Source organism: Bidens hawaiensis, unplaced genomic scaffold, assembly GCF_021521415.1.
Source record: "Bidens hawaiensis isolate Kalapana, Puna unplaced genomic scaffold, B.hawaiensis_p1.1 tig00015918_1, whole genome shotgun sequence".
NCBI lineage: Eukaryota > Viridiplantae > Streptophyta > Magnoliopsida > Asterales > Asteraceae > Bidens > Bidens hawaiensis.
In genome coordinates this window covers 169649-313827 of record NW_027492426.1, presented here as the reverse complement: position 1 = coordinate 313827, position 144179 = coordinate 169649, and the positions used below count along the sequence as shown (strand labels likewise).

Sequence of the window (144179 nt, the reverse complement as noted above, 5' to 3'; positions counted from 1 at the left end):
GGCTTTTGTGCCTTTCTATTCATTCCAAATCCGTATGTATCCGGCACATCCAACAACCTCACCTCATCATAGAAACTAAAATCATACAGCCATGAAACTCTAATATATGCTATACCGAATTGGGAATAGGCAAGTCACTTAGTCATCCACTTTCAATAACACTCTTTAACTGTAACATTTTTATAGCCCTCCATGGCAAACAGCAGCATGTTGCTTGATTTCAATGGTTGTGACTAACCCATGTATCTAGTCAAACCAAAGTTTTATCTCCCAACCCCATTTGTAACTGTAACATGTCCATCAACTTAGATCTCGAGCTCGTTTTTGCCATGTTGTTTTATGACAGGCTGATATACCTTTACACCAACGTGAAGAGTTATCATTCTTATAACGGGATCATCATTAATGAGCAAAAAACGTGCTAATTAGCTGTGAAGTACCCACGTTGACACCACACTTTTTGTCAAGAACTATCTTTTTCCATGCGAGCCAACTAATTTTATCTTTTACATTGTTCCCGCCCCATAAAAATATTCATATTTTGCTTTCTAGTTGCTTTAACACCTTCATCAGAGCTTTAAGCATCAGGAAGAAATACGTACCGAAACATCCTAAAAACAATTTAACGAGTGTTAGATGACCTCCAAAAGACTTTCCATTTGGACAGTTTTGTGTCAAACTTATCAATGGTTGGCTGCCAGTTCTTAGTTAAGCATATATTTGCGCGGATCGGTAGACCTAAGTGGAGAAACGATAATTAGCACGTTTACAGATCAATACAGAAGCCATATCTTCCACCTCCTTCAATTCTAATTTGACCCCAAACAAAGTACTCTTTTTCAAATTGATATTAAGCCCAAAAATAATATAAAAGCATCTTAAAATATGGTTTAGATACATAATATTAGAGGGGCACCATTCACCAATAAAAAGCGCATTGTCTACGTAGGATAGATATGAAATAAGAGTCCCGCTACGAGGTGTTTGGATGCCCTTAAAGAGATCTTCTAAACATGCGGTTTTAGAACTAAACAACATAAACTAAACGACGAGGTATTTAAATTTAATTTTATTTACCTCATGTTAAGTTTTAATTAATTGAAAAGTAAAACTTGAATTTTTAAATGGATAAATTAACTAAGGCTTAAAATTATCTAAGATTCACGTATTAATAAAAGAGTTTATTAATAGATAAAATGGTTCGCGATAAAAAAACCATTTATTAAATTTAAGGTGTTCAAATAAAGCGTCCTAACATAGATACAATAGTTCTTCTCATTTCTTCAACCCGACAAATTAAAAAAAATTATGCATCAACATGCGATCTGTTACACACTATGCCTTTCGCTTAAACTAGTAAAATACTAAACAAAATTATGTTTAAAAATCAAGTGTATGCCGACGTAGCATTAGAACATCTGAATTGATATAGGCGATCCCTTTAGTATGTGCTTCAACCTTTTATTTAGAGCTTGCACGTTACAACTATAATACTACTATAGTATACTCTTATAATCTATCGTTAAGCCCAATAAGAACCGCTCAAGCCAATTACCAAAAAAAGTGTAGGTATAGCCGGGGTTACGCGTGTCAACTTAGGGACCCGTCTTTGCGACCCCATGGGCTACTGAGGGTTGCAGAGATAATTAGTGGACCATTTGTGGTGCATGTGACCCATTGATTTTAGTTAAGTAAAAGTAAAATTTTCGAAAGTCATAAAAATTTTTAAATCTAATTATTTTTTACCGGATGTCTTTAATTACAAATAATCTGCACACTTCAATGACCCACTTGGGACTCTTTTGAACAAAGAGAAACCTAACGACTCAAAACTAAATTAATTTACTTCGTCAACGTTGTCTTCGTTCTTAACAATTCATCCTCCTCTCCAGTAGATAATTGTGTAAGCTTCCATTTACTATTTCAAAATTTTCTCTTTAAATATTCTTCCCTTTCAACTTAAAGAATCTACTACATTTAATAGTAACACATTTAGTATTTGCTCTCTCCTCCCATAATCATAGTTACACACTTAGTATAGTAACAAACTTTGAAACCCAACTACTCAAACTTCATTAATTCACTTCGTCAATGTTGTTTTCATTCTTAACAATTCATCCTCCTCCCCGATAGATAATTGTGTAAGCTTCCATTTACTATTACAAAATTTTCTCTTTAAATATTTTTCCCTTTCAACTTAAAGAATCAACTACATTTAATATAGTAACACATTTAGTATTTGATCTACTCTTCCCATAATCATAGTTACATACTTAGTATACACAGTTTTCTACATAAATTTAAACTCTTATGGTCTAGTAAGTTGGTCATTTATAAATAAGTAGTTCACTATTGGATTATGACTGAAACCAATGCCCATTCCTTTTGTCGTGTAAGTGACATGGGTAAGAACTTTTATATATTGGATTGTTTTAGGTGTATGGAATTAGAGGTGCACAAAAGACAGTTCTGGACCCGAACCGGCGGTTCCTACCCGGAACCGGACTCGACCCTACCCTACCCGCGGGTACGGACCAGGTTTTGGTTCCCCCCCGAGAACTGTACCCGAACCGAACCCACCCGGACCCGGTGGAACCGATTCCGCCAATACCCGGTCAAAACCTGACCATACCCTACCCGAAACCCGAAAAAAACTCGATGGAACCGGTCAAAACCCGGTCAAATACCCGGAACCGGTTCCTACCTAGACTGGTTTTGACTTTTGTTGACCATACCCGGTTCCAGTTCATGAGAAGACCCGATTTTGTGCATCTCTATATGGAATCTTCATACTTGACCTATGCAAGATCCATAAACTTCATTTATGCTATGCGGCATCATATTTCTTTATATTCTTCTTTCATTCACATTTGATCTTCTTTAAACATGTTTTCATTTAGAAATAATAACTTAACCTTACGTATTAATCATTCAAGGATTTCTTTAGTACAAGTATTAGATAAGAAACACACCGGTAACCTTCAACACGTACATATAAGCATAATCTATGCTGTAAAATCATATAAGCATGACTTCAACCCAAAACCGGTAAAAACTACACAAAGTTGGCATATAAAACTCACATGTCATGTCTCCTCGCATGACACGACTTGAAATCCCTCTTGCCTATCCTTAATCCATCAAAATTTTCCTTTTCTCAAATTTTACTTATTTCCATGTTTGAACAATGAAAATGTTAAAACAAAACTTTCGTAACCCTAGACCCCTTTAATCATACCGCCTTTCATCAGCTCCTAGTAAACCTAGGCTTGTACCATACTTCTCATAAGCATACATTAGCATAGCATTGAGTCTTATTAAGCCAACCGAATCTTCCAACTATCATTGCCTCAAAGGTTTAGTAGGCCCTAGTCTGTTAAGGCGCAACTTACAAACATCACATAATATCTAACTTTAAACTTTATTAACTGCACACAGAAAGGTAGCAAGCAATAAAGCACTGAAAGTAAAAAATGATCAATTCGTGGGTTCGATCACATTACTAAAAACATCATAGCAAGCATGTGTACCAATGCATAACATAAGTAAAGGAGTATTTAGGAACCCTCCTAGGCTTTTGGAATTTTTGCAGTCTTTGATCATGTGTCAAGTTCCTCCACGGTTATGGCACTTCTAACAGTTCGGGTGGTCACCTCATTGTGGCTTTCGACTACTTATTTGATTGGCTTCGCACAAACTAGGATCGTGGTCGCATGGGTCTTAGGTTAAATACATGATTCAATAAAAAGATATTTTTTCAAACGCTCTCCATGTATCATGGAATTATGCATGGACTCCACTTAGCTCACTTAAATAGCTACTTGATTTGGAAGTTAATATGCTTTAAACTTTCATGGATATACCTTTTCCTGAACTCAGGCTTTCAAGTTGCTTCTTTAGCTCTCATCATTGCATCGTTTAACTTTTCGGCCAACTCCACAACTGTTTTTGGACTTGCCGCCTTTATTGTATCACTATATATGACAAATGTTTTTGTAGGCCCTAGTCTGTTAAGGCACAATCTACAAACGTCACATAACATAATCCAACTTTAAACTTTATTACATGCACACAAAAAGGTCGCCCGCAATAAAGCACATAAAGTAAAAAATGATTAATTCATCGGTTTGATCACACTACTAAAAACATTATAGCAAGCATGTGTACCAGTACATAACATTAAGGAGTATTTAGGTCCCCTCCTAGGCTTTAGGTTTTTTGCAGTATTTGATCATGTGTCAAGTTCCGCCACAATTATGGCACTTCTAAGAGTTCAAATGATCACGATGATAGTGTCCCGCTTTCCACGTTGAAATCATAAATTTGCCCCCAGCTTGAATTCTGTCAAATGTTCCTACATTTCTCCCGTGGATCCACCACTTTCATCCTAGCCATCTAATTTACAAACACATGGTTGTCATCACAAACTTGTTTAATCTTGTCATCATGAACTTGTTTAATCTTTTTGTCATTGCCGGCTCATCTCTTCTTGCATCCGGCGAAGGCATTTCTTTAAGCTAATTATATAACTTTCCTCTAAACTCAACTGCTGATCAAAACATGCTAGGCTTTGCAGGGACTAGGATCATGATCGCATGGGTCTTTGGTTAATTACATGAGTCAATAAAGGATTTTTTTCAAACGCTCTCCATGTATCATGCGATTATGCATGGACTCCACTTAGCTCACTTAAATAGCTACATGATTTGGAAGTTTATATACTTCAAACTTTCCCAGATCGTAGATCAAACTTCTTGAACTCAGGCTTTCAAGTTGCTTCTTTTGTTCTCAACATTCCATCGGTTAACATTACGGCCAACTCCGCTACCGAATTAACTGTTTTTGGTCTTGCCGCCTTTACCGTATCACCGTATATAACAACTAACTTTCTGGTTTCATGGGCAACAAAATGTGAGAATAACCTCAGATATTTAAATGAATTTTGTTTATTCTATGCGGTTAGAACCGAACGGGTTCTCATTGCATTAGCAATCAATTTTGAAGTTATATCTTTTTGTAATCTTTAACTATTCTAGGTCACATCACACCAATTACCTCGGTCTTCAATTATGAACCATTCCAACCTCTAGAACAAATTCAAATAACTTCCAAGTAGCCCTTATCGCATGCGTTGGTTACACACATGAACACTAATTAGAATTTTTACCCTACCACCTCAACGCGACCACCTTGTTGTGGCTTCCGACTACTTGTTTGAATGGCTTTGCGCATACTAAGATTGTGGTTGCATGGGTCTTAGGTTAAATACATGTATCAATGCGATTATGCATGGACAACACTTAGCTCACTTAAATAGCTACTTGATTTGGAAGTTAATATACTTCAAACTTTCCTATATCGTGAATCAATCTTCTTCTTGACCTCAGGCTTTCAAGCCGCTTCTTTTGTTCTCACCATTCCATTGTTTAACAATATTATGTCCAACTCCACTACCACATTAACTGTTATTAACCTTGTCGCCTTTTCCGTATCATCATATGCAACAACTAAATTTCTCGATTCATGGGTAACCAAATGTGGGACTAACCTCGAATATTCAAAGAATTTTGTCTATCAGTTTTTATTTAATCTTCCTCTAGTATATCTAAACAGTCCACATATTTGTGACAACGGTCCTCCTTTCTTATTGTAAACTAGCAATCGCATTCTTATTTCTCCAAGCTATGGTTTCTAAAACAATAAAATCAGGTGTCACGGTTATTTAGACATTAGTACATTTGCTCAGATTTATAAAATAACCTCTAAAGTGCGACATGCGATTAGATTCATAGATCATCAATTTCAAGATGAAATCCAGTCAACCAGAAGAACACACTTGATTACTCAAAATCAAATTGAAAAGAACGTTTTTCTTTTTAACACAACAAATTAACATCGTTAGCTAGAAATGCAAACGCACTTTATGTTTTTATAATAAAAATGCAACAACGTCTGATTAGTGTAACAATGTGTTGCTACTTGCTACATTTTATAATAATAATAATAATAATAATAATAATAATAATAATAATAGGATGTGTGGAGACGACGGGTTTGGGATGGGCTTTGTTAATCTGGTTTGAGAATGCCTAAACCTGTCCCAAACCCAACTCATTGCAATCTCTAGTAAATGATCGTTGAGTTACCGTCATTAAATAATAATAATAATAATAATAATAATGATAAAAGGGCGGTTACTTTAAAGAAATAGAAAATATATTATATTAAATTAAAACCCCGCTCCCGCTCACTAAAGAAAGGGCGGTCATCAAAACCACCCTGCTTTCCAACGACGCAATTGAACGTTGTGGTTCAAAATCTAACCTTCTCAGTGATTGAACGCTTCTAACCTTCTCGTAAACTCTGGAAAGCGCCTACCTGCTATTCCATCCGCCTTCGGTTCTCAGCCGCTCTCTGTTCATTACTCGGTAATAAAATCGAATCTCTGATCTCTCTAACTCAAACGTTTACTCTGTTATTGCTAATATGCTATTAGTTAGGGTTACAGTTGTATTTAGTGTTTTAAGTTAGTCGTTGAGGTTAATTTAATAACGATTTGGTTAATCATCATTGAAAAGGATTGGCTAATAACAGAAAATTACTTAATAGCTACTGATTTTTCTATAGTAATAGCTTTTAAGTGGTAAATGATAGATGATACAATCAGAGTGAATGATGATTGTTGCTATGGTAGCAGTTTTTAAGTGGTTATAGCTTTTAATAGGCTAATGATAGATGTAATAATTACCGACTAGCAATCTATGGTAATGGCTTTTACCTTTTGGATTCTTGTTCGTGACATCGGAATAGTGAAAACTATAGGTTAATGATCATACCTCCTTGTGTTTTGCCTGAAAGTTGAATATTATAACCTACTTAAATATTGTATATATATGTGGTGATGTTCATTATAGAACACTGAATTTATACGAGAACGAAAAAGCAAACTAAATCGTTTAATTTTTTTTATCAGTGATCTATATTTTTTTCAAAGTTTTTTACCTCATACATGCATATGTGTATGTTATACTAGTCGAGTGCCCGCACGATGTAGCGGGAATAACATTTTAAGTTAAGGTTGTTGGCGAGCCAAGGCTAGCTTGACTCGAACTTTACATCAAGCCGACTCAGCTCAACTCTAAACTAAAGCTGAAATCTTAAAGTCGAGATTGTCTTGATAATTTTGATATTTATATAACTTGAGTATTATTAATTATATTTTTGTAAAACATATAAAATGAATATAAAAAAAAGAATAAAGTTGAGTAATTTGGATATACACGAGGGGTCAAAGTTGTACATTAAATAGTATAATATTTAATAAGTGAACTTTTTTTAATTGTAACAAGTTTATTTATATTTGTTATCAAATAGATAAATGGTTAGATATGTAACTAATGAGATGAAATTGTAACCATTTATGTTTAAAAAGCTTGTACATTCATGCATATATTTATGCATTGATAACTTGTACATTTCAAACCGTTCATCTGATGTGGAAAAAAATTATATTGGAACGTAGACAAAAATAAGCCCGTTTAAATAGGTATGCTCGGATTTTTTTAAATCATATTTTTGTAAAACATATTTGATTAAAATAAAAAAAGTATAAAGTTGAGTTAAAAGTGGGTAAACATGAAGGGTCAAAGTTGTAAGTAGTTCTTGAATTACAAAATTTAAGTAAAGTTGGGGTACCATAATTGTAATTATATTTGTTAAAACTAAATGAACGTGGGTTCATTGTGTTGAAAAGACTACTTTACTCCTTTGTGTGCATGTACCATACGCATTAAAACTTATAAATTACTTAAAAACTTGGTTCTTAATTTACTATATATCTTTATTATATATAGTAAAGATATATATTTCTAATCCTTACACTGATTTGTTTCATTTAACTATTTTTTGCAAGTTGGTTTAGCGATTTTTTATGTATATAACATATACGTTTGCATCTAAGATGTATTAATTCAGATGAAAATATACATTATTAATGAAAAATTAAACAATTAAGATTTTCTTTTTGTTCTCGCAGTAACTTAGTGTTCTATAGTAAACCTCTTATATATTATATATGCACGTTAAGTAGTTTAACATATTCATTAAAATAATGAATAATTTAAGATCGATTTGTTAAATCATCATTGAAAGCTTGAAGAGTTGGAGTTGTAAGGATGTAAAATATTAAATTACACATTCTGTCATTACTGAGGGTTACATAGGAAACTTATGGTAGCAGCGTTTAAGTGGTAATAGCTTTTAAGCGATTGATGACAGACGTTATTATCGACTAGAGATCTATGGTAATAGCTTTTAGTTGCTGGATTATTGTTCCTAATATCGGAATCGTGAAAAGTATAGGTTAATCATCATATCTGCTTTTGTTAAATCATCCATCATTTACAAACCAGTAAGATAATAGAATAGGACTTATTAGCTACTGATTTTGTATCTAGATTGCCTTTTAATTATCTGCTTGAAACTATACGCTTGTGATCGAAGGCTAACATATATAGTTTTTGTGTTTGGCCTGAAAATTGAATGTTATAAACTACTTAAATGCTGTATATATATATGGTGATGTTCATTATAGAACAAGTTTATGCAAGAACGAAAAAGCAAACTAAATCGTTTAATTTTTTAATTAGTGGTCTATATTTTTTCAAAGTTTTTAATTCATACTTGCATATGTGTATGTTTTGTATATTTCCAATCGTTAAACTGATTTGTTTCATTTAACAATTTTTTGCAAGTCGGTTTAGTGATTTTTTTATGTATATAACATATATATTTTGCATCTATGATGTATAAATTCAAAGGAAAAATATGAGTTATTAATGAAAAATTAAACAGTTAAGATTTCTTTTTGTTCTCACAGTAACTCACTGTTCTATAGTAAACATCTTATATATATATATATACATATGTACGTTAAGTAGTTTAAATTATTCATTAAAATAATGATAAGGGACTTATGGTAGCAGTTAGGCGTAACTACGGACCGGTGATCTACGGTAATAGCTTTTAAATAGTTAATGATAGACGATACAGTAAGAGTAAATATGATTCAATAACAACGTGGAGTAAACTCATGTGATTTTTTGGTAGGGGGCTTATGTTAGAAGCTTTTAAGTGGTAATAGTGACAAGTTTAGGTTAATTATCATATCTCCTTTTGTTAAATCATCCATCATTGAAAAAACCAATAAGATAACAAAATAGTATTTATTAGCTACAGATTTTGTATCTATTTTAAAAGCATCACTAAGATCTAGAATTTAGTTTCCAAGATTAACTTCACATTTTGATTGCCTTGTTTATATTCATCTTGAAACTATATGCTTGTGATCAATGGGCGACATATGAACAAAAATTTATTTTGCATTTTGGCCAATCATTTGAAAATTGAATATTTTAAACTTCTTAAATGTTGTATACAAATGGCGAGGTTCGTTATAGAGCAATTAGTTTATGCGAGAACGAAAAGGCAAACTAGATTGTTTAATTTTTTAATTAGTGATTTATATATTTTCAATTTTTTTTACTTCATACATGCAAATGTATATGTTATATATGTTTGTAATCATTAAGCTGATTTGTTTCATTTAACAATTTTTTGCAAGTTAGTTTAGTGATTTTTTTTATGTATATAACATATGTGTTTGTATCTAAGATGTATAAATTTAAAAGAAAAATATGAATTATTAATGAAAAATATAACAATTTAGATTTTTTCTGTTCTCGCCATTACTGAGTGTTTTATAGCAAACCTCTTATTTTATATATATATATACACACACAGTAACACTCATTCTTTTACAAAGTTGCTTTTTTTCATTCTTATTATTATAACTTTTATTTACAGTTTAGTAAAATCTATATATAAGCAAAAGTTTTCTATGAACGTAATTTTTTGTTTAGTTTCACATAAAACAAAACTAATTGAAGTTTGAAAAAACAAGTAAGTTTGAGATAACAGTTCTTAATAGTTTACCTGCTAAGATAGAACCACAGATTAAATAATTAGCGTAATTTATTGTATTGATTTGATACTAATTCAGTTTCATTGGTTTCATTTTTGGTGTGTGACAAATCGGAGATGGAGGTGCTACTGTGGATCTATATGTTGCTGCATTCTAATGTTTGAAATATCTCCCGCTCGGTTAAGGTTTGTTGTTTTGAAATAATCAATTTACTGTGGATAGTCGTTTTAAGAATTTATTGACTTTTTCAGTACTTGAGTGCAGGTCATTTTATGATAGAAGCAATTATTATACTGCTGATTCAGCTTCAACCTCTGTTCAGGTACATCATAGTTTAATTTAAGTTGACTATTACGAGGGGTTTTACGGGTCATCGGATGTGTAATATTAGCCAGAAATAGCTCGAGTTAATTTGAATTCCCTTTGACCCGTATCAAACTTGTTAAATAAACCGGCCCGTATCCCAAATGCCTTGTGATATTATGATTGGAACTATATGCTTGTGATCAATGGCCGACAGATAAAAATTGCTTTGTCTGAAAATTGAATATTATAAACTACTTAAATGTTATATATATGGTGAGGATTATTATAGAACATTGAGTTTAAGTGAAAACGAAAAAGCAAACTAGATCGTTTAGTTTTTAATTAGTGGTTTTTTTTTTTTTGAAATTTTTACTTCATAAATGCAAATATGTATGTTATATATGTTAATAATCATTAAACTGATTTGTTTCATTTAACAATTTTTTGCAGGTTGGTTTAGTGATTTTTTTAATATATATAAAGTATGTGTTTGTATGTATGATACATAAATTCAAAAAAGGAAATGAATCATTAATAGAAAGTTAAACAATTTAGATTCTTTTTTGTTTTCGCCATTACTTAGTATTCTATCATAAACCTTTTATTTTTTATTACAGTTTAGTAATATCTATATTTAAGTAAAAGTCTATTGTGAAATTAAATTTATGGATATTCTAACATAAAACAAAACTAATTTAAGTTTGAAAAAAAGATATAAAACAAGTAAGTTTGAGAAAACTTTTCTTAATAGTTTACCTGTTAAGAAAGAATATTAATTTGCATAGTGTTGCATCAATATGATATTAATCCAGTTTCATTGGTTTCATATTTGGGTTGTGACACACTGACACAATGGAAATGGAGGTGCTAAAAGTCTTAACTGATGCCCCGAGTCATACTACTGTGGATATATGCTTTACTGCTTGCATATTTTTGAAATATCTCCCGCTCGGTTAAGGTTTGTTCTATTTTGTAACTTTCATTATTTGCTCTTTTATTTTGTTTAAACTGAATGAACGTTCTAGTGTTATGAATCATGATGGAATCAGTCCAAGCCCAGCATCGGCCAGACTACTTGGATCAATGCACCACCAAAGTCAACACCCGCTAACCAGCAGCTTTGACCCAATAAAAGTCAAATTTGCGAAACTTTCAAACTGACCCAATTCTTTCCCATGCCCAGTTTTGCCAAAAGACCATATTACCCTTTTAGTCAAAAATTTTTAGAATAATTATGAATTTGCTGGAATCTATCTCACACATCAAATTATGACTAATGATAGTTTAGGTCTCTATTAAACTAGTTTCAACTCAATGCAAATAATGAATAAACTTGACTGAATGAACGTTCTAGTGTTATGAATCATGATGGAATCAGTCCAAGCCCAGCATCGGCCAGACTACTTGGATCAATGCACCACCAAAGTCAACACCCGCTAACCAGCAGCTTTGACCCAATAAAAGTCAAATTTGCGAAACTTTCAAACTGACCCAATTCTTTCCCATGCCCAGTTTTGCCAAAAGACCATATTACCCTTTTAGTCAAAAATTTTTAGAATAATTATGAATTTGCTGGAATCTGTTTCATACATCATATTATGACTAATGATAGTTTAGGTCTCTATTAAACTAGTTTCAACTCAATGCAAATAATGAATAAACTTGACTGCAGCAAATAAATGATATGCCTTTCTTGGGCTGCTTGCACTACCATAGTTCTTATTGCAAACAGAAGATTTAGTTGAAAATTTTTGTTACAGCTACCTTTATAAGTGGTTTTAATATGATAATATCTTTATATATGTAATCATATCGGTTTTCCCGTTCTTGCAGGTTCGGGGTAATGCATTACCGATCTATGTGAAACACCTTCTGGAGACACCGATCAACAGAAGTACAGAACCACTCGGTTCATCATCTCTGATTCGTCCGATCAGGTAACTAAATCAAATCTGGTTGGTTTGTTCTCAAACCGGTTATAAACTGGTGGTTCGGTTATCGGTTTTGGTTTATTCGGATCCTAAACTGGTTTCGGTGTGCACCTTTGTCAACCAAGAGCCTAATTGCTCTTAGCCCAAGAAACAAATATAAATTGAGGATAATATCAAGTTAGACAATTTGGATTTCTATGAAATTAAACAAATAACTGTTTAATATTATTTCAAAATAAATAAATTAATCAATATTTATTTTTTTATTCAATCAGACTATCAGAGAACTATTATAATTAAGAGCAAATTATATGGACGGTGCCTGTGGTTTGGTCCATATGGGTCGGGTCGATCTGCCAAACTTTTGTTTTTTTAAAACTGTTCGTCCTGCTATTGGGAAGTTAACCATATTTTTAAAAGGGCCCGTCTTGACCCCAAAGAAAATATTCATTTTTATATTGGGCCATTCTGACTCGAACCATTATGACCCGTTACCCCGCCTAACCTGGCACGTCTATTTTGCTAGATATACTAAATTTAAGTAGTATTCTTACCCAATCATTGACTCGGGACCCGACCCACGCAACCTGCACATTTGCTAGTTTAATACATTTATATTTTTTTTTACAATCGGTTCATAGCATTATTAGTAAATTTCATTATAAATTTCTTTTTGTCTCTACATTATTGTTGAGTTTTCACATTCTTGCATGTTCAGGGAAATGCATTACTGTTCTAATCCTCCGTTATTGAAGTTTGAAGCTCTTTTGTTTCTAGTCTCAGTTGACATAGATGTTACTTTTGCATTGATGCTCCAAAAGGTAAGTTAACTCGTTATATTGGTATATTCTTGTTTTATATTTAAATCAATCTTCTCCTTCAGTTTTCTAAACTTATTCTACAAGGTAATGTTGGCTCTATCTCTAAGAACTGCTTGTTTTGGTAGTTTCACAGATGTCCACAATCTAATAAGGTTTTGGGTAGAAGTTTTAATTAAACCCAGACTGGCAGCTCCGTCCCACAAAGGCTGTTTGCCTCTTTCGGCTGTGATCGCTAAACCAGAACCAGTTTCGGTGCCTCATGTGGTTTTTTTCGTTACCGGATGTAAAAACCATGTTGTCTCTTGGTGTTTCAGCTTGGTACAATTTCTACAAACCCATAAGGTACAAAGTTCTTACTTTTCTATGGTTGTGTATCTAAGTTTTACACAAGATTAGTATTCCCATCTGAACAGTTTTTTTTAAAACTACTGTTCGTCCTGCTTTTGTGAAGTTAACAGTTTTTTTTAAAACTTCCCGCTACCCCGCCCAACCAGAATAATCATTCTTAGACCTGTTAGTTCTGACCTGAACGTTTTGACCCGTTACCCTGCCCAACCTGACTCGTCCATTTTGCCAGATATACTAAGTTTAAGTGATATTTTAACTCAATCATTGACTCGTTACCCGACCCTCTCAACTACACATTTGCTAGTTCAATATATTTCATCCCGTTAATTATTTTTTTCAATTGGTTTATAGCATTATTATGAATTTTCATTATTGGTTAATGTTTTTCTCTGTGGAACGTCTCTTTGTTATTTTCGTGTTTTCTAATTTTTCCATTCTTGCATGTTCAGGGCAATCTACAGGACCTGCTTCTAATCCTCCATTATTGAATTTTGAAGCTCTCAGTTGAACACAGATGCAAAAGGTATGTTTTACTCATTATATTGGTATATTCTTGTTTTTAAAAAAAAAAAACAATCAATCTTCTCTTTCAGTTTTCTAACTTATATCTACAAGGTAAAGATGGTTCTAACTTAATTCTACATGGTAGTTTCACAAAGAAAGTCGGCTGTTTCTCTTTTGGCCGTGATCGCAGGGCCAAAATCAGTTTCAGGTTTTTGTCTCGTGTGGTGTTTTGCGTTACCAGATTTAGAAATCCAAATGTTGTCTTGTGATGTTTCAGCTTGGTACAGTTTCTACAAACCCGTAAGGTACAAATTTCTTACTTTTCTTTGGTTGTGTATCCAAGTTTTATTGTATTCGCATCTGAACCACTGAAGGTCAAGAATGGTTCGTACACAAGATTTCTAAGGTAGTAACTTTAAAACATGTGTACGACCCCAACGGTGGTATGGAGCCACTTTTGCGAATTTTTAAAACGACTATCGGTTTAACCGATTAAAGCAATTTGCATTTACTTTGCCAAAACTTTTATTTGGCAAAGGGTTGCTTCCTTTACATTTTTTTTTATGAATTATTGTGTTGGTTGCAAATCAAGCCCTAGACCCGTGGTTGTGTTTATTTTTTATGATGGTTTGCATTTTGTTGGTTTTATGGATGTATTCTTTGGTGTTTTACCCCTAGCATCAAAATACGATCTGCTACACATTATATCTTTCACTTAAACTGGTAAAATACTAAACAAAATCACACTTAAAAATGATATGTGTATGTCGGCATAGTATTAGAACATCCGAATTGATATAGGCGAACCCTTGAGTATATTTGCTTCATCCTTACATTTACTCATTTAGAGCTTGTGGATTCGTAGAAAGCAATATTGTGAATTCTGAGAGTTTAGTTTAGTTATGCATGTTACTACTATAGTTGGGGCTATGAGTGTCAACTTAGGGACTCGTCTTTGCGACCCCATGAGCTACTAAGCGTTGTGTAGAGATAATTGGCCGATCATTTTTGAAAGGGTCATTATTTATCAAGTTTCCAAGACATCAAAATTTAAAATCCAATTATCTTTTACTAGATATCTTTAACTACAAATAATCTGCACACTTCAACCACCCACTTGGGTCTCTTTTGAGCAAAGAGAAACCAAACGATTTAAACTTTAATTCACTCCACAACTTGAGAATGGTTATTAAAGCAAACAATAAACTTTATGTTCTTGAGAAACCAATCCTTGAACAAACTTCTGCCGATGCTTCTTAAGATGTCAAAAGAACCTTGAAAAAACCAAGTGGATGATTAATATGTTGTGTTATTTTAACAATTCGTCAACCTCTTTTTCATTTTTAACAATCTATCCTCTCCTATAGATAATTATCGATTAAGCTTCCGTTTTCTATTTCAAAATTTTCTCTTTCAACTGAAAGCATCTGTTACATTTATCTTAATTTCAAGATAAACGAATCTCAGAATCATGGTCACTTAAGACTTTCCTCTTAATGCATCATATTCAAATCTTTCTAATTGAATGTATGCTTTAACCTCTTAAGGTCTAGTCACACACTTAGTACCGTATACACAATTGCCTCCATAGATTTAAGGAGAATACTGCTCTAGGCTCTAATCTGCACATATATTCTTCCCTCTTTATTTTTATCTCGTCCTCGAGATTAGTTGAACAAATGAGGATACTTCTTTATTTCCAAACTCTAAACTACACATATATTTTGCACCTCATTGGAGGTTCCATTTTACCATTTACAGTACAAATTGCTTCTTATATGCATAACATATACCCAAAATCTGCACATTATCTATTCTGTAAAATTATATATGCATGACATCACCCCAAAAACAGTAAAACTACACAAAGTGGGCATATAAACTCACCCGCCATGTCTTGTCGCATGACGTGACTCGAAAACCCTCCTGCCTTTCCATAATCCGTCAAAATTTTCCTATTCTCAAATTTTACTTCTTTCCATGTTTGATTCATGAAATTGTTAAAACTAAACTTTCGTAACCCTATGTCCCTTTAATCGTACCACCTTTCATCAACTCCGGTCCCCCCTCCTAGTAACTCTAGGCTTGTACCATGAGTCATATTACATCAAACGAATCTTCCAAATTTCATTACCTCCAAGGTTTTGTAGGCCCTAGTCCTTTAAGGCATAACTTACAAACATCATAACATATAACTTTAAACTTTATTAAGTGCACACAAAAAGGTAGCAAGCAATAAAGCACTGAAAGTAAAAAATGATCAATTCATGGGTTCGATCACATTACTAAAAACATCATAGCAAGCATGCGTACCAATCCATAACATAAATAAAGGAGTATTTAGAAACCTTCCTAGGCTTTGAAAATTTTTGTAGTCTTTGATCACGTGTCAAGTTCCTCCACGGTTATGGCACTTCTAAGACTTCGGGTATTCATGATGATAGTATCCCGCTTTCCACATTGAAATCATAACTTTGTTCCTAAGAACTTGGGTGGTCACGATGTTAGTGTCCCACTTTCCACATTGAAATCATAAATTTGTCAATATTGTCAAATGTGTTCCTACATTTTTCGCATGGATCCACCACTTTCATCCTAGCCATCTTTTCTACAAACACTAGGTGGGTTTTCCTCAACCCAACTAGGGTTGTCCAAACCGCTCGCCGCTCGTTCGTCGTTCGCTCGAATTTTGCTTGAAAAATGCTCGTTCGATTTCGGCTCGGTTTGGAAGTGAGCCGTTCGGCTTGGTTCGGTTTAAAAGCAATCCAAGCACGAGCAAAGCCTCGCTCGGTTTGGTTCGGTTCGTTTTGCTTGAATTATTTTTTATTTATTAGTTTTACATATAATCTTTATGTATGTATATAAAAGTATACTATTTTTTAAAGTTTTTAAAATTTTCCTCTTTTGTGTTGAATTCAAAGTTCAAATTTAAACCATAGTCACTCGTTTTATATATGTTTTGTTGTTAACTATGAGTTTTATACATTTTAAAGGTGAAAGTTTAGACAATTTAGAGTTAAAAGTCTTGAATTAATGATATTTTGAAGTTTTAGAAATTTAAAATTGGAAACTTTGTACGAAATCAAGCAAAACCAAACCGAACCAAGCCGCTCGGTTTCAAAACCAAACCAAGTTCAAGCATAAAGATATCGCTCGTTTCTTTAAATTCAATCCGCTCGGTTTGGCTCGCTTTCAAACCAAACCAAGTATGAGCATGCACGCGTTCGGTTCGGTTCAGTTCGTGAACAGCCCTAAACCCAACCACCTCATTGTGGCTTCCGACTACTTGTTTGATTGGCTTTGCGCAAACTAAGATCGTGGTCGCATGGGTCTTAGGTTAAATACATGAATCAATATAAATATTTTTTTTCAAACGCTCTCCATGTATCATAGAATTATGCATGGACCCCACTTAGCTCACTTATATAGCTACTTGATTTGGAAGTTAATATGCTTTAAGCTTTCCAGATCATGGATATACTTTTTCTTTAACTCAGGCTTTCAAGTTGCTTCTTTAGCTCTCACCATTCCATCGTTTGACATTACGGCCAACTCCACAGCTATTTTTGGGCTTGCCGCCTTTATTGTATCAATATATATAACAAATGTTTTTGTAGGCCCTAGTCCGTTAAGGCACAATCTACAAACGTCACATAACATCTAACTTTAAACTTTATTACATGCACACAAAAAGGTCGCAAGCAATAAAGCACACAAAGTAAAAAATTGATCAATTCATCGGTTTGATCACACTACTAAAAACATCATAGCAAGCATGTGTACCGATACATAACATAAATAAAGGAGTATTTAGGACCCCTCCTAGGATTTTGGATTTTTGCAGTATTCGATCATGTGTCAAGTTCCGCCACAATTATGGCACTTCTAAGCGTTCAAATGTTCACGATGATAGTGTCCCGCTTTCCACGTTGAAATCACAAATTTGCTCCCAGCTTGAATTCTGTCAAATGTTCCTACATTTATCGCATGGATCCACCACTTTCATCCTAGCCATCTATTCTACAGACACATGGTTGTCATCATGAGCTTGTTTAATCTTGTTGTCATCGTGAACTTGTTTAATCTTGTTGTCATTGCCGACCCATCTCTTCTTGCATCTGGCGAAGGCATTTCTTCAAGCTAATCATATAACTTTCCTCTAAACTCAACTGTTGACCAAAACGTGCTAGGCTAAGCTGTCCTCACTAGTCTTCAAACGTCAAATGGCCTGTACATATCATTTTTTTCCTTTTAGCTTTGGGAGTCAGAAATTAGGTGGCAATTTATTTAAGTTTTGTAGTATACTCTAGTGGCCATTTTAAAACTAACCCGCCTCTCATCACATGACACGGCTCGATACCACTCCAGCCTTTCCTTAATCCATCAAAATTTCTCTATTCTCATATTTTACTTCTTTCCATGTTTGATCCATGAAACTGTTAAAACTAAACTTTCGTAACCCTAGGCCCCTTTAATCACACCACCTTTCATCAACTCCCCCTCCCCCCCTACTACGTAAGAACTATCCGTAACCGTAACCCTAGGTTTAGGCCCTATTTCCATAACTTTACATAGCGTATAGACATATAGTAGCATGTCTTTGAAGTCATATTACATCAAGCAAATCTTCCAACTTTCATTGCCTCAAAGGTTTTCTAGGCTCTAGTCCTGTAAGGCATAACTTACAAACATCACGTAACATCAACTTTAAACTTTATTACGTACACACAAAAAGGTAGGAAGTAATAAAGAGCCCAAAGTAAAAAATGATCAATTTAACGGTTCAATTGCATTTCTAAAATTGTCATGCAAGCATATGTGCCAATCCATAACAGAAACAAAGAAATATTAGGAACCCTCCTAGGCTTTAATTTGGATTTTGCAGCATTTGATCATGTGTAAAATTCTGCCACGGTTATGGCACTTCTAAGAGTTCGGGTGGTCACGATGATAGTGTCTCACTTTCCACATTGAAATCATAAATTTGTTCCTAGCTTGAATTCTGTCAAATATTCCTACATTTCTCGCGTGGATCTACCACTTTCATCCTAGCCATCTTTTTCTACAAACTCATGGTTGTCATCATGAACTTGTTTAATCTTGTTGGTTTTGGCGAAGGCATTTCTTCTCACTAATTATATAACTTTCCCCTAAACTCAACTTACTTATTGACAAAAACGTGCTAGTTTAAGCTGTTATCACTAGTCTTCATACGTCAAATTGCAATCCATGTACATATCATTGTTCCTTTTAGCTTTAGGAGTCACCAAATCAAGAATTAGGCGATATTTTATTACATTTTGTACACTCACGGTGATTCATGTTTTCCCGCAAGACCCCAGTCATTTTAGAAACCTTCTCGATCTTGTCTGGTTCAATAGTCGAGCAAAATTGTTTGAACACAAGTCTCTTTTAACTCCCATTTCATTCTCTAGGTATCTCTTTTACCCATGGCTTGTATATAATGTTACGCCACCAGCATACGGCCTAGCCTAATATACAAACGAATGAAACATACATCACTTTTTGGTCTTCCTTGCAATCAATGTTGATTTCCATATCCATTTTTATGATCCACTGGTGAGAAATTGTACTTTCAAGGTAAACGAATCTCATAATCATAGTCACTTAAGACTTCCATCTTATTGCATCATATTCAAATCTTTCTAATTGAATGTATGCTTTAAACTCTTTTGGTCTAGTAACACACTAAGTACTGTGAAGAGGTAGGTCCCAGCAGAGCCCAGTTGGACCCGCAAGACTCACCTTTAAGAGGGACGTCTGCGTAGAAACCAACTGGGTCCGCAGGACCCACCATGCTCAGAGACGTGACGTCCTTACGCGCAGTACGCAAGCTGTTCCCGCAGGAAAAGCCTCCCAATGGTGAAGTACTCTGCCTGTTCCCGCAGCTGCGGATACAAGCCATCAGGGTAGGCTACCTGCGCAGCAAAGCTACACGCACAAGGCACTTAACTCTTAAATAATTCAGTAATGTCACCTGAAGAAGGAGTGAGCAAGCCGGGAACACTCCCGCACAAAGCCGGGAGAACTCCCGCCCAAATGAGCCAGTCCGTATGATACTGGAGGATCTTTTGTACTGTACCTGACGAGGTATGGATAAAAGATCTGACCAAGGATACGACAGCTCACTGACAACAGTATGACGAGCAGCACGCTCTTGTACTGTATGTCACTATTAGCCGCTGCCTACTCACCAACCTGTCGGAGGACGTGCATGGCATGGCCTGCAGTTGGTGGAACAGGAATAGTACACAGCCGGCCTGGTCACTATCAGCCACTGCCTATCCACCAACCACCAGCATGGCATGTGCGTAGCCCACAGTTGGCAGAACAGGAACACTATTCAGCCGGCTGTACCTGCTTGGAAACCTACCTTCGGCTATAAATACTCCAACACCTTGGAATGGTATCATCTTATCTCATATCTCATATCTTGATATATTACCTGATATCTGCTCTAGTCATTCTCTTAATATACACTTATATTCAAGAGCAATCTAGTCTGATTCTCACGCGGAGGGTGGTCACAAGGAGGTACCCCCCCTTCTCAGTGACGAGCTCACGGTGTCTGTTTTGCAGGTTATCAGAAGAACCATCTTTGCCGGATCTAACCCCTCGTGGGAAACATCTATTTAACCCCCAGATTATCCGTAATCTGCCCGGGGTCGATTAGTGTTTCTTCATTGGCGCCATCCGTGCATAAAAGCTAGAACTTAATTCTTTTTCAGTTTTCTCAAAACTTCTGGAAAGATGGTTAAAGGTACTCCGGTCCCAAAACCAACGAGTGACCAAGAAGCCCCGGTAACCACAACCCCAGCTACTGGGGGGAATACCGGCGACTACACAGTTTTTACGAACACTACCCCGGTTACCCAAACCGGGGCAAATGCAGTAAATTTTACGAACACTACCCCAGTTACCCGAGCTGGGGCAAGTGCAGTAAATAATCTCTCACTGGGATTCACCGATACCCAGTTAGAGAGACAACGAACGAGGCTCCCCCGCCAAACACTCGATGAAGTTAAAGCGTGGGCGGAGGCACGTCAAAAAGAATTCCAAGCTGAGTTGGATGAACGCTTACGTTCACTCCAACAGGCTGATGAATTCGGAGAGTACTTGGACGATGATTCGGAGGAATCCGATAGTGACGCAAACCCTCGTCATAGGGCGAAAGGGAAGCGTAAGGAAACGGACTCCCAACCGAGAAGGCATTTTGGAGAAACCTTCAAACCAAAAAACGCGGGTGGAAACCCACGTGACTTCTCCAAAACATTTAGACCAACTGCTGCAAAGACGGGAACGTCCAAATTTGCAAGGGACATTGCGGAAGCAATCGCCCCGAAAAGTGCCAAACAGATGTCCAACATCGGCACTTACGATGGTATATCTGATCCAGACGATCATTTGAACAGATTCATAGCGGGGGCAACCGTCAGTAATTGGACGGAACCTACGTGGTGTTACATGTTCCAAATGACGCTTGTTGGGCCAGCTAGAGCGTGGTTCGATCGTCTACCGGTCCACCACATCTACGATTGGGCAGACTTCCAGCAGAAGTTCAGCCAACACTTCAGCCAACAAAGAAAGTATACCGAAGAGCAATGGACAATCCTCAACTGCATCCGAGAGGAAGATGAGTCCTACCAGACTTCATCACGCGCTTCAATTCAAAGAAGCTAAGTCTGGGCACTATTAGCGAAGATCTTGTTCGCGCTGCTTTCATCCAGGGCGCGAAAGACCCAGAGCTCATCCGCACCTTAACGGGTAAAGATGGCATGCCGTCCACATGGGATGCCATCATGACAGCAGCTAAACGCTTTGCGGAAACGGAGAAGCAACTGGGTAGAGATCTCCCCCAAAGCACAAACCTCTACACCCAGAAAACAAGAGCAGACAACGTCCTTACCGCCCGACTAAACAAAAAGCGAAAGCTAGGCATTTGGCAGTCAAGGGTAAACTTTGACACCTCATCCGGCTTGCAACATCGGTTAGGCGGAAGGGATAACGTACAGTCGAACCAGAACTCCAGATGGACGCCACTCACCAAAAGCGTCACCGAGATATTCGCCACTGAGAAGCTCCCATGGCCAAAGGCTCCAATAATCCGACATCGTCACAATGCTGATCGGAACAAATACTGTGACTTTCACAGGACAAAAGGCCACAACACTGAAGAATGCACAGACGTGAAGGACATCGTCGAAGCATTTGTCAGAGATGGGACGCTCGCGCACCTCGTAGCGTAACGAACGCTGAGCAGGCTGATGCGTGTAGAACCCCAGTTGGGGAAAACACGAATAAAACTGCAGCTTCAATGTTGGAGACTACATACTGCGTAAACAACGAGATTCCGAACCAAGTGCATATCGGCTCGAAAGGCTCGATGACACTCCCAAGAACATGGAAGGGAGCTCAATTACACATTCTGCATGTAGATCAATTCCAAACTTGTAAAAGAAAAGGCCCAGAGCCACTTCTAATGGAAATGATTCTCCTTATCACATTGACGCTGATGGTCTTACATTTATACTTATGAACTTTCCACACTGATATGCCGGTCTTCATCGCATACATAAGTGGGGAAAGAAGTCTTTGCGTGTGGAAGGCGGCAAAACCCGCATAAACACAAAAAACGGCAAACCTTCACGCAGGTCAGTCATAGGTAAAGTTCGGTCATCCCCCTAAATGAAAGTGCCGGTCTTAGCCGCACAAATCATGATAGAGGAAACCGAACTAGCCTATTGATAACCGCGCGTCGAACGGTCAATTTATTAAAAACACTGATGCCGGTTTTCACCGCATAAATGTGTAAGGAAATCGTTGCTTGTGGGCGGCGGAAAAACCCGCGTAAGCACAAAAAACAGATGAAGACAACCTTCACGCAGGTCAGTTATAGGTAAAGTTTGGTGATCCCACTAAATGAAACTGCCGGTCCTAACCGCACAAATCATGATAGAGGAAACCGAACTAACCTATTGACAACCGCGCGTCGAATGGTTAACTTATAAAACACTTAGAAAATTTCTAAGGAAAAAATGAGGAAAACCTCCACGCAGGTCAGATATAGGTAAAGTTTAGCCATCCTACTAAGTGCAAGTGACGGTCTTACCCGCACAATCACGAAAAAGGAAGCAAAACTTTAACCTATTATCTGCCACGTTGATAGGTTAACTTATTCAAAATACTTAAGAAATTGCTAAGGTAAACTACAGTATGCACAAGCGAATCATACATTGTTTATGCGGCAAAACAAGTGCCAAATTAAACTATAGTATGCATGAGCACGTCATATAACGTTTATAAAGCAAGTCATCCACTGAAAGTAGCGGTCCTACCCGCACAAAGATTTGTATTCCATAATAATTCAAGTATTACAAGAATGGCCGGGTAACTACCCGCCTACAAGAATATAAATCTATACAATGTAAACCTATCCTAACAGTGGGAAGGGATCTAAAGGTTCAAGCTTCAGGACCACTTCCTCCAAACCCACTTGTACCCGCACCATCACTTGGCTGTGGCGGTTCAAGGAAGGTCTTGAGAATGGTTAACCCATCATCAGCAGCAGCAACTTCGTTCACCTTCTCCACCACCGGATGCGGGAAGGCGGCATACTGGTTCATTGCTTGGTCATATACAGCTTCAGTATCCACATCATATAAAGGGAAGTTGGAAGGCGGGATGCCCTTCTCAACGAACCCTAGACCAAGCATGAAGCCGGCCATTTCCCCATCCTCATGAGAAGCATTGAGGGCTGCGCTCATGGCATCGTCATATGATGTGTCCGTGAAGACTCGATGCACAACCTACAAGAAAAAAAACAAGTATCAAAACCTTTTTTATGTACAAAGAAAAGCGTAAAGATATTATGAAATTACGCATACCTGAGACAACGCTTCTCGAAGAAGCCATTCCTTGGCAACCAGAGCCTCCTGAAGGGCAGCTTGAGCTTGGTTACGGGCGCGTTCGGCTTCACTTTTGTTAAGGTTGGCGAGCAACACTTCCTTAGCAGCAGCCTCTTCAACGCCTTTTAGCTTCCGCTCAGTGTGGTCAAGCACGCCCCTCTGGTCCAAGATCTCTTGGAGCTACTTGGCGTCTTCCATAGCCAAGGCATCATGAGCCTGCTGGAGCCTCTCTAGCTTGGCTTTAAGCTCCTCATTCTCAATGCGTAGAGGCTCAGCAACAGCTTCAGCCTTGGTGGCCCTCTCAGTTGCGTTCCGTGCAGTTTCCTTAGCCAGCCGAAGCTGTTCGTTAACAGCTTGGGCAACCTTGGAACGGGCCTCAAGACGGGCCTGAACTTCAACATCAAGGGCCTGGAAGGCCTTCTCCTTTTCCGCAGCCACTGCGGCAGGCCTCTTGTTCTCCTCCCGGATGGCCCGCGCCTAAGCCACTTCCAGGCTACGCGCCGTCTTTAACTTGTCGTTTTCACGACAAAGTAACTCGACGCGCGGCTGCATCCGGGCAAGGAGAATCCGCAGTTCATTCGACAGCCTACCCTCCTGGTAGCTGGACATGGCTTCCCCCAGCGCACCGGCGGGGGCGGCGTGGCGCGCCCATTCAACGCATTCTACAGGCGTCCGAAGGGTTGTTCCTCGGCGGATGTTCCATCGTGGAACATACACTTCATTGGAATCCGACACTGCAAAAGCAAAAAGCAGTTAGGAAAAGATATATATATATATATATATATATATATATATATATATATATATATATATATATAAAATAAAGGCCAAAATAACCCTACGCACATGTAGGGTCGACAACAGGCCTGTAGCCGCCAAACCCATCACCCGAATCTAACGGATATCCATCCAAGAGGTCAGGCAGATGGGAAGGAGGCAGAGATTGGCTTGAGCCCCAACACCGGACATACCTGAAGGACCGGCCGTAGTCGCCGGCGCCGGAGGAGGCATAGCGGAGGCCGCCGTGGTAGAAACCAACGGAGGTGAACTCACAACCGCGGCCGCGGCTGTGGAAGAATCCACAGAAATACTCGCCGCCGGCTCATTGAAAGAATCAGTGAATATGGCACTGACAGCCTGCGGGGACGTCGTCACAGTTGGAACAGTTGGAACAGTTGGCTCAACCGGGTGAGCAACTGAAGCAGGCGCAGTCGCCTGGGTCATCGCCTCAGGTAGGTTGACCAAACCTACCTTCATGGGTCCAGAACTGCTACCTCCCGCTCCACCCTGGAATGCGGTAGCATCCACGCCTGCACAAAGAAGATATAAGTATAATGGTGGAAATCTATGCAGTAAAAGTAAAGGAAGATTATACTTACGGGTTTTCTTGAGCCTAAAGGTGCGAACAGGCGGGGACGAACCCGATGGAGCCGGCCTCTTCATACCGGTCACCGTCGTCGTCCTGGGCTGCTCGGAGGTGACAGTCGTCTCAGCCTTCGGAGCAGTGGTCTCAACACCACCTTGGTTCCCCGCCGCCTCCTCGCTCTCGGTCTCCGAGTTTGACCAGTTCCCCGGATCGGCAGTGGAGGCAACCTCCGCCTTCCCCTTCCCGCCGGCAGCCTTCTTCTTCCTCGCAAATAAAGGACCATCTGCGGATTCCTCATCAGAAGATGACAAAATTAGAGGAATTCCCGCAGAGGTTTGAGCATTGAGAGGGCGAGGGTCAAAAAGTTCTTTACCTGGCCGCCTGGCGCTCAGGATCTCGTGGCCTGGCGGGTAGACCTCCACGAACCGATCCGCCGTTTGCTCAAGGATGGGCAACTCGTTCTCATCTAAAGCACGAGTACCCATCCGAGCGGGACCATCAGCCTCCCGCGGATGCAGGAGCGACTGCAAGTCATTCCCCTCTGAAATAAAAAAAAAAAAAAAAGAAACAGTTATAAGAAAAACCTATATCAACAAAGAAGACAGAGCATACCGTAAGGGACAGAGTTCAAACCGTATTCAAGAACGATGGGAATCTGTGACGCCTCCTTCCACACCCGGCTCATCCCGAGCATCACCATCCCGGACTCCGCAAAGCGATACACCGGAGTCTGGATCCGGGAGATCTTGGCGAACCACTCCGCCTCCTGATGGTTGAGGGCGTGAAGGGCGGGGAGTGCTCTCCCATTTTTAAACGTTATCGCAAGGGGGATGACGCGAGCGGAGATGTAGAAAAACTCCCGCTTCCACGACCGAAGACTGCGCTCGGTAGCGCAGATCTTCAACCCCTTGATCCGATTGTCCAAGGTGTACCACCCCTGGATGCACCTCCAGGAGTAGAAGGTCATCAACCGATCAACGTGGGGCTCCACGCCCAGAATGAGGCACACCCACTCAAAATGGCGGATCTTGGCGATCACCATCGGGTGTACCTCAGTCAGATGCACACCGTGTCTCTCCAGAACACGGTATACAAACTTCGTCAATGGGAACCTGAGATTCCCATAGACGAAGAATGCAGCGTACACCCCTATCTTGCCCTTGGGGGCATCGTACACTGTCTGGTGTGGCTCCGGAAACTCAGGCTCGAACGGCTCGAGCATGAACTTCCGGACGACGTACTGATAGAGGTCGGCCGGAAGAGCACACTGGCACTCGCCAGCAGTACTCTTGTCATCTTTGTCCGACGTGGACGACGGATTCTCGGCGTACACGTCAGACTCCTCGGCAGTAGCCTGAACATCATGGGAAGAAGACATTATGGAAGGATGAAAGACAACGATTTCAGAAAGAATATTCGCCGGAAATCGCTAAGGAGAAGATAAAAGTGAAGGTGTGGATTACAAAGGACCCTCTCCCCCTTTATATACTCATCGCAATGAATGCGATGAATTTAATGCGGAGGAGAGAGAAAAGAGCTGGTGCAATGAAACTATGACACGTGAAAAAAGCAAGCTGGCAACAGCTGTTGACGGGACGCGCGTCGTAAAATCCGCACCCACGCGCCCAAAAAATCGCGCCCACGCGCCTGAAAAAGCGTCTGGAATGACCATGTACTGTCACGTCGCCATAACTTCCTGCACGTCCTGACACTGTCAGAAGAAACCGTCGGACGACGTTTCAACAGTTTGGACTGTTCTTATCCTTTCACCAACTCTTCGAATTTCAAAAAGATTCAAAAGTAAGCGGGAATATACCCCTTACCTTGGCAACCAAGTAACTATAAGACAGGTGCGAGTACAGTGTTAAGGCAAAACCCTTCACATACTTAGCACCTGCAGGGAATTAAAGCCAAGAATACCTCGGCAACCAAGTAACCATAAGACAGGTGCGAGTACAGTGTCAAGGCAAAACCCTTCACATACTAAGCACCCGCAGGGAATTGAAACCAGGAATACCTTGGAAATAAAGTAACTATAAGACGAGTGCGGGTACAGTGTCAAGGCAAAACCCTTCACATACCTAGCATTCCGCAGGGAATTGAAACCAAGAAGGATCTTCTGGGCCATGCTTGCGGAAACGGGAATGACATCCCCACATAGCGGGAACGTCGAGAACTAGATTGTTTGAAGCTCCAAGATGGAATTGGTTGTTTAACATAATTGATCACTATGTTCAAAACTACCAAAACCTCATGGAGAATCTACACAAGAGGTACTCAACGCTCCTGACTTGCGAGGAGGTTACAGACCTACCCGCATCATACCCAAAGATCAAGCAGAAAAGTCGGGAATTTCTGCACGTGACATTAGGACTTCCGCGGGAAGAATCCCCATGGAAAACCTTAAAACTAAACCCTTTTCAAAACCCTTTGCTTAAGTCCAAAAGTTCACCTCACTCATTAAATTCATGGGAAGAACATTGGATTGGGGGGACTTGAAGAGGTAGGTCCTAGCAGAGCCCAGTTGGACCCGCAAGACTTACCTTTAAGAGGGACGTCTGCGCAGAAACCAACTGGGTCCGCAGGACCCACCATGCTCAGAGACGTGACGTCCTTACGCGCAATACGCAAGCTGTTCTCGCAGGAAAAGCCTCCCAATGGTGAAGTACTCTGCCTGTTCCCGCAGCTGCGGATACAAGCCATCAGGGTAGGCTACCTGCGCAGCAAAGCTACACGCACAAGGCACTTAACTCTTAAATAATTCAGTAATGTCACCTGAAGAAGGAGTGAGCAAGCCGGGAACACTCCCGCACAAAGCCGGGAGAACTCCCGCCCAAATGAGCCAGTCCGTATGATACTGGAGGATCTTTTGTACTGTACCTGACGAGGTATGGACAAAAGATCTGACCAAGGATACGACAGCTCACTGACAACAGTATGACGAGCAGCACGCTCTTGTACTGTATGTCACTATTAGCCGCTGCCTACTCACCAACCTGTCGGAGGACGTGCATGGCATGGCCTGCAGTTGGTGGAACAGGAATAGTACACAGCCGGCCTGGTCACTATCAGCCGCTGCCTATCCACCAACCACCAGCATGGCATGTGCGTAGCCCACAGTTGGCAGAACAGGAACACTATTCAGCCGGCTGTACCTGCTTGGAAACCTACCTTCGTCTATAAATACTCCAACACCTTGGAATGGTATCATCTTATCTCATATCTCATATCTTGATATATTACCTGATATCTGCTCTAGTCATTCTCTTAATATACACTTATATTCAAGAGCAATCTAGTCTGATTCTCACGCCGGAGGGTGGTCACAAGGAGGTACCCCCCCCCCCCCTTCTCAGTGACGAGCTCACGGTGTCTGTTTTGCAGGTTATCAGAAGAACCATCTTTGCCGGATCTAACCCCTCGTGGGAAACATCTATTTAACCCCCAGATTATCCGTAATCTGCCCGGGGTCGATTAGTGTTTCTTCATACTGTGTATACAATTGCCTCCATAGATTTAAGGAGAATACTGCTCTAGACTCTAATCTGCACACATATTCTTCCCTCTTTATTATTAACTCGTCCTCGAGATTAGTTGAACAAATGAGGATACTTCTTTATTTCAAACTCTAAACTACACGTATATTTTGCACCTCATTGGAGGTTCCATTTTGCCATTTACAATACAAATTGCTTCTTATATGCATGACATATACCCAAAATCTGCACATAATCTATTATGTAAAATCATATAAGCTTGACATCAATCCAAAAAACCGTAAAAACTACACAAAGTGGGCATATAAAGCTCACCCATCATGTCTCGTCGCATGACGCGACTTGAAAACCCTCCTGCCTTTCCTTAATCCATCAAAAATGTTCTATTCTCAAATTTTACTTCTTTCCACGTTTGATCCGTGAAATTGTTAAAACTAAACTTTCGTAACCCTATGCCCCTTTAATCTCGTACCACCTTTCATCAACTCCGGTCCCCCCCTCCTAGTAACTCTAGGCTTGTACCATGCTTCTCATAACTTTACATGGCATACAGTAGCATAGCATTGAGTCATATTACATCAAACGAATCTTCCGAATTTCATTGCCTCCAAGGTTTTGTAGGCCCTAGTCCGTTAAGGCATAACTTACAAACATCATAACATCTAACTTCAAACTTTATTAAGTGCACACAAAAGGTAGCAAGCAATAAAGCACACATAGTAAAAAATGATCAACATGAGTTCGATCACATTACTTAAAACATCATAGCAAGCATGTGTACCAATCCAAAACATAAATAAAGGAGTATTTAGAAACCTTCCTAGGCTTTTGAATTTTTGTACTTTGATCACGTGTCAAGTTCTGCTACGGTTATGGCACTTCTAAGACTTTGGGTATTCACGATGATAGTATCCCGCTTTCCACATTGAAATCATAACTTTGTTCCTAAGAACTCGGGTGGTCACGATGTTAGTGTCCCACTTTCCACTTTGAAATCTTAAATTTGTTCCTAGCTTGAATTATGTCAAATGTTGTTCTTACATTTCTTGCATGGATCCACCACTTTCATCCTAGCCATCTTTTCTACAAACACTTGGTGGGGTTTCCTCAACCCAACCACCTCATTGTGGCTTCCGACTACTTGTTTGATTGGCGTTGCGCAAACTAAGATCGTGGTCGCATGGGTCTTCGGTTAAATACATGAATCAATAAAAATATTTTTTTTCAAACGCTCTCCATGTATCATAGAATTATGCATGGACTCCACTTAGCTCACTTAAATAGCTACTTGATACCTCAATTTATCCTCTTCGGTAGAAAATTGAGTAAGCTTCCATTTACTAATTCAAAATTTTATCTTTACATATTAGCTATACTCTTCCCTTTCAACTGAAAGAATCATCAACTATATTCATCTTAATTTCAAGATAACGAGTCTCACAAACATTGTCAATTAAGACTTCCATCTTGTTGCATCATATTCAAATTTTTCTAATTAAATGTATGCTTTAAACTCTTATAGTCTAGTAACACTTAGGACCGTATATACAATTATATCCATAGATTTAATGAGAAGAATACTGCTCTAGATTCTTTAGTCATGTGTTGTATAGTTCTTTTTTGAGTTAATTGATTAGTCCCTTACCTTTAACATATGTGTACAGGTATCTAGATACTATAATACGGTTTGCTTTATAAGAAGTTTTACATTTTTCCCTCTTTATTTTCATCTCGTCCTCGAGATTATTGAACAAACGATGATACTTCTTTATTTCAAACTCTAATTTGCACATATGTTTTGCACTTCATTCGATGTTCCATTTTTCCATTTACGGTACAGATTGCTTCCATTTTAACTTCTTCATTTGGCAATAGTTGCTCAACAAAAGTTGAATTTTTGCTTTTACCATGTCCCATCCCGTTTACCATGTCCATGACATGGGTAAGAACTTTTATATATGTATGTCACCTATATCCGATTGGTTTAGGTGTATGGGATCTTCATGCATGACCTATGCAAGATCCATAAACTTCATTTATGCCAAAAATGCCATCATATTTCTTTCTTTCTTCTTTCATTCACATTTGATCTTTTTTAAACATATATTAGTTAGAAATAGTAACTTAACCTCACGTAATAATCATTATATATCTAGGTTTTCTATAAAAAAAAGTATTAGATAAGAAACACATCTGGTAATCATCAACACGTACTTGTTTATCAACCTCTAGGTGTTCTATGCTCACATGTTACGCATGCATGGATCCTGTGAGCCTAAATTCCTATAGAAAGAAACTTTTGACCGGCCCGTTAAGCGACGTAATACCGTTTTTTTAATGATAATTTTAATATTTAAATCGATTAATGTGGTTATCAAATGAAAGAAACTTTAACCCATATGTAATTACTAACAACTGTTCAAAAACTTGTATAGAAAAAGATAATTGCATGTTGAATTATTGATTGTGTATAATAAGGTTACAATTGTATTTCTAGTTATGATAATATACAGCTAGTCTGTTATATAACCAGTTGAATAGAAGAAACAAATAGAAGGCAACATCAAACATCAACTATGGACTTTGTTATTTAATAACACCAAACTTTAGTACCAGTATCTGATTTTTCACTAACAAACGATAACTTTAAGAAGAAACAAGATCGAATTATTCATCAAGACCTCTGTAAATACACACGAAATAAATCAACATTGCATCAAACATAACACTTGAAGACGCGTTTCACCCTCTCATCATTCTATTGAAAACAAAGGCGTTCACACCACCATCTGCAATCTGGAGTGAAGAAATAGTTTCCGCAGCTTCCCAGTCTGTCTCCTTAACATACGGTGCATGAACATCACTCGAGAAATACCTATACCCGTTCCACTGGTATCCAGATCCTACACAAACCCGACCTGTATCTCCAATTGGACTCACGGGAAGTTGACAGGAGTGTGGAATAACAGTAGCTGTCGTTCTAGCACGACTGTCACAATATCCCCATGGATACCATTCTTCTTTCATGGCTTGGACACATGATTTGTCTGATTCTTCACCAATCAGGACCTGCAAAGCAACCGCCTCGGCTATGGCTGCACACTCGTCATCCAGCCTCTGTTGTTCTTCTTTCTTCTTTTGATTCTTCTTCTCTAGCTCAGATATTATGGCTGCTGATGCGGCAAGGGCTTTCTCTAAACGCCTTTTTTTCTTCTCGGCTTGTTTGATACGATCCAGCTCGTCCTTCACTTGCTTCTTCTTAACTTTCCTAACACTAGATGGCGCTTTACCACATTCCATTTTATCTAAACTCTATATAAAAAAACTAAACCTTTTTTTAATTACTTAAAAATAAACTTCTCTAAAACGTATAAATCATCACTATGAACTATGATTGTTTTTTTTATTAATGTAGTGGTCACGATTTCCCCTGCCCCTACAACCACTCGGGTCTGAACGAATACCTCTTTTTACGAATAATACATTCCCAAACGGAAAGAACCGGAGATAGCGGGACTGTAAGGGAAAGTTGAGCACCCGTTAAACCGCCCCGTTGCACCATTGTGTATTAATTTCTCACAGCCTTTGAGTAGCAAAAGTCAAATAGATAGTAATCGAATCGCGAATCTTGTTCTTGTTCAAATTCACATGGCACACTCGCCTGAAAGAAAATCAAATCAACAATTTTAAGGATGAGATAATAAAGTACACTAAACAAACATGTATACTCACGTAATTTGCAAGATGCCCTGAAAGTAGGCTTGTAAATGAACCGAACCTAACAAACCTAGCAAGTGAACGGTTCACAAACACCTAACCGAACAAAACTTGTTCGTGAACGGTTCACGAACACAAACAGATTAACACAAACAGATTAACACAAAACAATAATTTATTTGATTTGGTTAATCGAGAATGGCCAATGTCAACGATTCACTCCAGCTACCAAATTTGTTAATTTACAATACAGATGTTAATTTTAATATAAACTGATCCCATAATTCTCAAGCTACCAAATTTGTGTTGGTGTTTTTTTATTCTAACATTCATATTCATATGTTAATTTTACATAAAAAATGATCACATAATTCTCAAACTTCTTTGTTTTATAGGTAATAAATTTGCTTAAATCCATATGATAAAGATTATAAAAGTCATTAAAATATTAAAAACCTTTAATGAACAGACAAACTAACAAAAGTCAAACGAACATCGCCTTTGTTTGTGTTCGCTCATTTAGTTAATCGAACGAACTTCCTGCCAAACCGTTCGGCGTTCGCCGCCTACCTAAATTAAGTGATTCTGATTATAATTTGGATGATTTAATATCCAATTAATTAGATTTAAAGATTTAAATCCAAACCTACAGCTAAGAAAGTAATAATCAATAATAATCAACTGATCAAGACCAATACAATACAATTCAAATCAATAACTATAAACTACATAATACACAAACAGTAATCAAATCAAATCAATAAATCAAGTCCCAAAATTGAACCCATAACTAAACTAATTAAAACAAAATCATACCCAATTAATTATAAACATACGAAAACAGAATTGGGTAATAAAAATCAAACCTTGTAAGAAGAAATGAAATGAAATGAAATTGTGGGTTGTGGATAGTTGGATCTGTAGATGATTCCTGAGCGAAGTGGATTATGTTAATATTAATATTATTATTATAAAGACGATAACATGATCAAGAATTTGGAGAATAAAAGGGTGAATTGGGTGGGTTATTGGCCGTTGGATGCGGGTGAGATTAACGGCTTAGATCGGATCACGGATTCTTTGTTTTGTTAACAGTCTTTAAGGTTTAGTACTAGTCAAGATTTGGCTATATCCACTAAATTATTATTATTATTATTATTATTATTATTATTATTATTTAGTGGTTGGATTGGATACTTGGATGTCATAACATGACAAATGTGTGTATATATAATAATAACTATAAAATATAAATATAATTGTAAATATGAATATAAATTTATACAGGGTCGGCTTTGAGGATTTAAATACCTCAGCCGAGTTTAAATGAGAAGGCCCGTAGACCATAAAATATAACGAATATAATACTCTTTTTTTTATTAAACGACGTTTGACGTTATGGATAAAATATAGTTTTTGGCCCAATTTATTTAAGATGATTTTATAATTTTTTTAAATATATATAAAAGAAGTTTGGCACCAGAAAATTACGCGCTTCAGCCGGTTGTCCGTCTCACACTACCCTAGGGCTGGCCCTGCCTTGTATCTTGAAATCATTATAATTCATCTCATTTTCAACGCTTGCAAACATATATCAGATTGATTTGAGTTAGATTTTTAATGTATGTTTTTATAGAAGCATTTTTACATGACAAAAATGTTAATTTAGTTATAAATTTATTAAAAATTTATACTATAAAATAGTAATGTATATATACATAAATACATAAATGAGAAATAATAATATAAGTAATATATAATACTTGAAACAACATAAACAATGAAAAATTAAATGTATTCATAATTTTTAAACTTATAATAGTAAGTTAATTTAGAGCTTAATAGTTAGAAAAATATTTACCTACTTTATCAACTTAAATTAAAAAAAATAAAAAAGAAAAGCTAAAAAGGTACAAAACCGAGCCTGTTAGATAGTATTTAATTAAATTAGAGTTAAATATTAGATTAAAAAAAGGAAAGCTAAAAAGGTACAAAACACTTCTTCTGCAACTCCGACGAGCTACCTTCCTCCTTGTCTTCACCTTCTTTATATGTTCATCACCGGAGAGGGGAGAAAGAGAAAATGAAAGAGTGGTTTTAGGTTGAAAAAGTTCAACATAAAATCCGACGACCGGAATTTAGTGCCCACAGAAATAACGTGCCCCGGACGGGAGTCCAGCTCGCCCATGCCTAGGGCCGGCCCTGGATAATCTATAATATATAATATGATAATTTTACAAGCAAACCAACTAGCTATAAGTTATAAGAATAAATTGTTATTTGGTCAGTGTAGTAGAATATGAGATATGTATGTGGTAAAGAACACTGGACCTACAAAACTGATCATTAGTTTCGTCAAGAGACTCACAGTAGGATCCTCTATATGACTAACCTCCGGCATAAGAATTGGTAGATCCAGGGGTGTAGACAGCCTTAGGGGAACGGGTATGGGTTCGACAAAATTTTGTTTTAGTGTTATATATTAGTGTATTTCAACATCGAACCCGTTATAAAACCAAATCTAAGTGATAAACAATCGGTCATCTGTCCCTTAACAAATTCTCGGCTACGCCGCTGGTTAGAACGATATGAGATAAACAGTGAAAGTAAAGTGTTTAGAGTGTATAGAAGATGATCGTATCTTGATAGGCTCAATAGGAGGATATGAGTTATTTTTTCTCATCTTCCTCATTCTCAGCCGTTCAACGAACCAGATTACCAGATCCACACCAACAGGCTACAGCCTCACGTAACCATCACTTCAACCAAATATTAATTTTGTTTTATAAATATATACAAAATCTTTAAGTTAGCGGCATTTTCAGCGGTGAAAATTCCACAACAAACTCACCGTTGGACGGCACCAAGATGGCTGGGGGTTTTTGCCGGCACCGCCAGTCACGTCATCTTTTCAGCGGCATATCAAGCTCCACACCGTTTAGAATGAAAAGTTTTGTCGTCAAATGCAATCTCATTTTAGTGAATTAAGTAATTTTATTTATCTTAGTTGTCTATGAGATAACATTAAATTACATACATTCTTACACACATATGATGTGTCACGTAATCAGAGGTAGACTTTTCATAGTAAACAATCTCACTACTTAGCATTGTCACTACCAGTCTACCACTTATTAAAACCGTATAAAGAAGGTAAAAATGATAGGATAAGTCGTAAGCATACACGTCAAAGGATGGGATAATGTGAAACGTAAGGTCCTTTTTAAGAGTAAGTGGACCGGGTCGGACCACTTTTTAAATATATGCTATTCTAATTTGAGACATTTTAAAAATAGGGATTATCTCATAAAATAGTAATCAACTTTCAAAATTGTTTCAATTAGATCACTCATGCATATTTTTCTCAAATCGGATCACTAAATCTTCAAATCGAGTCTTACCGATTTTTTTGTTTGTCAAGAAAGAAATGGAGGATAAGATGTGGGGGTCGGAATTTGCAATATATGTAGTTATATTTTTAAAAAATTAAAAACGTTAAATATATTAAAATTCAAAAATAAAAAATAAAATTCACGTCGCCACTCAATGTTAACATCAACAAAAAGATAAAAATATTTCTTATGTGAAACAAAAAATAAAAACGTTAAAAAAACATGTTAAAACTTTTAATTTAATAAAATATGAAAGTTGAGTGACCTAATTGGAACACTTTTGAAACTTGGTTACTATTCTATGAAATTGCCCGATTACACTGTAATAATTAAGGTTTAGATCAAATACAAATAAATTAACAAAAATAAGTAGTGTAATTATATATACAACATAGTATAATTATAGTATAGTGTAATTAAATTACGATGTAATCACATAATTATATTATTTGTATATACAATTACACTATTTGATTCTCACAGGTAACATATTAATTTAATTTGTACGATAAATTTATCGTAATAATTATGTCATAACTCTTCTATAGTTCACTAAACTTGGTATTCTAATTATTTATATTAAACTTGATCAAACTGTTGGTGAAATAAACATATAATATTGTTCTCTAGACATGATGAACATATTTTTTTAACGACCAACAAAAAAACAATTTATTAAAACGAGCCAACGTTACCAACAAGCTGGCACCTACAAGACCCCACACAAAACAATCTTTTTACAACAAACTCCTACATCAATAATAAAACCACCAATTTTACAACACAACACAAAATCAAATTTTCAACATTCGTCCCAAGATAAACCCAATTGCTTCAATCAATTATGGACCCAAAAAAAACTCAAAAGTTTTTGCTTCATCGACCACTATACTCAAACTTGCTAGTTCCCCTCGTAAATTATCTTATTTCTTTCCTTCCAAATACTCCAAATCAAGGTAAGGCAAATTGCATAGAAAACCTTCGTAACTCTTTGAGTGAATCGCATCGAATATGTATAAATCCAAAATACAGCGTAAAGAAAACGCAAAAATATGATTGTGAATTGCATTAAGATGATTTTAATTATTCATAATATGAAGAGTGACTTGAATATCGGTATGGTCGCAAACATGAGGCTATTTTTTTCCTTCAACGCTTATAAAAATTATAAAGTTCAAATAAACTATACAAACACAACATATAAAAAGGCCGGATAAAATCTCAACCATAAGGTAGGGTATGGGAGGGTGAATATAGTCATCCAAATTACGTAAACACCTAAAATTCAAAGACTAAAACATCATAAAATAACACACGAATTTGTAATTCATTGACATCGAATATTAATTCTAAATAAATAAACAAAGATATATTTAACGAACATGTGAGTGTGTGACCTTTTTTAGTGGCCCAAATACACAATTACAGACAGTTTTGGTTTTACAACTGGGGCTATGAGCCCAGTTAAAACGACGTAGTACTGGCCCATATGTGTTGATCACATCATTTCGAGTATTTAATACACGAATTAAGATACGTAGAGTTCATACAGAAGACTAGAACCATTGAACCAATAATATGCTTAAACTGTTTAATATATTTATTTTTTTTAAATAGCTAATTTTCTCTTCTAGTGTCGTAGAAATCGTCATGCGCTAGTGGACGATGAGGTAGGAACTAGCAATTAATCGGATTAATAGGGATTAGTCGGGATTAATCGGATTGGAAGTTGTTTGTAAATTTTCAAATATACATATAAAATTTTCAATTTTGACCAATTTTGTACAAATAGGGATTGACTGACGACAAGTCAGTGTGGTAGAGACTAGCGATTAATCAGGATTTTACAACATTACTCTCTTCCGGTGCTTATCATTTTGTATGCACTATGTACTTGTATATTATATATTATATATGCAATTTTTATGATTAGCCCTGCTTGCGGTGCGCACATATGATGTATATATGTGTGAACCCTCGGGTGGGCAAAAGTGAAATTGCACTAATTTTGACGTTATTTTACTAATCTCGTGAAAATAACGTTAAAAGTGACGGACGGTTAATCAGGCATCATGTAGTGGCGTTGATAGCCGAAAGACAAGGGTACATGCACCGATCAGCCGGTGTCCCGATGATTGAGTGCTATGTGCCTTATGTCCAAGGCTTGATGCAAAACTACTATCGAGCCGGGGGTCTCACCGGAAGCAGCCTCTCTATCCTTATGGGGTAGAGGTAAGGCTGTCTACATCTTACCCTCCTCAGATCCTACTATAGCTTTGCTATTGGTGGGATATACTGAGTACGATGATGATGATGATGCAATTTTTATGATTGTCAACATATCATGATCTTCTAAACCAAATATACAAACCACTGAGATGACATACAGTTGCCATTTGGTCATTTCCAATCAGACAACATGAAACATTTTGTATCATTAAAATAGTAAATCAATAAATGGAGAGGAAACTTTTGAAAATTATGAATTGAAAACACATAATAAGCTTCGAATTATACATACATATAGATATCGCAAAAAGTGATCCTTGAGGAAGAGGTAATGTAATCGACGACATTGATGTGTTATCTATTATGTATCGATTATAGAATCCTGCATGAAAATATAAACATTTTGAACAAGATGCTCGCTATATATGAAACTCCAGCATGCATGTTATTTTATAATGCAAGAAAATTTAGTTAAAATGAAGTGTGACTTACATCATCAAGAAGCAAGTCTCGTGGCTGAAGCATATGAATAACATCTCCAAATGTAGGTCTATTTTCAACCTCTGGATCGACACATCGAAGAGCAATCAATAGGATCCTTTTGAACTCCTTTGATGATGGGATGTCTTGTAGATTTTGGTCCACTATATCTTCCAATTTTTTGTCACAAATCTTGGATTTAACCCACTCAACCAAGTACTCCTATATATTACAAATATCATTTTAATCAATCATAAATGCTTTTGAATATTCCAAAATGAATAACAAGTGATAAAAAGTAAAAAACCTAACCTTTTTACCGAACTCTACAATTTCCACCGGCATATTACCCGTTAAAATCTCCAATATGACAACTCCAAAGCTATACATATCATTGTTCTCTTTAAAATGAGTTGCGAAGATATATGCTGGATCAATATAACTACAAAACAAAACATTGAATCACATGTATCATACCATTAGACAACCAGGTATTTGTTGCTCACTTTCGTGAACAAACGAATATTGCATATTAAGCGACAGTAATCGCAAAATAGTGGTTGCGCCAATTTTGGTCGCACGATTTTGCTGTTTCAATTTGAGCCCAAAATGGTAAAATCGCTAGTCACAAATTACACGTTTAAAGACGTTGCAAACTATTTATCGGCTGCAAACATTCGCAATTTTGTTTTTATCACTGCATTTTTGTGACTACAATTACAATCGGGAATTGGTTACAAACTGCTATATGCAACCACAATGACAATCACAAATACCAAGTTTTCTAATGGTGTCAAATCGGAGAACGACGAACATATCAACTCCAAGATATGTTCTATATAACAAATAATATTGTACCAATCAAAGATCAAACGATGTAACAAACTAACCCCGACATTCCTGTAAGAGAATGAGTTATAGATTGAGGGTGAATGAGCTTTGTGATACCAATATCTGATATCCTAGGATTCCATTGGCGATCTAAGAGTATACTACTAGACTTCAAATGTTGATGTACAACAATTGGTTCACTATCTTCATGTAGGTACACCAATCTACAAGAAAACAATTATAACCAACATAAATTTTGATTTCACATAGGGTTCGGGTCACAGTTCATATAGAGAAAACATAATATTGTTTCCCTTTTGCGATTCCGAGTATAATGTTCATCCGAATATCCCAAGTTAGAGGATTAATTCTTGATTTGCAAGCATGAAGCCATTGGTGTAGATTTGCAAGTATATGTATATTTCATGATGTAACAACTTGTTGTTAGTAACACTTTTTGTTGCTTAATGAATTAATATAATTATATGTATGATTATAATTTTTTTTTTGTTTTCAATTAAAACCTATATAAATTAAGGGTAGAAACTAAAATATAAACCTCACCTTTTGTCTCCTTCAATAGAGTATCCAAGTAGTTTCACTAAATTCTTGTGTCTAATGCACCAAATGGCTTCTACTTCTTCAATAAATGCATCAACATTGTCACTATTAAACAAACAAACAACCATTTAATTAGTAAAACTTTTTTCATTCAAAATAACAGTTTAACTATGCATATTTTTGAAAAAATAGATTATTATTATTATTATTATTCGGAAAATCATCAAAATGGCCACTTTAATTTATTAGCAAGTTAACTTTTGACTTTTTTATTCTCCAAAAAGTAACATTTGACTTCTTTCATTAAGATCTTGTTGCATTGACCAGAAACCTACTGCGCCTATTGAAAATTTTTAAAAGGTCAATGGCCATTCTATAAAACTCTTCAGAGTATATTTGGAATTTAGTGTATTAGTTTTTTCAAAAAGTCATTTTTAATTTGAGGCTTTTTAAAAAGTTGTTTTTAAATCATTTTAAAAACTAAAATAAAAGGGTTATTTGTGAATGCCAAACACTTTTTAACTGATTTGTTTGAAAAAACCAACATAAATTAATAAGGTGTTTTCAAACTCAATGTTTAGTCAAGACACCTATTTTGCTGATTTTTCCTTATTCTTATTTACCAAAAATGAAAAATAAAAAGTTAAAATGCATTAAAACCATAATTAAATCTACACCTCCTGCTTGTAAACTTCTTCACTATAACTCTTTCACCATCCAACAAAATCCCACGATAAACCTCACCATGATCACCACTACTAATCATATACCCTTGGCTAAACCCATCCGTCGCTAAATGAACCTCCCTTGCACTAAAACTCTTGCACCGCCCCGAGCCGCCTTACATGTCCACCACATGCATGCCACTTCCACTTCCTAACCAGCTACTTCGATCCCACGAACTAAACCCCCTTTGAATGTCGCATTCGGGTCGTGACAAGTACTTTTTTTCGTTACTTCTATAGAGGTTTTTGCGGCGGCGAGTATAGAAGAAGATAAGAAGAATGATGAGGAGAATGGTGGGTAATGAGCCAATGAAGATGATTGTGATTGTGATCCATAGTTTGAGGCCAAAGAAGCTAGTTGGGGTGGAGAGGAAGTGAGTAAGTGATGATATGTTGATTGACATTGGTGGAGTGATTAATTAGGGTTTAATTGTTAATTGGTGAAGATTATGGTGGTGGTGTTTGAAATAAGTGATGGAGGTAACAACTTTACCACCTTAGGCGACGTGAAACAAGGGATATCTATATTATCTATTAGTATAGATATTTTATTAAATTAAGAATTAATTACACGTTTAAAAATTATAGCTTTAATACAATAGTTTGCATATTTGTAACATGGAATCATGGATGGTCTTTTAAAGGATTAAGGATGAACGTACGGTAAACTTGGTTCAAACTTTAAAAAGTGAACTACGGTTTTTGTTCATGTAGTTTGTTTAAATATGCGGTTTTAGTCAAATAGTTTCAAATTTGTGATTTTTGTTCATGTGGTTTCATTTTACTTGCAATTAAACTTGACCCCGTTAATCCCGTTAAATCTGGCCGTTAAACCCATCAACGTGCCCCTAACGTGAGGGGCAATTTTGTCCTTTTTTTCCCAAATACACCTCAGCCTCTCACGTGGGGAGAAAAATGACAAAACTCACGTTAATGGACAAACTTAACAGGGTTAGTGTGATCGGGTTTAATTACAAGTGAAATGAAACTACATGGACGAGAATCGCAAATTTAAAACTATTGAACTAAAATCGTAGATTTAGACAAACTATAGGAACGAAAATCGTAGTTTACTCATCTTTAAACGAAATGATGAGTATACCGAATTAAACACAAGCTGTATTTGTTATTGATGAAAAATTAATATCATAAACTTTGTAGTAACATGATGCTTAAACTTTGGATTTAGTTTCCGAAATTGTTGACGTAATTAACTTTTTAGGGTGTGTTTGGGATTCCTTATTTAAGTGAACAAGTACTTCTTGTTAAAAGACATTATTAACTTATGATTTTTTTAAAAGAAGTTTATAAAAAAATGTTTGGATTATCTTATGTGTTGGAGAAAACCAAAATGACTAAAAATGACACTCTTTTTAAAAGAATTGTAATAAGTTTTGAGGGTTAGAAGGGTGTAATAGGTAAATCAAACCCATTAAGTTAATAAGTTAGAGATTCCTAATTTTTCAAAACCCTTTTACTTTGCTTTGCCCATAAGTTAAAACCCATAAGACCTTATGATTTGTCAAACACCTTATACACCTTATTAACTTTTCAAAAAGTTTATAAGTTATAAGTTGATGAAAATAAGGAATCCCAAACACCCCGTAATAGTTTCAAACTCAATTACTATCTTAGTTAAATTTTGAACATGTTTCAAACTCAATTACTATCTTAGTAAAATTTTGAACATATTTTAATCTTTAGTTGCGTAGTATTTTTTAAGAACGGGAAATCATCAAAATCACCCTAACTGATAAAGAAAATTATATAAATAGTCTTGGTTGTCCAAGACTATTGACATTTTGCTCATGTGCCAACCTTTAATCTCCGGCATTGTAACATCCGACCTCTCGCACCACCAATATTGTCCGCTCTGTCCATGAAGAGCTCACGGATTTGTTTTGGTTGCCCAAAACGCGTTGGTAATTGAAGAGGCAGGACATTACTTATGAACCGGTGATCTCTCTTGTCCACGGCCGATGTAGGATAGCCTAAGAGTGGGACGATGTGTTTGCCAAGGGTGTTACAGACAACCCCCCTTTGGACTCATTTGCCAAGGACGATGAGTCCAAAGGGGGGTTGTCTGTAACACCCTTGGCAAACACAACATCGTCCCACTCTTAGGCTATCCCACATCGGCCGTAGACAAGAGAGATCACCGGTTCATAAGTAATGTCCTGCCTCTTCAATCACCAACGCGTTTTGGGCAACCAAAAACAAATTCGTGAGCTCTTCGTGGGCAGAGCGGACAATATTGGTGGTGCGAGGGGCCGGATGTTACAGTAATTTGATCTTAACAATAATTTAATTGTGAACGCATAACGCCCCCAAAATTGTAAAGCGGTAAAAAGGGGAATGTGAATTTACTGTACTCACTAAGGTAAGTAAATTTACATTCCCCTTTTTACCGCTTTACAATTTTTGGGGCGTTATGCGTTCACAATTAAATTATTGTTTTCACTACGATTCCATTATATGCGTAATTGAAATTGCTCGATTAGTTGATATGCGCAAATGTGACTATGTGTTTACTTTATGTTGGTTGGTATTCTCATCCTCATCCTCATTAGTATGATCATACGCCGTTGAATTAGCTCGTTATCAAATGATTCGAGTAAAAAGACAACTTTTATTTATTGCTATACTAGTTGTAGTGATTTACAATTATCGCACGGAATTGTCATTTTAATATTATATATACTCAAAACCGTAAATTCTATGAGCTATTTTAATAATTATTTATATATATATATATATTACTTAAAATTTCCCTTTTAAAATACTCCTTCTGTTTCATTAAAAAGTGTCTATATTTTCTTTCTTATTTGTCTAATTACAAATGTTTACTTTCAAAATTTATTAGATAATTTTCAAGTTTACCCTTAAACACACACAATTAACATTAATAAACAATATTTATGAACCCAATTTTCAATAGTATTATTCTTATTTGGTAAACAAAAAAAATAATAATTTAATCAACCTTAAACTTTGTATTTTTTAAGCTAAGACAATTAGATCAAGACGGTATGAGTAGCAAATAAACTTAAAAAGAATAAAAAAGGTCAAGTATTATATTGTATGACACCTTTAGAAGAATAGCCTAGAAATCATTAGCAACAAAAAGAGAGTAGTCGAAGCATCCAAACCTCACTCCTCCAAACCTCTGGCTTCGTAGACCCCCCTAGAAACATAACCACCTTTTTCACACTATAAATATAATAATAATAATAATAATAATAATAATAAAACCCTCCGTCCAATTCCATATCATGATAACAATACTAACAAACCACAACATCGGTTAATAATATAATATAATATAATATAATGGCGGAAGTACAAATGGGTGACTTGGAGACATTCGCATTCCAAGCTGAGATCAACCAGCTGCTGAGTCTCATCATCAACAAGGAGATATTAACTCGTCTGATGCGTTGGATAAGATCCGGTTCGAGAGCTTGACGGATAAGAGTAAACAACCGGAGCTCTTTATCCGGATTGTTCCGATTATTGACAGCGGTGTTGGAATGACCAAAGCAGGTATATATGCTTACAATTCATTATACTCTCTTACTATTAACAAATTAAATTAAGACTTAAAATCAGTGATATATCGGTCAAATATCGTTTACTATATATGATTTTGCGCCTATATTTTACCAAGGGACCGATAGTCTGATACTTATGTGATACGTTGGCGATATAAAAAATGTTGTTGATTAGCATGCAATTCTAGTTATATTAGTTAGGTCAAACGTAATGAAGAATGTGCATATTTTCTCTTAATTTTTGTTACTAGTTTTAATTTGTGCTCTGCTAAGCTAATAGAAAGAGATAACTGCGGTTTTCGTCCCGTGGGATGTTCAAATCTGCGATTTTAGTCCAATAGTTTCAAATTTGCGATTTTTGTTCCTATGGTTTCATTTCACTTGCAATTAAACTCAAATTCATTAACCACGTTAAGTCTGGTCGTTAAACCCATCAGCTTGCCCCTCAAATGAGGGGCATTTTTGTCCTTTTTCTCCACAAATAAACCCCAGTTGTAATTCGCAAGCCTTCTTCACGTGAGGGGGGCTGGGTGTATTTGGGAAAAAAAAATGATAAAACTGCCACTCACGTGACGGGTACGCTGATATGTTAATGACTAGACTTAACGAGGTTAATGAATTCGGGTTTAATTGCATGTGAAATGAAATCACAGGGATGAAAATCGCAAATTTGAAACTATTGGACTAAAACCACAGATTGGACAAACCACAGGACGAAAACTGTAGTTTACTCTAATAGAAATTACAGAAATAAATTGTTGATTATTATATAAAATATAGATTAGTGCCTTAGTGGTTTTGATGGCAATCTGCAGTTTAGCCTTTCAGTTTGTTAAGTGTAAAACTAATGTAGTATGTGGTTAGGTATTTGAATAATTGTGCTTTGCTAATAGTAATTATGCAAAGAATAAACTGTTCATAGGTACATGAAATTGTCAGGCTATGCGTAGTGGAGGGCTACAAATTGGGGCGTTTTGCGCCGTGTGGCGTCCAGTCAGCAAGGAATGAGAATTTGTTTTTGGGGTGTAATGGTGTAGGGGCTACAATAGTAATATAATAATATATATATATACATATATCTCACACACATACATAATATAATAATAATAAAGGAAACAAGAAAGCAGAGACAAATATTCATCGCCCCTCCACATTTCGCCCCAATTTCGCCCCTTTGTAGCCCAGGGGGGCGGTGTTCGCGCCCATTGTCGCCCAAAATCGTCCAAACTCAAGCCCCACTACACATGGCCTTAGTGTGAGCAATGTACCATGTGGTTAGGTATTTGAATAATATTGCTAAGTCTTAAAATTGTTATGAGTTTTCGTGAGTAATTGCCGACTCTTATTTCGTTTAAGCTGCAGTTTAGCCATTGAATTTTTAGTGTAAACACGTACTATGTGTCCTTGGTATTTGAATAATTGTGTGACATTAAGACGCATAGAACCTCAAACGTGGATTTTAATTGAGCAGTAGATCTAATATAATGTTGTTGTGATTATGTAGATTTGGTGAACAATTTGGGGACAATTGCGAGATCCGGAACGAAGGAATTCATGGAGGCCCTTCAGGCAGGGGCTGATGTGAGCATGATTGGGCAGTTTGGTGTAGGTTTCTACTCTGCATATCTAGTTGCTGAGAAGGTCATTGTTACCACAAAGCACAATGATGATGAGCAATACATATGGGAGTCTCAAGCTGGTGGTTCATTCACAGTCACCAGAGATGTTAATGGGGAGCCACTTGGCAGAGGAACCAAGATCACACTTTTCCTCAAAGAGGATCAGGTAATTATGCGCTTCCTCGACATTATTTCGTTCGTAGGTTTGTGTTTATGAATACATGGAATTAGTAATAACTGTTGTTTGATTTTATTAATATTAATATTGCAGATGGAGTACTTGGAAGAAAGGAGAATTAAGGATCTGGTGAAGAAGCATTCTGAATTCATCAGCTATCCGATTTATCTATGGACCGAGAAAACAACCGAGAAAGAGATCAGTGACGATGAAGACGAGGAGGTTAAAAGGGAAGAGGAAGGCGACATTGAGGAAGTTGACGAGGATAAAGAGAAAGAGAAGGGCAAGAAGAAGAAGATCAAGGAGGTTTCGCACGAATGGGAGCTTATTAACAAACAGAAACCGATCTGGCTTCGCAAACCGGAAGAGATCACTAAGGAGGAATATGCATCTTTCTACAAGAGCTTGACCAATGACTGGGAGGATCATTTAGCTGTCAAACACTTCTCTGTTGAAGGTCAACTGGAGTTCAAAGCGATCCTGTTTGTCCCTAAACGCGCTCCGTTTGATCTGTTTGACACGCGTAAGAAGATGAACAACATAAAGTTGTATGTCAGGAGAGTTTTCATCATGGACAACTGTGAAGAGTTGATCCCAGAGTACCTCGGGTTCGTGAAGGGTGTGGTGGACTCTGATGACTTGCCACTTAACATCTCTCGTGAAATGCTTCAACAGAACAAGATTCTTAAAGTTATCAGAAAGAATCTTGTGAAGAAATGCATCGAGATGTTTAACGAGATCGCGGAGAACAAAGACGATTACAACAAATTCTACGAAGCCTTTTCGAAGAATCTGAAATTGGGTATCCATGAAGACAGCCAGAACAGGGCAAAGCTGGCTGATCTGCTTCGGTATTACTCAACCAAGAGCGGTGACGAGCTGACCAGCTTGAAAGACTATGTGACCCGAATGAAAGAAGGGCAGAAAGACATTTACTACATCACCGGTGAGAGCAAAATGGCGGTTGAGAACTCTCCGTTCCTGGAGAGACTGAAGAAGAAAGGCTATGAAGTATTGTTCATGGTGGACGCGATTGACGAGTATGCGGTTGGGCAGTTGAAGGAGTATGATGGGAAGAAGCTAGTGTCTGCAACAAAAGAAGGATTGAAGCTTGAAGACGAAACCGAGGAGGAGAAAAAGAAGAGGGAGGAGAAGAAGAAATCGTTCGAGAATCTATGCAAGACGATTAAGGACATATTGGGTGACAAGGTTGAGAAGGTGGTTGTTTCTGACCGTATAGTGGACTCGCCTTGCTGTTTGGTGACCGGGGAGTATGGATGGACGGCTAACATGGAGAGGATCATGAAGGCGCAGGCGCCGAGAGACAGTAGCATGGGGGCTTACATGTCGAGTAAGAAGACAATGGAGATTAACCCGGATAACCCCATAATGGAGGAGCTCAGGAAGAGGGCTGAGGCGGATAAGAACGATAAGTCGGTTAAGGATTTGGTGTTGCTTTTGTTTGAGACTGCGTTGCTGACATCCGGGTTTAGTTTGGAGGATCCGAACACGTTCGGAGGGAGGATTCACAGGATGTTGAAGTTGGGTTTGAGTATCGATGAGGAAGAAGGCGAGGAGGATGCAGAAATGCCTGCTTTGAAGGAAGAAGGTGGTGAGGAGAGCAAGATGGAGGAGGTGGATTAGATGGCTTATGTTTTGGTCATATTCTGTGTCTGTTTAAATGGTTTGTCTACATGGGTCTGTGTTTTTTCTGATGTTTTTTGAACTTGTTATCATTGTGTTTTGAGTCTGGTATCAAGTGAATATTATCTTTTGTAATATGGTCAAGATGGTGAAATATATACCCCTTTATTGAGCCTTCTTACCTCCTGATGCGTTTTGCTAATAATTATGATACAAACATGAGAGTGAAAGCATTTCCACATGTTCTCTAAATTAATTATTGTATACTATAGTAAAAGTAAATGGTTGAGAGTAGAGAAGATATAAACTTATGTTATTAAAAAAAATTATTTATTTTTATCTTCTTTCAAAGGTTGTAATATAGAAAAGTTAACGAATTAAAAAAAATTCTCTCTTTTCTTTTTAATTCGTTAACTTTTTCTCTTTGTATCACTCACAACCTTTGATATTGTTTTTGTTAAATGTAATTATATAAATATGAAAATAAACCTTTGATATTGTTTTTGTTAAATGTAATTATAAATATGAAAATAAAGTAATGTGAATTGTACTGATCCTATCATATTACTATGCATAAAAAAACCATTCACCTAAACTATTTTAAAATTTAAAAAGACTTGCTATAATTGATTTTTATTTTTTAATTGGTTGGGTTTCTTATCTTTATTTAAATAATTAAGCTTGAGATCAGGCGAACAATAGAAAATTGGGGGTGATAAAAGTATAAAACAATTAGAAACGAAGAGACTAAAAGTCCAAATTTTGAAGACTACTGGCATGAGAGACCTATTGCACATAAAATCAGCATAATATTACCTTTTTCAACTAAAAGAAGAGCAATATAATATGATAGAGATGTGTAGAAGGCCAAGGATACATACAATTTTAAAAAGTTTACAACACAAACTGCAACTCAGATATACATATACATAAACTACCCTATACATGTTACATTTCCGTATTTCCACAATCAGATGTCTTTCTATTTAACAGTTTCCGTGTACACATACCACAAATCAAAGCAGAACACTAGGACGGTCCTTACTTGGTTAAGTTAAAGGGCATAGCTGCGGGTGCCCACCGCTTGCTCCATTCAGGTCCTGCCATTTCATACCATGTCCAACTCAGTCAAACTAAATTTATGTTCTAGGTGGCAGTGTGTGCATTGGATAAAAGATCAAAGAGGGTGAATCTCAGTAAACGGGTCAGGCCAGGTAGACATTATTTTGTATATATAACTAGTGTGATGGGCACGAGAGGAATTATTGAAAATACGCTATCCATGTACTTATAAAAAAAGTTTAGGGAAAAGCCCTTTTATAAAGTGAGAATTTAATTCATGAGATTTAAGATAATGGACTTTTTTGTTGAATATAAATTACGAGACTTTATAGTTGAGTTTCAAAAGTTTAAAGAAATCAACAATTAGAAAAGAGAGTCCATTGACCTGTATACAGTTGCACCCTAAATATGACTACAAATTAGAAAGTTGTAATACGAATGCATTAGAACCACACTTCACGCGAGTACACGACCCATATGACAGGTTTCGTTTTAGTTAATAAAACATTTATTTAAACCATTTGACCCTGCAAAAGAATAAAGCACAACCCAAATCCACCCATCACATGTGAATGGTCAAAATTTTAACAGCTTGAAAACCAGCATATGTGTGTGAGAAAGAGAGAGCACTTTTACTTACCCAAGGTGACCCCACTTGTTCAGGCTGACAATCAAGAAGAGTGTCTACCACATCATCTGAGTTCTGTTTCTCTGATTCAATCTCACAGTTCGATAACAAACGTCTCTGCATGCATTACTAATAATCAGAAACGAAGTGGTCAAATTGGGGTTCAACAACATCCAAACACAAGTATCTCCCATGACTTAAATTCCACAATAAGAATTATTTGGTAAAACATTATCACCAACAGATGTCATGCACACATGCTCGTTTCATGTGCTTGTGTGTGTGTGTGTGCCATGTATTATGAGGTTGTCAAATCAAGTTAGGCAATCTTACTTGATCCTCAAAAGCAGGACTAGTCAAGTTGATGGAGAGATTTCTCATTAGCAGGAGTACCTGAAAATAGCAGATTAAAAAGAAATCCAAATTAATGACAATGCATAAAAGTGACCAAAGGGATAAGGTTGCGTAGCATACTGTTTCAATATCAATGGGGTCCATCTTCTTGAGTTTCTGCAAGTGGCCACTAGTATTGGGATCAAAGACGCTGCCAATAAAGCCATAAACTAGAGCAAAGTCTGGTAGAACTGCAGCATTAGAGAAACAACATAAACTTTCATAAATTTTGAAAGAAATCCACTTCGACAATATGTTGCATCAGATAAATACATATATCTGAACAGTAAAATAGCGAATAATTACCTCTAAGTTGAAGGTCATGTGTTCTTTGTTCATGTACATCGCTTGCAGGTTGCGTTTTAAAAGCACTCACATTACTGCTGCAACAGTTGGTATCTGTTTGTTGGCTTGTGGATACCCTATCTGTAATGTATAAATGTCAAGATAGTAAACAGCAAGATTCAAATACAAGGAAATAAAAAGAAAAGGATATTGCAGTAAATTAACTAATTAAGCAAAGCAATTAAGTATAGCAGTCCATATGGAGTCATTACCTTTGACCATTTGGGATAAACTACTTAACTCCTTGGGGTTATGGATTCTGGAACAAACAGCTGATGCGTCTGATACAGATTGTTTCACAAGTGTAGAAGGATCAGTACCTTGTACAAATCCAGGTTCAATAACAGCAGCTGAGTTTTGAAAAGATGCTGTAACTTGAAAAACTGCTGGAACTGCCAAATATTATACCTCGAGTCAGTATAAGAATCTAAGACTATAACTGGTGACGGTCATAATTTTGTGTAAAACTGACCGTTTTTTGCAGCCTTTTGTGGATAAGGGTGAGCAGCCTTCCTTTTAGGACGAGGGGGAGGAAGATGTTCACCAGTGCCACTTTTTTGGACCTTCAGAAAGTACTTCTGTGCATGACTACGAATCTGCAATGGTTGTTTTTCATTAGTAACGTATACTTACTTATTTTACGAGATAAAAACAACAAGCTTGTCAGTTGACACGGTCATATAGATTTTATTCTAGATGAGAAATTTTCTAACAAAAAAAAAAGTTTGAAAGTAATGCATAAATGAATATAAAAGCGCATCATGTACCTGGATAACAGTTTTTGATCCTATAAAAGCTTCAATTTTCTTCCAGTCACGGTCAAATCTGTCAATCAAAGGGTCGAATAACAATCAGCCGATCAGGTAACTGATAACTTTCAAAGATTTATCAACTAGAGTTGGTATAGGAAAAATAAATAATAAACCACCGATCCGAAATAGAACTCAATCAATCACGTGGTTAGGATATAACCATCTATTCTTAAATAACTAGAAAAGAACAACTTGGCTTGTTAAAAGGTAATAATACTATGTGTAATTATCTAGCATTAGTACAACTTAAAATACCCTACCATGATTTTACCCAATAATGCATATACTTGGCCATCCCGATTTAACAATGATCACAGAAGCAACAATCCATTCTAGTTATCATCCAATTAATAAGCAGAAACCCATAGAACCTGGGATTACAACAATCACATGAACTTCCGGTAAGGCGCAATATTCATCATAGTTAACCATGTAAATAAAAACGTTATCATTTAAAAATAAACGTTTCATTCCACAATCAGATTCACCAGGAAATATAAGTATCATGTGTACTGAAAATAAGGGGTGTGCAAAGTCGGTTCGGTTCGGTTATCGGTGCTTAACCATAATCATAACCATAACCATAACCAAACGGTCAGTTGACCGTTGGTTATCAGTTGGTTTCAATTACGTTCAGTTATGTATATTTTTTCTTTGCTCCAGTTGAACACGGCTCGGTTATGGTACGTTCAAAGCTCAATTATGAAGTTTAGAAGCTGAAATATGTCCGTTCTAAATTCCAAGCTATGTTATAAACAGTTACAGCGTATGCATAAATTTAAATGTTCAAAGCTAAAAATGAATGTATAAAAAATGAAAAAAAAAGATATAAAATTAGCAAAAACGCAAACAAGGCTCAGTTCTGTTCGGTTTCGGTTAAAATCAGTTAACGAATACACGTTATGGTTCACCTGAAAGTTGACCTAATTAGGCAATTGAATTAATTCTCCTAAGTGTACAAGTTAAATATATTAAGACAATAGGAAAATGAAACCCTAGAGTTAGTTAGAGCATAATAAATATAATAATAATAATATAAACTTACAGTTGGAGTGCTTCTAGGAACTTATCGTGTTCTGGATCGGACCAGCTCTCACGAGACTTAGTGATGGTGTAGGGTTTTCTAATCTTCTTAGAAGCAGCATCATCATCGGAGATATTATTATTATTATTATTATTATTATTATTATTATTATTAGGAATTGCCATGGGTGGTTCAGGTGGATAATTGGTGGGATTGATGAGTGATACCATCTGGTGATGGTGGTGTGTTATTATTATTATACCACGCAGAACAATAAGAAGAAGAAGAAAACATGTATTATTATACCACGCAGAACAATAAGAAGAAGAAGAAAACATGTGGTTTTGTTACAATAACATGTGGTTTTGTTTCAAACAGCCCTCTATGTATGTATTATTATGATACCATGACAGTGTACAGTACACGGTTAAGCATACGCTTTAGTTCAGCAGGTCAACCGAGTTAAGTGGCTGTCATCGGTAGTTATTATTATTATTATTATACCATGCAGAACAATAAGAAGAAGAAGAAGAAAATATGTGGTTTTGTTTCAAACAGGCTGATGTATGTATTATTATGATACCACGTAGTGTACAGTACACGGTTAAGAATACGCTTTAGTTCAGCAGGTCAACCGAGTTAAATGGCTGTCATCGGTAGTTATTATTATTATTATTATTATTATTATACCACGCAGAACAATAAGAAGAAGAAGAAGAAAACATGTGGTTTTATTTCAAACAGGCCGATGTATGTATTATTATGATACCACGTAGTGTACAGTACACGGTTAAGCATACGCTTTAGTTCAGCAGGTCAACCGAGTTAAGTGGCTGTCATCGGTAGTTATTATTATTATTATTATTATTATTATACCATGCAGAACAATAAGAAGAAGAAAACATGTGGTTTTGTTTCAAACAGGCTGATGTATGTATTATTATGATACCACGCAGTGTACAGTACACGGTTAAGCATACGCTTTAGTTCAGCAGGTCAACCGAGTTAAGTGGCTGTCATCGGTAGTTATTATTATTATTATTATTATTTTAAACTTCAACAACATATGATAGAAAGCATGAGTACTCTGTACAGCGTGTCCCAATGACCAAAGACCACCGTAAGCTGGCCTAACTCAGTCGTACGAGGCCTTTAAACATCTCCAAGTTATTTCTAGTTCAGGAAAACCCACCCATCTGAAGGCCCACTGGTGGTAAAACCCGGAAGCCCTCAGGATCGAACTGGAAATCATAAAGATCCTCGTCTTCCTTCATTGAGCCACTCATGCCCCCCTAAAGTGCTGTAAGTGGGAATTGAAATTGAGTCTCCATTGAAAAACCCAAATTGTCTATCACTACACCACATTCGAAAGGAAATCAGTATTAAAACGAAAATTTTATTCCTCTTTAATTTAATAAAATTTGTGGTGGATATGTATATAGCATTCTTATCTCGTAACCTGAAAAACATTATTTGGGGAGAAAAATGACAAACTGGTCGTCTGAGGGTCACGCAGATGGGTTAACGACTAGACTTAACGGGGTTAATAAATTTGGGTTTAATTGCAAGTGAAACTACAAGGACGAAAATTGCAAACTTGAAACTATTGGAACAAAATCGCAGATTTTGACAAACCACGGGGACGAAAACCGCAGTTCACTGAAAAAAGTATTATAATAAAGAGAGAGTGAAAATACATGTATACCCTGACTTAACAATTAAATTTAACGGGGCTAATGATTTCAACTGACAAGGTTTGAGAAACGTGGATGATCCATATAAAAAAAATATAGTTTTCAAACTAAATTGGCATTATTTGCCAAACCATAAAGCTAAAAATGACACTTTACTCTATATGATATTAATATGTGGTAGGGCAAACTTAAGGGTTTTCTAATGCATGTATCATGTATGCAACATCATAACATATATCAAATAGGGTGTAAGGTCAACCGACAAGACAATGACTTTTATTTTATTTTATTTATTATATACGGAATGTAGGTTTTGTAGTTTGGAATAGCTTGAACAATCTCTCTAACTTCAATAAAAGTATCTCGACGGTACTTTCAATATGTTATATCGGGTACTTTAAAGAGAAAACAACAAGAATTATTTATGTTATAAAGAACGTGTACCAAAAAATGACCAAAGACTTGCATATTATAATTGGAGAATCTTCGCAACATTTAGTTGAAACGTGAAACGGTACATGAAAGAGTAGGAAAGCTGGCGGTTAACTCATGATGAGTGGTCTGTCAACATTAACTCACTTACTGCTTATCTCCAGGTTATCATTAGTGTCCGTTAGTGTTGACCACACCAGTTCTTGTTGATAGCACAAGTCAATGTTCATGAAGTTATTGTCAATAGCATAGTAGTTGTTGATGCACTGGTTCCTAATGATAATTACCTTAGCTTCATAGCTTGTTAGGAAACTTAATTTCATCAAGGAGAACCTAAAATGACAAACTATTAATTAGATATTCCAAACATAAATACAATTATTTATCTTTAAAGTTATAGTAAAAAATCATACTTTCAACTACAATTTCCAACAATGTAAATATTTCTCATATATAAATACAATTACTTATCTTTAGTAAAAAATAAAAATAATAATCATACCTTCAACTACATTTTCCCACAATATAAATATTTATCTATTTGATATAGCAACAAGCTGTTGTCATGATTGTTAAGTGTTAAACTTACAATCTTATAGGTATAAAGAATGATAAAACTGAGCAATAAAAAATAAAAATGGCATCCTATGTACATAATGAGCACAAAGGTTTGCCCACAAATTTGTTACTCCCAGTTTAGTTTATTAGAGTTCAGTTTGATGGGCTTCTTTCTGCTTTTGTTGCTTGCCTGGCATTCTTGGAAACAATAAGTTATTCAACTGTCTCTCTGCACTGTACTCCGAAGAAGCCTGCGTTTCAATCACAAACACGCATTAGCTCCCGACAAAAAAGAAACATTTATCAGAATTTGTTTCAGGAGCAAATATATACCCTTTTCTTAAATGCAAACCGCAATGTTTGAACTTGTCTTCCAGAACACACTCTAACATCAAATCCCAGGCTGTCCACGCCAATAACAGCTACCTCCTGTCATTAGTCGCAATAAGTTACAACTTGCATGTAAGCGCAAATAATCATTTTTATCATCAAGAAACCTCTACACAATGTTGGAAGACAAAGTTACAAAAAGTGAGTAGACTGTAGATGTTACCTCCACTTGAAGGCCCTTACATCTCCAACATAAGGATTTAAGGGCTAGTGTTGTCTTTTCTCCACCAGATTTAAGACGTGATATGATTTTAGGAGCCGAATGTGCGATAGCGTCAGGTTTAGCCCTCTTAAAATCGTCCACTTCAACAAAAATCTGTAGAGGATTTGTTATATTATATATAATACATGTGTCGATATTTTTTAGTTTCCAAAGTTGCAGGTTGATTTATTTCAAAATACCTGATTTCCATGTGCTGAGATCAAATGAATTTTAACAAACTCCAGCTTATAATATGAAGTCCCGTTTCCTGAAATTTGATCTTTCTGCAATTCCTCTTCCGTGTTTGGATCATCCGGTTCATACCTGTGGCCATTGATGACACCTAAATCTTCTTCTTTCTCTTCAGAAATCTGATTTGTTTCTTCGTCTTTAGACTGACTGTCAATCATATATTTGTTCAAGACCGAATTTTCTTCAACAAATGCAGGTCTAAGAACGCCTTGAATAGCAAGGCCAGCCGGAGGCTGGTCCATATAGTCTACTGGATCATCTGATACAAACTAAGGAAAGACAAAAGGTTCACCAAAAAACTTAATTTTCACAATGGAAAATGAACGAGTGCTTACTTGTGCCATATGTTTAGCAAATTGCACTGGATGGGAAGAACGCATGGTTTCCAGCTTCGCCCAATCACCAGGATCCTCGTCATCATCCCCATCTTCTAGAAGTGAAACCCATTCCTACAATATTATGAAAACAAAGGTTATAACAATATTTCAGATGACCGAGAGAACACAATTAATAAAGCATTGAAGTTGTCACATTTTCATAGCCGCCACTCTCGTCGTCTTCATCATCATCGTCATCATCATAATCACCATCATCATCATTTTCGTCATCTTCGGTGTCACTGTCTTCATCATCAATTTCCTCCATATCGAAATCAGACTCTGCTTGACCTATCAGCTCCATCTCGCTAACCATTTCAGTCGTGTCTAACCCTATGATGACTTGCTGCATTGAGTTTATTGGTTAATTAACTTCATAACTTGAAAGAGACAGCTGTCTTTACTCTTTCGACGTATAATAACATGTTCCTTACCACAAGGGTATCCTCAGAAGTAAGAGTTTGAAGAATGTCTTCGTCATTTTTCACTTGGAAATATATATCTGTAATACATCAGAACATGGAACTGAGTAAATAACAAGTTTCCATACTAAAATTCACATAACAGGATCTTTGAGAGGATAACTTACTTCCATGTTCATCAGTAACATACGGTAAATCTGGCCAGAAAATATTCTCGTGGACTCCATCACCTACCACGCCTGAAAACATAAGCATTGCTTTGCTGTTTACCTGACAAAAGTAACATGTTTGCAGTCAACACTACATGTGATATGAATAACTCTGCAGTTAACTGACTCCAGCAATGACCAGTTCGTGTTATTAAAGCAATTGGTACGACATGCAACTAAAGTCACATAACAAGCCTGAGGAAGATGACACTACGTTAACGCTTAAGCTAATATTAAACAGTCATAACTTCTTTTAAATTAAAATATTATGACATGCTACAAAAGTTTATGGCAAATGAGAAACTAGTTCCTAACTAAACCACACTATCTGTCCAGAAACAGCTTCTTTGATTATCCATAGCAAGAAGACTCTGTTTTAGCATAAAAAATCTGCCTACATGGAAATACTAGGGGTGTAAACGAACCGAACAAGGCCTCGTTCACGTTTGTTCGTTAAGCTTTTATTGGAAAAGCGAAGAGTTCACGAACTCCTAACCGAACGAAACTTCTTGTTCATGTTCGTTCATTAAGAATATGACCTTGTTCGTGAACAGTTCACGGACACAAACAATGTTGTAGTTAATTACATTCATATTCACATACAGATTTATCACATAATATAGTTGATAATTTTTTTTAAATCTATATCATAATATTAGGAAAATCATTAAAAATATTAAAAACCTTTAATGAGCAAAAATAAACAAACAAACAAACATTAAGGAACATTAACAGACACGTTATCGAATGTTCACGAACACAGGTGAATGAACATGGCCTCTGTCCGTGTTCGTTCATTTAGCTATTCGAATGAAACTCCTTATTCATGCTCGTTTATTTATTAAACAAGCAAACAAACAGAAACAAACGCATTACCGAACATTCATTAACACAAAGATTACCTCAATAACAGTCCTGCTAGTTTCAGCAGGTCCGAGTATCGCGTCTCCATTCTCATCCGCTTCTTCGTTATCCGAAATATCCTCCGACGGATGATACCGCTGCGGTTTCGCTTGTTTCACCGGACCTGACAGCTCCTCCGCAGAAGCCCTAATTCTGCTCTTGGCGAAATTGCTCCTTCTCGTAATCTTATTATTACTAACAAATATCAACAACAATAAACACTATATTCATAATCACAATCCCTAACATCATAAACCTTTAACTGACTAACTAACAAGCTCGTTCAATTGTCAGCTCATATAACAATAATTAGTTAGTTAGTTAGTTAGTTACAGGAAAGTAAAAGTAACTAACTAACTAATAGCTAAAATCTAAATTAATTAATTGAATACCAATAATTATTGAGCAAGCTCGTTCAATTATCAGCTCATACAAAACCTCATGTAGTTCTACATTTATCAATCAATAACAATAATTAGTTAGTTAGTTAGTTGTAACTAACTAACTAACTAACTAATAATTAATAGCTGGATTAATTAATTAATTAATTTGTATAAAAGTAATTGAATACCAGGGGATGAATAAGCTGGTGGAGTGAGAGAAGAGGCGGCAATTAGGAGTGAACCGGACGGAGGGTGTACGGAAGGCGGTTGCCGGTTCGATTACCAGCATTTCCGAGATGGAAAGTAGTGCGTTTGTTTATTGTGATTCCGGTTTATCCGGTTGGGTTGTATAAAAGGAAAGTAGTTTTGGGAGAGAAGAAGCTAGGTTGTGTTGTGTGCTTAGGATGGTTGTACTTTGGTTGGTTATCGAATATTCTATTTGGAAAGTGATAAGAGTTGGAGAATATAAAATAATATCTTTGTTTTGGTTAAAGTTGGAACTTGGAACAAAACCTTCGACTTCATTTATGAGTGATTTATCAAACTTAAATTTGACTTTTTTTTTATTATTTAAAGCGTTTTAACTGAGCTCACATTAACTTAAGAGTTTGGTTTGGACGTTCTCCGACGTCGACCACCTCTTGACAGCCGTTGTGTCATCACAAGAGCATAACTTTCTAGCGTAACACACGGTGAGACGAAAACCCGGGTGGGCTCAGGGTTCGAACTGACAACCTTTGTACAAGGTCATCCTTCATTTCCAATATCCACCCAAATATGACACAAGTGAGATTCGAACTTGAGTCCACTGAAGAACCCAAGTCTCTTACCATTAGACCACAAGTGAGGATAAATTTATATATGACTTGTTATTCATATTAATCTATTTATTGTATTTTACAATTATTTATTTATAACGGCATGCTTATGTATTAAACAAACTTAGTTTTAGACAACTGGCTAAAAGTTAGTTTAATTTTGTGACTAATGTAACCGTTCTTATATAAATAAAATAATATAATAAATAAAGTGACATTAGTTTATTCAGAAAATTCCAAATATATGTGATATATTACTGCAATATATAATTAACAAGTTTGGTGTCGCAAGCACCCTATTAGGCCACTTGGCGACACCGTATTGGTTGGTGAATTTTTTTAGTTCAATTACCTTAATAAAAGTAACGGAAACCAACCAAACGTCAATTGTTTTGTTTTAGTTCCAGGACCATAACAAATCTAAAAGGAACCAGCCGAGTTCGCGCAGACTCACGACCTTATTTAAATCACATGATCAACAATGCTACCCCCCCCCCCCCCAATTGTAGCTTATGGTACGTAATCAAAACTTACCGAATTCGTGTCAAGTTACCGCCTCAATACTCATGACCGACAACACTTGGGATGTACCACCGCACGGGTTTGCCAACCAAATAAGCATCGTCTTAATTATTTTGTTTTCTTATATGTTAATTTGACGAATTAATTTTTTGGGTTTTAACGCTCTGATTTTACCAATGGTGTCTATATCGTGACAAACACAACCGAATACTGACCGAATTCGTGTCGACTCATCATTGTAATGCTTAGGTTTTACCAACGTCCGTCTTTCAACGTTGGGGTTTTGCCAACTGCTCCAGCGCAACGCACAGGTTAGAAAAACTAGTTTATATATGTTCGAAAAGTTCAAATTTGTCGCGTAGCGAACATTTCAAAGAATCGAACACCAGCGACGACTTAAAACCTGATAAGGATCCAAACCTGTCTGGAACAACAAAAAAATATATAGTTTTTGTAAAAAAATAGTAATAACTTATAAACTTATTTTAAAATTTATCGATTCGCGAAAAAATAGAAATTAAGCGGGTACAAACCAGTGTAGGACACCGTATGAGCCTGAAATTAACTTTCACCAAAGTTTAACTTCTTTGGCTCGTATTATCAAGAACTTAATATCGGATCAAACCTGATAAAAATTATTAGAAATGGAGCTCGATTGATCAATTAAAACTCGATAAACATTAATTAGAAATCTTAAGACTTTGTTTAATTAACACTTTCTCACAAAACCATTTTCCTTACCCCCTTCAAAACCGTAAACCCACCCACCTTTCCATTATTTGTATGCAACTTTTCCAATAATTGCCTAGTAAACTAATAAACTAATGATGTGTTGCAAGCTTTAGCCAAACACACCTCACTCTACACAACACCTTATTCTTCCACATACCAAAGCTACATACCCACCTCATAACTATCTCTTCCCAAAACCATACACCACACCACCAACATCTACATCACTTTTATTTAATTCAAATCACAAAACTTAGAGGAAACTTATGAATTAAGAATAAAGTTGGAGATTATAGAAGCTTTTGAAGACACTTTAGGAGATTCATTTCTCTCACCAACCTAAGGTAAAATTTATGATGAAAGTTAATTCTTTAAGATCCATTGCAAAAAGTTTGTTCTTGATGCTTATATTTCACACAAACAAGAAGAAAATACATAAGATAACTTGGGTGGGTGTTGAATGTGTGTGTGAGCCGTGAGAGAGAGAGAGAGAACAATAATTAATGGGTCTTTATGTTTTAGTTAAATGCTTAATTGTTAATTTTGATATTTTGATCATTAATTGCTAAGATTGATGTCTTTGCTATGAAAATTTGCTACATAACGGGTTTATACAAAAATAAAAGAAAGAATAGAGAGAGATAAAAAGAAACCGTGAAGGGGGGGGGGGGGGGGGGGGGGAGACAGAATGAACTAATGGGTATTTAAGTTGATTAATTACATGCATAGGATTTTTAAGTTTTGGTAGAAGTGTTGCTATTTAGTAATAAATGTTTATTCTTGTTGATAAATGATAATAAAATATTTGGTTTATATGTTACTTGTTTAGTACAAAAATTCTTGAAGCTTGGTTGTAGGATGTATGCTAGATAAGCAATTTCACATTTGAAAGTTGATTAATCCTTGAATGATCAATTTGATTTCATGACATTATGAATAGGTACAAAATCATATTCTGAAGATGATATAATTGTTATTTGACTTATGTTGCATGATTAGTTTGTTACATACACCTCACATGATGAATAAAACTTAAGTTGGTTAAGCATTTCTTACTTTAACTTGCTTAAAAATGCAAATTGTGTTAGATAGTCATTATGAAATATTCATGTTTCGTTTGGCTTAGCTTGTTAGTCGGTTGCTTAAACGGTCGAAAAGTTTGACCTTTTAACACGAACCGACATAGTTTTCGGGAATGTTTTAGAATAACAAGAACAAGTTGTTAAAAACTTGATCTTTCACAGTTCATGTCGCGAAAACCCACACGAAAACATTAAAAAATATGTTTTTTTGAAAATGATAACTAAAACAAGAAAGAAGGTGTTTTTATTAAAAAAACTAATTAAACTTGTATTTTTTTTTATCCAAAAAGTGTTTTTCTAAACTTTAAACATTGATTTTTATAACGAAAAGTTAACCGGTTCGTCGTTAAACGCGGAAAACACACTTATTGAGATGTTTTAAGCAAACCATGAAAATATTTTGGATTTTTACAATAAGTAAGTACGTTTTTCTTATTTTACAAAAAAATAGCCGAAAACAGTTTTTTTTGCGTTATTTATCGCACCCGGACAATTTTTCTTGCCAAAATCCGAACCCGAACTAAATTTGGACTCGAGATTTCACCTTTGGCACACAAAAGGAGGCAAAATAGGCCAAATGAGAGGCCCAATGGCCCCCAAAAGGTTGTGGCCGAAACTAGAGGACCCACCCCCTTGTGACATTTTTATACATAAGGATGAAAACTTGATTTTTTCTATCAAAATATCTTATACCAACTCATAAACACAGCTGCTATCCTTTGTTTCCTGTCAAAACCTTAAGGTAAACATTAATTTTTAATGAGTTTTACACATGTTTAAACATAGATAATTATGTTTGATTAGTAAAATCATGTTTAACTATCTAAAAACATTTAAAATGATCCAAAAACATTTTTTGACCTAAACATGGTTAAAAATCTGAATCATACACTTTTTTGGCCAAAACACGGATTAGGATGTTTATATCGCGTTTTTACGGTTTAAATACTCGATCTTAAACCCTAATCAAAACCCTATGTTACAAGGCTTGATGATTGTTTTTATATGCTTGGTTTTATGATACATGACATGTATATATACTAGCTAGAGAACCAAGAACCCGGAAAGGCGAGAAAAGGGCCTAAACACCCGGAAACCGCAAGGTACTAACCGAATACTCGTTTAGGGGCTGTTTGTGTTTCAATTGTGACATTCTTATTGTTAGATAATGAAACTTTGCAGGAACATCAAGGATCATATTACTAAGTCCCTGTCAAAATTTGGTAATTTTCTGATAAACTAAGAATATTTGGTGATTTTATTACCATGTATTGGTGATTTATTGGGAAAACTAGCAAAAAAGTTTGAAAAAATATGAAATTTTTTGAATAACTCAGGAATTTCATTTTAAGACCACACATAAAATTTGAGATCCATTGAAGAAATATAGATATGGTTTCTGGATCCCCGTTTAATCGAGTTTTAACGATCGAATTTTGCCCAAAAAGGTATTTTAGATAAAGAGTTAAATTCTGGGATTTTTACAGAGATTATATGATTGTATTTTAACCACTCATTAAAATAATCGGATATTTCGGGTATTGTTGGGTATAAACGGGAGATTTATCGGATAAAAATACCATAAAAAAGATTTTTTATAAATAAATAAACAATTTTAATAATTATGGAATAACTTTTATAAAAATCTGCATATTTTAATTGTTAGTATAATTTCTTAAAATTTATGTGTGTATATATATATATATATATAAAGAATTATAATAATTTAAATATTTAATTTATATATGTTTTGATAAAAGCGGTAGCATTATGGTTAGCGAACTGACTGGTATATCAAAACGTCAAAAGTGTTCAAATATCATATTTTTGAATGAATTTGATAAAACGAACTTTTTAAGAGATTTCCGGACAATATGGATGAAGTATACGTGTTTTGTATCATCAAATCCGTATAAAAACGGAAACGAACCTTGTGACAAATCTAGTTATCTAAATCTTGATTTTTTTTATCCTAATATGATTCATATTACCAAATATTACGTTTACTCAAAGTTTGAGTGATGTTACCTATTTTCGAATCACGTAAACAACCAACATGGACATTCGCGAAAAACGGTGAAACTGAGCCAAGACTGATTTTAAACATATGTGTATAAAATATAATATTAATTATATATATATAAATGATCATCTATTCTAATATGCATGAATATATGTACGTATCTTAGTGATTAATATTATTGAAAAACATTATTCTTATTACTAACCCTTGTGCAGAAATATGTTAAGAGATATTGACCGTGCATCTTATGATGTACCAATACTGCACAATGAAGAAGATCCGAAAGAAGAAACAGGGGAGGAACCCGAGGAAGAGGAAGTAGATGAGAACTTAGGGGATGCAGTAGTTCCACGTGAGGTACTTACGGACCATCCTGATTTATCGGGCTACCGATGTGATGGTTATCCCCCTATGGAATCACCTAGGCATGAGATCAGAGCCACTAGTGCTTACCATCCCCCTGTTAGAGCTCCTAGATCCCTTACTTCATCTGCACACCATACTCCAGCATCCACACCCACTCATAGGATCCGCCAGGCAACCCGTATGAGTGTACATCCACCCGAGCACACATTTTCCCCACCTGGATCGACATACCATAGGGGAGAAACCTCGTGTTTCCAGGTTACTGAGATACCTATCCCTACATGGGGTATACCTGCACCAGTCGATGAGCCACCCGTTTTGTCTGATTCAGCATGGTTAGGACTGTTAACTTACCTATTAATAGAACACTCAGTATCAATAAACAACATCAACCAACACATACAAGAGATGCAAGACACCTTGTGGTATATACAGCGGGAAGTGAGAGACTTACAATGGTTAAACGCTTATTACCGTTGGCGTTTGGATCGGTTGACGATCCAGTTGAAGATTTGCAGGGCGGTCATTATATACTTAGTGGTTGTTGTTATATGGTTGCTATATTATATACATATGGATAGATAGAACCCAAATAGTATGGTTCTGTTGTCCATAGTCTTTTAATATCCCATGCATGATGTTTTTGACTTACTATTATTATAAGCACTGGCCCCTTAACGGGTTAGGTCTCTATGTCACCTAGTGAAAACTTTTGGTACGCATATACAAGCACTGACCTTTACCAGGTTAAGCCCATGCGCTAATTTTGGATGCATATGTACAGTAACAGTTATGTGTAATACAAATGTGTTCTTTGACATTGTTGTGTGTTTATGATTATGATTATCTTGATAATGTGCTTGCTATGGTGGAAATGGTACTAATTAATATATATTTGATTATTGTTATAGAATGGTGTAACAACTTGGGTTTTCATATAATATATTAAATACATATATCCGACCCGTTTCCGTTTTTGGATAGAAAAAATGGCAAAACAGGTCCTTTATGTTTTCATGGTTTTTCAATAGTAGTCCTTTAGAAAACTTAATGACTGAAATCATATTCTGTGTTTCCAAAATGTTTCAAGTTACCTCCTTTTCAACTAACCCAGTTAATTTTTTTTGTTAACTCTGATCACATGACCTGCATGTGAGGGTAAATGCGTAATTTCATGGTCCAGCTCATAAGGGTAGTTTTGTAAATTAATGTGTTTATTTAATAATTAAAAGACAAAATGGCAAAAGACGTCCTTTATGTTTGAACGTTTTTTCAATGGACGTCCTTTAGCTAAACAAATAGCACAAAACATACTTCATGTTTCAAATCCTTTTCATGTTAAGTCCTTTAACCCTAACTCAGTTAGTTTTTTTCGTTAAATCTAATAATGTGAAAAGCACATGAGGATATATCTGTCCTTTCATCATTTTATTTATTAAAAATATCAATAACATATTAATATCCTTTTTAATAAATTATAATACTCATATATATTATTATACAATATACACACACATTATTTTATATTATAATTATACATATATACATTATAAGTCTATAAAACACATAAATCACCACCACTGTTTCAGATGAACGACCTCAACACCACCGTTTCAGAAGATCGACCCCAACTTGTCTAACGAACGACGACCACCGCCATCTTAGACGAACAACCACCACCAAGGTCTAAGACGAATGCCAAGAATTCGGCCACCATCGATCTGGAAAAATACCTCTCTGCCCAAATTCTGAACATCCTCTCCGCCGCTGACCACCGTCTCAGACGAACGACCACCACTGGTCTAAGACGAACGCCACGACGACCACCACTGATTTGAACAAAAACCCTCTTTTTACCCAAATTTTTTCAATCCTTTTCGTCGTTGGCTAGGGTTTCGAGGTTTAAAGGGATTTGAGTTCGACTTCATTCAAATTGAAAGCCCCATGTCGAGATAAAGCCGCATCTAAGTTGCGTCTTTGCAGCAGAGAAATCCTAAGTCACTGTCGCCGGATCTGGTTGGATCTTTGCCACCGCGATGACAAGGGGGTTAGGTTACAAGTATTGGGTAGATGGTGGAGACGCGGTGGTTGATGGCGGCTATGGCAAAGGTAGGTGACGATGGTGGAGGTGGGTGGCAGGAGAGGGAGAGGTGGTGGAGGTGGGTGGTGAAGGTGGGTGGCAGGAATTGGGTAGAGAGAGATATTTATATAATTTTATTCTTAGTTATAATTATTGTTTAAATTGTAAAATTACAAAAATACCCTCATGTGTCTTACACATGATTAGATTTAATGGAAAAATTTTGGGTTACGGCTAAAGGACTTAACGTGAAAAGGATTTGAAACATGAAGTATGTTGTCTGCTATTTGTTTGGCTAAAGGACGTCTACTGAAAAAACGTTCAAACATAAAGGACTTCTTTTGCCATTTTGTCTAATTAAAAATTTAGAATTAAATAAATAAATATATTTAAAAGAATAAAACACACACTCTCTCTCTCTCTCACTCTCTCTCTCCCCAACTCTCACTCTCTCTCTCCTCCCCCTTTCTCACGCCACCACCACCACCCTTGTCTCCGGCCACCACCACCCTCTCTCTCTAAACTTCGGCCACCACCACCGCAAAAAAACCCCCTTTTAAATCAACCAGACTTGCCCTAATCAATCAAACAAATGTCTATTATTACAGATTGAGTACTCAAAAATGACAAATCACCTCGATAACCAATCAAATCTCGTATATGGACCAGAACACCACGACCATCTGAACGTTGGATTTGTTTCAAGATCTAGGGTTCATTATCTAAGATCCAATTGATTTTAATCATGATTTTTAGGTTTTTGACGGTCGATTGAGGATGACGACGATGGAGAAACATATCACAAATATCAGCTCTGGTAGTGTCTGGGGAAATCGTTTGTAGGGCGGGACTGGTTTAATTGGCAGTGGCCGATGGGTGGTGGTTTTATGGGAAATCTATTGATTTTTAGAGGTGATGTTTTTGTTGTAGAAGATGGCAGCGATCAACGATGGTGATGGCAACTAGAGTTGACTACTGGAGATGGAGGTGGTTAGGTAAGGCGGGTGGTGGAGGTGGCATGTGGTGGTGACGGTCGCTGGTAAGGTTTCAGCTGCTGATGAGTTTAGATATGAGAGAGAGAGAGAGAGAGTTTTGAGGAAATGCAGGGTTTGAGGAAGAATATGAGTTTTCATCATTGTTTTATATTTATTAAATAAATAGATAAATTTACAAAAATACCCTCATGTAACTTGCAAATGATCATATTTAACAAGAAAAGATAACTGGGTTAGTGCCAAAGGATATAACGTGATATGGTTTTGAAGCGTAAAGGATGTTTTCTGCTATTAGTTTCGATAAAGGACGTCTAATGAAAATCAGATCAAACATAAAGGACGTCTTTTGCCATTTTGTCTTTTGGATAATTTTAATCAACAAAACATCACATTTATCGAGTTATTATTATTTTATCATTATTGTTATTATATTTAATAAATTATAAAAAAATAACTTTGAATTATATACATTTTCCACTCTAAACATAGTTTTAACTCATTTTGTATCCACACCTTAACCTAAAGGACTAATCTGCAAATTTGATTAATTATTATATTTTAATCTGGATCCAACCGTCCAAACCCGTTTAAGATCCATTTCTGTAACCCATTGTTTTCTTGTACCTGAATCCACGAATTATAATCAATTTTGATTCTATATCGTGTTATATGCTTAAAACGACTTACACCGACACAACTAATTCGGAAAACAAGATCAATTTGATTCGGATTTAAAATATTAACAAAAGTGTCTTTAACAATTTGGTATTATACGAGTTAGAGATCATAATAATCTAATTAAATTTGTCTGCATCTTCTTCTTGACCTCGTGAACAAAAGCCCTAACCTTAATTGCTTGAAGATTTGTTCTAAACCATCTGTTCGATTGCGTCTTTAGCCGCAGCCTGTACTTCGTCATTACCCCTTAATTCGTCATCGTTTTAGGTGTCACAGCCCCCGACCCCTATACCCCGGGAGGGGAGTCGTGATCATTGATTGGTGGTATCGGTGTTTATTAAATTATTTTGCAGCGGAAAATTTCATCAGAACCGTAGTTAGGAAAAATGATCAGAGTTATAAAAACACCATGATTATTATTATGATAAACCGGGAATTTAATCCCTTTTGATACAAACATAAGTTTTATAGGGTTAAACCCTAATTCACAAAACACGTTATTTATTCTGGTGACAAGCCACTTATTTAAGCTGGAAGCCCGCAGGCATCATTCCTTTGTCTCTAACAAGTCACCTGAAACATGTTTAAAATATTTGATCAGCAAGAAATACTGGTGAGTACATTTATTTGTAAATGACACATTTTACAGTTACAGCATTAAGATGTTTTTACACCTGCCTGCTTACAAATTACCGAAAGGTACTTGTCACTCGACCGTATCTATGACTGTGTTCATATTACTTATTGTCTAACACTTGTCCAATAAGTAACGTGTAATAGCCCAGTAGGCAAGCCTTGTATACAAAACCCCACAATACCAGTAGTAATCATCTCGTAAGTCTTCAGAGACTTAATCACTGTAATGTATTTAAAATACTTTAAAAATATATTTAAAACCATTTAGACAATGTATCATGGGTTTTGTAGGTTTTGAAATCACCATGACAGTGTCGGAAAAATAGTTGTCTCACACAAATGTGAGTTGTACAAAAACTCGAATATCTCACCTTGCAAGTTTACAATTAAGGAACACCTCCTGGTATTAAGCACCTAGGATAAACATAATGTAGTATAACTAGATTAGTATAAAACCAATAATCATAACGATAATCACGAGATTAGAAACTTTACACGATGGCACAATGTCATACCTTAACAGGCAGAGCTTTTGGATTCGTGTATATAAGCTTCTTTCGATCGGATAGGATATCGTTGCGATAACTCGGTATTATACTATTAATATATAACTATATGTGTGTGTGAATTCAGAGAGAGAGAAAGTTTTGAGCGAAGAAATGAAGTCTCGTTGCCTTTCTATTTATAGTAAGTTTTGGACCCCATCGCGGTACGCGATGGCCATAAATAGAAAGCTGTCGCGTACCGCGAAGCATCTTATAGCTTCGCTGAGTCAGACCTAGGCCTGCCACACCACGTGGCAGGCTACGTGTCCTCTGCGTAACCTCCACGTCACGGTACGTGATGGAAGGATTTTTATTTTATTTTAATTTTCAACAAAAATACTATGGCGGCCCTCAATGCGAGCGTGCAAAGTGCAAAGTGCGCCATCAAAGCGCCACATTGCGCCCATCGCACTTCGCCCATGCCCGTGCGGGTGCTTCGCACCCTCCGCTAGGACCACTGGGTGTGATATGTCTTATAAGAACATTAACATAGAAATTTCATTTCTTATAAAGAGCTCTCTAGTTTGTTAATCTAGCGATGTGGGACAAGAGTTTACAAACCTATTTATACTATGGTAGTTCCTTCTTTATTTCTTTCCTCCACCAATGTGGGATGAAATTTTCTTCACTTATCTCTTTATTTTAATTTTATGGTTTGTTATAGTCTCCCCTTTTTATTTTGAATCTCGTCCTCGAGATTTGATTGAAATAAGTGTGGGTACTTCCGTTTCATTTCGGATTCCAATTCCCAAGTATATTCTGGTCTACGTTTTGAATCCCACTTCACTTTGACCAGAACTATTCATTTATGCTTGAGATTCTTGATCTTTCTATCTTCAATTTGTAAAGGTTTCTCAATGAATTTCAACTTTTCATTTACCTTTATATCTTGAAGGGGTACTTCTAGTGTTTTATCAGCTAAACATTTCCTTAAGTTACTTACATTAAATACATCATGTATACCTGACATTTCCTCTGGTAATTCTAGCTGATAGGCTACTGGTCCAATTCGTTTGAGAATTTGAAATGGTCCAACAAACCTTGTACTTAACTTTCCTCTCTTACCGAATCGGATTACTCCTTTCCATGGAGACACTTTTAGTAGCACTTTGTCTCCAAATCGGAATTCCAATGGTTTGCGTCGATGATCCGCATAACTTTTCTGACGATCTCGTGCGGTCTTAATCTTTCCTTAACTTGATTTATCTTATCAGTACTTTCTTGTATGATTTCAGGACCTGATAATTGTTTTCCTCCTATTTTTGCCCAACATACTGGTGGTCTACACCTCCGTCCATAAAGGGCTTCAAATGGGGCACCGTTAATGCTTGTATGATAACTGTTATTATTGGAGAACTCTATTAGTGATAATGATCATCCCAATTTCCACCAAAATCTATTACACATGCTCTTAACATGTCTTCCAATGTTTGTATGGTTCTTTCACTTTGACCATCAGTCTGTGGAATGGTATGATGTGCTCAAGTTTAATTTTGTTCCCATAGCTACTTGGAAACTTTTCCAAAAATGAGAAGTAAAACGGCTATCCCGATCCGATACAATGGATAATTGGAACTCCATGTAATGAGACAACTTTGTCTACATACAACTTAGCTAATTGTTCCATTTTGAAAGTTTTCTTCATTGGTATAAAATGAGCTGATTTTGTTAATCTGTCCACAATCACCCAGATTGTGTCATTACCTTTTCGTGTGGTAGGTAATTTGGTAACAAAATCCATTGTCATTAATTCCCATTTCCATTCTGGCATTTCTAATTGTTGAAGTAATCCGGATGGCTTCTGATGTTCTGCTTTAACTTGTGAACAAGTTAAGCATTTTGAAACATAACTGATTATGTCCTTTTTCATTCCTATCCACCAATAGATTTTCTTCAAATCTTGATACATTTTATCTCTTCCAGGATGCATTGTGTATTTGGAGTTATAGGATTCTTCGAGAATCTTTTCTCTTAATCCTCCTATGATTGGTATCCAGATCTTGTTCCCCATTCGGAGAATTTCATCATTTCCTTTGACAAGTAGATCAATGGTACCATTTGTTTTCTCATCAGTAATATTATTTTCTTCTATTGCTTGTTTCTGAGCATTCTTTACTTCATCAATTAAATTGATTTGAAGTTCTAACCTTAGAGCTCGCACTCTTTTAGGTTTCTCATGCTCTTTTCTGCTTAATGCATCGGCTACTATATTTGTCTTACCTTCACGGTATAGGATTTCACAATCATAATCACTAAGAATTTCCATCCAGCGTCTTTGCCTCATGTTAAGCTCCTTTTGCCCAAAGATATATTTTAAACTTTTATGATCTGTGAATACGGTAAACTTACTACCATATAGATAGTGTCTCCAGATCTTTAGGGCAAAAATTTTTGCTCCCAATTCTAAGTCATGTGTTGTGTAATTCTCATCATGCTTCTTTAATTGTCTAGATGCGTAAGCAATCACTTTTTCACGTTGCATTAATACACATCCCAATCCCGATTTAGAAGCATCACAACAGACTGTGAAATCTTCAGTTCCCTCTGGTAGCGCAAGTATTGGGGCATTTGTTAACCTTTGCTTTAAAGTTATAAAAGCTTCTTCTTGCTTAGGTCCCCGTTAACCTTTGCTTTTAAGTTATAAAAGCTTCTTCTTGCTTAGGTCCCCATTCAAACTTGACATTCTTACACATTAACTTGGTTAACAGAACTGCTATTTAGGAAAAATTTTGAATGAAGCGTCTATAATATCCTGCTAATCCCAAGAAACTTCGAATTTCTATAGGAGTTTTAGGAATTTCCCAATTAGTAATAGCTTCTATTTTGGAAGGGTCCACGTGAATACCTTCATGGTTAATCAAGTGTCCTAGAAACTGTACTTCTTGTAACCAAAATTCACATTTTGAGAATTTAGCATAAAGCTTCTCTTTTCTCAATAGTGTCAAAAGTGTATGAAGATGTTTGACATGATCCTCACTGGTTTTGGAATAAATGAGTATATCATATATGAAAACGATTACAAATTTATCCAAATATGGTTTACATATTCGGTTCATCATATCCATAAATGCAGCTGGTGCATTGGTTAAACTAAATGGCATGACTGTAAACTCATAATGACCATATCTTGTCCTAAAAGCTGTTTTAGAAACATTTTCTTCTTGCACTTTTAATTGATGGTATCCTGAGCGTAAATAGATTTTAGAAAAATATCGAGCTCCTTGGAGTTGATCAAATAAATCATCAATTCTCGGTAAAGGATACCGATTCTTAATTATGACTTTATTCAATTCTCTATAATCGATACACATATGCATCGACCCATCTTTCTTTTTGACAAACAGTACTGGTGCTCCCCAGAGTGATGAGCTAGGTCGTATAAAACATTTTTCTAGCAATTCATCCAGTTGCTTCTTTAATTCTAACATCTCTGTTGGAGCCAATCTATATGGTGCTTTAGCAACTGGCGCTACTCCTGGTATTATATGAATTCTAAATTCAACTTCTCAATCAGGCGGTTGTCCAGGTAAATCTTCTGGAAAAACATCAGGATATTCCGATACTACCGGAATTTATTTTAGCTCTTTTCCTTGTTTCCTTAGATAGCTTGCCACTTTCATTACTGATATGAACTTCCTAGGCTTGAGCATTTTATCTCCTTGAATGGTAATGATTTTTCCCGTTGGCATACGGATTTCAATAGAATTTGTATTACATAGGATTCGAGCATGATTGGCTGCTAGCCAATCCATTCCTAATATGACATTGAATCCAGCCAAATTCATGGGGAGTAAATTTGCTTTAAACTTGTAGCCTAGTAAGTCTATGTTTTCTTCTTGAAGTGCTTCATGAATACGAATGGAATTTCCATCTGCCGTCTTTACCGTGCAGACTTGATGGAGTTTGGTTAATGGTTGATTTAAGGCTTGGCAAAACTTCGTGTTTATAAAACTTTGGTTTGCTCCAGAATCAAACAATACTTTAGCGTAAACGTTATTAACAAGAAACGTACCCGCAATGACGTCCGGAATCATTGCTGCTTCTTGTGCAGTAAGCTGAAAAGCTCGTGCATTCTTCTTAGGTCCATCTGTGTTCTTTGCTTTATTGTCAGGCGCCTTTATCATCTTTGGACATTCTGGACGGATGTGGCCAGGTTCTCCGCAGTTGTAGCAAACACGACTTTCCTTTCTTCTACATTCTTCATCCGTATGTCCAGCCATTTTGCAATAATTGCAATACTTGGTTTTCTTAAAAGCGCATCTCCCTGAATGCCTTTTTCTGCAAGTTTTACATAAAGGATGAGCATAGGATTGCCCTGTTCCTTTCTTCTGAAACTGTTGGGTAATCTTATGGGCTAGATCTTTCTTTTTGTTTTCTTCATGAGTTCGGACTAATCCGTCTGTTATGGTATTAGCTAGCTCAACTGTTTCTTCAATAGTCTGAGGTCTAGCTGACTTTACCAGATCGCGGATTTCACTTACTAATCCCCAATATAACGAGAAATTAGTACTGGTTCTGGCGAAGCCAAAGCCGGTACCATTCTTGCATATTCGAAGAATTTTGTCGTATACTCACGACACTTCACACCTTCCATTTTGTGATTTAAGAACATAGTAGCAATCTTTTCTCTTTCATGAGGAGGACAAAATTTCCTTTCTACTATTTCTTTAAATTCTTCCCAGAGCATAGTATAGACTATGTGAGTTCCTTTTGACTGGAGGATCGTGTTCCACCATTCCATTTCTTCGTTGATAAAGATGTTAGAAGCATATTATATTTTATCTTATTAAGCGCATTTACTGATTCTTATTATAGCTTCTGTCTTTTCTAACCAGCGTAGTGATGAAATAGGTCCTTCATTTCCAGAGAATTCAGTTGGTTTACAGGTCAAGAAATCTTTGTAAGTACAACAATGAGCTTTTGACTTTTTGGGTAATGGGTTGTTATTTCCTCCATTCACGCTATGACTAGCCTCATCGTTAGACTTACGTTTATTACTCTCGGTCTTATGCCTAATTACAGAAACAGGTTGCCTAATAGCATCAGCAATTAAAGGAATTACTTCAGTGATTTTTAGAGCTATCATATTTTCAATAGCATTCATATTCAAACGATTTTCTTGATTATGAATTTCATGATTATGCTCGTTTCCGGAATTGTGCTCATTTACGTGACTATGCTCATTTTCGCGATTGTGCTCATTCGACATCTGAATTACATACAAGAAATAAATTATTAATATCGTAATCAAATAATAAAGTAGCAAGATATTAATAACACGTAAGCATAAAATACACATAGGCACAGAATATGTCAAAATCGTTGATTTTTGCGACATTTACTCTTTTTTATATATATGCATCACTATATTTTACATCTACAAACTTTATATATATATATATATGTGTGCGTCACTACACTTTTTTTTACACAAAGGAAGTTACGATAATGAACATATAAATATTATATATATAGCTTTATATATAAGGCTCTCGGTCATAGTGTTTCCAAAGTAGGGTCTCCCCAATATTCCTCAGTCTATTGGCGGTATCCACCAATTCATCCCCATAGTGATGGAGCTCTGTTGTCATTTCCGGCGTCATGGTGAGGTAGTTTGTGGTTTCAGCTGGAATGGTGCATAAGGATTTGACATCATTGTTTGATATTGCTAATCGTTTATCCACATTCTTCCATTTGAGCTTGACTGATAATATCATCATGGGGAAATGTATTATTTGGGTTTTGAGTTGTCATATTCGGGTTGTTGGAGCTTCCTGCACCTATATCATTGAATATGGGTTGAAAGATTTCACATTCATCTAGGCATCTGCCTAGTCGCTCCTCCATTGGTATTGTTGACATAAGTGGTGGTAAAGTTGGTGGTGGTAAAGCTGTCACAGCCCCCGACCTCTATACCCCGGGAGGGGAGTCGTGATCATTGATTGGTGGTATCGGTGTTTATTAAATTATTTTGCAGCGGAAAATTTCATTAGAACCGTAGTTAGGAAAAATGATCAGAGTTATAAAAACACCATGATTATTATTATGATAAACCCGGAATTTAATCCCTTTTGATACAAAGATAAGTTTTATAGGGTTAAACCCTAATTCACAAAACACGTTATTTATTCTGGTGACAAGCCACTTATTTAAGCTGGAAGCCCGCAGACATCATTCCTTTGTCTCTAACAAGTCACCTGAAACATGTTTAAAATATTTGATCAGCAAGAAATACTGGTGAGTACATTCATTTGTAAATGACACATTTTACATTTACAACATTAAGATGTTTTTACACCTGTCTGCTTACAAATTACCGAAAGGTACTTGTCACTCGACCGTATCTATGACTGTGGTCATATTACTTATTGGCTAACACTTGTCCAATAAGTAACGTGTAATAGCCCAGTAGGCAAGTCTTGTATACAAAACCCCACAATACCAGTAGTAACCATCTCGTAAGTCTACAGAGACTTAATCACTGTAATGTATTTAAAATACTTTAAAATATATTTGAAACCATTTAGACAATCTATCATGGGTTTTGTAGGTTTTGAAATCACAATGACAGTGTCGGAAAAATAGTTGTCTCACACAAATGTGAGTTGTACAAAAACTCGAATATCTCACCTTGCAAGTTTACAATTAAAGATCACATCCTGGTATTAAGCACCTAGGATAAACACAATGTAGTATAACTAGATTAGTATAAAACCAATAATCATAACGATAATCACGAGATTAGAAACTTTACACGATGACACAATGTCATACCTTAACAGGCAGAGCTTTTGGATTCGTGTATATAAGCTTCTTTCGATCGGATAGGATATCGTTGCGATAACTCGGTATTATACTATTAATATATAATTATATGTGTGTGTGAATTCAGAGAGAAAGAAAGTTTTGAGCGAAGAAATGAAGTCCCGTTGCCTTTCTATTTATAGTAAGTTTTGGACCCCATCGCGGTACGCGATGGCCATAAATAGAAAGCCGTCGCGTACCGCGAAGCATCTTATAGCTTCACTGAGTCAGCCCTAGGCCTGCTACGTGGCACGCTACGTGTCCTCTACGTAACCTCCATGTCGCGGTACGCGATGGAAGGATTTTTATTTTATTTTAATTTTCAAAGCGCCACATTGCGCCCATCGCACTTCGCGCGTGCGCGTGCGCGTGGGCGTTCGGGTGCTTCGCACCCTCCGCTAGGACCACTAGGTGTGATATATCTTATAAGAACATTAACATAGAAATTTCATTTCTTATAAAGAGCTCACTAGTTTGTTAATCTAGCGATGTGGGACAAGAGTTTACAAACCTATTTATACTATGGTGGTTCCTTCTCTATTTCTTTCCTCCACCAATGTGGGATGAAATTTCCTTCACTTATCTTTTTATTTTCATTTTATGGTTTGTTATATCAGGTAATCAAACTAAGTGGCATAATAGTTTCAATTTGTATTACATTAACCCCAATGTGAATTAAACAAACATATAGGCGTTTGATCAATTGTAATTCTAGGGTTCTTAATCCAGTTGGGGTTATTTAGCTTCTGTATTTAAATCACTGGGTGAGGCGCATGTTCAAGCCTTAGCAAGCTTTTTTTTTTTTGCTCTTTTACCTTTTTGTATTTTGATTATTCAAATGAGTTATAAATTATTATAAATGAATAAAATATTTAATAAACATTATTTTATTAAAACCCGACACCATTATTGTATTCTTGTCGTTGAACGTTTTTACAAACTTCTTATCTTTATATAGGGCAAGGATCATAAGAGAACCCTTTGAATAATGAGAACCATTTTGAGCAAAAAAAAAACCTTTAAAAAAATTATAAAACAAAAAATTTAAAAAAGTAAAAAAAAACCAAAATTCTTATATTTCATTCCGATTTCATTAAAAAAACTTCGTGTTATACACATGTGTATAATGTTATTTAATCTCTAGTTACGTAATGTATATATATGTACATTATCATTTACCTAAAATTGTACATTTACTTATACTAATAAAAGAAAATATGAGGTGTTTCTTTTTTTTTTTGGTTTTAGGCCAATTGCCCGAGCTGGTCCCATCACAACGGTAAACTGGCTCATTCTCATTCTTTTTCAAAATAGGAGATTTGAATCCACCGTCCGCATGACTGACACTGTGAGTTCCAATGCTCCTCCTGTTGGAGTTCCCACCATCATATTTATTGTCTTCCGAACAAATGCCACCGGAAACCGGTGTTGGTTTGTTAACCGATCCGTCAACTTTAACACTCCGAAACGTCAGGGACCAAGGCGAACAATCTTCACTCACGTAAACCTTATACGTGTTGCTCCTTCCTCTTAATGATAATCTTCTCCTGGATGATCGAACGAGATCTAATCAAAATGCCAACTCTCTCGAATTCCAAATTATTGCTCGGAGCTATTACTTTCCCAAAGGAATTTCTAATTAAATCGAGCGTAATGGGATCCCACAAGAACGCGGACACCCCTTTAATGATCATGCGAGTCTTTCATCCCCAAACCGTTAAAGAATCAAATCAGAATACTTACATGATGTTTTAAACATAAAATACAAACAAAAACCAATTTTAAAATCAAACCTTCATATCAGGTGGACAGAAAATCAAAACATCCATTAGAACCAATTCAAAGTTAAATCCCATGTATCAATATCAAAGTTGATTTATGTCAACTAAAAACCATCAATTTTATTACCCTTAATATCACAACTTTATCAACATCGATTACCCCAATGGATTACATATATGCTAGTTATTATTATTAACGTTTTGAATATATTATGAAATCATAAATTATTCAATTATAATGAGAGACATAAACATAATACAATGATTAATATCTAGGGATACTATTAAATACAAATTATATGTAAGCTAATTATGTAGAGACAATCACTCTAACATATTAACCAAACATGATTTGTTCTTTCATAATCAATTGATTTGATCACATTCTTTGATATACTCCCACAAGATGGACGGCCTAGGTTAAGTCCAATCTTGGATAAAAAAAGATGATTATGGTATTTAAGAAATAGAAGAAGTTGATTAAGTTGAAGATGTAAATGGAGATGAAGCAAAAATAAGATATATATATATATATATATATATATATATATATATATATATATATATATATATATAAACGAAAACATAAAAATCCTACGTGTCGCGATATGGTCGCTCCCCCTTTTTTTGGAGTCACCAGATTTGCTTGATTTTTAAATGGAGGTTTCTCATGCATTTGACCCGAATTCATGGGTATGGGTCTTACCAAACCCAGATATTCCTTAAACGGGTTATAACATCTCATTAAATTAAAAATTATTCTCACCAAATTATTTATGTAAAATCCTATAAAATAGGATATAATAAAAAATAATATCTTATTTATTTTAAAAAAGATATATATATATATATATATATATATATATATATTATTTAAATTAAAAAAACCAACTTGATAGTAAAAAAATAAACAAGTCTTGGGTCTCATCAAACCATAAGTATATTATTAACTTTCGTAAATATTATTTATAATTAAAAAACCAATTTCATAGTAAAAAAATTAAACGGGTTTTGGGTTTCATCAAAACCATATAGCTTTTAAACCGGGTTATAAAATCTCATTTATTTGTGAAACAATTTATCATCAAACCATAAGTATATTATTAACTTTCATATAATAGAAAATATATAAATTAAAAAATAAATAAATATTAGAACAATATAAAACAACCCCCGTAATATATATATATATATATATATATATATATATATATATATATATTGTGAGTTTTTCCAGGGTGAATGAAACAGAAGATATGATATAAAAGGTAGGGTTCGTCGGAAAAAGGATGGTTGCGGCGGTGATAGGGTAATAGGTTTAGCAAAACCTAATTAATACAGACGAGACGAGGAGTCTTGAGTTTGAAGAAGTAACCATTGTAATGGTGATGTAGGTAGATGTGTTTTTTTAAAGGGATTCTGGTAGAGATGATGAGATCATAGTGCCCGGAGAAGAAATATAGAGGTGGTCGGAAAAAAAATTTAGGGGTGGTGGACGGAGGTTTGCAGGCTAATAGGATCAAAAGTTTTCTCGTTGGAGATATGAGGCGTGATGCCATATTAACGTTTTGAATATAGTATGAAACCACAATTTGTTCAATTACAATGAGAGATATAAATACAATACAATGACTAATATCTAAGGATAACATTAAATACAAATTATATGCAAGTAAATTATGTGGAGACAATCACTCCGGCGTATTAACCAAACTTGATTTACTCTTTCATAATCAATTGATTTGATCACGTTCCTTGATAATTATTTGCATCTCAAAATAGTTGTGTTGTTTTTTTTTAATGTGTTCACCTTCATATGTTTACTGCCTCTTTATAATCTCCAACAAAGAAAACATGTGCTTTATGATTTAAGTTGCCGCAAGAAACAAATGAATGGTAGAAAGATAATTGAGTGTAAAGCTATTTGGAACATAACTGTTAAGTGATGAATTACTTGATATCGCCATATCAGCCTAGCCATAATTTGATTGAAGTGAACATGGTTTTCAGCTACCGCTTCCTAGAATGGTGTAGAAATTAACCGTAAACAGATTAACTCAATGTTAGAATTTTGGGTCAGGTCATGTAATAAAAGATTGTGTCAAAATAAAAGTGCATTGGAATAACACATTAAATTTAGAATGCTATTTAAAATATAAAAAGAAAGTACACTAGTTGTTTAGTACGAGTTTTCACGTTTTAAAGATAATTCAATACATCTTTAATCACAATTTTTACAGAGTTTGTTGCCTTTCTTTGTCAAAAATGGTTCCATAAATCCTAACATTCAAGTTTCAACAAAGAAACCATAGTTAATAGTCTAATAGGCTAAGCCTTTAAATTTCACTAAACAAAATCATCTAAATCAACAAATTTCACACAAATGAATATAATTTCAACATCATATTTCACAAAAACAATTTCAAGTTTTATGCTTGAAGAACAATTGACTCACAACGCTGTCGATCCGCCTAATTGAGTGGTTGCATCTCGCAAAAACTAAAAACATAAAAACGAACGTCGTAGTACTTTTCAGTCATCTTTCCTTAACTAGGTCTTAGGTTAAACAATTGGCGAAATGAGTTATTGGAGAAATAACAAAACAAGTGTTTTTAGTAGTCAAAGATTTTTTTTTTCCAAAATAACAACAATAATAAAAGGCTTAATGATTTAATTGGTTAAAGTCTATCAAAATTGTTTTTCTATTTTAGTTAAATAAAATTATTTAGTAAACGACCACATAAATAATAGATTTGTCAAACACGAAAATAAACTATCTGGTAACCAGATAGTTTATGTTATTGTATTTCTTGGTGAGTTTTTATTTTCGAGTTTGATATTTTATTAAGAAAGAGTTGTAACGAGTTAAGATAAAACATCGAATTGCTCGATCCAATTAATTCAACTGAATTTAAAATTATAATGTTACACAATTGTACAATACTAAAAGGACCCTATTGGGCTATTGATAAAAAAATTTGACAGATTGGTACTAGAGCAAGGTAACCTATGTACCAATTAAATAACATAGTTTGATCAAAAGATGCCTTGAACTTTATGAAAAAATCAACTATTTTGCCTTGGAAAATTTATTGAAACTACTTGGGAAATAGTACTCGCCTACCTCGAACCTTCTCTTTTTATCCGGTGCTTGCCTTCCCACAAAAGGCAAGTTGCCAAAGTTGACAAAAGTTCTACAACTGGCATATCCTTTTCTCTTTATACAAGAGAACAAATAATAAATTATCAAAAAAAAAAAAAAAAAAAAAACTCAAACAAAAACAAAATGAAATAAGTGGCATACAAGATAGGAATTTGTTGTTAACCTTGATCTTTATCATTATCAATTATTGAGCTTTATATATTATTTAATGAGGACAAAAACAGAATATTCTTAGATAGTTTTTGAGTTTATATTTAACTATTATAACCAAAGGCAAGAAGTTAAAATGTATTTAGCGATCACAATTTTTTTTTTATTTTAGCTTTTTGAAGAGTTAAAAAAATGGTTTTTCAAAAGCCCAAAATCCTAGCTTTTTAAAATGGCTATTTGAAAAAGTCAATAAGTAAATAAACATTTTTCAAACTCAATCCTAAACATGCTCTTAAAAGTTTAGTTCCGACATGATGCAACCAAGTTAGGTTATGAAAACACGATGATTATTTGACATGCATGATATTACATCGAGTTATATACAAGACACTCCTCAACAAATTAGAGGCCACCAACAACAAACTAACTAAATGTCAAAAACGAAAGATAATATGCAACCCATATAGAAAATCACATCATACGCCATCTTAACCGCTTTGGTCACAATTACGATATACAAATACATTATTTTACTCATAAATAAATGCATATGTAGGTACTCTCACGATAGAGCTTGGTAAGAGAGACCGCTATCAATATGTTGAGGCTAATTAGTGTTGTATTGTTTAATGTGTAGGAACTAATGAATTATTCACCACGACTTAGCTATGCGTTACTTAATCAAAAGTATATCTAGCTCGCAATTAATAATCCAAATATCTCTTTAAGCTAGACGATTACATATGTTTACCACAAGTAAAATATAGCTTGAAATTTAGTTTTGACAAAATCATAATAATCAGCTTGAGAATTAAATACTTTATTCAAAAACTTATATTATATAGTACATAAAATCATAAAATGTTTTTTTTAATGTGGTGTATTGGTAGGAATTTTAAGTTTTTCAATAAGAACTCAGTTTAATCTTCATAGATAACACTTTGAGGGGCATGGGTCATGGGTGGCTCAATGAAAAAAAATGGCGTCCGGATGTTACTATTAGTGGACATTCAAGCGGGTGGGTTTTCCCGGACATAAAGATAACTTAAAGGCGCTTAAAGGCTCCGTACGGCTGAGTTAAGTCAGTTAGCAATAATCTTTTGTCATTGAATCATCCTGTACGATGTAACTAGATCTATTTGTTTGTTAAAAAAAGATGTATATGTTGCATAAAGTTCGTGGTATTTTCCCAAAAAACTAACCACAAAACTTCAATTTTACAAAAACACCCTCCTTAATAATTAATTTATTAAAAACTCTCTTTTTAATAAATTAAATGTGGCTTAACGACAGAACAATCACTTTAATAGTGAGAGATAGAAGGTTTAAACCTTTTTTTTCACCAATTTAAATGAGAGATATAAGAGATGACTCTGGCATGTCAAGGTTCTAGTCATGATCTCACCCGGTTTTACAGGCTCCTCGCTGACGTGTCGTTTGGCGACGTGGGGGTCGGGTTTTATCCGGGGAATCCCTCAATAAGTGGACCGCTAGGGGCTCCGTCCGTCCGGACTCATGGCCTGCTCAAGCTACCTTTAACCAATATGAATCGCTTACATAATAATACACGGCGTTGCTCAGATGGTTGTTTTAATATAAAATAATTAATTTAAGCGTTGACGAAGACTTTTAATAATTTGATAGGGTCTTTTTAAAACATAAATAAGTAAAACCCAATCAATCAATCAATCAATCATTCATTCCTGTGCATACTCATATTGTATAATCTCCGATGGCCTCTGATCTTGCAACGAAGGCGAAAGAGGCTTTCATCGACGACCATTTCGAACTGGCCGTTGACCTCTACTCTCAAGCTATCCTCATCGAGCCTCACAATCCTCACCTCTTCTCTGACCGTGCTCAGGCTAATATTAAACTCCAAAACTTCACCGGTATATATATAATTATTATTTCTCAATTATGTTATTTAAAATGTATGTATATATATTGTTAGGGTTTTGTATACTGATATTATTGTGGTCCTTGGGTATGGTTTAACCTTTATGAGTCATATTATATTATTTGTATATAACGCTGAACGGATACGATAAACGAGCCGAGTGGAGCCAGAGCTCGACTTCTTTCAAGCTCGAGCTCGAGCTCTGCTCGTGACTGCCTCGTGAGTTGTTTTTTCAAGATCGTGTAAGCTCGTTTATTATTTATTAATTAATTAATTAATTCGTGTACATGTTCAATTATTTTTGTATATATTGAGAAAAACCTTAAATGAGCCTAAGCTCGGATTGAGCTCGTGTAGTATCTTAAACGAGCCAAAGTTCGGTATATGACTACGTTCTAGCTAGAAGTGCAAACAAGCCTCGGCTCATTTTGACTTTAGAGAGCTTGAGCTCGGCTTGTTTTGAGCTTTTTTTATTGTTTATTTTCTAAAGCTCGAGCTCTGCTTGTGAGTTTTTTTTTCAAGCTCGGGCTCGGTTCGTTTATTATTTATTATTTATTAATTAATTTATGTACATTTTCAATTATTTTCAACCTTAAATGAGCCTAAGCTCAGATCGAGCTCGTGTAGTGTCTTAAACGAGCCAAAATTCGACTCAAGGTTGGCTGTTAAGTGTGAAATTAATGCATAGAAGTTTGAAAGAGGTGAAACTTAAAAGTACACAAGGCTAGATGCCCAAATGAGCTTAGCATACATGACTCGAGCCCGGGCTTGATAACTAAACGAGCTTTATTTGAGGCTCGGGCTTGGCTCGTTCCGAGTTTTATATCGCGAGCGGCTTGGCTCGTTTGCACCCCTAGTTCTAGCAAACGATTAGATAAAACCTGTAAGCGAGAAATATCTTTATGATGTATCAAAAGTTGTAACGATTACATATCAGCCGTTATATATAGGTTATACTATTAGCCTACCACATTAGTCTCAGCCAAGGTAACCGATATATTAACTAGAGAGATAAATGACAAAGTCCGTAACCGAAATATTAATTTTGCTCAGTATTCCAGACTTTAGTTTGACTAAGTAAGTAGTGAAAGAAACAACTTAAATTAGTACCAAACTATTAAAAAATATATTATGTTGGCTATTTATTTCTTTATCTATTGACTTATTGACATTCCCATCGGTCCAAATGCGAGTCGACGATTAGACTAAGATGGCCCACATCAGTATATTTGGTGTTTACCTACTAACTTGTACACAAATTACAAATTACTTCTTGCAGAAGCTGTTGCTGATGCAAGCAAAGCAATAGAATTGGACCCCTCGAATCCGAAGGCTTATCTTCGCAAAGGGTGAGTCTCATTTAACGAAACCGAGTTTATTATTATTATTATTGTTATTATTATTATTATTATTATGAAATATATTGAGGAGAATTTATGAATATTTTGTAACTTTCTTTCTTGTATACAGGACGGCATGTTTCAGTCTTGAAGAATATCAGACTGCCAAAACCGCCTTTGAAGCCGGCTCCAAATTAGCTCCAGGAGATACAAGATTCACAGATTGGATAAAAAAGTGTGACAAGTGCATTGTAGGTAATAAAATATTCTTAAAAATGCTAACAGCGTCGGAATCTGTTTTTTAGATTTATGAGCATGTTATTACCTTTTATGACTGTTGTTTGATTTCTAAATCAGAGGAAACTGGTGAACTTCCAATACAATTATCAGATGCAACCCCTACTAATGTCGTGGCTCCTAGTTCGACTACAATAGATGTTGAAGAAGTAAAGAACACATCCAGTGAGGTGATCGCGGCACCAGCCAAACCCAAATACAGGTTTGAATCTTTTTGAGTATCTAGAATATGGTGTGTGATTTTGATGTAGATTGCATTAGGTGTTGATGATTTCTAGCTGACAAAAGTTTTATATCTGCAGACATGAGTTTTATCAGAAACCAGACGAGGTTGTTGTGACAGTGTTTGCCAAGGGAGTTCCCACTAACAGTGTGTCTGTCAGTTATGGGGAGCAAATCGTATGTTAAAATTTTACTTTCCTCCAATTGCTATATTTTCATCATAGTATTTTTTTTATAATTTTTCATGTGTGTTCCACCAAGAAAAGGTTTCTTATACACTACTAATGCGGTTGTTGCTTTCCAGTTAAGCGTTACCATTGAGGTACCTGGGGAAGATCCATACGTTTTCCAGCCTCGCTTGTTTGGAAAGGTGAGATACACGGACACGGAGTTGTATTCCAACGGTCAAATCAACTTGTTACTTATTTATTTTTTCGGTGATTTAAATATATATGTCAGGCATATATGGCAATTTACGATATAAAATAAATTCCCATACAAAGTTGGGGAACAATATGTTAACAATGAGGTGGCTGTGCTAGTGAATATAATATTTCACATCATCTAATACCTTTATTTTTTAAATTGACAGATCGTCCCTGCAAAGTGCCGATACGTTGTTCTATCAACCAAAGTTGAAATCCGGCTTGCAAAAGCTGAAACTATACATTGGACATCTCTCGAATTTACTGACAACAATTTGGTTGTGCGACAGAGCAATGTCGCTACAGGTAGGTCGTTATTTATGATAATCAGTTTTATTGCGTTTTGAAAGTAATTAGATCTTGAATATCTAGAATCAGTAATAAACTGTAGTAAAAAGAGTTGTAGAAAATACTCAAATAGTGCTTTGATGTGCTTAGTTATAATAGTCAGATAATATACTGATGGCATTTTCTGTAATGTAGCTGCTCAAAGACCAAGTTATCCTTCTTCAAGGCCAACCAAAGACTGGGATAAGCTTGAAGCTCAAGTGAAAAAGGAGGTATGGACTTTGACTAGGAGGCACAAATCATGGTTTGTGTTGTGTGGCTAATTGAGTCTTTTGTAATTTTTCAGGAAAAAGATGAAAAACTTGATGGTGAAGCGGCTCTTAACAAATTTTTCCGTGATATTTACAAAGATGCAGATGATGATACAAGAAGGGCCATGAGAAAATCTTTTGTAAGTCTCTTCTTTTCTTAATTTGCAAATTGGTCATCTTGCCATCGAATATAAGAGACAACAATTTGTTCTGATAAAATTTATATGAATTTTTGAACGGGTCAAATGGATAAATTTTAAATACTTGTCTGAAAGTGAAGCTGGCCATTAGGGTGGAACGCGTTGAAAGTTGTCTAAAGTGTATTTAAATCCTTCTGTTTTCTACACGTTTTATTCAAAAAGATATACTAGTATTTCTTTTGGTAGACAGTTTTATTATTCGTGATTTAATACTTTAGTTTATAATAAGAAACTAGAAAATGCAACCTGACCTCTTTTGATCCATTACCCGACCTGCCCATTTTAGCACCTCTACTTATGAATGAGCCTGGATTCATTTAGCATGCTGAATCATTTTAATCAAAAAATAAACTCATCACTTAAAATAGTTACAACTTTTGTAACTATATTTGACACACCAATTAAATGTAAAAGAATATACTTAATTGGACAAAAATTGTTTTTGGTAAACCCCGACTCCACTCATTTGCCACTGTCACTTGAAACATTTATTTACACGTACGCAGTACGCTATTAGTTATGGGTTGTCTTTTTTGAAAAAAAAACAGGTTGAGTCAAGCGGGACGGTGCTGTCGACAAACTGGAAAGAAGTGGGATCAAAAGTGGTGGAAGGAACCCCTCCTGATGGTATGGAAATGAAAAAATGGGAATATTAAGAATCGGTAAGATGGTATGGTGCGTTTTGTGTTGGATGTTATCTTCTTTTCTAGTATGGCCGTGGTTTGGAGCTGCATGTCCATATTCTATGTGCTAGCTTGCATTCCAGTCGTATTGTCCACTTTTGAATTGAACTGTGGTTTTAGTTTTGGCATATATTTGGCTGATTTTGTGGAAAGTGATTTTTCTTTATATCAGAATTTGAGCTGTTTTTGCATAGTTATATGGAGTAGACTTATAATTTACTTCAAAATGGTTTTTGATTTATTGACTTTTAAGACCCTAGTTCTAAATGGTTTTTGATTTATTGGCTCATCATTACCACTCATAACCAAACCAATAAATACATCGACACCGTCTCCGCCACCAATCCTTCCATCACGTTCCACCGCCTCCTTGCAGACGTTGTGCCACCGGACTTTTCTAAAGAACACTTAGACTGGGCTTTTGGGATCCTAGGGCTTTACAACCCAAGAATGCATGACACCCTCGTAACCATCTCGGCTAAATCGGCCATCAAAGGTGTCATTCTTGACTTCTTTACTAATGCTGCTTTCAAAGTGTCTACAAACCTTCATATTCCCGTTTACTACTTCTTCACTGGTGGTGCCTCACTGTTATGTGTGTTTTTAAATTTTCCCACCATCCACAATACCGAAGAAGACTCGAATGATTGCTTTGAATTTCCTGGACTCCCGCCTTCCATGTATCTGATCTGCCACCGATTATATTAGTAGAAAAAAGAATCCCAACCAAACGATTCTTGAACACTTCCATTAACATGGCAAACTCTTCAAACACCATTTTGAACACATTCACAGAGTTTGAGCAACGTGCTCTTGATGCGCTTCGGGGTGGTAAGTGTATTCCGCCTGTTTATCTAGTCGGGCCTCTGATTAATGGTGGAGAAGATCAAGTAGGTTCTACTGAAAACGAGTGTTTAAAATGGCTCAACTCTCAACCTGGTAAAAGTGTGGTGTTTTTATGTTTTGGGAGTAGGGGTGTGTTTGATAAAAACCAGTTGAAGGAGATAGCTATTGGGTTGGAGAGAAGCGAGCAAAGGTTTCTGTGGGTGGTGCGGGATCCACCACCAGACGGGTCGTATTCGGGTGGTAAACTAAAACAAGTGGGTGTTGAAGGTTTTCTAACTAAAGGGTTTTTAACCCGAACAAGGGAGAAGGAACTGGTGGTGAGAAACTGGGCACCACAGCAGGTGATACTGAGTCATGGGTCGGTGGGTGGATTTGTAAGTCATTGTGAGTGGAACTCGAATCTAGAGTCGATAGTTGTTGGGGTGCCAATGGTGGCATGGCCATTGTATTCGGAACAAAAGCTGAATAGGGTGTATTTGGTTCAAGAATTGAAGGTGGCAGTGGCGGTGAAAATGTCGACAGATGATTTTGTGACGGCAGAGGCGGTGGAGGAGAAGTTGAGGGAGTTAATTGTGGGTGAGGAAGGAAAAGTGGTGAGAGAACGGGCTTTAGAGATGAGTAGAAGAGCGAAGGTTGCGGTGGAGTACTCATCTCTGGTTGAGCTCTTTAAACTGACAGAACCATGGACCAGCGGGTGAATCTATTTCATCGGTTAATCATGTTTGATTTTTTATATTATATTTTATGCTCGCTCGCTCGCTCATCGTTATGTTGAGTAACCCTTTCAGTTTAAGGCGTATTAATTTCATAAAATGGTAAGTTTTTGCTCTTGGCTAGTTTTTTTATTTCATAAGTTGAAATATTTATTAAACAAATTACCCGCTTTATGAAATATATTTTAACTACAATTACAATTTACAACCATGTTATCATTCAACTTGTAGAGTCACACGACTCGTAAATGGAGGATCTCATTATTTATGTAAAATAGATGTAATATTTGTCGTTAAAGAAAAAATTGCGACTAAGAATATCTATTTTGGGTTCAATTTTGCATTTTGAGTTTCCATAAAGGCCATGTGTAGTGGAGAGTTACAAAATGAAGACGATTTTTGACACGTGGCGTCACGTCAACAGAGAGACGATTTTTATTTTAGGGATATAATGGTGTTGTAACCCCATTTATTATTATTATTAACATACACAACGCACGTAGAGGCGACAAATTCATTCAAAAACCTAGTTAATCTAAATTGCTAGGGTAAATAGCATATCATATTCATAAGAAATGTGTGATTAATATTACACATTTCTTTTGATTGTGAAAAATGAAACATTAAGATTTGATTGATTGTGAATTAAACTAATGTTAACTAATGGATAAATAAGAGACGTGTAATTGTATAGATAATCTTAATGCGAATGAAGTTGATTTAAGTTAAACTATGCAAGGTAATAACATGATGCTGAAATCATGTATCTAATTTTGCAATGAATGAACCGAAAACGTTAGAATACATTAAATAATCCTATTTAATATGTATCAACCACATATAGATGCTAAACAAGTGAATTTAATAAAATTAAAATAAGTCATTAAAAATAATTTTGTATAAGATTCCAACAACGACAATCTTTCCGTCTATACTTTGATGAACTAAGTGTAGTTCGAGATTAAATCTATGCATTATAAAAAATAATATTGTCGTTGGATGAAAAGTTAGTTTCTTGCTAATTATAATGAATTTTGGAGATGAATTCTAAGTTCGTCCTAAAAGATATATATTTTGATACCTTCTGTCATTGATGGTGTGTTCTGTAGGTGTGTGCTACTGTGCTTGATTAAGCTAATAATCAGTTCCATTTATATGAATATGCCCAACTCCTCCTATCCATCTCAATTGATTGCTTTTCTTTTTTAAATAGAATTTTGTTTTAGTTTTTGCCAATTTGTAAATGAATCTTACCTGTAAATTGAATGCATAAAAAGGTATCTATGTGCATGAGAATCAGCACGTGTTCATTCCATTTGCCTTCGACACTTTTGGATCCCTAGCTCCTGAGGCGGTTCGCTTCTTGAAGCGGGTGCAGAAGGTGGTCCACAGTGACTCGCAGAGCCCGAGGAACCAAGGATTTATATTAGTAGAATAGGCTTTGCGATTCAAAAGGGGATAGCAGCGCAGCTTGTTGCACGCTTACCCATTATCCAAATATAGTTCGGTTTGTATTATATATAAAAGGATCAATAATGCAACAAATCACTATTACCAAACCAAAAATTAAGAAACTAAAGACAACACAAACAACTAAGGCACAATTTCAAGCACCAAAAAATACAAAATTATAAAGACCAAGAAAACAATACCTAAATCGAAAGCCAGGGCCCAATAAACAAACCTCAGAAGCTGCATATGTTTGTCTTTTTGTGCGGTATGTAACCACTCGCTCAAAATTGCAGATTAATTAAGTTTCTGCTCACTATCAGTTCAGGATCTGGTCGGCATACGATATTGCTAGTGTTAACTGCCCATATTAACATCAATTAATAATCACTATTGAGCATAATTAATGATGTCTTTCAAACAATTGGCAGATTCGTAGACCTAATTTAAAATCAAAAGACATATTAAACTGGATTTTTTTAGACCATTTACGGAGACGATGGAAATCTTGATGATTAAGATAGAGAGGACAAATGAAGGAGAGTCATCAGGAGAGGATGGTGATTTATTAGGGTTTGAGTGTGGGAAGAGCATGAAGAATGTGAAGAGAGAGAAAACAAAACCCGTTTTGTTTAACTGACCCGATTCAAACCCATGGATACCCACGAAATTTTAGGATTGAATGAGAACCATCAATTTTGAAATCAAGCAATCTAGTAATTTTAAACGGGGTGAGAAGCGACACGTAAGATTTTGTGGTGGACAATTATATAGATATAGTTAGATGATGATGATAATAATAACAATAATAAACGACTATAAATTGACTTAATTAAAGCAATCATACATGCATACCTTCCATTCATTTTCAAAAAAAATTAAGAGGTTATTCATTTTTAAAAGTCTTATATGGACAATCTTGTATAAGTTCTGATTTATTGAAAGTGGTTCCCCCACCCCCCACCTTTCAAAAAACGAAGCCACTTTTTGAAGCGATATCTTTTTGAAGATCGGGTTTGTACTGGTATAGGTACATTTTCATTCTTACTATTCTAATTTTTGTAAAAAAATTATGTATATAAAAAACTGAATTGTTTCAAGTATATGGTTTGTGTATATAAATATATAGTTCAAAGTAGCCGAGGTCAATATAAGCTAGTACGATACCCGAAAGTTTTTTAAAACTAATCACATATTTGAACACCCATCCAATAATACCTGTGTTGAATTTCACTTGAGTTCTTCATATGTTATTTTACTTTATGTTGTCATGTTTTATCTATTCATAAAACCATTTGTTATACATTTAATTTCCATCACAGATCCCTAACTGTCAATAATTAGATTTATGAATTGATGAAAACTGACTTATAAGTTTTTCATTTTTAAGTGAAATCAGATTTATTATATTACTAAACCAAGGTTGTAAAAGTCGCTAAACGATTGGGGGAAGTTGGGTGTACTCGGAGTATTTGGAGAGTACTCACTCATGATAAATATAAAGAAAACTAGTTTGATCCTCCTGTGTTACGGGAGTTTATTTAAAGTTTTGTTTTTAATCGTTTTGCTATTTTATGATGATTATTTTATTTTTAACGTAGTTTTGTTTTAATTTAATATACATATATATATATATATATATATATATATATATATATATTAGCTTGTTATTATATTTTTCAACGTTTAGGTTTATCAGTTGAGATGTTTAGATTTTTTAGATTTTTAACGAACAAACATAAATGAACACGAGCATGTTGATTTTTTTAAATGCACAAACATGAACACAAATATTTGTCTAATAAAAAAAGAGGCGTTGATGTAGTTGACGATGGTGGGTAGTATTGGAAGTTAACCGACGGTGGAGATGATAGACTAGCAACGAAGAACATGTAAAACAAATAAATTAAATTAGGGTTTGCTAAAGAAAGTGTTTATTAATAAATGAGATCTTATAACCTATTTGAGGGCCGTTAGAGTTTGGTAAGACACATAACCCGTGAAAATTATTATTTGATAACTAAGGGGTTATTTCACAAATAAATGAGATGTTATAACCCGTTTAAGGGTTATCCGGGTTTGGTGAGACACATGACCCGTGAAAATTATTGTTTGCTTATGAAATAGTTTTACAAAATTAATGAGATGTTATAACCCATTTAAAGACTATTCGGGTTTGGTGAAACTCATACCCGTGAATTCGGGTCAAATGCATGAAAAGTCTCCATTTATAAATCAAACAATCTAGTGGCTTTAAAGAATGGGGGGGGGGGGGGGGGCAACCTGAGAGCGACACCTAGAATTTTATGGTAGACAATTATATAGATAGTTAGATTAATTTTTGGATAATATTCAAATATCATATGTTTACTAATATTTATAACAAAACAATTTAATATCAATATAAATAAAAGAAATATATTTTTAAATACTAAATTATTATAAAAGTTGCTAATCATCAATTAAAAAAATGATATTCGTTCTTTATTATTATGAAATACGAATTATGTATTATGTTTTAAGTCAAAATCAGTCTAAGTTGACCGACTAGATATGTTTCTAGCAAAAATTGACCACATATACGATCGATTCTTAATAACTAGACGAAATTAAAGAAACTCGTATCGGCACCACACCTTATAACAAATACTCGAGCCTCGAGATCAAGGAGTACTCAGCATTGTAGACCTACTTTTACAACATTTACCTAAAACACCATATTATGAGACTTATAATACTTTAGTTAGGTGAAGAAATTAAATAACATATATAATGCAACTGCTATAGTGCTATATACTCTACTCAACAAGAACATGGTTGTAGCTTGTATGTATTTCTGTGTGTGCTTTTTTTTGAAAAAAAAAACACGATACATACAAACAAACCTCTTTACACCACTCGTTTCACCGGTACTCCTTCAAATGCACGTCTCTTAAAACTCTTTAAAATGTGACCATCCGTCTTAAACAATACTAAACAAAAAAAGATAATGGAGTCTTCTACAGTGGTCTTGTATCCTGATCCAACCATCGGCCACTTGGTTTCCATGGTGGAGTTTGGCAAACTTATCAACAAACACCAGCCTTCACTCAATATCATCATCCTCATCATTCCCACTCATAACCATACCAATAAATACATCGACACCGTCTCCGCCACCACCCCTTCCATCACGTTCCACCGCTTCCCGGAGGACGTCGTTCCACCGGACTTCTCTAAAGACCATTTCGACCGTGCTTTCGGGATACCCGAGCTTTACAACCCAATAATGCATGACACCCTCGTAACCATCTCAGCCAAGTCCACCATCAAAGGTGTCGTACTTGACTTCTTTACTAATGCTGCTCTCAAAGTGTCTACTAGCCTTCATATTCCCACTTACTACTTCTTCACTGGCGGTGCCTCATTATTATGTGTGTTTTTAAACATGCCCAACATGCACAACACTAAGGATTCAAACGATTACTTTCATATTCCTGGACTCCCACCCTTCCATGTTTCCGACACACCAATTGTATTATTACCAGAAAAAAACATGTTTGTTGACATTTCTATTGACCTTGCCAGGTCTTCTGGCATCATTTTAAACGTGTTTACCGGGTTTGAAGAAAGAGCTCTTGACACCCTCCGGAGTGGTAAATGCATCCTGGACGGTGGTACGACTCCGCCTGTTTACCTAGTTGGGCCTTTGATTGCCGGTGGAGAAGATCAAGCTGAAAACGAGTGTTTAAAATGGCTCGACTCTCAGCCGATTAAAAGTGTGGTGTTTTTATGTTTTGGGAGTTTGGGTGTGTTTGAAATGAAACAGTTGAAGGAGATAGCTATTGGGTTGGAAAAAAGTGAGCAAAGATTTTTGTGGGTGGTGCGAGACCCGTCACCGGACGGGGCGGATCCACGTGGTGAACAAGTGGGTGTTGAAGAGTTTCTTCCTGAAGGGTTTTTAGCCCGTACTAGGGATAAGGGATTGGTTGTGAGGAACTGGGCCCCACAACCTGCTATACTGAGTCATGGGTCAGTGGGTGGGTTCGTGAGTCATTGTGGGTGGAACTCTATTCTAGAGTCTATGGTTGCTGGGGTGCCTATGGTGGCATGGCCGTTATATGCAGAGCAGAAGTTGAACAAGGTGTATTTGGTTCAAGAATTAAAGGTGGCACTAGCGGTGAAAACGTCCGTGGATGATTTTGTAACAGTGGAGGCAGTGGAGGAGATAGTGAGGGAGTTGATGGTTGGTGAGGAAGGGAAAGCGGTGAGAGAACGGGTTTTAGAGATGAGTAGAAGGGCAAAGGCTGCGATGGAGGACGGTGGTTCCTCTGTCACCGAGCTGTTTAAATTAATCCAACCATGGATCAACGGGTGATCTTAAGCCTTAATGTTTAATAAGATTAGTTACTTTGTGCTAATGTTTAATGAAATGCAATGCTAACTAGGCAATCTTTTGGTTCAAAAGGTGAAAAATGAAGAATTGGAATATGTTGTTCTTTTTCCACAAAATAACACCGTCGGGTTAGTTGTTCACAATTATTATAGGTTATTTTTCAGTGTGGCTGCATGTGTTTGTTTAATTAATGTTCTGACATTGAATGCTACAAATGGCAAAATTTAGCTGTTCATATTATAACACCTATCACGTACCTCTATCGTTGAGCTCCTTAAGCTAATCCAACCATGGATCAACAAAATTTAGTTGTCCATATTATTGTCTTGATCTACTTTTCCTACCCAGAATTTTTAGGTGAGCCTTAGGCTATGTGTAGTGGGCGTGGGCTCGGGCGAATTGTGGGCGTGAAGGGGCGAGAACACCGCCTCCTAGGCGATATGTGGACGAATTGGGACGGGGGCGGGGTTCTTTTATCGCCTGGAAGAGATGAAGATTATTATTATATTATATATTATTATTATATTACTATTGTATATATATATGTATATGTATATGTATATATATTGTGTGTGATATATATGTATGTATATGTGTTGTGTGTGTGTATATATATATATGTATTTGTATATATATATATATATATATATATATGTTGTGTGTGTGTGATATATATATAAACCCCACATCAGTTACCCATACAACCGATATGGGACAAGTCTCATACATTGCAATGGTTTCAGTCCGTAACACCACCCCACCCCCCAAACCCCAACACATACACCCCACACACACATACACAACTAGGCATGTTCAAAACGGTTTGGGACTAGGAACCGGAACCGGTTCCTAACCGGTTCCTATATTCAAAACCCCCTTTTAAACCGGTTCCAGGCTCGAACCGGTTAGGGAACCGAACCGGTTCTCCCACCCTCGGACCCCTAACCTATCTAACCTGTTCTTACCGGTTCCTAACCCGGTTCCTGTACCGTAACCGGTTCCAACCGGTTACAGTGTAAAAATTTTTTTTTTTTTCGTTTTTCGTTTGCGATTTGGATTCTAAACTACGATTCGTATTTGTATAACATGAAAAATAAAAAAAAACAATTAACATAAAAATAAACAATTAACTGATGAAGAAAAGACAACTACTGAAGATGTTTGCCACTAAAGACAACTACTGAAGGTTGCCACTGAAGACAACTACTGAAGGTTGCCACTGATGACAAGTTGACAACTACTGAAGGTTGCCACTGATGATAACAACTGAAGGTTGCCACTGATGACAACTACTGAAGGTTGCCACTGATCACAAATACTGAAGACTGCCACTGATGAGGAATACTCATCAGTGGGAAAGCAATGGTGCGTTTTATTTTCTAGTTTATAAGTTTTTATAACATAATCTAAAATTTCAAACAAATTATCTCCCGTATGTGGATACTCAAAGAGTTCGAAAGCAATGGTGCGTTTCATCATTTCCCACGATGACGGGTCTACCCAATGAGCGGTGACACAAAGATAAGATTCGGGTAGACCATGTGGAGCCGACCAAACATCACTAGTTAAGTTTATTCCCGTATTTATATTTTCAAAATATGCAATTAGTACCTCTTTGGCCCTCTTCCACAATTTTAAACAATAACGTTTAAGAGTATGACGACTTACGTGAGTGTATTGTGGTTGAAGCGTATCTCGAATCATGGCGGTTAAGCGAGGGTTGTCGAAGTGGCTAAACGGCAAAGCTTCTTGAATCACAAACTTCGGCATACGATCTTGAACTCGATCAATTTGTGTAACATCCCGAAATTTCAAGATAATATTAATTATATTACTTAATAATAGAGGGAAAGTTTACTCGAGTTATCAGGAAATAAATAAAAGAATAGGAGTTGGTATGGGTCGGGCAAGTGTCGGGTGATGGATGTGGGTTATGGACTTGGATTAATAAAAATGGGTTAAATGAGAATGGGCCTTAGGTCCATGGGATTTCAGGGATATAAATATCCCCTAAACCCAAAATATCTTTCATTTTTCACCAAACTCCCTAACACACACACCAAGCACACTCAAAAACCGCCGCCGGCCGGGCCGAGAAAGAAGGAAGGATCGTGCGAGGTCCGGGTAAGAGAGAGATTAGTGGTGATACCAAGATAAACGAGATCCAAACAAGCTCAAAAGGTATGATTCTTGATCTTGGAAGTTTAAAGATCCGAGCTTTTAGTGTATAAACGACCCAAAAATGGTCGGGAAGTGTAGTGGGTGGTATTGAACCTTAACAAGGGTGTTAAAATCGCCCGAAATGTTGATCAGAAACCGAAACAGCGGACATCTGGGCAACTTCGCCTTCATCTGGGCAACTTCGCCTTCAAGCGATGAACTTCGCCTGCAAGCTAAGTTCGCCTGATGAACTTCGCCTGCAAGCTAAGTTCGCCTGATGACAAGTTCGCCTGAGGTTTAAGTTCGCCTGATGACAAGTTCGCCTGAGGTTTAAGTTCGCCTGATGATAAGTTCGCCTGAGGTTTAACTTCGCCTAAAGCTAAGTTCGCCTGAGGTTTAACTTCGCCTAAAGCTAAGTTCGCCTGAGGTTTAACTTCGCCTAAAGCTAAGTTCGCCTGAGGTTTAACTTCGCCTGAAGCCAAGTTCGCCCGAGGGTTAACTTCGCCTAAAGCCAAGTTTGATTAGAAAATAAATTATCAAGCGATAAGTTAAAGTAAGCTAATACTAGGCCGCCAGATTAGATCAGACGAGTATTGATACGTGTAACTTGTACAGTCAGCCCAGCTCAGATAAAGAAGGGATTTACAGCTATCAGAAGAAAGAAGCAGAGTTCAGGTGAGTTTCTAGCCCCATTCCTTGTTATGTTTTCGGGGCTGTGTGCATACTCGATGTGTTGTTAATACATTTATCCTAAGTGATAAGTGTATGTCATATGTGATATGTGTGATAGATATGAATGATTGTTTGTCGGTACGCGAACGATCTTCGGATATTGCGCGTACTGTCAGGTTAAAAATAAAGGTACGAATATTATATATCGAGGATGTATGAATATTTCAAATGAATACTTGTCGGGGCGTGAACGATCTTCGGATATTGCACGTAACGACAAGGGGTATGGTTGTTAAATGAATGAGGTAAAGAATGCCTAGAGTGTTCTTATGTTATAATGTAAGTATGTGTATATAGGTACACGAATGGCATGTGAGTTCTACGTTCGACATAGTAAGTTAGGATGGCAAATCCCTCTAGCTTCTGTCGGAGATAGACTCGGTTGGTAATGGCGTAGTTAAGGACTGCGAGCCTTATACGTGAAGTAGATGATATATGTAAACGTAGATAAGGACTGCGAACCATATACGTAATGTAGATAGGCGTCAGCATAGGAAAGGACTGTGAACCTTATACGTGCTGTATTTGTAGCATAGGGGAGGACTGCGAACCTCGTACGTGCTATGAATTAGGTTGCAACATAGGGAAGGACTGTGAACCTTGTACGTGTTGTGGATGTATGTCAGCATAGGAAAGGACTGTGAGCCTTATACGTGCTGTATTTGCTGCATAGGGGAGGACTGCGAACCTCGTACGCGCTATGAATTAGGTTGCAACATAGGGAAGGACTGCGAACCTTGTACGTGTTGTGGATGTATGTCAGCATAGGAAAGGGCTGTGAACCTTATACGTGCTGTATTTGTAGCATAGGGGAGGACTGCGAACCTCGTACGTGCTATGAATTAGGTTGCAACATAGGGAAGGACTGCGAACCTTGTACGTGTTGTGGATGTATGTCAGCATAGGAAAGGGCTGTGAACCTTATACGTGCTGATTTTGTAGCATAGGGGAGGACTGCGAACCTCGTACGTGCTATGAATTAGGTTGCAACATAGGGAAGGACTGCGAACCTTGTACGTGTTGTGGATGTATGTCAGCATAGGAAAGGGCTGTGAACCTTATACGTACTGTATTAGTAGCATAGGGGAGGACTGCGAACCTCGTACGTGCTATGAATTAGGTTGCAACATAGGGAAGGACTGCGAACCTTGTACGTGTTGTGGATGTATGTCAGCATAGGAAAGGGCTGTGAACCTTATACGTGCTGATTTTGTAGCATAGGGGAGGACTGCGAACCTCGTACGTGCTATGAATTAGGTTGCAACATAGGGAAGGACTGCGAACCTTGTACGTGTTGTGGATGTATGTCAGCATAGGAAAGGGCTGTGAACCTTATACGTGCTGTATTTGTAGCATAGGGGAGGACTGCGAACCTCGTACGTGCTATGAATTAGGTTGCAACATAGGGAAGGACTGCGAACCTTGTACGTGTTGTGGATGTATGTCAGCATAGGAAAGGGCTGTGAACCTTATACGTGCTGATTTTGTAGCATAGAGGAGGACTGCGAACCTCGTACGTGCTATGAATTAGGTTGCAACATAGGGAAGGACTGCGAACCTTGTACGTGTTGTGGATGTACTATGGTATAGGGAAGGACCGCGATCCTTGTACGTACCATAAATGGTGAACATAGGTAAGGACTGCGAACCTTGTACGTGTTCACGACCTTGAGTACAGGTATAGACGGTGAACTATGAACGTACTCTCGGTAGACTGAGGTTAGTGATTGTAGATATGTATGTATGTATGGTAGCAAGTATGTATGTAGAACAGAAGGGTAACTAGTGAAGTATGGATATGTATCTACGGATATGTATGTATGTGTATGTATTGTATGGCGTTCGATTAACTAGAACTCACTCAGCGTAGCTGACTTTTAGTATGCACGCAGGTGAGCTGATTATAGAGTTAGCATGAGGATGACATACGGCATGGATTGAACGGCTGGCATCCGAAGAAAGAAGTAAAAATGTTTTAAATATAAAGTTTTGTGTTATGGTATCAAAGAAAAGATTTAATGTTTTGTAACAAATGATTGATGTTTTATATTCCGCGAAAAGTTTTAATAAACTCTGATTTGAAGAACTGTGTTTATGAGTAAATCCGACGCTAAATTAGGGCCACCGGGTTCGGGGCCTTACAAGTTGGTATCAGAGCATAAGTTCGAGAGATTTAAGCATCCTACATGCTTAGACTCGAACAGAGAATGGGATTTAAGTAAGAAAGGAAAGAAGATGCAGTTCAAGAATGCCATGTGTCGCTCAAGCAAGATCAGTAAAGGTAAAGTGCATGATTCAATGATATATGTTAATGAGAAAGGAAAGATATGTGAACGATAAGGATAGAAGTAATTGATTGTTTGATGTGACTAACTGCTTAAGTAGAACCAGCACAAAGAGACTCATAAAGGGAAGTGTATAGGACACGGAAAGCAATGTGATCAGCTAGTCACAGCTGGCCACTGTTATTACCTGTTAGCCTTGCTATCCTTGTACTAAATAGTTCCTTGAGTGATGATGTTTGTGTTGTCCCTTTAAGAATACTGATGGCTGGAGCTGGAGAAGTTGTGGGAACTGGGGGTCGCACTGGACGTCGTGGCAGGCCTCGTCTTGTCCGGCAACCCTCGGTAGAAGAAGCTTCCCACACCGAAGATGAAGGAAGCGCCGCTGGAGGAGACCAGAACAACAACGAAGAAGTTCAACTTAGCCCTGCAGTTCAGGCAGCCATTGTTCAAGCTGTAGTTGCTGCTGTGAAGAACCTGAATCCCGAAGGATCTGCTGGAAGCCGTGAACGAACTGCTGAAGGGGCGGGTGGTGACGGTAGGAAGGATGGGGAAGGAGAAAGAGGGGCCTCGAGTGAGGATAAGTCTGTGAAAGTCGATGACAGGAGAAGAGGCCAAGGTGGGTGCAACTATAAGTCCTTCAAAGGATGCGACCCGCCAAAGCTGACTGGTTTGGGAGACACAATCGCTACTCTCCAATGGATAGCCACAATGGACAAGGTTATCCGCATTAGCGAATGCCGTCCCGACCAAGCTGTGGGTTATGCTACCCAGTCATTTGAGGAAGAAGCTATGTATTGGTGGGAAGGTGTGGAGCAGAGAAAGACTAGGGATGAGATCAAGGCGTTGAGATGGGACGATCTGAAGGAGTTGGTGATGAAAAAGTTCTGCGCAGATGCCGAGGTTGAAAGGACGGAGATGAAGTTCTTGAATTTAAAGGCCGGTATGATGACGCATCGTGAGTATACTACTGAATTCAACCGACTATCTAGGTTGGTGCCTGATATGGTTGACACTGAGGTCAAAAGAATCAAATGTTATGTGAGGGGATTGCCACAAAAAGTCCGCATGTTGGTTAGGGCAAATAAACCTGCTACTTTTGACTCTGCTGTTGAACTTGCAGAAGTGGTTTATGCTGACCTGGCTGAGGACGATGTGGTGGTGGGGGAAAAGAAGGAGAAGAAATGGGCTACCTCTGCTAAGCGGTCTGGCGAGATGGTGACAACAACTGATGAGAGGAAGGCCAAGGTTGGGAACAAGGATGCGTGTAAGACGTGTGGGCGAGTGCACCCGGGGGAATGCAGGATTGGGACAGACAGGTGCTATCGGTGCGGAAAGGGTGGGCATTACTCTCGAGACTGCCCTGATCGTCCAAAGTGCTACAAATGCGGAAAAGCTGACCACATGGCTAGGGATTGCAAGGAATCAGGGGCGGGAGGTGCGGAACGATAAAGACTTGGGGAAACTGCAGAGAGGAACGCTTGATGAAGGAATAATTGTTCATGCAATGGTTTTATTAAGTTGCTTTTGCTTAAGGATTTGTTGTGTGTTAAGGTTTAAAACTTATGGTTATCAGTGACATGTAATATATTGAGTAGGTTATGAATGATTATTATGTTATGATGAAATGTTGTTTTAGCTAATAGTGTTAAAAGTACTAATCGAAGCCCTTGGAGGTATGAGATGAGTTGTGGTACATCGAGGGTCTCATGGACAAGCTACCTTAAATAGCTAAAACACATGACCACCATTCGATTACTGTAAAGTCAGAAGTAAGAAGGATAACTCAGAAAGCGAAGGCAATTCAATAAAGCGTGTAAATATAAGAAGTTTTCCTTTTATATGGAATAAATTAGGTTTCGGGGACGAAACCTCTTTAAGGAGGGAAGACTTGTAACATCCCGAAATTTCAAGATAATATTAATTATATTACTTAATAATAGAGGGAAAGTTTACTCGGGTTATCAGGAAATAAATAAAAGAATAGGAGTTGGTATGGGTCGGGCTAGTGTCGGGTGATGGATGTGGGTTATGGACTTGGATTAATAGAAATGGGTTAAATGAGAATGGGCCTTAGGTCCATGGGATTTCAGGGATATAAATATCCTCTAAACCCAAAATATCTTTCATTTTTCACCAAACTCCCTAACACACACACCAAGCACACCCAAAAACCGCCGCCGGCCGGGCCGAGAAAGAAGGAAGGATCGAGCGAGGTCCGGGTAAGAGAGAAAGATTAGTGGTGATACCAAGATAAACGAGATCCAAACAAGCTCAAAAGGTATGATTCTTGATCTTGGAAGTTTAAAGATCCGAGCTTTTAGTGGATAAACGACCCAAAAATGGTCGGGAAGTGTAGTGGGTGGTATTGAACCTTAACAAGGGTGTTAAAATCGCCCGAAATGTTGATCAGAAACCGAAACAGCGGACATCTGGGCAACTTCGCCTTCATCTGGGCAACTTCGCCTTCAAGCGATGAACTTCGCCTGCAAGCTAAGTTCGCCTGATGAACTTCGCCTGCAAGCTAAGTTCGCCTGATGACAAGTTCGCCTGAGGTTTAAGTTCGCCTGATGATAAGTTCGCCTGAGGTTTAACTTCGCCTAAAGCCAAGTTCGCATGAGGTTTAACTTCGCCTAAAGCCAAGTTTGATTAGAAAATAAATTATCAAGCGATAAGTTAAAGTAAGCTAATACTAGGCCGCCAGATTAGATCAGACGAGTATTGATACGTGTAACTTGTACAGTCAGCCGAGCTCAGATAAAGAAGGGATTTACAGCTATCAGAAGAAAGAAGCAGAGTTCAGGTGAGTTTCTAGCCCCATTCCTTGTTATGTTTTCGGGGCTGTGTGCATACTCGATGTGTTGTTAATACATTTATCCTAAGTGATAAGTGTATGTCATATGTGATATGTGTGATAGATATGAATGATTGTTTGTCGGTACGCGAACGATCTTCGGATATTGCGCATACTGTCAGGTTAAAAATAAAGGTACGAATATTATATATCGAAGATGTATGAATATTTCAAATGAATACTTGTCGGGGCGTGAACGATCTTCGGATATTGAACGTAACGACAAGGGGTATGGTTGTTAAATGAATGAGGTAAAGAATGCCTAAAGTGTTCTTATGTTATAATGTAAGTATGTGTATATAGGTACACGAATGGCATGTGAGTTCTACGTTCGACATAGTAAGTTAGGATGGCAAATCCCTCTAGCTTCTGTCGGACATAGACTCGGTTGGTAATGGCGTAGTTAAGGACTGCGAGCCTTATACGTGAAGTAGATGATATATGTAAACGTAGATAAGGACTGCGAACCTTATACGTAATGTAGATAGGCGTCAGCATAGGAAAGGACTGTGAACCTTATACGTGCTGTATTTGTAGCATAGGGGAGGACTGCGAACCTCGTACGTGCTATGAATTAGGTTGCAACATAGGGAAGGACTGCGAACCTTGTACGTGTTGTGGATGTATGTCAGCATAGGAAAGGGCTGTGAGCCTTATACGTGCTGTATTTGTAGCATAGGGGAGGACTGCGAACCTCGTACGTGCTATGAATTAGGTTGCAACATAGGGAAGGACTGCGAACCTTGTACGTGTTGTGGATGTATGTCAGCATAGGAAAGGGCTGTGAACCTTATACGTGCTGTTTTTGTAGCATAGGGGAGGACTGCGAACCTCGTACGTGCTATGAATTAGGTTGCAACATAGGGAAGGACTGCGAACCTTGTACGTGTTGTGGATGTATGTCAGCATAGGAAAGGGCTGTGAACCTTATACGTGCTGATTTTGTAGCATAGGGGAGGACTGCGAACCTCGTACGTGCTATGAATTAGGTTGCAACATAGGGAAGGACTGCGAACCTTGTACGTGTTGTGGATGTATGTCAGCATAGGAAAGGGCTGTGAACCTTATACGTACTGTATTAGTAGCATAGGGGAGGACTGCGAACCTCGTACGTGCTATGAATTAGGTTGCAACATAGGGAAGGACTGCGAACCTTGTACGTGTTGTGGATGTATGTCAGCATAGGTAAGGGCTGTGAACCTTATACGTGCTGATTTTGTAGCATAGGGGAGGACTGCGAACCTCGTACGTGCTATGAATTAGGTTGCAACATAGGGAAGGACTGCGAACCTTGTACGTGTTGTGGATGTATGTCAGCATAGGAAAGGGCTGTGAACCTTATACGTGCTGTATTTGTAGCATAGGGGAGGACTGCGAACCTCGTACGTGCTATGAATTAGGTTGCAACATAGGGAAGGACTGCGAACCTTGTACGTGTTGTGGATGTATGTCAGCATAGGAAAGGGCTGTGAACCTTATACGTGCTGATTTTGTAGCATAGAGGAGGACTGCGAACCTCGTACGTGCTATGAATTAGGTTGCAACATAGGGAAGGACTGCGAACCTTGTACGTGTTGTGAATGTACTATGGTATAGGGAAGGACCGCGATCCTTGTACGTACCATAAATGGTGAACATAGGTAAGGACTGCGAACCTTGTACGTGTTCACGACCTTGAGTACAGGTATAGACGGTGAACTATGAACGTACTCTCGGTAGACTGAGGTTAGTGATTGTAGATATGTATGTATGTATGGTAGCAAGTATGTATGTAGAACAGAAGGGTAACTAGTGAAGTATGGATATGTATCTACGGATATGTATGTATGTGTATGTATTGTATGGCGTTCGATTAACTAGAACTCACTCAGCGTAGCTGACTTTTAGTATGCACGCAGGTGAGCTGATTATAGAGTTAGCATGAGGATGACATACGGCATGGATTGAACGGCTGGCATCCGAAGAAAGAAGTAAAAATGTTTTAAATATAAAGTTTTGTGTTATGGTATCAAAGAAAAGATTTAATGTTTTGTAACAAATGATTGATGTTTTATATTCCGCGAAAAGTTTTAATAAACTCTGATTTGAAGAACTGTGTTTATGAGTAAATCCGACGCTAAATTAGGGCCACCGGGTTCGGGGCCTTACAAGTTGGTATCAGAGCATAAGTTCGAGAGATTTAAGCATCCTACATGCTTAGACTCGAACAGAGAATGGGATTTAAGTAAGAAAGGAAAGAAGATGCCAGTTCAAGAATGCCATGTGTCGCTCAAGCAAGATCAGTAAAGGTAAAGTGCATGATTCAATGATATATGTTAATGAGAAAGGAAAGATATGTGAACGATAAGGATAGAAGTAATTGATTGTTTGATGTGACTAACTGCTTAAGTAGAACCAGCACAAAGAGACTCATAAAGGGAAGTGTATAGGACACGGAAACCGGTTTCGTTGAACATCTCTATACACAACTAACCATCATACATGAGACAATTCTAAACGACTCGTGCATTAAAGTGTCCATATCAAATTTCTGAATGCCAACAAGGGTTAATAGTTTTGTATTATTAGATTAATAATACTTGAGCATCTATAAATTAAAGCATACTTTATCTTTAGATGCATTAACTTTTTTTAGATAAACTAGTTAAATTCACTCGCTTGTTGCGTTGGAAAATTATATCAGTATCGTTTTTGTTTGTTACATTATTGGTCTGCTACCGGTACTCAGTTTGGTTTATTACGGTATTTGTTCGGTACCGGTCCTCGATTTGATTTATTACAGTATTAGACTATTAGTCTAATACCGGTACTGATGTTTGGTCGGAAGAAGTTTGGTTTGTCGCGAGGCTCATTATATCCTAGCTCCAAATACTTAAAAAAACATTTTTGAATACAACCCTGTTCTCACCATTGTTGGTCGGATTCGGTTTCGCTTCACTAGTGACAGGAACTCAATGTCGTATGATAATTGTCACATCCCAACCAACGGCAGATTATACGTTGGGATGTAATGTAGATTGCTCATCGCATATGTTACTATATATTAAAGTGAAAATATTTATGCATATCATTCAATATTGTTACACATTACACAAGATCGAAATATGAGAAAAACAAACAAACATGAATAAATACGCCTTTTTATATTAAAATAATCTAAGGGCAAACTAGGTGATCTTCACTTGAGTAATTTTTTAAACATGTGCATGTGTCATGCATAAAAATAATGGGTCGACTAACAAATAGTTGGTGAGTAAATATACGTTTGCAACATGTATAATAATGAAAAACTACAATTCACAAGTCATTGTGCAAATACACGCATATGAGAATATTAAATAAATAGATGTGATCATGTGGACCCATTATCGGCGACGTAAAGTCCAAACGTATATGGGTATAAGTATGTGTATGATCATACTCGTGTATGATATATACACCAAATTACACATAATCATGAGACATGAGAAATAAACATAAAACAATTGTATCTTGTGATAAAATTTGAGTAATTGGTAATAAGGTTAATGGTATACACGCTACCTTAAAAATATATAAAATGAAAAGTGACCAAAAGCAAGAATTTATATGACCATGCTTTTTCAAAAGTTACCATTAGTAATAACAACTTGGTAGAAATTGTCATTACTAACGACACCTTGTCAGAAGTTTCCTATTGTTAACGACAACCTGTCATAAGTTTTCATTGCTAATGACAACTTTACATAAATTTACAATACTGATGACAATTTGACAAAAACATGGCTGAAGTTGCCTTCACTAACAGTAACTTACACATTTCAAATCATTTGAGTCTTGCATTCTTTGATCAACCCTATAGGGTTCCTTCAAGTTGTCGTTACTAACGGAGATTACATTATATTTTAAAACGTTTCTACTCCATGTTTAATTGTGAAAAAGATTTCTCAAACAATATCAATATCACTTCTGCAAAAAAAAAAAAAAAAGTTCGAAGAAGTTGATTGGAATAATATATAGCAAACAAGTTTAATTGTCATAAAACAATTTGGTTTTGGTCCAAGGCATAATCAATTAGTCATGCAATTATACCAATTGAATGGGGATTAAGACCATGAATCGTGGTCAAAAATGAGTTTATTATTGGATTAATAACCTCAAACTAAACATACAATTAATGAATTGGTCAAGAATTGAATTGAATGCTTGTTTTCGTGTTATAGGGGGCTGAGTTTTGGAAATGAAAAATTGATGAATGTTACAATAATATCGTCCAATCCTCTCATTCTCACATTATCTTTCAAAGTTTTGTTTTTAAATTGCTTTCCTCATAATGGGAACGTGTTTTCTACGAATCTGTACATGATTGGTGATAGACGTTTGGGTGCTCAACTTTTAAGTTTTAATATTGTTTTATGCATCTAGAACATGGTAGAGTTCACGACACGTTTTTAGGTTGGTACATGTCTAAAGATGAATCGGATAAGAATTAAGTTGGTACATGTCTAAAGTGAAGCGGACCCCTACAATGTATTTCCATCCATCCACAAAAGAAATCAAGTTTAGAGAACTATTAACATGATCGTGTTGCTCAAAAACTATCTTGTTCATGGACATATACATGTTGAAGCGAGAGGAGCGAAGGTCCCCAACTAGGGTTAAATGTTTACTTTTATTAAATTTGACCGTGTGTTTTATAAGAGGCTACATAAACATGTTAGAAATGTCATACTAATCTCATAATATTTTAAGGGATTTTACATATATCCTCCTTAAGGCTTCTAATTACGTATTTCCTCAATATTAAAACTATAATTACATATTTCTCCTCTTAACATTTGTTTATGAAACTGGTGTATATATGTTTACAACAAGAGCAAGTAATGAAATAATAATTATCATATAAAACAATATTTTTGTTAAGTTACAAAATATTGAGTTGTTTGACAAGGTTTGTGAATTCAATAATTTTGATACAAATATAACTATGAACAATGAAACATATGTCCTCAATGGATGTTTCTGTTAAACATATGTCCTCAAGTGAGTTGTTTGACAAGGTGTACGCTATTTGTTATATGCAGAAATTTGTGATACAATTTATGTGATAAGTGAAGAGTCTACATGAGAATTGGATTTCAATAATAAGATATCATGAATTTAAGTTCAACCATTACTAAAGTGGAGTTAATTCATGGTGAAGTCATATATTTTAATTTCAAGGTTTCGATCTTATAACGGGCTGGTATCGAGAAGCCAATAAGCAGCATGGCTCGGAATAATATTACACTCGATACTAATCGGGCTTTCACTCGGAGCATCACATTTATGCAGGGTTTGGTTCGTATTTCGTTTATATTTGAGAAGTTCTTTAGCGATTTGGCTTGATACTTTTTTGGATTAAAATTTTTCCTGCTTTTCTTAGAATCATCATCACTGACTTCAACATATCAGGTTACATACCAAGTCGTTCGTTTGTATTTGGAAGACAATGCTTACCAAGAATATGCATACGCGATTTTGAAGATTTTAAACGAAGAAACATTTTGAACAGTAGCGGATCCAGGAATTTTTTTCAGGTGGTACACAACTGTTAGATGACTCAATTTCATAGAATCGGGTATAAAAAAATCCGGGTCTGTTTGAGGTTCGGGTCGATTCGATGGTTTGGACAAAGTTCATTACATAATAAAAATACGATAAATAACAAATTCCGGGTCCGTTTGAGGTTTGGGTCGTTAGAAACCGTATTCACACAATTAACCTTACCTCAACAAAAAACATTCACTAGCATCACCACTCTTGTCTTTCCAACTATTTTAACACCCAACACCAACAACCATGATTTGAAACATATTATTCGTGACCGCAAGCCATTAAAACTATATATAACAAATAACCTAACAATTAAGTAGTTTGCAATCAAGAACAATTAACAAGTCAAGAACAATTAACATTTAACAAATGAATGCGAACTTACCTTCAAAGTGGGAGGATTCGAGAAATCGAGCTTCAAGGAAGAGTAGAAGACCGGAAGATAGGAAGGCAGGAGGTCGGAGAACTGCCGGAAAAGCTGTGGTGGTGGTCGGAGAATGGCCGTCGGGGACGAGGGGTCAGGGGAAATAGCAGGCGCCATTGTGTTTAGTGTCTGTGTGTTTTATTTTTTGACTAATAAAACCCTAAATGGGTTGTGCAGTAGTTAGTAAAAAAAAGTTCAAAAATTATATGGAAATCCGGAATTGAACTTGTGACATTCAAGTTACAAATCAAGCACCTTACCAACTGGACAAGCATTTCAAATGTTTTTAAGGTGGTTCCTTCCAAATTTATAAGGTGATTCCTCTAATATTTTTTTTATATATACAAATACAGTATTATTTCGAAACTCGAGTGGTTCCGGGGAACCACCCATTTCTACATTCGCCCCTTATTTTGAACAAACACGGAGAAGGAGAAATAACATTATATATATATATATATATATATATATATATATATATTTGTTTATATTTTATTTAGGAAAATTGGATTTAAATAATCTCACCTTTAATGGATTGACCAATAATAATCATACATCCGGTATTTCCCGCTGGCAGTCCCGCCTTTTCAAGGTTTTTTGTTTTATGATCCCCCGTTAAATATAATTAACGGGGTTAAGTTTTAGCTGATGTGGCTGGTGACTTGGCATTTTTATTTTCCTACATGGCTTTTACCTATATTTTTATTTTCCTACATGGCTTTTACCCACTTTCCAATTTCAATCTTTCTTTCTCCTTCATCAATCAAACCCAGATTCAAGAAAGCCACCATGAACGACCTGCTGACCATCGGACCCGACCCCCACCTCCAGATGCAACCCATCCAACTTCAAACACCAAATCCTCACCACTAATCTTAATCCCAGTGATCCCCCACTACTGGAAGAAAGCCCTAACCCTAATTCCATTCAACTCAGTGATCCGATTCTCCACAATCTTACCGGTAACCTTCTTCGAGTAGGTGGCGAGGTAGTTGTCCGGCGCGAGGATGAGGTGGCTTGGGCGGCCAAGGTGGACGGCGAAGTCGCCGGAAGTGGTGTTGAGGTCGTAGGAGTGGACGTCCGTTGGGAGGAGTCCGATTGGGAAGCCGTGGTAGGTCAGGATAGAGTGAGCCGTGGGGAGTGAGTTAGGATTAGGGTTTGAGGATGAAGCCGTGGTAGGACAGGACGGAGAGAGCCATGGGGAGTGAGTTAGGGTTAGGGTTTGAGGATAATACAAAGATGATGAAGGTGATGGAGGTGAAGAAGATGATGATAGATTTGGACATGGTGAGTTTACAGAGATGAAGATATTATTATTGTTGGGATAATGATGTAAGAAAAGCCATATAGGAAAATAAAAATATAGGTAAAAGCCATGTAGGAAAATAAAAATGCCAAATCACCAGCCACATCAGCTAAAACTTAACCCCGTTAATTATTTTTAATGGGGGATCATAAGACAAAAAACCTTAGAAAGGTGGGACTGCCAGCGGGAAATACCGAAGGTGATATTATTATTGGCGAATACATTAAAGGTGAGATTATTTAAATCCAATTTTCCTTTTATTTATAGACTAGACTAGTTTTGTATAAATGTAAATGATTTATATATATAGATTGAATTTTGGCTTTTGGTTATTAGAATGTGTTGGTTAAACATAATTTAATTTAAATAAATAAAAAACTAAATGTGTAAAAGCGTTGTTTTAATGTAAGAAGCGTTGTTTTTTAATATTATTTACAACGGTCTTTTCATTATTTTTTAATACAAAGAAGCGTTGTTTTTTAATACCATTTTACAACAGTTTTTGAAGCGTTGTTTTGTACTATTTTACACCGGTGTTTAAAGTGTTGTTTTAGATATCATTTTATTTTAATACATTTTGCAACACAATGTTTAAAATGGTTTTGAAACCGTTATGCAAACCCCATTTCACTGTTTTAAACATTGGTTACAATATCCCGTTTTAATTAATTAAAAACTTTGGTTGTTTTTTTCTTTTTTGATTTTTTTGAAACAGGTCATGCTTCTAGAATTGGAAAAGAGAGAGAGAGCCTCAAAGTGGTTATACGTAAAGGTGATGTTGGTAGGTTTAACTCTTATATATAAAAAGTATGTATGTGCCCAAAAGATTCTTCACGGGCTAAAAGAAAGTATAAATATAATGTTGTAGAAACCCTAAAAAAAATTAAGGTAAACCAAGAACAAAACATACCAACAAAAACTGTAAAAACAAAACATATTTATACAAGGGATCAAGTTATTTTATAAATTTGGACAAAAATGAGAATGATGAGAAAGAGTTATAGCCACACAAAAAACCTTTCAAAAAATTAAAAATAAAAATCATAACCTAAAATTTAATAAAATCGAATAAAGTAAAAACACAAAAATGTTTTCACCGTCTTCTACGTTCTAAAAAAAACAATGTTGAAGGAAAAAGATTATTGTGTCTTTTTGTTTATTATTGTGTTTTGTGTTTATTTTCGTCATTGATTGTATCTTTTTTTCTTAATATTGTGTCTTTTTTTTATATATTGTGTTATATTACACAATATTGTGTTATATTTTGCGATCTATTGTGCTTTTTACTAGTTATCACTGTGTTGTTTATTCATTTTCGTCATTGTATCTTGTTTTTCGTCATTGTGTCTTCTCGGCGCTTTTTTATTGGGAATGACGGGGAGAAACATTTTATTAGTTTTTTTTTTTTAATTTTTTCATTTTTTATTTATATACTGAGTTATTATTTTTTTTGTATTCACACTTCTCATTTTTATATCCCTTTGTATTTCAACTTTCTCCTATATACAAATACAGAAAATATATAAAAGCACAAAATCAATATTTTATAACTCTGCCCATTATAAACTTTTATACTTATTATTTATTGTTGCGTCCCAAATCCAGATCAATGAAGGTTTGTAAAATAACTTTTGCAAGTCCAATCGGTAAGAGGTGCACAAATCAGATTTTAGACCAAACCGGTTAGGATGTCAAGCCCAAACTATAACTCATATACAAAACTATAATTCATTGCTCAATACTAATCCCACTTGCTTTAATTCATGGCTTTAAAGTTGTGATCCAAAACAAAATTTCCCTTATGCATGCGGACCACATAAACCTGTGATCCAACTTTGAAAACCTAATCTCCTCCATAATCTACACAGAAAACGAAATGGAATCCGCGGCTGTGGTTCTATATCCTTTTCCAGAAATGGGCCATTTGGTCCAAAACCTCTCGATACAGGCTTGACCGAAGCCTACATCAACACTGTCTCAGCCGCCACCCCGTCCATCAATTCCCACTGTTTCCCCACAGTCATCTCTCTTCCATTTCATGGACTGTGCTTTTCGTATCCCAGAGCTTTACAACCCAATAATGCATAACACCCTCGTAACCATCTCGGCCAAGTTAACCATCAAAGCTGTGATCCTTGATGTTGGAAGTTTTTAATGTGTGAATGAAGTCTTAAGAAGGAAGTGGTAAAAGGTTGTCCCACATCGGATTGGGAATAAAATAATGAGTGGTATTTAAGGTAGAGCCCTTACCACTCATTTGAATTTTTTTGACATGTTTTACCACAAGCCCTACTCGCACGCAGGGGGTGCAAATTTAGGTTTCTGGACTAGAAATTCATCGAACTCGTGCGTGCCCGCACGTCCCGTGGATATGAATGCAACTCCAAAATCCCGAGCCCGCGTTAACAAATATTGATTATTGAGTGTAATTGTATGGCTATATAAACAGGGCCAGTCTTCAGTTTAAGACACACCAATACACTTCATCTTCTTCCTCTCTAGCAATAGCGAATCTGTTTAAGTGACCTGAACTGTTTCTTTTATATTCGTTTCTTTTTCGTGATTTTATAATACAAGATTTCCAACACTTGATTCCTTTTCTAATGCAGCTTTTCGAGTATCCAAATCTCTAGATCTACCAACTTATTATTTTTATACGAGTGGTGCTTCGGGGCTTTGTGAATTTTTAAATATTAGAGATGAGTCGAAGGGCAAAGGCTGCAATGGAGGACGGTGGCTCCTCCCGGGTTGATTTCCTGAAATTAACTAGGTCCTGGGAAAATTTGTAAATAATGGTGAATCAAAAATATTTTTGTTAGTCGGCAGTCTTGTCATAACGTGCCGGGTCAACAAAATTACCTTAAATTGTGTATTTTTGGAGTAAAAAATATATGATTTTTATAGTGTATATTTCGTTGGTAATACATGATCGAAATAGCACATTGCTTTTTTGAGCTCATTAGAGTGAAAACAATAGTATTGCAAGATAACTATACTTACAAGTCAATGAGTTATCGGGTCTAATTTTTCATCTTTAGCCAAGGGAATATATGGTCTAGAGGTTATAGATTTTAATAGGGATATTAAATATACATGTGGTCTGGAATGTTTATGGCCAGAGTACTCTAGAGGTTGATTGTGAGAGATTAATACCTACATGAAAATAAATAAAAACATAAAAGTATAGCTTTTTATAGCATATATCAGCCGATAACAAATATACACCACTCAGTTAGACAGTTATTTATGGAGGGGGGCAACGTTGCTCTGTTACATTGCTACGTCATTGACACGTAAACATTGAGACAACAACGCCCTCCCAGTGTTATCACTCTGTGGTTTGTTGCCCCAAGGGACTTTCAACTTCTTTTTTCATTTTCTTTGCAATAAAATAAAAAAGATATAATAATAATAATACTTAAACTAAAATAAAAATAAAAAAGATACAACTCAATTAAAACATAAAATAACCTACTTAATTAACTAAAATAAAACTAAAACTCGTTGTCGTCTCATGTCCTCGTCATCTTCCTCGTTCGCGTATTTGGCTAGGATTCTTTCCTTTTTCTTCTCCAAAAAATCCCACATTTTCGGTTGCAGATGAAATAGATCATATGCCCGTTGAAAGCATCACATGGGCCCACCACCATCGCCACGTCGCCCTTCTTCTGCCCCCCCCCCCCCCCCCCAAATGGCCCCTCGTTGGTGTTCACTCCCCAAATCGCCGCCATAAAACCCATAGCGGATGGTCTTACAAACGAACCCGCCCATTTATAAGTGTAGATCTTAGTATGATAGGTAGGAGAATTGGAGTCAACAGTAGAATTTATTTGTCTTGACGAATTAACGATAAAGAAAACACGCAATAACGAAACAAGTTAGGAGTTTTTAACTCAAAACGTCAAAAGTCCTTACATGGTTTGTTTCAATGGTTCATGCATAATAATATAAAGAACAAATTCACATCCATGATTGAGTCGAGCTTTGGCTCATTTAAGCATTGCTTCTAAGCTAAGCTTTAAGTTGTTTAAGGTATTGCATTCAAGTTCGAGCCAGGTTTTGGCTCATTCAATTTTTTTCTCAAAATTTAAAAAATAATTAAACAATATATAAAATTATTAGTAAGTTGTAAATGAATCGAGCTCGAGTTTAATCGAAAAAATGACTCACGATCCTAGATCGAGCTCTATAAAAAAGAGCTTGAAGGGAGCCGAGCCTAAACTCAGTTTCTTGTAAGTTTAATCAAGCCAAGTCGAGTTCGAGCTAGGTCAAGCTCAGACCCGTGTGGTTTGTACCCCTCCAGTTATTTTGATAGAGCTTCATAGAAATTATCATGCCGTGTAGGGGGTAAAAATTCCTGACATGACCCGATACATGACACGAAAAAATATAGGTTTTGAGACAACTTATATGGCCCGTTTTTCAAAAGGGTAAAAGCGAACACGACTCGTTAAAAGGTGGTTGACCTGTTAATCCGTTTAAAAGTTTTAGAAACTTTAATATTTTCAATTTACAGATAAGGGAACTTTTAAGTTAAATTTTTAGCTTTTGTAGTTTTTCATATATCAATTTCACTTTTAAAGTTAAAACTAATTTTTTAGTTTTTATTTTATTAGTTTGAACGATCTATTATCTAATGAATTTCATTCTTTTGTTTTTATCTTGAGTTAAATATGTAAAAACAAATTTCTTAATTAGAAATGAGAGATAAATAAAAAAAACAGTTACATTAATTGCAAATTACTAAAATGTTTTATATAAAGAAGAGCAATTACATGTTTAAATTGTTACTAAGTCACAAGATATTACCTATATTTGTAAATGCATGTGAAATGAGTTAACCTGAAACACGACCCATGTTTAGATATATTGGGTTAGGGCTTAAAAATCTTAACCCGAAACCTACCAACCTGAAATAATTGACACCCCCTAATGTCGTGTCATACGTGGTTATGAGATGAGCATAACACTAATGTGTACAAAGCGACGTTATCCTCTTTTTTGTCTGGAAACTAACACTAGCTAGCGGTGTATGGAGAATCTTGTTCCACGTTACATTTTGTATTTTTTTTATATACACGAGCTTTTATTGGTAATAAAAATTATGGCTTTAAATGCTATCATAATAATGATCCACTTGAACACTATAAAATTGCACTCGGCACATATTATGTGACCACAAATAAAGGCGTTTTTTCTAGCAGTGTATCTGAACTGTTTCCGTTAAATAAAAAAGTTAATGGAATCCTCGAAGGTGGTTGTTTTGTATCCTTGTCAAGGAATTGGCCATCTTGTTTCCATGGTGGAGCTTGGTAAACTCATTCACACCCACCACCCCTCACTCTCTATCATCATCATTATAACTCCGGCACCATACGAAACTGGCTCCACTGATAAATACATCACCACCGTCTCCGCCACCAACCCGTCCATCACGTTCCACCACCTCCCCGCACTCGCTGTTCCACCCGACTTCCATTCTGAATTCATAGACCTCGCTTTCGGGATCCCAGAGCTTTACAACCCAGTAATGCATAACACCCTCATAACCATCTCGGCTAAATCCACCATCAAAGGTGTCATACTTGATTTCTTTTCTAATGCATGTTTTCAAGTGTCCACAAGCCTTGGTTTGCCTACTTATTATTTCTACACTAGTGGTGCTTCTGGTTTATGTGCTTTTTTATATCTTACAACCATTGACAAAATTACCAATTCTAAAAGTATTAAAGATTTAGATATTAACTTTGATATTCCTGGTGTACCACCCATCCATTCTTCATATATGCCTACAGTTTTATTTGATAGGGAAACTAATAGTTACAAAAAATTCATAGACACTTCTAGTAACATGGCGAAATCTTCGGGTTTAATCGTGAACAGCTTCTTGGAGTTGGAGGAGAGAGCGGTTGAAGCTCTTCGGGACGGTCCGAATCCGCCTGTTTATCTTATTGGACCTTTGATTGCTAGCGGAAATCAAGCGGATGATGTTAGCGAAAACGAGTGTTTGAAGTGGCTAAAAACACAACCTAGTAAAAGTGTTGTGTTTTTGTGTTTTGGGAGTATGGGTGTGTTTAAGAAAGAACAATTGAAGGAAATTGGTGTCGGGTTAGAGAGAAGTGGACAAAGATTTTTGTGGGTGGTTCGCAACCCGTCACAAGATGTTAAAGAGTTTGATCTTGATGATGTTCTTCCTGAAGGGTTTTTAACCCGGACTAAGGATAAGGGTCTGGTGGTGAAGAACTGGGCACCTCAGCCAGCGATACTGAGTCATGAATCAGTTGGTGGATTTGTGAGTCATTGTGGGTGGAACTCGTCGCTTGAAGCGGTGGTTTCTGGGGTGCCAATGGTGGCATGGCCTTTATATGCAGAGCAGAAGTTGAATAGAGTGTATTTGGTTGAGGAAATTAAGGTGGCGCTATGGTTGACGATGTCGTCAGATGGATTTGTGACTGCAGAGGCGGTGGAAGAGACGGTGAGGCGGTTAATGGATGGCGAGGAAGGGAGAGTAGTTAAAGAACGGATTTTGGAGATGAGTAGAAGGGCAAAGGTTGCGGTGGAGGATGGTGGTTCCACTAGAGTTGATTTCTTGAAATTAACTCGACCTTGGACTGACATGTAAGTGTTGGTCATGGTATCGTTGGTGATCAATGTTTTAACTTTTTATATTTTTAGTATATGTGTTACGTAATTTGTATAATCTATTTGTTAACCATCCTCTATGATGGGAGACATCAAATTAATTAAACGCTATTGCCTTGTAGGGTAATCCAAGTCATTTCCAAATGGATTAAAAAAAGGTGGTCACTAACTCCATTTTTATGATAGGAACATCTAGGAGAATGGAGGGTCCTCTGATTATAAATGTAACTTATTGCTTATGGGGACAAAAGAAAAACTATATATTATCTTTACACTGCATTTTATGATAGGAACATGCATTATCTTTACATTCTTGGGTTTAAAATATAAGGAAATTATTAAAGTGGGAGTTCTTGGATGATGCTATACTTCATATGTACTTTCTCACACGTTAGAGAAGTTAGGTTTAATGGTGCACTCTCTACGGCCAAAGCTCTATTCGAATAAAAATTTAGGGTTTAAGGCTATGTGTAGTGGAGAGGCTATAAAATGGGGTGTTTTGTGTCATGTGACGCCAAGTCAGCAAAATATGGGTTTTTGTTTTAGGGGTGTAATGATGTTGTAGCCCCTATATATATATATGCAAGACACATGTGAATATAATAATAATTAAAGAAAAGGAAGACAGGGTGAGAAGCAGTGCCCCCCCCCCCCTCGCCCATTTGTAGCCCCGAGGGCGGTATTGTAGCCCCATTATCGTCCCCAAACCACCCAATTTACCGCCCATTACACACACCTTAGTGGGATTTCATGGATGATGCGATTATACTTCATACTTCATGTAGTGTGTCAATGACACGTTTTGCCAGCTTTATTCTAGCTCATGTGGTAACTTATACATACCTCATTTTCAGCGGTTATATGTTATCGTAAAACGTTAATAAAAACATTATAAAATGTAGAAAAGAGTTAAGTGCCATTTTAGTATACTTAGTTTATCCAATTACGCAACTTTAGTATTGTTTATGAATTTACTACAAATGGCTACTCCACTTTTCTAAAACTTGTCGTTTTAGTATTTCTTTTTAGTCCCGTCTATTTTGTCGTTAAGTGAGGGGTAAATTGGTAATTTCGTTTATTTTATTATTTTTTTTCTTTTGAGCTAAGTGAAATTTTCATGTCTATGGTTTGTTTAAATACGCAACTTTAATACATTTTTTGAATTTATTGCAACTGGACACTTGAATTAGTTTTGGATACATAGGCAAACCAATATAGAGATACACATTATCTAATTCTAAATGAATCACCCCCAGTCCCCCGTGTGCGCGCATATCAGCTCTTTAAAACTAACTATTGTTCATTTTCAAGTTCATAGAATTACGATATGGTGTTTTGCTCATGTAGTTCGCCAACCATTGTCTATCTACATGTTCAATTGATGTTATACTGAGAGGTGCGAAGCTATGAGAGTGTTATTAGGCTTGATCCTCTCGATGTGTCAAAGAGCTGTTGTTATCATACACGAATTTTTGAAAAGAAAATAATGCACGTGAAGAAAATGCATGAAAAATGGCCAAGGTGAACTAAGATCTTAAGCTACTGTATGTAATTGACAATCAAGAACAAAAGACTAAAAAACTTGTTATACATTTCATGGTTGTTTTTCATCTTCTATCATGTATTTTAGTTACCTTTTAATTGTAACATGCAATGTCTTTTTTGGTTTTTGGTTTGTCTATGTATCCAAAAGTAATCAAAATATCCGGTTGCAATAAATTCAAAAAATACACTAAAATTGCGTAATTGAATAAACCACGGGTATGAAACCGGCACTTATTAGCTCAAAAGAGAAAATAACTAAAATAAACGAAATTACCAATTTACCCCTAACTTAATGGAAAAATAAGACGGGGTTGGAAAAAAGTATTAAATGACAGTTTTAGAAAAGTGGGGTAGCCATGCATATACAATGAATTCAAAAATGTTACTAAAGTTGCTTGAATAAGTCACGGGTACTAAAATGACACTTAACTCTATTGAAGAAGTAATAGATAGAAAGATTATTAAAGCGGATACCATGTATCTAAATAGTTTTTAAAGCGAATAAATTAATAAGAGTTCGCTAAAAAGGTCTTCACTTTGTAAAATAAATGAACTTTTATAATTTTACAAATATAAAGTTTCATATAGTTTATAAATAATTATATATGAATTATAACTGTTGATAAGTTTTATTTCATTCGGTATATATATGTGTTAATAATTGTGTTAAATGTATTGTGTTATTAAACTGGTAATACTCAAACGTGTCGTATTATGTGATCCACTTATCAAATATGCATATAGAGAAAATTACGTATTTAGTTAACCTATCATGTTCGAATTCATTCTACATTTAGTAATAAGTTAGAAAGTAATGGTATGACAAAAGCATAGCACTATCGAATTTTATATATACCAAAAAACATGGCTATTGCCGTGACGTTATCTATCACTACCCATTTCTTTGTATCATTCATTTCTAAATTACCCTCTATATTATTTAAAGCCTCTAGCTCACAAACTTGCTATTCATAATCTTTTACAAGTCACAAACTTATGCAATATCTTACTTATCGCAATAATTTCTTAAGTGTCTTATCTAATATTTTAGTTGTCACAATTGCTAGAATTTTCCATAAAAGAGACCATGGTGTATTCATTTTCCTGATTAAATAATATATCATTTTATCTTGAAAAATACTAATTTCTTGTTTACTTTTTTCGATTCTAGCTAGCGTGATATGCGACGTTCTTGAAACTGTCTACTATCATTAGTTATAATATATATTACCCTATAAAAGTTATTGAAAATCTGGAGAGAATCCGCGAAGGTTTCTTTGAGGTGGCTCGTAGTCCTATGGATGGTTTGGGGCAAGTGTTTGGCCCCTAGAAACGCAGACTTGTGGCAGTTGTGGAGGACTTGAGTCTATCGGCCATCTTCTAGTAACGTGTCGATGGCTAACGAAATATGGAGTAAGGTAAAATTGTGGTGCGAAGTAATGGTTTTAACAAATAATATATGGTCAAAGAGTGATTCCAAACACTTGGAAAGTTAAGGGGAATCAAATTCTCTCAATAGTTGCGATCACTTTGTTTATTTTTTGTGGATACCAAACAACATAAAGGTAATAATTCATTTCATTATCATATGTTAACCAAACAAGACAAATGTATGTAAAGTTATTCTCTCATTTCATTCACCTCCATTCCATTACCTCCGACCAAATCTTATTTTTAGATACTCTAGCTTCTTGCTTAGTTGCGTTAATATGATAATTATGAATAAGAAATAATAAAGCTCTAAAATTATTTCGAGAAGAAAAGTCTTTCATTTTTATAAACCTAAACTTTCTAACCAAGTTTCCAAAACCTTTTTCAGTGTTTTTTTGGACGTTGAATCCGCGTATCTCAAATTATTTTTCTGACCTTCCAGAATTTCCTTATTAATCAATGACTAAACTTGACCCACGTTAATAAAGATATATATATTTCATTCGTTCCATACTAACTTAATGTATTATATAAAAAAGTATAATTAAAACTTCAAACGTATAATCTGTATGTGTTTTAACACAGGTATCTTAAGGGTGTAAACAGCCCAAGTCATTCATTGAGCTACTCGAATTCGGTTCGATAAAAAACTTGAAACAACCGACTTTTTTGAGCTCAATCCCAAACCTCAAATAGATTAGTTATCTTGTTTGAGCTCAAGTTTCTCTCGACGAGTCTAAACGAGCTTTCTACACAAGGCTTGTGTATTTTTAAATTTTAACTTATTTAGATTCTATATATTAATTTCACATTGCCCAATCAAGCTCTAGCCAAGTTTTGACTTATTTAGACTACTCCCATTCATGATCTAGGATTGCAATCCTAACAATTAAGAAAAAAAAAAGAAAAAATGGTATTAAAGGGGCAAACCGATAGGTCCACCAATTGGGATTGCAATCCCTTCTTTTTCTCAATAATGGTCACGTGTCAGCATGTAGTTGGATGTGCTTTTATTTTATTTCTTCTTTTTAATTTTAATTTTCACCAATTAATTATATATATTTTTTGGTTTTTGTTTTATAACTTATTATATTTGACTTTTTAAAAAAATCTAAAAACAAAGTCTTACTTAGTTTTTTTGTGAGCATTCCGGTATAAATTTCGTTAAAAATTGAGTTTGTTTAAAAAATCGTATTTTTTATATAAAATTTTAGTTTTAACCATTATTGAATTATTTAAAGTTTTTATATTTAAAAAAAATATAATTACTTAATTATATTTATATAGTTAATCAAAACTAATTATAAATTGAATTTATTTAATAAAAAAAGGATGAGATTGAGTTGTTAATGGGAGTAAAAGATTGGAGTGGGTTAAATTTTGTAGATTGAAGAGAGAGAAGTTAATTTTATAATGTGAGATTGAGATTGTGAGATTGTTGATGGGGATAGTTTTAAGGTACTACTCAAGCTCAAGCCGAACTTACTAAAGTTTTTCTTGAAAATATATGAATAATTAAAAAATATATATATAGATTAATTAATAAATGATAAACAATGAGGGCCCAAGTTTAAAATAAACAACGATCGAGTCAAACTAAACTTTAGAAAAAGAGTTTGAGACGAGCCAAACCCAAGGATAATCAATTGAATTTCATTAATAAAAGACAAATAGAAAAGCTTAAAAGAGATGAAAGTATATATCATATGTTTTTTTTTTAACAAAAAATTAACAAAGTTGTTGATATAACTACAATATACAACATAAACAAAGCCAGCAGCCAAAGAAAAATCAAAACATCTAGAATATAGGTGTAAGAACAGTCAACAAAGATAAACGCCACGAAAACACCAATTTACAAACCCGTGTCATCTCATCTCCACCATTATATATATTTTTATTATAGTCACTAATTACAATTCCAAATATCATCAACAAAAAAAAAATGGTTCCAACTAACCCTTACGGTCACGTCAACGAAGATCTTCAAGCCGTAGCCAACGAAACTCGCCGGAAAAGACGCCAACGCCACCTCATCTCCATCCTCATCATTGCCGGTTTCGCTATAGGAATCATCCTCGTACTAGCTCTAACCGCCGGCAACTTTCGTACTCCCAGGTATAAGAATAAATACAATAATATGTATTTATTTATATATGTTCATTATAATCATTTATATAGTAATAGATTAAAATATTAATTATACCTCATTATATACTAGTCGAGTGTCCGCACGATGTAGCGGGAATTTAAGGTTGTTAGCGAGCCAAGGCTTGCTCGACTCGAACTTTACATCCAACCGACCCGACTCAGCTCAGCTCTAAACTAAAGCTGAAATCTTAAAGTTGAGATCGTCTTGATTATTTTGATATCTATATAACCGTACTATTAATTATATTTTTGTAAAACATATAAAAATGGATAAAAAAAAAAAAATTGAGTAATAAAAGGTTTTCTACGGAGTGTAGATTAATTTGATAATTGTTAGAAATACCATATTAATAACTTTAATTAATTAATAAAGTGTTTAATTAATTAATAAAGGGTTTTTTCTGGAGTGTATATCGAGAGAAATTACATTAATTAATTAATAAAAGGTTTTCTCTGGAGTGTATATTGAGAGAAATTAAATTAACATATTAACTTTAATTAATTAATAAAGAGTTTTTTCCGAAACGTATATTGAGAGAAATTAAATTAACATATTAACTTTAATTAATTAATAAAGGGTTTTCTCCGAAGTGTTACATGTTAAGAGAAATTAAATTAACATCAAATCACACAAATATATTGTTTTTGTGTGCCTTTCTCTCTCCATAATCGGTTTCATCATGTGACTATAAACCTCATCTTTAACTATACATTCTAAATTCTAAAGAGGAAGTCGATCAAATTGACAAACATATAGACTACATCATTTTTTGCTGCGATTACTAATTTGCCTACAGTAACATGTTTATATGTTTAATATTTAATTATTTATCATATTTTCTATTACTAGGTTCCGTGTCCGGTCGGCCACTTTTGGAACTTTCAACGTTGTCAACTCAACAAATCCTTCATTTGACATAATAATGAACACAGAAATCGGTATCAGAAACCGAAACTTCCGACGGTTCCGGTACCGGAGCACCACCGTGAACTTCTACTACCGGGAACAGAAGGTCGGTGAAGGGGTGGTTTGGGACGACAGAGTGAAAGGTAGAGATACGAGGAAGTTTATTGTTCCTGTGACTATGTCGTCTTCGAATGTTACAACGTTGTCGGAGTTAAGGAGTGATATTAACGGTGGGGTTTTGCCTCTGAGAAGTCGGTCAAGGTTGACTGGAAAGTTTAAGATATTAATATTTGTGAGGAGGTATAAGCATGTTAATATGGATTGTACTATGGACCTTGTGGTTGCAAACAGGGAGCTTAGAAATATCTTTTGCCGATGATACATACAAGTTGCGTATGTATGTGTGTGTGTGATATTATTTCCATTATTTTTTTATTTTATTTTTTGTATTGTTTTATAATTTTAACTTTGTGCGTACGTGTTTGAGCATGTATTTTGTATTGACTGTAAATATTTAAAATCGTTTTTTTAATTGATTTTTGATTGATACAAGTCTACTTTGATGGCTGGAGATATAGTTTGTTTGTTTGTTTCGACGGTAGACTTGAAATTAATTCTTTATGACTATGCTAAAACCCGTGTATATATTAGATGATTTTATAAAAATGTTAAATAAAATATTCAATAGTTAGTACTAAAGTTTTAGAGATTAACAAAGAGAACCCGAAACAAATTTACTTGGGAGGTGAAGAAAGAATATCTAAGCAAGTAACAGACAGTGTTAGTAGTAAATATTTAAGAATTAAGAAAGAGAGCTACGAATCAAACTTATATATTCAGTGAAAAAAGAGAAGCGGAAAATATAAATGAGAGCTCACATGATTGTGGCAAGCGACGTTTTCATTGCTTAGGGGCGGTGTTCGCGCTCCATATCGCCCCCATCGCCCCATAATTGTCACCCTGTACACATACCCTTAGTAGACGAAAATTTTCAGATAGTGATGCGTTCGATATTTACTTAAATACATCTTGGCACGTTTGCTTTACAATCACCAAACAACCAACAACGATCTTCAAACATATTGAACATGGGCTACCCAGCGTCGCCCACGTGGAAACGTGCTTACCACCAAGCCATACTTGATTCTAGTGTTTAATTGATAGTTCAATGGTGTGTGTAAAACATGGTGACCGATACTATTCATTCCGACCACCACATATTATACAAGATGTTATATTGCAAGAATCAGAATCAATTATCATGCTATCAAGAAAAGTAGAAAACAAATCTGTTAATTTTATCTTGTTTATTGAAAATATTTTAAATGTAAGAAAGACAAACATGTACATTGGATTCAAATGTAAAATCATAAGAAAGCTTAAGTAGTTCAACTGAATATAAACGAAAAACTGGCCTATTTGCATTGCATTATATTAGCAATAACACAAAGTAAATAAACTTATTAAACACCAAGGCTCTAGATCCATGGTTGGGTTAGTTTTAAATAGCTCGGTGATAGAGGAACCCTCGCCCTCCACTGCAGCCTTTGCTTTTCTACTCATCTCTAAAACCCGTTCTCTCACCGCTTTCCCTTCCTCACCAAACATCAACTCCCTCACTGTCCCCTCCACCGCCTCCGCCGTCACAAAATCATCTGCCGACATTTTCACCGCCACAGCCACCTTTAATTCTTGAACCAAATACACCCTATTCAGCTTCTGCTCAGCATACAATGGCCAAGCAACCAACGGCACCCCAACAACCATCGACTCTAGAATCGAGTTCCACCCACAATGACTCACAAATCCACCCACCGACCCATGACTCAGTATCGCCTGCTGCGGTGCCCAGTTTCTCACCACCAGTCCCTTCTCCCTTATCTGGGTTAAAAACCCATCATGTAGAAAACCTTCAACACCCACTTGTTTTAATTTACCACCTGGATACGACCCGTCTGGTGGCGGGTCCCGCACCACCCACAAAAACCTTTGCTCACTTCTCTCCAACCCAATAGCTATCTCATTCAGTTGTTTATTATCAAACACGTCCCTACTCCCAAAACATAAAAACACCACACTTTTACTCGGCTGAGAGTCGAGCCATTTTAAACACTCGTTTTCAGTAGAATCTACTTGATCTTCTCCACTAGCAATCAAAGGCCCAACTAGATAAACAGGCTGAAGAAACACTAAGTGAACCCTGGACAGATTATAGATAATCTGGGGGTTAAGTAATGTTTCCCACGGATGAGATCTAGCTGAGAAGGTTGTTCTTCAGGAGACCTGCAAAACAGACACCGTAAGCTCGTCACTGAGAAGGGGGGGGGGGTTCCTCCTTGTGACCACCCTCCGGCGTGAGAATCAGACTAGATTGCTCTGAATATAAGAGTATATTAAGAGATTGCGAGATAAGATCGAGATATCAGATGATGTCCTTACCCTTCCCAGGTGTTGGAGTATTTATAGCCGAAGGTAGGTTTCCAAGCAGGTACAGCCGGCTGAATAGTATTCCTGTTCTACCAACAGTAGATGTATGCACAGGCCATGCTGGTTGGTGGATAGGTTACGGCCAACAGTAACAAGGTCGGCTGTATACTGTTCCTTTACTGCCGGCTACGCACTGTTCCACCAACTGTAGGCTGCGCACGTCCCCTCGTAAGGGTTGGTGAGTAGGCAGCGGCTAATAGTGACAAACAGTACTAGAGGGTGCTCCTCCTCGTATTGTTGTCGATGAGCTGTCACCCTGTGATTAGTTCATGGGCTGCTCTGGTCAAACTGTCTGTTCCGTCCATACCTTAGTAGGTATAGTACGAAAGACCTTCCAGAAGCATACGGACTGGCTCATTTAGGCGGGAGTGTTCCCGCCTTGCTCATTCCTTCATGTGACAACTGAAGTAACGAATGCCTTGTGCGTGTAGCCTTGCTGTTAGTGCGGGTAGCCTTCCCTGATGGCTTGTATCCGCAGCTGCGGGAACAGGCGGGGTACTTCACCATTGGGAGGCTTTCCCTGCGGGTACAGCTGGCGTACTGCGCGTAAGGTTCTTTGAGCATGGTGGGTCCTGCTGGAGCAGTTGGTCATCGCGCAGACGTCCCTGTTCAAGGTGAGTCTTGCGGGTCCAACTGGGCTCTGCTGGGACCTACCTCTTCAAGTCCCCCCAGTCCAATGTTCTTCTCATGAATTATTAATAAGTGAGGTGAGCTTTTGGACTTAGCAAGGGGTTTTGAAAAGGGTTTAGTTTTTCGGTTTTCCGTGGTGATTCATCCCGCGGTTTTCCTGATGTCACGCAGAAATTCCCGACTTTTCTGCTTGACCTTTGGGCGTGAAGCGGGTAAGTTTGTAACCTCCTCGCTCGTCAGGAGTGTTGAGTCCCAATTGTGTGGATTCTCCATGAGGTTTTGGTGGTTTTCGACATAGTGATCATTTATGCTAAAACCACCAATTCCATTTTGGAGTTTCAAACAATATAGTTCTCGACGTTCCCGTCGTGCGGGAATGTTATTCACGTTTCCGCAAGCATGGCCCAGAAGATCCTTCTTGGTTTGAATTCCCTGCAGAGTGCTAAGTACGTGAAGGGTTTTGCCTTGACACTGTACCCGCACTCGCCTTACGGTTACTTTACTTCCAAGGTATTCTTGGCGTCAATTCCCTGCGGGTGCTAAGTATGTGAAGGGTTTTGCCTTGACACTGTACCTGCACCCGTCTGATGGTTACTTGGTTGCCAAGTTATTCTTGGCTTCAATTCCCTGCGGGTGTTAGGTATGCGAAGGGTTTTGCCTTAACACTGTACCCGCACCCGTCTTACGGTTACTTGGTTGCCAAGGTAAGGGGTATTTTCCCGCTCACTTTTGAATCTTTTTGAATTTTGAATTTTTTGAAATTCGAAGAGTTGGTGGAAAGATAGGAACAGTCCAAACATCTGAAACGTCGTGCGACGGTTTCTTCTGACTGTGTCAGGACGTGCAGGAAGTTATGGCGACGTGACAGTACATGGTCATTCCAGACGCTTTTTCAGGCGCGTGGGCGCGATTTTTCGGGCGCGTGGCCGCGAAATTAATGGTGCGCGTCCTGTCAACAGCTGTTGCCAGCTTGCTTTTTGCCACGTGTCATAGTTTCATTGCACCTTCGTTTTCTCTCTCTTCCGCATTAATTTCATCGCATTAATTGTGATTAGTATATAAAGGGGGAGAGGGTTATTTGTAATCCACACTTTCACTCTTCTTCATCTTCTTTGCGATTTCCGGCGAATACTTATCCTTTTCAGGCAAGCATTCTCCCGAAATCGTTTTCTTCTTTTACAAGATGTCTCGTGATATCGATTCTACAGCTGACGACAGGAGTACTGCTGGTGAGTGCCAGTGTGCTCTTCCTGGCGATCTGTACCGGTATGTTGTCAGGAAGTTCATGCTCGAGTCTCTCGAGCCTGAGTTTCCTGAACCCCATCAGACCGTGTACGATGCCCCCCGAGGCAAGATCGGGGTTTATGCAGCATTCTTTGTCTATGGGAATCTTAGGTTCCCCTTGACAAAGTTTGTTTACCGTGTCCTTGAGAGGCATGGTGTTCACTTGACCGAGTTGCACCCCATGGCGATCGCCAAGATTCGCCATTTTGAGTGGGTGTGCCGGATACTGGCATTGAGCCCTATGTTGACCGCCTGATGACCTTCTACACTTGGAGGTGCATCCAGGGGTGGTACACGTTGACAACCCGGATTAAGGGTTTGAAGATCTGTGCGACCGAGCGCAGTCTTCGCGCGTGGAAGAGGGAGTTTTTCTTCATATCCGCCCGCGCCATCCCCATTGCTATGAAATTCAAGAATGGGCAGGCACTTCCCAGCCTTCACGCTTCCAGCTACCAGGAGGCGGAATGGTTTGCCCAGATATCTCGGGTCCAATCTCCGGTTTACCGGTTTGCGGAGTCCGGGATGGTAATGCTGGGGATGAGCCGGGTGTGGAAGGAGGCTGATGCGCGCAAGATTCCGATCGTCCTCGAATACGGTTCGAACTCTGTTCCTTACGGTATGCCTTTTTCCCTTTTGTTGATTTTGAATTTCTTCTAACTTTTTTCTTGTTTATTTCAGAGGGGAACGACCTACAGTCGCTCCTTAATCCGCGGGAGGCTGACGGTCCCGCCCGGATGGGTACTCGCGCTCTAGACGAGAACGAGTTGCCCATCCTAGAACAAACGGCGGATCGGTTCGTGGAGGTCTATCCGCTAGGCCATGAGATCCTCAGTGCCCGTCGGCCAGGTAAGGCGCTCTTCGCCCCTCGACCTCTCAATGCTGAAACCTCTGCTGGAATTCCTCTAATCGTATGTTCTGATGAGGAATCCGCAGATGGTCCTCCGTTGGTGCGGAAGAAGAAGGCTGCCGGCGGGAAGGGGAAGGAGAAGGCCTCCACTGCCGATCCAGCGCCTCGGTCTGATTCGGAGACCGAGAGCGAAGAGGTGGCGGGGAATCCCGGTGGTGATAAGACCACTGCTCCGGAGGTTGCGACTGTCACCTCCGGAGAGCCAAAAAAGACGACGGTGACCGGCGCGAAGAGGCCGGCTCCATCGGGTCCGTCCCCGCCTCTCCGTACCTTTAGGCTCAAGAAAACCCGTAAGTACAATTTTCCCTTAGCTTTTATCTTCATAGTTTAATCCTTAGTCTTTTAACACTTTTCTTCTTTACGCAGGCGTGGATGTTGGCGCATTCCAGGGTGAAGGGCCGAGTAGTACCTCTCCGCCAATGACGGTAGGCTTGGTCAGCCTACCTGAGGCGTCGACCCAGGCGCCTGAGCCTGCTTCCGCTGGTTCAGTTGCTCACTCCTTTGAGCCGACTGTTCCAGCCGAGATGACGTCACCGCCGGCTGTGAGTGCGATTTTTACAGCATCCTTCACAGAGCCGGCGGTTACTGTTGCCGCGGATTCTGCGGCAGCGACCGCGGCGGCGACCACGGCGGCTGCTACCATGCCCCCGTCATCGGCAACGACGGCCGGTCCATCAGGTACGCGTGGGGCTTCTCGCATCTCTCCGCCACCTTCCCATCTGCCTGACCTCTTGGATGGATTTCCATTGGGTTCAGGTGATGGGTTCGGCGGCTATCGGCCTGTAATTGACCCTACAGGTGCGTAGGGTTCTTTTGGCCCATTTTTCTACATATATTTTATCATCTTTTCCTAACTGCTTTTTGTTTTCTGCAGTGTCGGATTCCAATGAAGTGTATGTTCCGCGATGGAACATACGCCGAGGAACAACCCTTCGTACCCCTGTGGAGTGCGTGGAATGGGCTCGCCACGCTGCTCCCCATGGTGCGTTGGGGGAAGCCATGGCTAGCTACCAGGAGGGTAGGCTAACCAACGAGCTTCGGGTTCTCCAGGCCCGGATGCAGCCGCGCGTCGAGCTGCTTTGTCGTGAAAACGACAAGTTGAAAGCAGCTCGCGCCAAGGAAGTATCTCAAGCGCGGGCTCTTCGGGAGGAGAACCAACAGCTGTCCGCAGCTGCTGCGGAGAAGGAGAAGGCCTTCAAGGCCCTCGAGGTTGAGGTTCAAGCGCGACTCGAGGCCCGCTCCAAGGCTGCCCAAGCTGTTAACGAACAGCTTCGGCTGGCTAAGGAGACTGCGAGGAACGCAACCGAGAGGGCCACCAAGGCTGAAGCCGTTGCCGAGCCTTTACGCGTGGAGAATGAGGAGCTCAAGGCCAAATTAGAGGCTCTCCAACGTGCTCATGATGCCTTGGCGATGGAAGATGCCAAGAAGCTCCAGGAGATCTTGGACCAGAGGGGCGTGCTTGACCATACCGAGCGGAAGCTTAAGGGCGTCGAAGAGGCTGCCGCAAAGGAAGTGCTACTTGCCAACCTTAACAAAAGCGAAGCCGAACGCGCCTGCACCCAAGCTCAAGCCGCCCTTCAAGAAGCTCTGGTTGCCAAGGAATGGCTTCTTCGAGAAGCGTTGTCTCAGGTAAGTCTATCTTCATGTCTTCACGCTTTTCTTTGTAAATAGGGTGTTGACACTTGTATATTTTCTTATGTAGGTTGTGCATCGGGTCTTCTCAGAGACATCTTACGACGATGCTATGAGCGCAGCCCTCAATGCTTCTCACGAGGATGGGGAACGGGTCGGCTTCCTGCTTGGTCTAGGGTTTGTTGAGAAAGGCTTCCCGCCATCCAACTTCCCTTTGTACAATGTAGATACTGAAGCCATATATGACCAAGCAGTAAATCAATACGCCGCCTTCCCGCATCCGGTGGTGGAGAAGGTGAATGAAATTGCTGCTGCTGATGATGGGCTACCTATCCTTAAGGCTTTCCTTGAACAGCCACGCTCTACTGATGGCGCTGGTCCAAGTGGAAGTGGCCCTGAAGCCTGATCCTGAAGATCCCTTCCCGCTGCTAGGATAGATTTAGTTTGTATAGATTTACTTTCTTGTAGGCGGGTAGTTACCCGGCCATTCTTGTAACGAATATTTATGAAATGTAAATCTTTGTGCGGCTAAGACCGCTTGATTCATTGGATTCTTTGCTTTATAAACGTTATATGACACATAGTTTAGTTTAAATTAGCAATTTTCCAAGTGTTTAGGATAAGTTAACCTTTGAACGTGGTAGATAGGTGTGAAGTTTTGCTTCCTCTTCCGTGATTGTGCGGGTAGGACCGTCACTTGCACGTAGTAGGATGGCTAAACTTTACCATCTGACCTGCGTGTAGGTTTTCCTCATCTTTGAGGATAAGTTAACCTTTGAACGTGGTAGATAATAGGTGTGAAGTTTTGCTTCCTCTTTCGTGATTGTGCGGGTATGACCGTCACTTGCACTTAGTAGGATGGCTAAACTTTACCCATATCTGACCAGCGTGTAGGTTTTCCTCATCTTTGAGGATAAGTTAACCTTTGAACGTGGTAGATAATAGGTGTGAAGTTTTGCTTCCTCTTTCGTGATTGTGCGGGTATGACCGTCACTTGCACTTAGTAGGATGGCTAAACTTTACCCATATCTGACCTGCGTGTAGGTTTTCCTTATCTTTTTTTTTTTTTTTTTTTTTTTTTTTTTTTTTTTTTTTAGGATAACCTTTGAACGTGGTAGATGATAGGTTGAAGTTTTGCTTCCTTGTTCGTGATTGTGCGGGTAAGACCGTCACTTGCACTTACAAGGATGGCTAAACTTTACTTTCATCTGACCTGCGTGTAGGTTTCCCTTATTTTTAACGTTGTGTTTATGCGGGTTTTGCCGCCTTCCACACGTAACGACTTACTTCTTCCCGTTTATGCGGTGAATACCGGCACCAGTGGGAAGTTCATAAGTATAAAGGTAAACACATTATGAAAGGAGAATCATTTCCATTAGAAGTGGCTCTAGGCCTTTTCTTTACAAGTTTTGGAATTGATCTACATATAACATTTGCGTAATTGAGCTCCATTCCATGTTTTTGGGATGGGGGTGCCATCGAGCCTTTCGAGCCGGTATGCGCCCTTTCCCAGGACTTCTTTGATAATGTATGGCCCTTCCCAGACCGGGGCCAGCTTTCCCGGGCGCTCTTGGTTTGAAGCCTCGTTGTTACGCAGTATGTAGTCTCCTATATTGAAGTTGCAGAGTTTTACCCGCGTGTTGTAGTACTTTTGCATTTGTCGTTTGTAGTTCTCTTCACGCACTGCGGCTAAGTCTCTGCGTTCCTCGGTTAGCATAAGATCCAACCGTCTTTCCGCATCATTGTTTTCTGGCTGAATCAAGACCCTTGGTGAGGGTAGACCAATTTCGACCGGGACCATGGCTTCAGTGCCATAAGTGAGGCTGAACGGGGTTTCTCCCGTACTGGCCTTCTTCAGCGTTCTGTTTGCCCAAAGGACGTGCGGAAGCTCGTCCACTCAGCCGGATCTGTGTTCCAATAGTCTCTTCTTGATGCCTTCGACGATGCTCCTATTTGCTCTTTCCACCTCACCATTACCTTGCGGGTGTGCCACTGAGGTAAAGGTGTGGGTGATTTGAAGTTCTTTTAGCCACTGTTGTAGCTTCTTGTCAGCAAAGTTGGTGCCGTTATCGCTCACCAAATTCTGTGGATGTCCAAAAAAACAAATAATAAATTCCCAAATAAATTTTTTGATATGTTTCGCAGTTGTTTGGGCTAAAGGTTTTGCTTCTATCCACTTGGTGAAGTAGTCGATGGCTACCACTAGGAACTGAACATTTCCTGCTACTGTAGGAAATGGGCCTGTCACATCGATGGCCCACTTCTGAAATGGCCATGAAGAAGTGACTGGAACAAGTTCATTCTTCGGGCGGTGCGTGTTGGGTGCGTAAAGCTGGCAAGACCTGCATTTTCTGATGTATGCCGGTGCATCCGTATGCATCCCCGGCCAAAAGTATCCCGCGTTGTTTAGCTTGGCTACAACAGCGCGGGGACCTGCGTGTACTCCACAGATGCCTTCGTGTACTTCCCTTAGGAGGTAGTCAGCATCTTGGTTGTCCACGCATCTTAAGAGTGGGCCAAGAAAGTTACGTCTGTAAAGGATGTCATTGACGAGTTGATAATTTAGTGCCTTACTGCGTAGTTTTCTTGCCTGTGTTTTGGACTCCGGTAGTGTACCTGTCGCAAGGTATTTTATTATTGGTGTCATCCACGTTTCCGTGCCGGTTTGGATGACACAAATTTCCTTGTGCGGGACCGAAGGTGTCTCGAGGAGTTCAATGCGGATATCATTTCCTAGGTGGGTAAAGGCTAATGAAGCAAGCTTGCTTAACGCATCCGCAGATTTGTTTTCACTTCGCTTGACGTGTATGACTTTGCAGTCATTGAAATCGCGCATAAGGGATTTTGCTTGTGCGAGGTACAAGGCCATTGTGTCGTTCACGGCCGTGTACGTCCCGTTGATTTGATTGGCTACTAACATGGAATCCACATGGGCTTCCAAGTTTTTCACTCCCATCTTACGCGCAATTCTCAGCCCAGCCAGGAATGCCTCATACTCGGCTTCGTTATTCGTACTTGGAAAATCCAATCGAATAGCGTAGGTGTATTCTTGGCCCGCTGGGTTGGTTAGCTTTAGCCCTGCGCCTGAACCCTCGTTATTGGCTGCCCCATCAGTGTAGAGTCGCCAGACATCATTGATGTCTTGTGCTGGAGAGGGTTGAGCCTCTTCCTGGCACTCTTTTTCCCGCGATGCAGGCACTTCTGCAATAAAGTCGGCCAGAACCTGGCCCTTTATGGCTGGTCTTGGCTTATACTTTATCGCGTATTCTCCCAACTCAATTGCCCATTTGGCTAGGCGTCCCGATAACTCGGGTTTGCCTAGAACGTTTGCAAGTTTGAAGTTGGAGAGTATGGTGATTGGGTGACCCTGGAAATATCGTCTTAACCTGCATGAGGCGTGTAAAAGTGCTAAGACTAATTTTTCGAGGGTAGAGTACCGGGTTTCTACGTCTGTTAGGATACGGCTGACATAATAGATTGGCATCTGGATGCCTTTTCGCTCTACTAGCAGGACTGCCCCGGTTGCTCTATCAGTTGCGGAAAGGTATAGGATTAACTCCTCTCCCGCTTCTGGTGCTGTGAGTGTTGGGAGTTCGATTAAGCGTGACCGAATCTCCTGAAAAGCTGCTTCCGCTTCTGGTGTCCAGCGGAAGTGCGTTTTTTTCAAACAGTTTCTCAACGTTGACACGAAGGGGAACGACTTATCCGCGTGGTTTGCCAAAAAGCGATTAAGTGCCACTAGTCGTCCGTTCAGTGTCTGAGCCTGTTTGATGGTAGTAGGTGATTCCATTTTGATAATGGCTTCGACCTTTTCAGGGTTCGCTCTGAAGCCATCTTTAGTGACGATGACCCCCAAGAACTTCCCTTCTTCCGCTCCAAAGGCACACTTGCTCGGGTTGAGCTTCATGTTTATCTTCCTGAGCGTGTTGAAAGTTTCTTCGATGTCTTTCAACATCGCTTCTGGGTCAGGGCTTTTGATGACCAAGTCATCCATGTAGACTTCCAAGTTCCTCCCAATTTGGGAATGAAACTCTTTGTCCATCAGGCGTTGGTATGTGGACCCGGCATTCTTAAGTCCGAATGGTATCATTTGATAACAAAATGTGCCATCGGGCGTCCGAAAAGCGGTTTTGTCCTGATCATCAACGGCCATGTGGATTTGATGGTACCCCTTATACGCGTCCAGGAAGCATTTAAGGCGGAATGGTGCCAACGAATCCACCTTAAGATCAATTTCAGGTAACGGATAACAATCTTTGGGGCATGCTTTGTTCAAATCTTTGAAATCTATGCACATGCGCCATTGTTTGTCATTCTTCGGTACCATAACGGGATTTGCAACCCAAGTTTGATATCTACTAACGCGTAAGATGCCTGCGTCAAGAAGTTCCTTGACTTGGGTTCTACACGCGTTAGTTTGTTCTGGCCCCATTACTCTGCGCTTTTGTACGATCGGTGTGACAGCCGGATCGCATTTGAGCTTATGCTCTGCCTTACTCCGGGGTACACCAGTCATGTCAGCTGGTGTCCACGCGAAGATGTCGGCGTTCCTTTGTAATAAGCGCTTAAGTAAGGTGCGTGTGGGATCAACAATTGTTGGGCCAATGGTTACGGCCTGGTCAGGGTACTTGCCATTGAAGGCCCATCTTTCTGGTTCGGTGATGGTTGGTTTAGCCATCTTTGGTTTGGGTTTAGATGAGACAGATGCGATGCATACCTGGGGAATGCCGGTGATCATCGCTACACCCTCAGCTGTTGGCCATCCCATCATGCCGTGGACTGAGGATACCACGGCGTTGAATCTTGCCATCCCGTCTCTCCCGAAGAGAATGTCGTACGTGTGGTGTGGCTTCCTCATCACGACAAAGTCCACATCTTCTGTGCGGGAGTGTTTTCCATCTGTAAGAGTGACGGGGAAAGATAGGATACCCAGGGAGGTGCTTGTGCTGCCATCAAACCCTTCCATCGACGCGCAGATCGTTTCCAGGCGCTCCTTGTCTTCGTCATCTAGCTTGTCGAAGAACTGCCTGTACATCACCGTTGACGAGGCGCCGTTGTCAGCAAGAGTGCGAGAAGTGATGTAGTGCCCCAGCTGGCTTTTTATGACGATAGGGCCTTCTTTGCTGGGTCCTCCTGGCACTCGCGGGAAGCTCACCTCAGCTTCCTTCCATGCGCATGGTTCTGGCGTTCGCCTTTTTCTTCCTCTGATGTTGCCATGAACCATGTTGATGCTGATGTCGACGGGCTTTCGTCCGTTGCCCCGGTACCGGTTGTCGTTCCGTCCTCCCTTCTTGATTGATGCCACCAGGTGTGCCAATCTTCCATCCTTAACGAATGCTTCGACAATGTCTTTCAAGGATGTACACTCTTCCGTACCATGACCTTTTGTCCCGTGGAAGTCACAGGATTTGCTCTGATCCGCATTAGGTCGGTGCCGGATCGCTGGAGCTTTTGGCCACGGTAGCTTTTCAGTGGCAAATATCTCCGTGACGCTTTTGGTGAGTGGCGTCCACCGGTGCTTTTGGCTTGAAGGGTGTGTGTGACTTCTTCCGCCAACAAGAGGGCGAGAGCTGGATGAGGTGTCAAAGTTTACCCTTGACTGCCAGATACCTAGCTTCCTTTTTTTGTTCTGCCGGGCGATCCGGACATTGTTCTCTCTTGTCCTCTGCGTGTAGAGGTGTGTACTCTGGGGAAGATCCATTCCCAGTTGCTTTTCCGTCTCGGCAAAGCGCTTTGCCGCCGTCATGATGGCATCCCATGTTGATGGCATGCCATCCTTACCCGTCAATGTGCGGATAAGTTCTGGGTATTCGGCGCCTTGGATGAAAGCGGCGCGAACCAGATCTTCACTTATGTTGCCGAGACTTAGCTTTTTGGAGTTGAAGCGGGTGATGAAGTCTAGTAAAGATTCATCCTCCTCTCTCACGCAGTTGAGGATCGTCCACTGTTCTTCAGTGTATTTCCTCTGTTGGCTGAAGTGCTGGCTGAACTTGTTCTGAAAGTCCGCCCAGTCATATATGTGGTGGACCGGTAAACGATCGAACCATGCCCTGGCCGCTCCGACCAGAGTCATCTGGAACATGTAGCACCACGTGGGTTCCGTCCAGTTGCTGACGGTAGCCCCCACAATTAACCTGTTCAAATGGTCGTCTGGGTCGGATAGACCATCATAAGTGCCAATGTTGGACATCTGTTTGGCACTTCTCGGGGCGATTGCTTCCGCAATGTCCCTTGCGAATTTTGACTTTCCTGCATTTGTAGCAGTTGGTCTAAAGGTTTTGGAGAAGTCACGCGGGTTTCTCTCCGCAGTTGGTTTAAAAGCTTCCCCAAAATTCCTTTTTGGTTGGACGTCCGTTTCCTTACGCTTCCCTTTCGCCTTATGGCGAGGGTTTGCGTCGGTATCGGACTCCCTCTCGTCGTCTGAGTACTCGCACTCACTGCTCATATTGAGGTGTTGGCGAGTACTGCCGAATTCGTTAGCCTGTTGAGCTGAACGCAAGCGTTCATCCAATTCAGCTTGGAATTCTCTTTGACGTGCTTCGGCCCATGCCTTCACTTGATCTAGTGTTTGGCGAGGGGCCCTTGTTCGTTTTTCCAACTGGGCATCAGTGAACCCCAGTGGAATATTTACTGCACTTGCCCCGGCTTGGGTAGTCGGGGTAGCGTTCGTAAGATTTGTGTAACCGCCGGTGTTCCCCCCAGTTGCTGGGGTTGTGGTTACCGGGGTTTCTTGGTTGGTTACTGGCCTTTGGACCGGAGTAACGTTAACCATTTCTTCAGAAATTTTGAAAAAACTAAAATAGTTCTAGCTTTTATGCACGGATGGCGCCAATGAAGAAACTCTAAGTGAACCCTGGACAGATTATAGATAATCTGGGGGTTAAGTAATGTTTCCCACGGATGAGATCTAGCTGAGAAGGTTGTTCTTCAGGAGACCTGCAAAACAGACACCGTAAGCTCGTCACTGAGAAGGGGGGGTTCCTCCTTGTGACCACCCTCCGGCGTGAGAATCAGACTAGATTGCTCTGAATATAAGAGTATATTAAGAGATTGCTAGATAAGATCGAGATATCAAATGATGTCCTTACCCTTCCCAGGTGTTGGAGTATTTATAGCCGAAGGTAGGTTTCCAAGCAGGTACAGCCGGCTGAATAGTATTCATGTTCTACCAACAGTAGACGTATGCACAGGCCATGCTGGTTGGTGGATAGGTTACGGCCAACAGTAACAAGGTCGGCTGTATACTGTTCCTTTACTGCCGGCTACGCACTGTTCCACCAACTGTAGGCTGCGCACGTCCCCTCGTAAGGGTTGGTGAGTAGGCAGCGGCTAATAGTGACAAACAGTACTAGAGGGTGCTCCTCCTCGTATTGTTGTCGATGAGCTGTCACCCTGTGATTAGTTCATGGGCTGCTCTGGTCAAACTGTCTGTTCCGTCCATACCTTAGTAGGTATAGTACGAAAGACCTTCCAGAAGCATACGGACTGGCTCATTTAGGCGGGAGTGTTCCCGCCTTGCTCATTCCTTCATGTGACAACTGAAGTAACGAATGCCTTGTGCGTGTAGCCTTGCTGTTAGTGCGGGTAGCCTTCCCTGATGGCTTGTATCCGCAGCTGCGGGAACAGGCGGGGTACTTCACCATTGGGAGGCTTTCCCTGCGGGTACAGCTGGCGTACTGCGCGTAAGGTTCTTTGAGCATGGTGGGTCCTGCTGGAGCAGTTGGTCATCGCGCAGACGTCCCTGTTCAAGGTGAGTCTTGCGGGTCCAACTGGGCTCTGCTGGGACCTACCTCTTCACAGGCGGAGTCGTAACTCCGTCCGGGATACACTTACCACCCCGGAGGGTGTCAAGAGCTCTTTCTTCAAACCCGGTAAACACGTTTAAAATGATGCCAGAAGACCTGGCAAGGTCAATAGAAATGTCAACAAACATGTTTTTTTCTGGTAATAATACAATTGGCGTGTCGGAAACATGGAAGGGTGGGAGTCCAGGAATATGAAAGTAATCGTTTGAATCCTTAGTGTTGTGCATGTTGGGCATGTTTAAAAACACACATAATAATGAGGCACCGCCAGTGAAGAAGTAGTAAGTGGGAATATGAAGGCTAGTAGACACTTTGAGAGCAGCATTAGTAAAGAAGTCAAGTACGACACCTTTGATGGTGGACTTGGCTGAGATGGTTACGAGGGTGTCATGCATTATTGGGTTGTAAAGCTCGGGTATCCCGAAAGCACGGTCGAAGTGGTCTTTAGAGAAGTCCGGTGGAACGACGTCCTCCGGGAAGCGGTGGAACGTGATGGAAGGAGTGGTGGCGGAGACGGTGTCGATGTATTTATTGGTATGGTTATGAGTGGGAATGATGAGGATGAGGATGATGATATTGAGTGAAGGCTGGTGTTTATTGATAAGTTTGCCAAACTCCACCATGGAAACCAAGTGGCCGATGGTTGGATCAGGATACAAGACCACTGTAGAAGACTCCATTATTTGTTTGAATAATTTTGTTAGATGGAAGGCACATTTTAAAGAGTCGTAAAGGAGACATACAAAGAAATAATATATCAACATACAAATTATGTCTAAATTGTACATGTGTATAGCCACCACTTCTACTTCCAATGGTTTTCTTCCATGTCTCCAGGTTCATTCGATATCATCAATAACTCCAAATATAACAATCACATTTTTTTCCCACTCTCTCCTAATTCTCTAAGACGGTGGCCACTCTCTGATTAATCGCGTCACTGTTGGCGGGTTAGATTTCCGGGCCTTTGGTGGCGCAGGGCCGGCCCATAGGGGTGGCGGGATGGTCGACGGCTACAGGCCCGACACCCCATTAGGCCCGGTTTTTTTTTTCAATTTTTTTTATTTATTTTTATTATAAACAATATGTATATTTAATGTTTAAAATTAATTGTATAACTAGTAGCTTGGTCTAGTGGCAAATGGGTGTTACTCTCAATCAAAAAGATTATGGGTTCTAGTCTCATTTGTGACATGTTTAATCCTATTTTTATTAAAAAGTTTTTTACACAATTCAAATTATAACCAAGTAAACCCATATAAATATTTAATTGTTTAAACCAACAAAACACTCATTTTTAATCCCACAAAAATTTTCGCCTTCGGCCCAAAACTTTTTTTGCTTTCACGGAGCCGACCCTGTGGTGGCGGTGGTGATAGTCTGTTGTGTTGGTGGTGATTAGTAGCAAAACCTTTTCTGATTGTTGCCGATTGCTTGTAGTGGACCACAATTGTGAGTCGCTATTTTACCGATTGTACATTGGGTCGGTTTGGTTGACAGGGGGTATGCTGATGCCTTTTATTTTTATGTTGGCATTTACTTTGTTCTTAGTGTGATTGAGTGTGGTAGATATGGTAGATAATGTCACGGACGTTAAAAATGATGATAACATACAACAACCTACCGTCGCCGATGATAACATACAACAACCTACCGTCGCCGATGACTGTATCGTCTTTGTAAAAGTAGCGGAGCTTGGTTATGAGTTTGTTTTTTACTAGCCAAGACTTTGGGTCAATTCGATTGACAGAGGCTATGTTGATCACGTATCCAAGCCTATGTGATTCTATTTGTTACTAACCTTTTATTTCAACATTTACTTTTTTACTCACTGTGATTGACTATGAGGGTATGGAATTGCTTCAGCAAATATCTCATCACAATGCAAAAGTCAACAGAGGCAACATTTACGGTTTCCAAACAACATCAAAAGGATATGCAATTTCCTCAAGAGTCATACCACACATGTAACATTTAGTAACAAATATATATTACATGTGTGGTATGCCTCTTAATTGTAACGTAACTTGCATACCTAAATTCAAAAAGGTAACAAAATACCCAAGTGTCGTTTGAATTCTAAAATACTTGATATGCATCTTAATATACAACGACAGTTGTTAAGTTGCTAACCATTAGTAGAACCCTAAATCTGTTATCAATATGACAACAAAAACAAGCTCCTCCTCTACATAGGAATCATTTAAATTCTTAAGAAATGAGAAAATAGTTGGTTGGGTTGCATGGATTGGAAGGAGGCTAAAGAAGGATAATGGATACATATAGTATTTAAAAAAGAATTTTTTTTAACATTTTGAATCCGGGTCAAAACATTGATATAGGTTGATTTTATTAACGTGTCATGTTGACCTACTTTCAAGTAACAAAAATATTACGACCAAGGACAGTTTGGATATTTTTAAAAAGTAGTGAAGAGGTATGTACCCGCCTCAACAACGAACGAGGCGGGTCAACCCACAAAGATACAGACAAGAGACTTGAAATCAAGATATTATGAAGGCACAAAGCCAAAACCTATGCGCATGGCGCATATCACATATGCTCACGCATATCACATATGCTCATGCATCACACATGCTCAGGCACCACATATGCTCAGGCATCACATATGCTCACGCATCACATATGCTCACGCATATCACATATGCGCGTGGCGCATCCGCGCGCGGCGCATATCACATGCTTGTGCATATCACATCTGCGCATGAAACATCTGCGCGTGAGAATAAAGAGAAGACCTCGCGCATCCTCAGGATAGGCGCATATCATACATGCACATAATCAACCTCGCCCTTATCCAAATCAGGATTAGGGCAACCTTGATTGTGCACGTCAGACAACCTTCCAGAAGGTATCTTTTTAAGGAATAAGAATATGCTGATGTTGACAGCTGCCAAATGAAAGGTGGACAACTCAGCATAACTCATGTGCCACCACGTGATTATAACCAATGAGAAAGCACCAGGTGTCCCAGAGGACACGTGGCGCAGAGCAATTGGAGGAGGCCAACAAGGCTGAGCCCAATCAGTGGAAACCCTAGCACTATAAATACAGCATCAACTCCACAAGGAGAGACATTCAATCACTTTCAATTACATTCAATCACTTCAATTACATTCAATCACTTTCAATTACATTCAATCACAGACAGTTACAGCCAGTAACATACACAATCACATCCAATCACAGAGTATTCAGCTATTAAGCAATATTCTCCAGATTTCCTTACTCTCATATTATTATCTTCTCCCACAAATACTTATTCTCACACCGGAGGGTTACCCCAAAGAGGACCACTCTGTCCCTTTCTGAGGGGTAAGTTGACGGTGCTGTTCATTTTGTAGGTGGAAGAACACAGATCCAAGAAAACCATCGGTGAAATAGTATAATCACACCCGAGGAAAGTTGATCGTCCACCAGTGAGTCGATCCACGTCTCTTCATTGGCGCCATCCACTGTTACAACGGCAATCAGATCTCATCAGATCTATATATAAAAAAAATCACCATGGTTTCTGGCGTTCATAACGTTGATCAAGTTCTGGAGGATATTGAACGTGAGGATGTTAATGAGGGACAGCAGTTTCTGAGGGGGCCGCGTGATTCTACGCGCACCACCAGTAACTGTCCCTTCATCACAACTCCTCACGGCCAGACTGAAACTCCTCCAGACGATCTCACGTTACAAAATCTTGCCGGCGCGAAACAAAAAGGACCAATGGGTCCAGAAGATGAAACAAATGATCCTAAAGAATGGCTCATAAACGAGCAGCGGCGTCTAATGGACAAGTACAATGAGATGGTCAAACAGAAAAAGCTAGCCGACTTAACACAAAGGCAAGCGTTTGATAAGCAAACTGTTCATGGAACAAAAAGGCCGCGCGCGCCGGAAGAAGGACATTCTGTTCACACTGCACACACTGAGTTCAGTGATGAAGAAGTGCACAGCATGAGGAAGACGCGAGATACTCATGCAGGAGGCTCACAGCTCCGCGCGCCTGTGAACATGGCGCCTGGAGCCAGAGCCGATCTGGATCTGCACATACCGTACAGCCCACCAGTTAGAGGGCAAGTGGACGTAACCACACCGTACAGACCAGCCATCTTGGTGAAACATTCAAAGTTCACTGAGCGCATCGCTAAGGCTCCCATCCAGCACAAAACCAAGATGCCAAGTGGTTTGGGCAAATATGACGGCACAACAGATCCAGACGATTTCTTGCAAGGTTTTTACAACACGGGAAACCTAGAGAGCTGGACGATGCCAACATGGTGTCACATGTTTGCTCGCTGACTCACGGGCGCGGCGCGTGTCTGGTTCGAGAGCTTGCCGACTGGGCAAATCGATGGGTTCGAGGAACTATTGGAAAAGTTCCAAGCCCACTTCGTACAGCAGCGCAGACACACGCGCGACCCTGATGACATCATGCACTGTGTGCGCAGGAATGATGAAACGATTGAAGACTACATAACACGTTTCAATCAGGAGTCTCTGGCAATCGGAGGTATAACGGAGCAACTCCTGCGCGTGGCCTTTATACAAGGCGCGCGCAGTGATCAACTCCGCCGAGCTCTCGTAAGCAGAGATGGCATGCCCACCACTTGGGCAAAACTAATGGAAGCATCGCGAGTCTTCGCGAGAAATGAAAAACAAATTGCCCAAGATAAGGCAAGAGAAAGAGCGCATCAAGCTGAGTCACCGCGCAGCAAAGAAAAGAGGGGCAAACAGAACTCTGTATGGTCCAGGTTGCAACCAACCAGTTTTTCTTCCGCAGAAAAGCAGGCGCAACCAAGCTCACCCCAGCCCCAAAAAGATGTTCGTAATCGCGGGGAGGGTGACAAGAGGGAGGGCGGCAGAGATCCTAACAGGCCTCTGCCAAGAATATGGACTCCCCTCACCAAAACGCCTTCACAGGTGTTAAGCACTGAGAATGTCCAGTTCAAAAGCCCCAAGCCACTACATTACAAGGGACCATCAGACAGTGGCAAGTACTGTGAGTTTCACAAGTCCACAGGACACAACACTGATGCATGCCACCACTTGAAGGATGCAATTGAAAAAGATGTAAAATCAGGCAAGCTGGCTCACCTGGTAAAAAACTCAATACCAGAAAATGAACAATCAGGAGCCTCAGCCAGCAAAAAGTACAAAAGAATCTGTGTAGCCGAGGGAGGAAGGCAAGGACAAATATCAAGAAAGAGAAGCGCGCAAATCCAAGGAGATTGGCGCGAGCAACAAGTCATCTTCCCAAGAATCAGGGGAGGCCCTTCCATCAGCAGTCCTCTTGTTATCACTACACACATTGCTCATTACGAAGTGTCAAAAGTCCTAGTGGACACTGGCAGCGAATCAGACATCATGTATGAGCAATGTTTCAGAAAACTGGATCCGGCAGACCAAGCGAGGCTTGAAATTGTGAATGCACCAATCTCTGGTGTTTCAAATGAAATCATTCATCCCCTAGGTCAAATACAATTTGAACTAACCATGGGGGATGAGAAACACAAGCGAGCCGAAGTTGTTAACTTCTTGGTCTTGCCCACCACTTCTTGCCACAATATGATCTTGGGTAGGGGAACGATTGCCCAATTCAACGCAATACCGTCGCCAGCGCACGGCGCGTTGGGGTTCCCAACACCAACAGGTGTAACTTTTGTATACCGAGATCATTTGTGCGCAGTGACAAGTACTCCGCGGGAGGGGAGAATGAAACTTCCAATGGCAGAAAACGCGCCAGAGGAATGGATTCTCAACCCGAAATTCCCGGAGCAAAAAATCACAATTGGCGCTACGATATCAGACGACACGAGGTTGAGAATGAAAAGATTGCTCACAACATATATGTCGGTCTTCGCGTGGCAACACTCTGATATGACTGGGGTTCCGCGAGACCTGGCACAACATTCTCTCAACACGTTCAAGTCTGTAGAGCCAATTGCTTAAAAGAAGAGAGTCATGGGGGATGAGAAGGCGAGGGCCATGAATGAGCAGGTTGAGGATCTATTGCGCGCAAACATCATCCGCCCGATACGATACCAGACATGGGTAGCCAATCCTGTGATGGTAAAGAAAAGTAACGGGTCGTGGAGGATGTGCATTGACTTCAAGGACCTCAACAAAGCGTGCCCAAAAGATTGTTACCCCCTCCCAAACATCGATGCAAAGGTGGACTCCGTGGCGCCATTCAAGCTCAAATGTTTCCTGGATGCCTACAAAGGCTATCACCAGATTCAAATGGCACCACAAGATGAGGACAAGACCGCATTCAGAACCGACAAGGGTGTTTTTTGTTACACAAAAATGCCCTTTGGTTTGAAGAATGCGGGCGCCACCTACCAAAGACTTATGGATGCCGTTTTCAGCGAGCAAATCGGAAGAAACCTAGAAGTCTATGTGGATGATTTGGTGATCAAGAGCAGGGAGGAAAAGCAAATGCTCAAAGACATCGAAGAAACCCTTGGGCGCCTAAAGGAAGTTAACATGAAGCTCAATCCGAGCAAATGTACTTTCGGCGTACTAGAGGGAAAATTTCTAGGTGTAATGGTCACCAAGGATGGTTTCAAGGTGAACCCTGAGAAGGTGGAGGCCATCCTTGACATGCCCTCGCCATCCACCATGAAAGAGGTCCAGAAGCTGAATGGTAGATTGGTTTCAATCAACAGGTTCCTAGCGAACCATGCAAGCAAATCTACCCCATTTGTCAACACATTGAGGAATTGCTTAAAGAAAAGCCAATTCAAATGGACTCCTGAGGCCGAGCAAGCTTTCAGGGAGATAAAATAATGTTTGATAAATCTGCCCGCGCTCACAGCTCCACTTCCTGGTGAAACTTTGACATTATACCTATCAGCAGGAGAGCGCGCCATCGGCGCAGTATTATTAGTGGATCGCAAGGGAATCCAAATGCCAATATACTATGTGAGTCAGGTGCTGACAGATCCTGAGACGCGCTACTCCATCATGGAAAAGTTAGTTTTGTCACTAACACACGCGTCGCGCAAGCTTCATAGATATTTCAATGGTCATCCCATTGAAGTTCTGACTGGTTACAACATCCAGCAAGTCTTGCGGCGTCCCGCGCTCTCAGGAAGGCTGACAAAGTGGGCGCTGGAATTAGGAGAGCACACGATCTCCTATAAGCCCCGTCCAGCAATAAAGGGACAAGTCTTGGCTGATTTCATTGCAGAAGTCCCCGAAGGAAAAATTGAAGAGGCTCAGCGCGAGGTAGACCCTCCGCGAGCCAATGATGAAGAAAATGTTTGGAGATTGTTCACTGACGGAGCTTCAAACAATGAAGGGTCCGGCGCAGGCCTCAAACTGGTGGATCCAGAGAATCATGAATATACTTACGCCATCAGATTGGACTTCAAGAGCACCAACAATGAGGCTGAGTATGAAGCCCTGCTGGCTGGCCTGCGCATCGCGCACAAATTCGGGGTTAAAAAGCTAGAGGCCCATGTTGATTCGTACTTGGTAGCAGCACAGGTCAATGGCCTTTATGATGCCAAGGAGAACACCATGCCTCTGTATCTAGAGCAGGCGAAAAAGCTCATCGAGCAATTTGACTGCTTCAGAATCATTCATATTCCGCGCAGTGAAAACAAATCTGCAGACGCGCTGAGTAAGATGGCATCAACCAGTTTTGATCACTTTGGCAAAGATGTCAGGGTAGAAGTAATGAGCAACCCGTCGGTGGTAGCAAAGTCTGTCCTGGTAACTCATACAACCCCTTCATCATGGATAACTCCAATAATGGAATTATTGAAGGAGGGAAAGGTACCAGATGATCGCGCACAAGCGGGGAAGATAAGACACAAGGCGCAGAACTATGAACTGCTTGATGGCACATTATATCGACGCTCTTATCTTGGGCCGCTCATGAAATGCCTAGATGCTGAGGAAGCAAGCTATGTGATCAGAGAGATACACGAAGGAATCTGTGGAATACATGCTGGCCCGCGCATGGTGGTTGCCAAGGCAATGAGCGCAGGCTACTATTGGCCAGGCATGTACTTGGACGCTCTAAAGGAGATCCAAAAATGCAAAGCATGTCAGAGCTATGCGCCAAACACCATGCGGCCAAAGAACAACTTGATTCCAGTAACCTCAGCATGGCCTTTCCACAAATGGGCAATCGACATTGTGGGTCCCCTACCGCAAGCGCCTGGGCGAGTAAAATTTTTGGTAGTGGCAGTAGATTATTTTACAAAATGGGTTGAAGCCAAGCCACTAGCAAAAATAACAGCCGAAGCGATGAAGCAGTTTATCTGGAGCCACATCATATGCC

General features: G+C 37.9%; 7 protein-coding genes, 1 long non-coding RNA gene and 4 pseudogenes across 12 annotated transcripts; 7 read left to right on the top strand and 5 right to left on the bottom strand.

Annotated features, from left to right (window-relative positions):
* The first annotated feature begins 9885 nt into the window (after positions 1–9885).
* On the top strand, positions 9886–12212 carry LOC143550057 (uncharacterized). The gene is made up of 3 exons (XR_013138259.1): positions 9886–10304; positions 11101–11246; positions 12122–12212. It is a non-coding gene; the product is annotated as an uncharacterized LOC143550057 (long non-coding RNA).
* A 19034-nt stretch (positions 12213–31246) lies between these two features.
* Positions 31247–33498, bottom strand: LOC143550056 (uncharacterized). Its single transcript, XM_077040795.1, has 2 exons — positions 33265–33498; positions 31247–32342 (listed from the first exon to the last, which is right to left on the bottom strand). Exon 2 carries the CDS (start codon positions 31979–31981, stop codon positions 31424–31426), a length of 558 nt encoding a protein of 185 aa, XP_076896910.1. The 5' UTR covers positions 31982–32342; positions 33265–33498; the 3' UTR covers positions 31247–31423.
* Positions 33499–38380: 4882 nt separating this feature from the next.
* LOC143550046 (putative serine/threonine-protein kinase At1g01540) lies at positions 38381–40657 on the bottom strand. Its single transcript, XM_077040784.1, has 6 exons — positions 40569–40657; positions 39895–39996; positions 39390–39554; positions 38812–38941; positions 38512–38721; positions 38381–38401 (listed from the first exon to the last, which is right to left on the bottom strand). The coding sequence occupies exons 1-6, from the start codon at positions 40655–40657 to the stop codon at positions 38381–38383; spliced, it is 717 nt and encodes a 238-aa protein (XP_076896899.1).
* A 3289-nt stretch (positions 40658–43946) lies between these two features.
* On the top strand, positions 43947–47645 carry LOC143550055 (heat shock protein 83-like; annotated as a pseudogene). The gene is made up of 3 exons (XR_013138258.1): positions 43947–44159; positions 45672–45952; positions 46058–47645. The product of XR_013138258.1 is annotated as a heat shock protein 83-like (transcript).
* Positions 47646–48453: 808 nt separating this feature from the next.
* LOC143550035 (protein REVEILLE 6-like) lies at positions 48454–52115 on the bottom strand. Of its 4 annotated transcripts, XM_077040776.1 has the most exons (9): positions 51894–52115; positions 50804–50861; positions 50509–50632; positions 50278–50428; positions 49998–50113; positions 49773–49882; positions 49632–49691; positions 49311–49415; positions 48454–48708 (listed from the first exon to the last, which is right to left on the bottom strand). In XM_077040776.1, exons 1-9 carry the CDS (start codon positions 52100–52102, stop codon positions 48658–48660), a joined length of 984 nt encoding a protein of 327 aa, XP_076896891.1. In that variant the 5' UTR covers positions 52103–52115; the 3' UTR covers positions 48454–48657. The 4 variants fall into 4 exon arrangements, with proteins under 4 accessions (XP_076896891.1, XP_076896888.1, XP_076896889.1 ...); XM_077040773.1 differs by having other exon boundaries at positions 49632–49882; XM_077040774.1 differs by having other exon boundaries at positions 49632–49882; positions 50278–50422.
* A 2429-nt stretch (positions 52116–54544) lies between these two features.
* LOC143550054 (uncharacterized protein At3g49140-like) lies at positions 54545–58201 on the bottom strand. Its single transcript, XM_077040794.1, has 10 exons — positions 57883–58201; positions 57311–57503; positions 56367–56469; positions 56212–56279; positions 55932–56123; positions 55736–55849; positions 55349–55669; positions 55110–55262; positions 54890–54985; positions 54545–54807 (listed from the first exon to the last, which is right to left on the bottom strand). Exons 1-10 carry the CDS (start codon positions 57981–57983, stop codon positions 54703–54705), a joined length of 1446 nt encoding a protein of 481 aa, XP_076896909.1. The 5' UTR covers positions 57984–58201; the 3' UTR covers positions 54545–54702.
* A 23599-nt stretch (positions 58202–81800) lies between these two features.
* Positions 81801–85957, top strand: LOC143550053 (protein SGT1 homolog B-like). The gene is made up of 10 exons (XM_077040793.1): positions 81801–81961; positions 83249–83318; positions 83440–83564; positions 83667–83808; positions 83909–84005; positions 84133–84198; positions 84421–84559; positions 84737–84813; positions 84888–84992; positions 85601–85957. The coding sequence occupies exons 1-10, from the start codon at positions 81802–81804 to the stop codon at positions 85706–85708; spliced, it is 1089 nt and encodes a 362-aa protein (XP_076896908.1). The 5' UTR covers position 81801; the 3' UTR covers positions 85709–85957.
* A 533-nt stretch (positions 85958–86490) lies between these two features.
* Positions 86491–87279, top strand: LOC143550044 (UDP-glycosyltransferase 88B1 pseudogene; annotated as a pseudogene).
* A 4403-nt stretch (positions 87280–91682) lies between these two features.
* On the top strand, positions 91683–93151 carry LOC143550051 (UDP-glycosyltransferase 88B1 pseudogene; annotated as a pseudogene).
* Positions 93152–110206: 17055 nt separating this feature from the next.
* On the top strand, positions 110207–115088 carry LOC143550052 (UDP-glycosyltransferase 88B1-like). The gene is made up of 2 exons (XM_077040792.1): positions 110207–110381; positions 113748–115088. The coding sequence occupies exons 1-2, from the start codon at positions 110327–110329 to the stop codon at positions 115070–115072; spliced, it is 1380 nt and encodes a 459-aa protein (XP_076896907.1). The 5' UTR covers positions 110207–110326; the 3' UTR covers positions 115073–115088.
* Positions 115089–120009: 4921 nt separating this feature from the next.
* On the top strand, positions 120010–121534 carry LOC143550034 (late embryogenesis abundant protein At1g64065-like). The gene is made up of 2 exons (XM_077040772.1): positions 120010–120186; positions 121070–121534. Exons 1-2 carry the CDS (start codon positions 120014–120016, stop codon positions 121503–121505), a joined length of 609 nt encoding a protein of 202 aa, XP_076896887.1. The 5' UTR covers positions 120010–120013; the 3' UTR covers positions 121506–121534.
* Positions 121535–122560: 1026 nt separating this feature from the next.
* LOC143550043 (UDP-glycosyltransferase 88B1 pseudogene) lies at positions 122561–136551 on the bottom strand (annotated as a pseudogene).
* Positions 136552–144179: the final 7628 nt, after the last annotated feature.

What these genes read in the sequence shown, in the direction of transcription:
- LOC143550054 (XM_077040794.1), bottom strand. Translation starts at nt 57,983, where the DNA reads ATGCTGGTAATCGAACCGGCAACCGCCTTCCGTACACCCTCCGTCCGG. An exon ending in AGAGTGGCGGCTATGAAAAT is followed by an intron (nt 55,850 to 55,931) that starts GTGACAACTTCA and finishes ATAATATTGTAG; the next exon opens with GAATGGGTTTCACTTCTAGA. An exon ending in TTGCTAAACATATGGCACAA is followed by an intron (nt 55,670 to 55,735) that starts GTAAGCACTCGT and finishes GTCTTTCCTTAG; the next exon opens with TTTGTATCAGATGATCCAGT.
- LOC143550035 (XM_077040773.1), bottom strand. Translation starts at nt 52,102, where the DNA reads ATGGTATCACTCATCAATCCCACCAATTATCCACCTGAACCACCCATG. An exon ending in GTCCTGCTTTTGAGGATCAA is followed by an intron (nt 49,416 to 49,631) that starts GTAAGATTGCCT and finishes TAATGCATGCAG; the next exon opens with AGACGTTTGTTATCGAACTG. An exon ending in AACAAGTGGGGTCACCTTGG is followed by an intron (nt 48,709 to 49,310) that starts GTAAGTAAAAGT and finishes ATGAAATGGCAG; the next exon opens with GACCTGAATGGAGCAAGCGG.
- LOC143550046 (XM_077040784.1), bottom strand. Translation starts at nt 40,657, where the DNA reads ATGATTAGTAGTGGTGATCATGGTGAGGTTTATCGTGGGATTTTGTTG. An exon ending in AAGAAGTTTACAAGCAGGAG is followed by an intron (nt 39,997 to 40,568) that starts GTGTAGATTTAA and finishes TTTGTTTAATAG; the next exon opens with TGACAATGTTGATGCATTTA. An exon ending in TCTATTGAAGGAGACAAAAG is followed by an intron (nt 39,555 to 39,894) that starts GTGAGGTTTATA and finishes GTTTTCTTGTAG; the next exon opens with ATTGGTGTACCTACATGAAG.
- LOC143550056 (XM_077040795.1), bottom strand. Translation starts at nt 31,981, where the DNA reads ATGGAATGTGGTAAAGCGCCATCTAGTGTTAGGAAAGTTAAGAAGAAG.
- LOC143550052 (XM_077040792.1), top strand. Translation starts at nt 110,327, where the DNA reads ATGGAATCCGCGGCTGTGGTTCTATATCCTTTTCCAGAAATGGGCCAT. An exon ending in AGAAATGGGCCATTTGGTCC is followed by an intron (nt 110,382 to 113,747) that starts AAAACCTCTCGA and finishes GCCATCTTGTTT; the next exon opens with CCATGGTGGAGCTTGGTAAA.
- LOC143550053 (XM_077040793.1), top strand. Translation starts at nt 81,802, where the DNA reads ATGGCCTCTGATCTTGCAACGAAGGCGAAAGAGGCTTTCATCGACGAC. An exon ending in AAGGCTTATCTTCGCAAAGG is followed by an intron (nt 83,319 to 83,439) that starts GTGAGTCTCATT and finishes TCTTGTATACAG; the next exon opens with GACGGCATGTTTCAGTCTTG. An exon ending in GGGCCATGAGAAAATCTTTT is followed by an intron (nt 84,993 to 85,600) that starts GTAAGTCTCTTC and finishes AAAAAAAAACAG; the next exon opens with GTTGAGTCAAGCGGGACGGT.
- LOC143550034 (XM_077040772.1), top strand. Translation starts at nt 120,014, where the DNA reads ATGGTTCCAACTAACCCTTACGGTCACGTCAACGAAGATCTTCAAGCC. An exon ending in GGCAACTTTCGTACTCCCAG is followed by an intron (nt 120,187 to 121,069) that starts GTATAAGAATAA and finishes TTCTATTACTAG; the next exon opens with GTTCCGTGTCCGGTCGGCCA.